The 144,179-nt window shown below is 38.3% G+C and overlaps 1 protein-coding gene across 3 annotated transcripts; it reads left to right on the forward strand.

Moving 5' to 3' along the window:
* Positions 1–34,317: 34,317 nt before the first annotated feature.
* On the forward strand, positions 34,318–88,486 carry TSPAN8 (tetraspanin 8). 3 transcript variants are annotated; one of them, XM_064283872.1, is made up of 9 exons: positions 34,318–34,344; positions 45,627–45,794; positions 62,834–62,896; positions 68,782–68,919; positions 72,334–72,408; positions 72,505–72,612; positions 77,257–77,391; positions 80,839–80,922; positions 88,194–88,486. In XM_064283872.1, the coding sequence occupies exons 2-9, from the start codon at positions 45,735–45,737 to the stop codon at positions 88,245–88,247; spliced, it is 717 nt and encodes a 238-aa protein (XP_064139942.1). In that variant the 5' UTR covers positions 34,318–34,344; positions 45,627–45,734; the 3' UTR covers positions 88,248–88,486. The 3 variants fall into 3 exon arrangements, with proteins under 3 accessions (XP_064139942.1, XP_064139941.1, XP_023414672.1); XM_064283871.1 differs by lacking the exon at positions 34,318–34,344 and adding an exon at positions 34,356–34,452; XM_023558904.2 differs by lacking the exon at positions 34,318–34,344 and having other exon boundaries at positions 45,443–45,794.
* Positions 88,487–144,179: the final 55,693 nt, after the last annotated feature.

The raw sequence follows: 144,179 nt of genomic DNA on the forward strand, positions 1-144,179 counted from the left end.
GAACATGGATACTTAAATATATTTTTCTCTGGGCATTCAAAAGCTAAATATAAATTATCCAAGTTTTTAATCACCCTATTTAAAATTTATTTTCTCCCTTCATTTAAATGGTAAATTATTTTTTTATAGTTTTTGTTCAAACTCTAGTAAGAAAATCAACCTTTGTACTTTTTATTTAGCGTTTGTTATTATTCTCAGACTAGTAGGGCCCTGTTTGGGACCTGATGAAGTAATTTGTTAACAAACGTGAAATTTTTTTTTTCAATAAATAAATATTCAGAAATCCTAAACGTTTCGAGGAGCTTGAAACACTTAGACTATGAGCTCCTTCAGCACACACACACACAAACAAACCCGTTGCCGTCAAGTCAATTCTGACTCATAGCAACCCTATAGGACGAAGTAGAACTGCCCCATAGAGTTTCCAAGGAGCGCCTGGTGGATTCGAACAGCCAGTCTTTTGGTTAGCAGCTGTAGCATTTAACCACTATGCCACCAGGTTTTCCTCAGGACAAAAGGTCATATCTTATTTACTCAACATTTAGTACAGTCAATGCTTGGTACAAAATGCTGTTGAGTAGAATTTAAAGTAGTCTTTGCCAGTTCATAGAACTGACATTTGAGTATGCATTCCAGTTTAAGTATTTTCTATTTCTGCTTGCTGCGTTTTGGTTTTATAAAATATATATATATATATACACATATATTAGCAGGTAGAATATATACCATTTAAGGAAATGCTTTCTCCTTTGCTCAAATGCACTGTGGTTTTTCCTGTAGTGGAAAAGAATTTGAGCGTAGCCATCCATTTTCTCTTTCTCAGCGCTTTTTATAACCAGTTAAATACATTTACAAGAAAACTACAGTGTGTTCTTGAAAAACGTTTTGTGTGAGAACTAACTGATCTGTACAAGGTTGAAGCTGTGGCCTTATGAATACTAGGTGCTTGCCAAATGGCTGATTATTCATTTAATGCCAGCATACCTCAAACCATCACGCGTAACTCTTTTCCTTATCGTATGGGCTAGCCATTAGCCAATCTAAAGTCCAGGAAGTTGGAATTTGATTTAAGCTACTTTTTAACTAATTGAGAGTAACTCATTCATCATTCTTAATTTGTCTCCTATGTGTCCAGCTAGGTACTGGGTATAGAATGAAAATGACAGGACTTCCTGGAGGAGAATATTCCAGCAGACACATGTACACTCATGTGCTCACATGCACACATGTGCACAAACTCACACATACATAGGCTAACTTCAGCTTGTCATGTAATGGGCAGCGAGCAAACTGCTGTCTTTCGCAATAGAACTTATTCTACGCATTTTTTCCTGCCTATATACCTACGTTAGCAGGCACAGAACCAGGCTTTAGGCATGATGGCCCATCTGCAGATTTTCAGCATTCTGTTACCTATTAATTTTCTGTGAGGTATTTTTACTTTTCATCCAAGTGTGTGTTTAATGTATCTACATAAGTAGATACAAGGGCAAGATGCTTATGCCTTGTATTTGTAAACATGCCCCAGAGTGTGAGGTCTTTCAGGTCAGGGACTCTGTGCAGACTCTGGAGTCTAACCGCCTAAGTTTGAATCCCAGCTCCTTCACTTACCAGCTAATCTGTCTGTGCCTCAGATTACTTATCTGAAAATTGGGGCTAATTATGTATCTCCTGGGTTTTTATTTTCATTTTAACAGCTATATTAAGATATAATTTACCTATCATAAAATTTGCCCATTTAAAGTGTGCAGTGTTTTTTTAGTATATTTGCATAGTTGTGCAACCATCCCCAGCAATCTAATTGTAGAATATTTTTATCACACAAAAAATAAATCCTGAGCCCATGAACAATCATTCTTCATTCCTGCTCATGGCTTTTTATGAAAATTAACTGAATTAATATATGAAAAGCACTCAGAATCATTCCAAGATGCACATTTTAAAAAGTGTTTCTGAAATTAGAAAATATCTTAGCAATGGTGTGTATATTCACTAGGTTGGCTTGCTGTCCCTCACCTTGCCACCCTGAACAGCAGATATTAGACTGGTGCATCCTGCAATCCATGGCCTCATGGAACAAGGATATATGAGGATCTTTTTTTTTTTTTTTACTGCCAAGCCCCAAACCATGGCAATTGAGCTCCTTCTTGTTGGTGCTTCCTTTCTAAAATATTATCTCTATCCTGCTGACTTACCCTTGTTGAATTGGGTTGCTCTTATTCATTTCAGTGGGCTTCATGTCTTTTACTCAAAAAAAGCAGGGCTGTTACCATGAGTGGATAATTGTTATCATGGTAAGGTGATATGGTCTTAAAAGAGGCACAGACAGGTTCTGGTATCAGGGAAAATCAGTTTGGAGACAGTGCTAATCTGGGGCAGGCCCTGAGCATTTTTTGATGATGGGTGTAAAAAAGGGCCTTTCTTTGACTACCTTATCTACCTGAATCAAGGTGTGATCACAGAATGATTCAGGCACATTGCTTTCCTTTGTCTCTTTTCAACAGAGTTTGTTGTTGCTGTCATTGGTTGCCCTTGAGTCAGTTCTGACTCATGGCAACCTTATGTATAACAGAATGAAATAATGCCTGGTCTTTCACCATCTTCATGATCATTGGTATGCTCTACCCCATCGTTGCAGCCTTCTAACCTAAGGGCCTCATCTTCCAGCACTATATCAGACAAAATTTTATTGTGATTCATAAGGTTTCTATTGATTAATTTTTGGAAATAGATCACCAGGCCTTTCATCTTAGTCTATTTTAGTCTGGAATCTCCATTGAAACCTGTTTACCATGGGTGACCCTGCTGGTATTTGAAATACAGGTGGCCTAGCTTCCAGCTTCACAGCAACACATAAACCACCACAATATGACAAACTGGCAGATGGGTGGTGGCATCTGAGTATATCCAGATTTGAATATGAGCCGCTTTTGGAGAGTATACTGTGGAAGGCCAACAACACTTTTCCCTGTTTGCTTCTAGTTCTAGGTCTAAATGATAGTATCAATGTGGTTTTCTTCACCTATCTCTGTCCTCTCACTCCTGGCCTGTGTTAAAATGACAACCGCATGATATGGATTTTCTTGCTGAACTGTCTCTTGGATTTTTTCTGAAAATTTTCTGTCCTGTAGAAACAGTTTCTAGATCACTGACCTTGCTCTTTGCATCCCTTTATTTTCTCTAGCCCTTCCTCTGCACCAGTTTAGATTACTTACTGCAGTAAACAGAGCAACATCATGATAAACAGAGAAAAGATTGAAGTTGCCAAGGATTTCATTTTACTTGGATCCACAATCAATGCACACGGAAGCAGCAGTCAAGAAATCAAAGGATGTATCGCATTGGACAAATCGGCAAAAGATTTCTTTAAAGTGTTAGAAACCAAAGATGTCACTTTGAGATCTAAAGTGCACCTGACCCAAAACATGTATTTTCAGTTGCCACATATGCACATGAAACCTGGACTATGAATGAGAAAGACCAAAGAAAAATTGATTCTTTTGAATTATGGTGTTGGTGAAGAACATTGAATATACCACGGACTGCCAAAAGAACAAACAAATCTGTTTTGGAAGAAGTACAGCCAAAAAGTGCCTTAGAAGCGAGGATGGAGAGACTTGGTCTCATGTACTTTAGCCATGTGATCAGGAGGGACCAGTCCTTGGAGAAGGACATCATGCTTGGTGAAGCAGAGGGTCAGTGAAAAAGGGGAAGACCCTCAACAAGATGGATCGGCACAGTGGCTACAACAATGGGCTCAAACATAGCAACGATTGTGAAGATGGCCCAGGACCAGGCAGTGTTTCATTCTGTTGTACATAGGGGTCACTATGAGTTGGACCTGACTAGACAGTACCTTAACAACAACAACAGCTCTAGTAAAAACAACCCAATCTACTCACTCACTTGTTTAAAATACGTCTTGATGCCTCTCCATTACATTCCAGATGAAGTCCCTTGTATATAAACAGATACAGTCTGGTTTCTCTTGGGACTTCAGGGAATGATTCTATATTGTATTTTTTCAATGTTAGGAAGTCATGGATATTATGTTACCCTAACAATTTAATGAAAGCTTTTTAAGAAAAAACAAAAGAAGAAGATTTTAGCATTTTTTAAGACAATTACGTTAAAATGTATTCTGAGACCAGGGGAGTTAGTATGTGGCTATTAATTTTCCAAAACTGAATTTCTCTGGGTCAGCCAAAAACCTCTTTCAATTATTGTGAATGAATGTCCAATCAGAGGGAACACCCCTAGAGATGAATTTTTTCTTCAGAAAGTTTCTTTTGTCAGAAAAAAAGAAAAAAAAAAAAAAGCAAATATTTACCCATGCTGTGGAAAGCAGTCAATTGGTTTACCTCAGTTATGTAAGGGTGAGAAAGTAGGACCCATTTGCCTGATGAAAGAGTAGAACTAGCTCTTCTTTGTTTTGGCAGATCTAAAATAACACCCAGGAATCTTTGTCAAGGCTGGGGAAGAATGTGGTGTGGGACAGGGTCCTGGGTGTTTTATGTGGTGAAAAAGGACCAATCTTCTAGAAATCAGATGAGTAGGTCTCCTGAAAGGGAACATCTGTGATCCAGGGGAGTGAAGACCATCTGCTCCAGCTACTACCATAGTCAGGTTGGGGTGAAGGGGTGCTTCAGCAATGGGGATTTAGGACAGGGTGACTCTTTAAGTCCCCAGACCCTCATAACCAAAAAGACCTAAATCCAAAGTTTATTTTCTTCTTGTTATTAGTATGTCAATAGCTATCTTGATCCCAGAATGTCCATTTTTGTATTTCACTTTTTATTAACCATCTCTGGAAAAGAGATATTTTAAGTCTTAAGTATTGTTTTAAGCCAAACATGATATCATCTCCACCTCTCCCCAGCCCTGAAAGACAACAATCAAAATGACAACTGCTTTAAAGATTTAGTCTACTGCTGTTATATTCTGAGTTTGTCACAGTAAGTTAGGTTTTGGTTTTTAAGAACTATTTCAGTTTTCTCTCGTATCTAGCTACCTCTTGCCTCAAATAGAACTTTAGATTCTTCAGATAGAAGGTACGTTTAAGTCCACCTTCCAAGTACAAGACTCCTTTACATCTCACATGCATCTCATGTGACAGAGTGGGGATGGTCCAAACTCTGCCCAGGATTTAAGCTGTCATATGAAGATGAGAGAACTCCTATAGAACTAATAAATAGAATTTGTCTACAATGGCACCATAATTAAGAAGAAATCCCAACAGATGAAATCGTTTTTCTATGCTTTCAGGTTTTAGGAGAAAGAGGTAAATGACCATAGTGTAACTATGTGCAACAGAACAAAACACTGCCTGGTCCTGTGCCATTTCCACACAATCATGGCTATGTTTGAGCCCATTGTTGCAGTCACTATGTCAATCCATGTCATTAAGGGTCATCGACTTTTTTGTTGACTATCTACCTTACCAAACATGATGTCCTCCTCCGGGGACTGATCCCTCTTGATAATGAGTCTAAAGTACATGAGACAAAGTCTCGCCACCCTTGCTTCTAAGGAGCATTCTGGCTGCACTTCTTCTAAGACAGATTTGTTTGTTCTTCTAGCAGTCCATGGTATATTCAGTATTCTTCACCAACACCATAATTCAAAGGGGTCAGTTTTTCTTCAGTCTTCCTTATTCATTGCCCAGCTTTCGAATGCATATGAGGTGGTTGAAAATACATGTCTTGGGTTGGGTGCACCTTAGTCCTCAAAGTGACATCTTTGCTTTTTAACACTTTAAAGAGGTCTTTTATAGCAGATTTGCCCAATGCAGTACATTTTTGATTTCTTGACTGCTGCTTCCATGTGCGTTGATTGTGGACCTAACTAAAATGAAATCCTTGATAACTTCAATCTTTTTTCTGTTTACTGTAAGGTTGTATATTGGTACAGTTGTAAGGATTTTTGTTTTCTTTATATTGAGGTGTAATCCATACTGAAGGCTGTGGTCTTTGATCTTCATCAGTAAGTGCTTCAAGTCGTCTTCACTTTCAGCAAGCAAGATTATGTCATTTGCATATTGCAGGTTGTTAATTAGTCTTCCTCCAATCTTCTTTATTTTACATAGTCCAGCTTCTCTGAACATTGGCTCAGCATACAGATTGAATAAATATGATGAAAGGATACAACCCTGACCAACACCTTTCCTGATTTTAAACCATCCAGTATTCTCTTGTTCTGTTTGAGTGACTGCCTGTTGGTCTATGTACAGGTTGCTCATGAGCACAATTAGTGTTCTGGGATTCACATTCTTCACAATGTTACCCATAATTTGTGTTCCACATAGTTGAATCCTTTTGCGTAGGCAACAAAACACAGGTAAACATCTTTCTGATATTCTCTGCTTTCAGCCAAAATCCATGTGACATCAGCAATGATATTCCTTGCTCCACTTCCTCTTCTGAATCTGACTTGGATTTCTGGTAGTTCCTTGTTGATCTACTGCTGCATTCATTTTTGAATTATCTTCGGCAACATTTTATTTGTGAGTGGTGTTAATGATATTGTTCAATAATTTCTGCATTCTGTTGGATTGCCTTTGTTTGGAATGGGCACAAATGTGGATCTCTTCCAGTCAGTTGGCCTGGTAACTGTCTTCCAAATTGCTTGGCATAGAGGGATGAGAGCTTCCAGCATTGCATCCCTTTCTTGAAACATCTCAGTTGATATTCTGTCAATAACTGGAAGCTTGTTTTTTGCTAATGCCTTCAGTGCAGCTTGAACTTCTTCCTTCAGTGCCATCGGTTCATGATCATACGCTAACTCCTGAAATGGTTACATGTTGACCAATTCTTTTTTGTACAGTGACTGTGTGTACCTCCCATCTTCTTTTGATGCTTCCTAAGTCATTCAATATTTTGCCCATAGAATCCTTCAATTTGCAACTCAACTTGAATTTTGTCTCCAGTTTTTTCAGTTTGAGAAACGCTGAGTGTGTTTTTCCATTTTGGTTTTCTAACTTCAGGTCATTGCACATTTTGTTATAATTCTTTACTTTGTCTTCTCAAGTTGCCCTTTGAAATCTTCCACTCAACTCTTCTATTTCATTGTTTCTTCCTTTAGCTTTAGCTACTTACATTCAGGAGGAAGTTTCAGAGTCTCTCCTGACATCCTTTTTGGTCTTTTTTTTTTTTCCCCAAGGTTGTTTTTTTTTTTTTTTTGGTTTTCTTGTCTTTTTAATAACCTTTTTGAACTCTTCATGTATGATGTCCTTGAATGTCATTCCACAACTCATCTGGTTTTTGGTCATAAGTATTCCATGCATCAAATCTATTCTTGAGATGGTTTCTAAATTCAGGTAGGTTATACTCAAGGCCATAGTTTGGCTTTCATAGATTTGTTTTAATTTTTCTTCAGCTTCAACTTGAATCTGAACAATTCATGGTCAGTTCTGAAGTCAGTCCCTGGCCTTGTTCTGACTGATGGTATTGAGCTTCTCCATCATCCCTTTCCAAAGATGTAGTAGATTTGATTCCTGTGTATTACTTCTAGTGAGGTCCACAAGTATAGTCACTGTTTATGCTGGTGAAAAAAGGTATTTGCATGAAGAAGTCATTGATCTTGGAAAATTCTATTGTGTGTTCTGTGGGATCATTTCTTCCACCAAGGCCATATTTTTCAATTATAGATCCTCTTCTTTGTGTCCAATTTTCCCATTCCAATTGCCAGTGATTATCAATGTATCTTGATTGCATGTTTGATCAATTTCAGGCTGCAAAAGTTGGTAAAAATCTTCAATTTCTTCACCTTTGGCTTTAGCAGTTGGTGTGTAAATTTGAATAATAGTCATGTTAAGTGGTTTTCCTAGTAGGAGTGTGGATATTATCCTATTACTGATAGTATTGTATTTCAGGATAGATCTTGAAATGTTCTTTTTGATGGTGAATGTGATTTCTCAATTTGTCATTCCCATTATAGTACACCATATGATTGTCTGTTTCAAAATGGCCAATACCATTTCATTTCAGCTCACTAATGCCTACCGTATTGATCTTTATGAGTGCCATTTCATTTTTGACAACTTCCAGTTTTTCTAGATTCATACTCCATACATTCCATGTTTTGATTATTAATGGATGTTTGTAACTGTTTCTTCTCATTTTCAGTCATGACACTTCAGCAAATAAAGGTGCTGAAAGCTTTACTTCATCCATGTCATTAAGGTTGACTCTACTTTGAGGAAGCAGTGCTGCCCCAGTTGTATTTTGAGTGCCTTCCACCACTATATCAGACGATGTTCTGCTACTATTCATAAGGTTTTCACTGGACAATTTTTTTTTTTTGGAAGCAGATCACCAGGTCCTTCTTCCTAGCCTGTCTTAGTCTGGAAGCTCCACTGAAACCTCTCTACCATGGGTTACCCTGCTGGTATTTGAAATACTAATGGCATAGCTTCTAGCGTCATAGCAACATGCAAGCCTCCACAGTACAACAGGCTGACAGATGAGTGGCGGAATATATATATATATATATATATATATATATATATATATATATATACGTTCATATATGTATATGTGCAGCCCTAGTGGTGCATTGGTTAAGTGCTAGGAGAGCTAATCAAAAGATCAGAAGTTTGAATCCATCAGCTGCTCCTTAGAGCTCCTATGGGGCAGTTCTACTCTGTCCTATAGGGTTGCTATGAGTCTGAATCAACTCAAGGGTAATGGGTTATGTGTATGTTGTTGTTGTTAGGTACTGTTGAGTGGGTTCTGACTCATAGCCACCCTTTTTTACAACAGAATGAAATGCTGCCTGGTCCTGTGCCATCCTCACAATCATTGCTACGCTTGAGCCCATTGTTGTAGCCACTGTGTCAATCTATCTCGTTGATGAAGAAACTGAAGATTTTTACCAAATTTTACAGTCTGAAATTGATCAAACATGCAATCAGGATGCACTGATAATTACTGGTGATTGGAATGTAAAAGTTCGAAACAAAGAAGAAGGATCGGTAGCTGGAAAATATGGCCTTGGTGATGGGTTTTATATATATGTATATATATATTTAGGTCAAGCTATCTATCTATCTATCTATGTACCTACCTACCTATCTATCTGTCTGTCTGTCTGTCTATCTATCTATCTAGGAAACCCTGGTGGCGTAGTGGTTAAGTGCTACCGCTGCTAACCAAAAGGTCGGCAGTTTGAATCTGCCAGGCGCTCCTTGGAAACTCTACCAGGCAGTTCTACTCTGTCCTATACGGTCGCTATGAGTCAGAATCGAATCAACGGCAGTGGGTTTGGTTTTTGGTTTTGTGTGTATATATATATATATATATATACTTCTGCCAAGCAATAAGTGTGTGGGTATATTACATTCTCTCTCTCTAATATACATATATATATAAAATATACTCATACAATAACCCTAAGAGTTAGTTACTGTTATTATTCTGATTTTAAAGACAGGGAACTAAGTTTTAAAAACTTGACAAGATCACATAGCTATTAGGTGACAGAGCCAGGATTTGAATTCAGAGAAAATTATTACTAGATCCTCAGTTATCCAAAAAAAAAAAAAAAAAAATTCAAAATCTATTCTTCCAGGCCTGCTTACTTGAAGCAGGTAAGTGAATCCATGTCTCTCAGTGACTGGAGGAAGGGAATTGTATAACCTCAGTTAACCTTGAGGTCCAAGACTGTGAACTCAGTTCTAATTATACACGGCTTTCATATGGACAATAGTCTAATGTGGTCTCTAAAAAGGCATTAATGTTGATTGGAAGGCTACTCTTTGTCAGACATTGTCCTGAGCCACCTTATGAACAGAACATCATGGAATGCTCACAACAAGCCCAAGGGTAAAAATTCCTACCCCATTTTATAGATGAGGATATTGAGGCCTGGGCAGCTGGCGTCACTTGCCTGAAGCCACATTATTGGAATCAAATCTGGGTCTCTCTGACTCTAAAGTTTATTTCACCCCTGATGTCACCCTCAATTTTTTAGGCATTTCTGGTTGATTTGTAGTTCCAACATTGTTAATGGCAACATGGAAACCAATGTGTATCTTAATAAGCTGCATCTTCCATGGAGAATTTCTTGAGCTTTGTTCTTACCACAAAATATTAGTAGAGCAAATAAGAATTCATGCCAAACTCAAATTGGGATTATTCCTCTTATGTATTTTTCTTGCACATGGTTGATTAACCATTATAATCATTATGTTAGTATTGAATCCCAACCCAAAAGCCAAAGTATTTAATTACAAATGTGGAAACAATGTAAGCAAAAGAATCTTCTAGGCAGTCAGCTCAGGGTATCATTATACTACGGATTTCATTATGTTATTTTGAATGAAAATAGGCACTTTTCAAAAATTCTCACTAGAATACAAGTGACCTTATTTAATCTTAGCTGTTATTAACACAAAAAGGATACCTCAATCTCACTATGTTTGCAAACATAGTGAAGGTAGAGGCTCTGGTTGTCAAGCATTTTAATTGAGTAGGAGCCCAATAAATGCTACAGACTGAATGGCAGGAATCCACTTAGCCTAAGCGGTAGAATCGGCCAAATTGGGCACATCTTTTCTCCTCTTTGTTGCCTTTTTAATCCCCTGAATCCCAGATCATCTAACCCCTTACCTCCTATTCCTGTTTGCTCCAAGCACTGGGTAAAATAACCTGATAAACACTAACATTGGTGACTTACTAGTTATTTCTTTGAGAGATATTTGCAATTTCCAAAGGGCTTTAGAGACAGGACCAAGTGCACATGGTAGAATTTTTAATGTCAACAATAGGCAGGGGGCCTCCAAAGCCTGTCAAACCAGTTTAGGAGCAGGTAACTGTTGAAGCCCTAGAGGATGGGAGAATGCTGTGGTTCACTTGCAGTCACTAGCTTGGTGTTGCTTTATTGTTTTCAGGCTCCTGCCTTCATCCTCCTCTAAAAAAAAAAAAAAACTAGTATCCTGTTAATTCTGGCCCAGGGCAGGATCAGAGATCAGTGTACCTGCCACCTGGTTTAGGAATCCATGCCCTCCACTGCTTATCTTTCTCTCAGTGCCCCAGGGGAGATTTTTTTTTCTCTCAGTGTCCTTATTTTTGTGTGATGTTCCTGATCCACTGACAAAATCGCCATACATTGCAAAAACAGTAAGTATTCACCCAATACAACCCAAACAGAAATCTCAACAGAGCATGGATGAATAATCTCTATCTTTTGTAACATCTATCTAAGGGTTGATATGCTAAGGCCCTTGGGCCAAATGCCTGCTTTTGTGTGCCCAAGAACTAAGAATAGTTTTTACATTTTTAAATAGTTGAAAAAAACCAAAAGGAGAATAATATTTTGTGACATATAAACATGATTGTTGTTGTTGATTGCCCTCGAGATAATTCTGACTCATAGTGACCTCATGTGTGTACAGTAGAATTGCTCCATAGGGTTTGCAAGGCTGTGACCTTTTGGAAGCAGATCACCAGGCCTGTCTTCTGAGGTGCCTCTGGGTGGGTTTGAAACACCAACCTTTCAGTTAGTAGTCAAGTGCTTTACTGTTTGTGCCATCCAGGGACTCAGTGACCATAAATAAAGTTTTATTGGAATACAACTACTTCATTTGCTTACATATGTCTATGGTTGCTTTTGTGCAATAATGGCAGAGTTGAGTAACAGTTACAAAGACCCACAAAGCCTAAAATATTTACTCTCTGACCCTTTACAGAAAAAAAAAAATTGCTGAACTCTGATTTAGTCATTCATCTGACATCAACTAAGAAAGCTGTCTTGAAATCATTGTTAAGCAGATCCATGCCATTTTTCCTTGTAGCCATTTGTTTTTTCCAGGAAGCTCTGCCAGCTTGATTAATGGCATCATTGGGTATTAATACTGGACAATCAAGATCACATTTGTCTGTGTTCCTGCCGAGCTGATTGTGTTGCCTAGTAATGGTTGTGTGTCCTCAGTGCCCTCCATGGGAATAACGAAATAGAAATAGAAGCAGACTAAACTGGAAGCTGATAACATTGTTAGTTTTATAATATAATTTTCCCACTCTTTATATGTCTCAATAACTGAGTTTAAAAACCATTACGGGTACAAAATAAAGCAAGACAGACATAGTTTCTATCCATTAGGAAAATATGAATAAATGAAGGTCCAGAGAAATTGAACAACCTTCCTAATACCATATGGAAATGCTGGTGACATAGTGGTTAAGAGCTACGGCTACTAAGCAAAAGGTCAGCAGTTCGAATCCACCAGATGCTCCTTGGAAACCCTACGTGGCAGTTCTACTCTGTCCTATAGGGTCTCTATGAGTAGAATTGACTTGATGGCAATAGGTTTGATTTGGGTTTTAATACCATATAGCTACTGAATGGGAAAACTAGGACTAGACACTAGGTATCCTGATGCTTCATTACATTATGCTGCTTCTTGATAATGAAACTGCCATACGAATGACATTATGAACAATACTTTACAGATTTTAGACCGGGCCTCTTCTTTTCACTCATCTCCCTGGAAAAGCAATGCAATGGCATTTGGCTAATTAAATTAGGTCTAATCTATCCACTTTCTTCATTAGTTAGTAATGAAATTAACAGACTCTTGAGGGAAATTTTTCCATCTCTTTCGCTTGATTGGAATTAATATTGAATGCATCCATTGCCCCTAGATTCCCATCTCCAATCAGTGGTTCACAGACTCATTCAATTATGTTCTGTACATATTGTTTTCAGAGACAAGACCCCTTGCAGTATAGGATCTGTTTACGTGGTAATACTCCTGTGATCAAGAATGCTGTGTGTATACACTTTGCTACCAATGATTTGGCACTGTGAGTTAGGGTTAACAGCTTTTGACTCTGGAGTTTTGGCACTGCTTGGTTTCCATAATTATAACCATACCTTTTGGAGGTGATGAGATTCTACTCTTCTGAATATGTTGCCCGAACAAAGAAGCATGTGTTTGCAAAGTTGCATCCCAGGCAACTCCAAAGGAACCATATTGCTTTAGAGAGCAATGCAAAGCTTGTGACCTTAGTTGGTAATTCTTTATATACAGAAACCCACATGAAAAAAAAAATAATAAATAATAAACCCTGGTTGTGTGAAATTAAAAATGAAAGGATTAATGCTAGAGATCCAAAATATTTATAAATTTAGTGTCAGCATTTCCTTTAATTGATTTCCAAGATCCAGTCCTGGCAGTTCTATTGAATTGATGGTGATTCTATGTGCCATGTGGACGAACACCTGATTAGTTTACTAAAGCAGAGTGTATCTGTGTTCATCATAACAGATATAATAATGGTTTCTTTAATTTGGTCTTTTACTTTTGTCCATGTCTTTTTTTTTTTGGCGGGGGCGGCGGGGGGGAAGTTTGTTGAAATGTAATCAGTTTGAAACATACTTTAGTGAAGTCAGGTTATTATTCAAGTAGTGGCTGGTGGGGGGGGTGGCTTTGCCCCTTCCAACTTGGGGAATGTCTGGTCATTGGTCAAATGACATCAGGACAGACAATATGTGCAAGATTCACCTCTGTATTTTCTTATACTGAAGCCAGCAGGACAAATTGATACTTCCTGTCTCTGCCCAGACTTCTGTCCCAGGGTAACTCATCTATGCTAATGACAATACAACTATTATGCTGATGAATTGTGCCAAAAAAAAAAAAAAAGGACCACAGCAAACCCTTATAAGAAGCCCTGTTTCCTTCTCTTCCTCTCTCTCTTCTCTTCCTCCCTCCCTCCCTTCCTTTCTCTTTTCCTTCCATCCTTGTATCCTCCTTTTTAATTGTTAATGGCTTGTTTATCCTCACCCTAAAACACACTAATGTTGTGCACTTACTCTTCTACTCACCTGGGAGAAACAATGATTAGCTTTGGACATGGAGACAGGAGGCTGAGCAGGCTTTTTGTAAATATGGTTCATCAAGTCTAGACTGGAAAGGGAACAAAAAGCAGTATTCGGTAGTCTTCAAATGAAGGGAGAAACCTGCACTGCAGCTGTTCTCACTAAGCACGTTGAAGAGATTTTAAATGAAACTGTTTGCTTTGATGAAATGGTAACACACGATGTAGCATGAAAAGGGAAAAGAGTGCAACTCTCTCAAAGTCACGTAAGTGATGAGATTTTTTAATTTGTGTGTTTCCCTTGGGTATGACAGCCTCATATTTGGAATGTCTTGCATAATTACAAATGTGGAACTGTTTTGTATTTTAAAGTCTGTTGTGGGTTTGGCTGGCATCTATGGAAAACTTGCTTTTTATTTTCTAGCAAGATAAGCTTAGGTAGTTTCTAGAATCTTCCTTTGTGGAAAGAAAGAAGTCTCTTGAAGTAGGCAGGGCTCTCTGAAGGTGGTACTATATATTTATACATATTTGTATACATGTATCCTATTTTTGATGTCCTTAATAAAACTTGGTTTGGGGTATATAGCAAGGGAGTCTTAGAAGGAAAATACAACTTCATATGATCTTAAAAACAATTACTCCTTTTCTAACCCCTGAGGAAGTAGTTTATTACTAAAATATTAAAATAGCCCTATGCTATGTCAGTCCTGTTTACTCCACACCAATTAAAATAAACAAACGAGGGCCCTTTCAGTACTCAAAGAACAAAAATGTGACAAAAGTAAAAAACATGATTAAACAATTCAGGTAAATTTCTCAGGAAACTTTTTGGAGGGTGTCCAAGGACAGTATTCACATTCATTCTACTTTAAAAACATGTAAAGGTTAGGATAACAAATTTTCTATGGGAAATTTGCAAGGTAATTTTCCCATAGAAAACAGAATATTGTTTCTTGGTTTGCCGTGAGAAAAGATTGTCCTTTGAATATTGCGAAGCAGAAAAATTCATGATTAGCACCACTAGGGTAGCAGGAAAGAAATGAAGTTGTTCAGGGAAACACCTTTGTCTTTTAAAAGGACCAGGCACATCTGCTTATAGTGTCCGGATGAGATTGTTAAACCCTGAACTGTACAACGTAAGCCCTGTGAAGGAATAATTGTTGCATGATCTTATTTACGTGCAGTGAACATCCTTGGTCTGTTCCTGCACCATAAAAAATAATGAGCTGAGGTTTAACCTGTCAACTGCTGCATTTAAGCCACTTGAAAATTAAGATGTACTTTGTGTGTCTATATACAATATTATATGATATGCTAAATGGGTGTCTTCAAAAGGGATCTTTTTAAAATTAATTTACATATCACCATCATCTCTGGGGATGATATGTCAACAACAGCTTTCCTCGTTGTTATTCCCAGTCACAGCATTCAAACTTGGCTTAAAAGATGGTTCTATTGCTGCACTTTCTCCCGAACTCTCAGGCCTAACACTCTCAAGGTGTTTAAGGTGGGACATGTCACTTAGCCACTCTGAATCCCAATTTTCCTTTTCCATAAAATGAGAATAATAATCTACAAATTAATAGTGTTGTAAGGATTGATAAAAGCCATTTGTCATTAGGTTCGTTCTCACTCATGGTAAACCTTTGTGTTTCAGAATAAAACTACGCTCCACAGGGTTTTCAATGAGCGTGACCTTTTAAAACTAGATTGCCAGGCCTTTCTTTCAAGGTGCCTCTGGGTGGATTGGAACCTTCAAGCTTTTGGTTAGTAGCTGAGCACTTAACTGTTTGTGCCATGTAAGGACCCCAAGAATTGATAAGAAAACAATAGTTCCTGGCATATAAACACACACACACACACACACACGTATGTATCCACGATCATTTCCAAACCTTTCTGTAGCCTACAGAAAGGATATTTATAATATGAGGGAGGACTTATATAAACTTTATAGTGGCTTTCGACTGTAATAAGGACCTATATCAAATGTGCCATAGAGGAAAAGGGGGGAGTATGTATACTATCTTTCTAGTGCTTTGGTCATTGTCTAGGTTTAAGCCCTCATTCTTTCTCCCTGGACCATAGTAGCCTCAGAAGCAGCAGCATCTACTCCTGTAGGGCTCTGGAGGGAGAAAAGCCTGGGTTTGAATTCTTGAGTGGTCACTTGGAATTCCTTAAAGTGGGACCAATATTGTACTTATGTTTTAGGGTGGCTGTTAGGAGAATAACAAAAGTTAATGGGTATAAAAAGCTTATCACAGCACCTGACACATTGTAAATTCTCTATTAATATTAATTATTTATGTTTGGAATGCAACCAGAAGTGACTTACAATAAAAGGTACATTATTGTGAAAAAACTGGAATTGAAAATTAAACACCATTGAAGAGGGTGGAGGTAATTGATTACATATTGCCCCGGGGCTATGATTTATCATTTGGAAGGTGTGGCCTTTCTGCACAGTTTGTGGCATCCCAGGCGTGGTACTAGAAATGCATAGAAACCATAATTTTATGAACCTGTTGCTGAACTGTAGTCCTGAGGTTACATGTGGGGTCTCCAAGAACTATGCTGAGAGCTACCACAGGATATTGCTGTTGTCTTAATTTTTAAGAGATGCAAGTTGAAAAGAAATTTTTTTTAATTGTAAAAGAACATCAAAGCCCTCTTTGCTCTGCTATTAGCATTGTTTTTCCAGAAAGGACTTGCTCTCCAAGCAGAGGCCTATGAATGAGAGAACGGTGTGTGTGTGTGTGTATTCATGTGCACATGTGCGTTTGCTACTACAGGAGGGATTTCGTGATTTGAAAAAGAACAAAAAAGTAAACCAGAAGCCAGAGCGTAATGACACCACAATATGAAAAAGAGAATTATTGGAGACTGATTGGGGGAACTCGACGGCACTGGGTGCACCGGGGGATCGAGGGAACTCGGGAGAGTATCCCAAATGTCTAGTGAAAGTTCACATTCCAGAATTCATTGGGTTTTGAGGAAGCAGAATTTGAATGTAGCGCATTCCCGTCTCCTCCTCCCTGCCACCATTTCCTCAGTTGGGTCTGTATCCACTTGCGCTTTCCCCTTCTTTCCTCAAGTTTCCGAAGAAGAGGTGTCCCCTCTCCTTTTCAAAGGTGTGATCTCCAGACCAGTTCCTCCCACCCCCATCAGGCCAGGATTCTGCTGCTGCCTTGCTCCCTCTCTCGTTTGTATTTTCACCATTTCCTGATTTTCTGATCCCATTGCAGCTTATACACCTGCTCAAGCATCTCACTTATCTTTTAAAGAATAATCTGTTTTCCTCTATCCTTATCACTTACCTTTCCATTCCCACCAAATTTATCCAAATTTATGTGTTTTTTTCTACATCCTCAACTCCTACTCACTTTTTGAAAATTTATTTTTCATTTTTTATCGAAAGTAAGAGGTCCCTGGGTGATGTGAGTGGTTTGCAATCAACTGCTAACCACAAGGATGGTGCTTCCTGGCCATCTGCTTCCTTAAAGATCATAGACAAGAAAACCCTATGGAGCAGCTCTACTTTGTCACATGTGCAGTCAGAATCTACTGTATGACAATGGGTTTGATTGGTTATGTATGTATACCAAAAAAAAAAAAAAAAAAAAACCCAAACCCAGTGCCATCGAGTCAATTCCAACTCATAGCGACCCTACAGGACAGAGTAGAACTGCCCCATAGAGTTTCCGAGGAGCGCCTGGCAGATTCGAACTGCCGACCCTTTGGTTAGCAGCTGTAGCACTTAACCACTATGTCACCAGGGTTTCCTATATATGTATACGTTACCATAAATATGTGTAATACACATAATATACATAGTAAGTTTAAAGGGTCAAATAGTTCTCTAAGCCTTGTAAAAAACCAGCAGTCTCACTGCTTTACCTCTCCCAAAACCAATAGGTGATTTGCCTTTATTTCTTTTATCTTTGTATTCTTCGTATCTCCACATGACATACTACTTGGTTTTTCCATTTTAGGTGATATCTATTGACCATTTCTATGGAAGACGAGGTTTTCTTGCTCACTAACACTCCCTTTTACATGTATATTCACCCACATTTCCCTTTCCAAATAGGTATGCATTAATTTTGATGTCACTCTGACTTTCCAAATACAATTCATGGGTGAGTCAAGTGATTGTATTTTTTTTCCCCGAGTTCCTCATGCTAACAATTTTCCTTTCCCCTTTTTGCTTGGTTTTTCTATGCACTTATTTAACACTTCCAGATTGTCTACATCTGCTTTCATTGTTTTCAGTGATTCTATTAATTTTACCTTTGGGAAACGTCTCTCCTGGACCCTTCTGACCTGCTCCAGCCTGAACTGGTTATTAGCCACACCTGGTGCATAGCTGTCATCTTGGAATCTATGTTCACTACTCAGGATTTTACTTGCCTTACCCTTAAGACAGGAGGAGCCCTGGTTGCTCGGTGGTTAAATGCTCAGTTACTAACCAAAATCTCGGCAGTTTGTACCCACCACCTTCTCCGTGGGAGAAAGATGTGGCAGTGCGATTCTATTAAGTTTACAACCTTGGAAATCCTATGGGGCAGTTCTGCTCTGTCCTATTGGGTCACTGTGAGTGGGAATCAACTTGACGGCAGGAGGTTTGGTTTGGTTTCTTGAGGCAGATTCCCTATTTGCATACTCTCATTTTGGTAGTAATTTCCAGGGAAAGGGGGAACAGAGAGTGGTTAAATCTTTTGAGTCCTTGTATGTCTATCAGCACACTTAATTGGTAGCATATAAAATTCTGAGTTGGAAATCACCTTCCTTAAATTTTGACTATTTCCAATTTTTTTCTGTGGAAATTGGCAATCTTTAAAAATAAAATGGAACACATAAACATCAGTATCCTAGACAGTGAGCTGAAATGGACTGGTAACGGCCATTTTGAATTGGACAATCATATGGTCTACTATGCTGGGAATGACAACTTGAAGAGGAATGGCATTGCATTCAGCGCCAAAAAGAACATTTCAAGATCTGTCCTGAAGAACAATGCTGTCAGTGATAATACCCATACACCTATAAGGAAGAACAGTTAATATGACTATTTTTAAAAATTACATACCAACCACTAAGGCCAAAGATGAAGAAATTGAAGATTTTTTACCAAATTCTGCAGTCTGAAATTCATCAAACATGCAATCAGAATGCATTGATAATGACTGGTGATTAGAATTCAAAAGTTGGAAACAAAGAAGAAGGATTGGTAGTTGGAAAATATGGCCTTGGTGAGAGAAACAATGCTGGAAATCGCATGATAGAATTTTGCAAGCCCAACGACTTCTTCATTGCAAATACCTTTTTTCACAAAATAAACAGTGGCTATATACATGGACCTCCCCACGTGGAATACACTGGAATCAAATCGACTACATTTCTGGAAAGAAATAATGGAAAAGCTCAATATCATCAGTCAGAACAAGGCCAGAGGCAGACTGTGGAACAGACCATCAATTGCTCATATGAAAGTTCAAGCTGAAACTGAAGAAAATCAGAACAAGTCCACGAGAGCTGAAGTACAACCATGAGTATATTCCACCTGAATTTAGAGACCATCTTATGAATAGATTCGACACATTGGACACTTATGACCAAAGGCCAAACGAGTTGTGGAATGACATCAAGGGCATCAAACATGAAGAAAGCAAGAGGTCATTAAAAAGACAGGAAAGAAAGAAAAGACCGAACTGGACATCAAAAGAGACTTTGAAACTTGCTCTTGAATGTTGAGTAGCTAAAGGAAAAGGAAGACATGATGAAGTAAGAGCTGAACAGAAGATTTCAAAGGGTGGCTCAAGAAGACAAAGTAAACTATTACAATGACATGTTCAAAGAGCTGGATATGGAAAACCAAAAGGGAAGAATATGTTTGGCATTTCTCAAGCTGAAAGAACTGAAGGAAAAATTCAAGCCTCGACTTGCAATACTAAAGGATTCTATAGGGAAAATATTAAACAATACAGGAAGCATCAAAAAAAAGATGGGAGAAATACACGGAGTCACTATGCCAAAGAGAAGTGGTCAATGTTCAACCATTTCAGGAGGTAGCATATGATCAGGAACTGATGGTACTGAAGGAAGAAGTCCAAGCTGCACTGAAAAGAAAAAAAAAATTTTTTTTTTTAAGGCATTGGCAAAAAGCAAGGCTCCAAGAATTGACAGAATATCAATTGAGATGTTTCAACAAATGATTGCAGCATTGAAAGTGGTCACTCATTTATGCCAAGAAACTTGACCCACTGACTGGAAGAGATCCATATTTATGCCAATTCCCAAGAAAGGTGGTTCAACTGAGTGCAGAAATTATCAGACAATATCATTAGTATCACATGCAAGTAAAATTTTGCTGAAGATCATTCAAAAGTGGCTGTAACAGTATATCTCCAGGGAACTGCCAGAAATTCTAGCTGGATTCAAAAGAGGACATGAGACTAGGAATATCATTGCTGATGTCAGATGGATCCTGGCTGAAAGCAGAGAATACCAGGAAGATGTTAACCTGTGTTTTATTGTCTATGCAAAGGCATTCCACTGTGTGGATCAAAATAAATTATGGATAACATTGCAAAGAATGGGAATCCCGGAACACTTAATTGTGCTCATGAGAAACCTGTACATAGATCAAGAGGCAGTTATTCGAGCAGAAAAAGGGTATACTGTGTGGTTTAAAGTCTGGAAAGGTGTGTGTCAGGTTGTATCCTTTCACCATACCTATTTAATCTGTATGCTGAGCAAATAATCCGAAAAGATGGACTTTATATAGAAGAGGGCATCAGAATTGAGGGAAGACTCATTAACAACCTGCATTATGCAGATGACACAACCTTGCTTGCTGAAAGTGAAGAGGACTTGAAGCACTTACTAATGAAGATCAAAGACTACAGCCTTCCGTAGAGATTACACCTCAGCATAAAGAAAACAGAAGTCCTCAGAACTGGACCAATAAGCAACATCATGATAAATGGAGAAAAGATTGGAGTTGTCAAGGATTTCATTTTACTTGGATCCACAATCAAGAGGCATGGAAGCAGCAGTCAAGAAATCAAAAGACACATTGCATTGCACAAATCTGCTGTACAAGTCCTCTTTACAGTATTAAAAAGCAAAGATGTCACCTTGAAGACTAAGGTGCGCCTGACCCAAGCCATGGTGTTTTCAATTGCTCATATGCATGCAAAAGCTGGGACAATGAATAAGGACAACTGAAGAAGAACTGACGCCTTTGAATTGTGGTGTTGGCGAGGATTGGTGAATATATTGTGAACTGCCAAAAGAATGAACAAATCTGTCTTGGAAGAAGTATAACCAGCATGTTTCTCAGAGGTAAGAATGGCGAGACTACGTCTCATGTACTTTGGACATGTTGTCAGGAGGGATCAGTCCCTGAAGAAGGACATCATCCTTGGTAAAAAGTGAAAAAGAGGAAGACCCTCAACAAGACGGATTGATACAGTGGCTGGAAAGATTGATAGGCTTAAGCATGGCAATGATGGTGGGGTTGGTGCAGGACCAGGCAGTTTTTCATTCTACTGTGCATAGGGTAGCTATGAGTCAGAACCCACAACAACAAGAATTTTGAAGCCATTTCCCTATCGTCTTCTAGCCTGCAGCGTTGTAAAGAAGCAGTTGTTGGTATGCGTCAAGATTCTTTACTTCGTCTTTTCTGACTTTTCTACCTATACAAGAAAATGTCATTCCACCTCGTGGTTTTGGCTACTTCCTTTCTATATGAGATTCATAAATATGTGTCACTGTTTACACTTTTCCCCTGTGCTCCTGTCCTAAGTGTCTAACCTTGGGAATGTTTTCAGCAAAATCTCAACTTGTCCATAAGTCAGGTCATCTTTCCTCCAAGACTGTTTCTCCTCACTTTTTTTTTCTATCTCAGTGAATGATATCGCATATCGGCAGTAATTTAATATAGATACATTATTATAAGTCATCTTCAAATCGTTGGTCCCCAATACCCCTATATCTGAGTTCTGTCAACTCGATGTCCTTCACAATGTATGTGTGTGTGTGTTCCTTTCTAATTCCAATACTGATGTACTGACTGATGCCCTTGTTTAGATCATGGAGCTCTGGTTGCTCAGTGGCTGAGTGCTCCACCGCTAACCACAAAGTCAGTGGTTCGAACCCAAAAGCCACTCTGCAGGAGAAAGATGTGGCAGTCTGCTTCCACAAAGATTACAGCCTTGGAAACCCCATAGGGCAGTTCTACTCTGTTCTGTAGGGTTGCTGTGAGTTGGAATTGACTTGATGGCAACGAGTTTGATTTTTTGTTTTGGTTTACATCTTTATTATCTCTTGCTTGCTCTATACCTGTAGTTTCTTAATGACTATCACAATCTCTAATCTGTTCTGCACATCGTTATTAAAAGGTAGAGAAGTATTGCTTAAGGGATACTGAGTTTCTGTTAATGGTGATGAACATATTTGGAAATAGGAATTGGTGGTAGTTGTATAACATGGCAGATGTAACTAACATCACTGAATTGAGCACGTAAAGATAGTTGAAATGGCAAATGTTTTCTTATATATTTCACCCCATGCATACAAAAAAAGACTACAGTTCTTTCTAAAAAGGAAAAAGGATCATAGCTTTCCCCAGCTGTAAACTTTCTGGCAGCTCTCCACCGTGGATGAATGTTTAGCTTGGCCTAAGAGACTCTCCATTATCTAGCCTCTTCCTAGCAATACAGGCCTTTGTGCATTGGTTCATGTGGCTCTTTCTTTTTGGAGAACTCCTGTCCCAACCTGTAGATGAACTTCAATCATCTTTTCAAAATTCAGCTCAATTGTCTCCTCCTCCAGCTCCACCCACATGTTTTACCCAAGGTAGAGCCAACTGCCCTATCCTTTGGGAGAATTTTATAGTATAGAAATGAAAGTATGAGCTATGAAATTGGATCTAAATTCTGGCTCTACCACATATGATCTGTGAGATCTTGGATAAATTCTTTTAATTCCTCTGTGCCTCAGTTCCCTCACATGTAAAATGGGGTTAGTAATTGTACCTACCTCGTGGGGCTATGGAGCCCTGGTGGTGCAGTGGTTAAGAGCTCAGCTGCTAAGCAAAAGGTCAGCCATTCGAATTCACCAGCTGCTCCTTGGGCTAAGGGGCAGTTCTACTCTGTCCTATAGGGTCACTATGAGTTGGAATGATTGCATGGCAATGGGCTTGTTTTGTTTTTCTTTTTGGTTCTTGGGACTATGAGGCTTAAAGGACACAATCATGTAAAAGGCGTTTAGAACAATTCCACTTCCTGAATGTTATTCATTATTTCTGTATTTACTGTGTTCTGTTGTTGTTCACCAAAAAAAAAAAAAACTCAGTGCCATGGAGCCAATTCCGACTCATAGCGACCCTATAGGACACAGTAGAACTGCCCCATAGAGTTTCCAAGGAGCGCCTGGTGGATTTGAACTGCCGACCCTTTGGTTAGCAGCCATAACACTTAACCACTATACCACCAGTTGTTGTTGTTAGGTGCTGTCACATTAGTTCCAACTCATAGCAACCCCATGTACAACAGAACAATTCATTGCCCAGTCCTGCCCCATCCTTACAATCCTGGGCCACCCTCACATTCATTGCTATCCTTGAGCCCATCGTTGCAGCCACTGTGTCAATCCTTCCTGTTGAGGGTCTGTATAAACCTTTATTATAACCCTGCAGTCATTTTGTTGCCCTCATTTGTTTGTACATATGTCTCTACCTGTGAAATTTTAAGCTTTTTGAGGACAGGGACTATGTATGATTCACTTCTGTATCTCCCAGAGACTAGCATTCTCTCAGGCATACCTAAATGTTTCAATATATAATTGTGGATGAATGAGTATAGGAATGACAGAGGAAAGTGTATGCTCCATTTGTGCTGTAGGGAAAATTTTTTGCTTCAATAAAAAACTGCATTGTTTAGAACATACCTTTCTGGGTTATCTGATTCTGATTTGATGGAGCCTCTTGGCCTTTCATTGCCTTTGAGCTGTTTTATAACTCTGTAAATTGTAGGTAACTGATAACAATACAAATAAACCCAGTCTAGTGGACATTCCACATCCTCTTCTGAAATCAGCCTGAATTTCTGGCGGTTCCCTGTCGATATACTGCTGCAGCCACTTTTGAACTATCTTCAGCAAAATTTTGCTTGGGTATGATATTAATGATATTGTTCGATAATTTCCACATTCGGTTGGATCACCTTTCTTGGGAATAGGCATAAATATGGATCTCTTCCAGTCAGTTGGCCAGGAAGCTGTCTTCCATATTTCTTGGCATAGACGACTGAGCACTTCCAGTGCCACACCCGTTTGTTGAAACATCTCAATTGGTATTCCATCAATTCCTGGAGGCTTGTCTTTCGCCAATGCCTTCAGTGCTGCTTGGACTTCTTCCTTCAGTACCGTCAGTTCCTGATCACATGCTACCTCTCGAAATGGTTGAACATCGACTAATTCTTTTTGGTGTAATGACTCTGTGTATTCCTTCCATCTTCTTTTGATGCTTCCTGCATCATTTAATATTTTTCCCATAGAATCCTTCACTATTGCAACTTGAGGCTTGAATTTTTTCTTCAGTTCTTTCAGCTTGAGAAACAGCGAGCATGTTCTTCCCTTTCGGTTTTCCATCTCCAGCTCTTTGCACATGTTGTGATAATACTTTACTTTGTCTTCTCAAGCCATCCTTTGAAATCTTCTGTTCAGTTCTTTTACTTCATCAATTCTTCCTTTTGCTTTAGCTGCTCGACGTTTGTGAGCAAGTTTCTGAGTCTCCTCTGACATCCACCTTGGTCTTTTCTTTCTTTCCTGACTTGGAACCTGGGATATCATTGCTGATGTCAGATGGATCCTGGCTGAAAGCAGAGAATACCAGAAGGATGTTTACCTGTGTTTTACTGACTATGCAAAGTCTTTCGACTGTGTGGATCATAATAAGTTATGGATAGCATTGAAAAGAATGGGAATTCCAGAACACTTAATTGTGCTTGTGAGGAACCTTTACATAGATCAAGAGGTGGTTGTTCGTACAGAACAAGGGGATACTGATTGGTTTAAAGTCAGGAAAGGTGTGCGTCAGGGTTGTATTCTTTCATCATACCTATTTAATCCGTATGCTGAACAAATAATCCGAGAAGCTGGACAATATGAAGAAGAATGGGGCATCAGGATTGGAGGAAGACTCATTAACAACCTGCATTATGCAGAGGACACAACCTTGCTTGCTGAAAGTGAAAAGGACTTGAAGCACTTACTAATGAAGATCAAAGACTGAAGCTTCAGTATGGATTACACTTCAATATAAAGAAAACAAAAATCCTCACAACTGGACCAATAAGCAACATCATGATAAACGGAGAAAAGATTGAAGTTGTCAAGGATTTGATTTTACTTGGATCCACAATCAACAGCCATGGAAGTAGCAGCCAAGAAATCAAATGACGCATTGCATTGGGTAAATCTGCTCCAAAGAATCTCTTTAAAGTGTTGAGAAGCAAAGATGTCACCATGAAGACTAAGGTGCGCCTGACCCAAGCTATGGTATTCTCATATGCATGTGAAATCTCGACAATAAATAAGAAAGACAGAAGAAGAATTGAAGCCTTTGAATTGTGGCGTTGGCAAAGAATATTGAATATACCATGGACTACCAAAAGAACAACAAATCTGTCTTGGAAGAAGTACAACCAGAATGCTCCTTAGAAGCAAGGATGGCGAGACTGGGTCTTACATACTTTGGACTTGTTGTCAGGAGGGATCAGGCCCTAGAGAAGGACATCATGCTTGGCAAAGTACAGGGTCAGCGGAAAAGAGGAAGACCCTCAATGAGGTGGATTGACACAGTGGCTGCAACAATGAGCTCAAGCATAGCAACGATTGTAAGGATGGTGCAGGACCAGGCAGTGTTTCCTTCTGTTGTGCATGGGGTTGCTATGAGTCAGATCTGACTCGATGGCACCTAACAACAACAGCAGTGGAGATTACATTGACTTCCCTCCCCCACTGTGGAAGTACCTGATTTTGCCTCCATTTGCACAATCATTTCAGTATTCTTGCCCTATTAACTGTCTGTTCTTAGGTTCTCATTTGGACCGCTTGTAATGTTTTACCAAAAAAAAAAAAAACAAGCCAAACCTGTTGCCATTGAGTTGATTCCAATTCATGCGGATGATCCCCAGGTGTATAGAGTAGAACTGCATCCTATAGAGTTTCTAGAGCTGTGAGCTTTTGCAAACAGATTGCCAGGCCTTTCTTCTGAGACACCTCTGGGTCAGTTTGAAAACTGCCAACCTTTCTGTTCCTAGCGGAGCACGTAACCATTTGCCCCACCCAGGGACTCCAGTTTCTTACCAATTAATTGATAATGAGTTAAATAAAATCTTTAACACATGGTCATTTGATTCTGTATGAGTCGTGATTTTATCTTTTTTGATAACTATCCTTTAATAGTGCCCCAAACTTATGATAATCTCATAAATCTTAAAATGTTTTATGAAATGATCTGAAAAGGGCACACTCTAGAGATGATCTGAAATGATCCATCACATAAGACATTGAGATTATCATTCAAGATTAATAAAACATGTGAGTCATTCAGGGCCAAGTTTGGGACTTTTTGCCTAATGTGATGCCTGACTTCAGGGTCTCTGTGCTAAGATTTGCACAACTCTTTTAGCAAATTATCTCCTCCCTTGAGGCAGAGAACAAAGGCAAGTTTTTTTTTTTTTTTAAGTATGTAGAGAATCATATGGGGCCCTCATGGGGCTCTGGGCATATGGAATCAGAGATGTGGGAATAGTCTTAAGGATTATAAAAAGGAAGCCTTGGCAGAGTAATAAAAGAAGAAAAATTACATCTCGAACACCCATTCAATCTTTATCAGATTATAACTATTACAGAGATCATTTAACCATAAAAGGGCTCACCTTAATTGTATCCACTACCTTCTGGAAAATGACAGAAAGTATAAAATTATCAAAAGCTACTAAAGGAAAGCAGATCAATTTAGGGCTGGTTATGTAACAAACGCTAATTTGTACTAAGAAAAAAGTATCAGTTAGTGGCATGCCTTATTTACGGCAAATTTTGTCAAGAAATACAAGTATATAATGGTCAAGTGTTACAGAGGAAGGTCTTACTTGGCTTGCTTTACAGAGTAAATCCAAGACATTTGTAATCAACGCATTAATTATATGCAAATACATGTGGTCAAAGCTGCTCAGAAACAACAGGTTTCCTTAATTAAATTAAGCATTCTGCCTCCTTACATTTTGATTACATTATTCGTTTACTTCACAGAACAAATGTAAAATCCCTAATTATCAGCATATGAATTAGTAAGATCTTGCCATCATACAGAAACCCAGATGAGGGACTAATCAAGAAATGAAGAGGAAAAGGATGCTGAGTTTCTCATCAGATTTTCTCTATTTTGTGAAATTTTCTAATATCTCCTTCTGCCAGTACTCATAGTTTATGTGTCTGTTTTTGTTGTTATTTGCCATTGAGTCAGTTCTGACTCACGGTGACCTTTATGTATTACAGAATGAAACATTGCCTGGTCCTGTGCCATCTTCACAATTGCTGGTATGTCTGAGCTAATTGTTGCAGCTACGGTGTCAATGCAGCTCATGGAGGGTTTCCCTGGTTTTTGCTGGCCTTCTACTTTACCAAACGTGATGTCCTTCTCTAGCAATTGGTCTTTCCTTATGAAGTGTCCAAAGTAAGCAGGACAAAGTCACGCTATTCTTGCTTCTCAGGAGCAATGAATCTGGTTGCACTTCCTCCAAGATGGATTTGTTCGTTCTTCTGGCAGTCCTTGGTATATTCAACATTGTTCATCAACACTACAATTAGAATGGATCACTTTTTCTTCTGTCTTCTTTTTTCATTATCCAGCTATCACATGCATAAAAGGTGATTGAAAATGATGTTGTTTATTGGTCCAGTTGTGAGAATTTTTGTTTTATGTATGTTCAGGCATAATCCATATCGAAAGCTGTAGCCTTTGACCTTCATCAGAAATGCTGCAAGCCCTCTTAGCTTTCAAAAAACAAGGTTGTGCCATCTGCATATTGCAGGTTGTTAATGAGTCTTGCTCCAATCCTGATGCCTCATTCTTCTTCATATAATCCAGCTTCTTGAATTATTTGCTCAGGGTACAGACTGAATAAGCATCGTGAAAGAATACAACCCTGACACACACCTTTTCTGATTTTAAACCACACTGTATTCCCTTGTTCTGTTTGAAAAATTGTCCCTCGAGCTGTGTACAATTTCCTTATGAGCACAATTAAGTGTTCTGGAATTCCCATTCTTTGTAATGTTATCCATAATTTGTTATGATCCATGTAGTCAAATGCCTTTGTGTAGTCAATAAAACACAGGTAAACATTTTTCTGGTATTCTTTGCTTTCAGCCAGGATCCATCTGCTATCAGCAATGATATCCCTCATTCCACATCCTCTTCTGAATCTGGCTTGAACTTCTGGCAGTTCCCTACTGACATTCTGTTGCAACCATTCTTGAATTATCTTCAGCAAAATATTACTTGCTTGTGATATTAATGACATTGTTCAATAATTTGCACATTCTGTTGGATCACCTTTCTTAGGAGTGGGCACAAATATGGATCTCTTCCAGTCGGTTGGGCAGGTAACTGTCTTCCAAATTTCTTGACATAGAGGAATGAGCTCTTCCGGAATTGCACCTGTTTGTTAAAACATCTCAATTGGTATTTTGTCAATTCCTAGAGCCTTTTTTTTCGACAATGCCTTCAGTGCGACTTGGACTTCTTCCTTCAATACCATCGGTTCTTGATCATATGTTATCTCCTGAAATGGTTGAACATCAACCAATTCTTTTGGTACAGTGACTCTGTGTATTTCTTCTATCTTCTTTGATGTTTCCCTACTATTCAATATTTTGCCCATAGAATCCTTCAATATTGCACCTTGAGGCTTGAATTTTCCCCTTCAGTTCTTTCAGCTTGAGAAATGTCGAGCCTGTTCTTCCTTTTAGTTTTCTAACTCCAGTCTTTGTACATTTCATTGTAATACTTTACTTTGTCTTCTAGAGCCACCCTTTGAAATTTTCTGTTCAGCTCCTTTTCTTCATCATCATAATTTGTAAGTATGACTTTATTTATTGTTTTATTTATATTGTCTATGTGCCATACTAGTTTGCAAACTCTACTAGGGCTGGGGCTGCATTTGTTTTTTTCACTACCAAATACCCAGAGCCTAGCACTTAGTAGGTACTTAACAAATATTTTTTGAATAGACAAAAGAACAAAGCTTCCTGAGCTAATAAAAAGCAGATTCTTACTTTCAAGCCCAGGACTTTGTGAAGACAAATCAGTTACTGTTGAGTCTATTCCTGCTCATGAATACCTCATTATATTAGAGTATAACTGCACCATAGGGTTTTCCGTGGCTGATTATTTGGGAGTAAATTGTCAGGCCTTTCTTTCACAGGCTGTTGGGTAGTCTTGAACTTCCAACCTTTTGGTTAGCAGCCAAGTGTGTTAGTTGTTCGCACCACCCAGGGATTCCGGTGAAGGTAAAGTGGGTAGTTTTTCCCAGAGTCTTTGGATTGCACCTCTCTTCAGATAGCTCATTTTCTCCCTTGTTTTGCCCCTTCACTTCACAGTTTCTCTAATGAAGCCATCTTGTCTTCCCTGCTAGTTGAGCTGCCTTGTATGTTACTGTTTCTGGGAAAAAAAAAAAAAAAAAGTTGTGAACTTCTTATTCTTGAAAATATTGTATTATCCTGATCTCAGTGAACAACTGTTTTCAACCTGCTGTCTGTTAACTTAATTGGAACCTTCCATCCTCTTGGGAGGGCTGGATTGTGCAAGGTGACTTCATGAACAGCAATGATAACATAAAAGCACTCAAAGGATGTCAAACCGTTAGGAAAGTTGGAGAAGGATTTTAGTCAAGAGATAAAAAGAGGGATGTTGACAAGCCAGAATGCAGTTTTTGGTTTTGATTTGCTACTTTCACATGAGGTTAAAATATTACAGAAGGTTTAATAATAGGAAGCACTGGGTTTTGTGGCAAGACAACTAGAAAGTCTAAAACATATCTCTAGTTATGGGGATGATGAGAAAAATTTGGTGAGTTGGGGAACAGTAGTTTTGCTGATAAAAGACTGTTTTTCAAAATAATACCCTCTTTTCTCTCTAGAAATTCCTTTGGAAAATACAAAAATCATAACACTTATTTATATTTTTCATTCACTCAATACCTATTAGACATAGTTTATGGTTTGAGAGACTCAAAGTTGTAGAAATATAGACCTTGGTTGCTTACATGCTGAAAAAAAACAAAGCAAACCCAAACCTTTTGCTGTCAAGTCGATTATGACTCATAGTGACCTTATAGGAGAGAGTAGAGCTGCCCCATAGGGAGCGGCTGGTGGATTCAATCTATTGACCTTTTGGTTAGCAGCTGTAGCTCTTAACCACTACACCACCAGGGTTTCCTGCTAACATGCTAGTAGAGAAAAAAAATGCAAATAGACAACTAACTTTAACAAAACTAAACCCAGTGCCGTCGAGTTGATTCCGACTTATAGCGACCCTACAAACAGAGTAGAACTGCCCCATAGAGTTTCCAAGGAGCACCTGGCAGACTTGAATTACCGACCCTTTTGTTAGCAGCGGTAGCATTTAACCACTACGCCACCAGGATTTCCACAGAGAGGGCTAAAATTGAGTTATAAGGGGAAAAAGTGCAATAAAAGTCTAGCAGAAGGAAGAGATCTGTTTTTAAAAAGTCTCATGTAAGAGGTATTATTTGAGTTAAGGTTTGAAAGAACTGATCTGATTTTGTATCAATGAAGTTGTTAATATGGGGAGAGCATTTGAGACAGGGAGACTGGAAGGAATAGGAGTACAGAGCTGGTAAAAATGGAAGAAAGTCAAAAAGTTCATATTGGCTGACACGGATGGTACATGCTGGGAAATCTTAGAAATTAAGATTAGAAGGGATAATTGGAAGACCGGTGTTGAAGGGCCTTTGATGCTCTGCTAAGTAGCTTATATTTTAAGTAAGACAGAGTACCATTACAGGTATTGTAGTGAAATGTAAGGAGTTTTTTAAAGCAATTTATTTTGTTTGTTCACTGGAAAGGTGAACATTTGTGTTGGGAGAAAATTCTCCATGGATCTTTTGCACTTCTGCATGTCTTCTGAACAGAGACGTTGACAGCCTTTGTTCCAGACTGTCTTCTCAAGGATATTAGTATAGCAAAAGGACTCTTTGGGTGGTGCAAAGTGTTAACACACTCTGCTGCTAACTGAAAGGCCGAACATTTGAGTCCACCCAGAGGTGCCTTGAAAGAAAGGCCTGGTGATATACTTCCAAAAAATCAGCCAGCGAAAACCCTACGGAACACAGTTCTACTCCGACACGCATGAAATCACCATGAGTTGAAATCGACTCAACGGCAACGGGTGGTGGTGGTAGTACAGCAAATGATCTTGGAAGATAAAAACAGTGTTTCCGTAGAAACAGGGAAAAGATTTTAAAGGAGTAGAAATCCATTTAAAAGATTGAGGTTTCCTAGGTTCGAGGTTGCTCAGGTATGATAAAAACTTACCTGGGCGTCTGGGATTGGAGGACAAGGGAAATCAATGCAAACACAAAGCTTATGGAGTTTTCTGCACTGTGAGTCAGAAAGTCATTTGTCTCTGACTCAGGAGTCTCATGTCTTTTGCTATCAATACGAAACTGTGGCAGACTAACCTGCTAGCTTGCAAGTAGGGTAAAATCTCTGACTCTTCACAGTTCTTGGCAGGCTGAAACCTTGAAGGCCAAAAAGGCAGCTATTGTAGTTAGTAATTTATTGTAATTCAATAATTTATTGTAAAATTCAATAATTTATTGTAATTCAATAAAGCACAATAAGTTATTGGCTATAGACATGGTAAAGCTGGACAGAGGCTAGAGTTATTTTAGAGATAGAATTAAAAAATACTTCTGTGAATTGGGAAAAGAATTAGTAAAGAGTAATGGTTTTGAGCCACATAAGATAATGCTTGTCCCATTAAAAATAAATAGGCAATATAAGAGATGATACTTGTTTGTTTGAGAAACAAAGCAATTTAGTTAGATAAAGCCTTGAGTTGGTGATTTTGGGAGATGGAAAAATATTAGTATGCACATGAAGAAATTAAACAGTCAGGAAGAAGGTGACCCATCTAGGTTGGTTAACAAAATGCTGGGTAAAACATGGGTCAAAATTGAAAATAGTAACCTAACTTGGTTGTGATGGGGGAATCATCTACTTTCAGAACAGTGTCCTTTGCTTCTGGCTTCTGCAGAATGTACTTTTTTTTTTCTCTCTTCAGGAATGTAATCTAACATGTACCAAATTGGTCTTTATACTCCAAGAAAAAATTTAAAATCAAAGAAGAGAGCAAAAAACTCCTACCCTAACATGGGTGGTCATAGAGCCTTGTCTTTTTATATATATGTCTGCCTGGTTATATCATGTGTTGAGATCATTAAGTTCAATTTTCCTATTCTGAAAAATTGTCCTTATGTTTTATTAGGGTCCTGGTTACTGGCTCCCTCTTTATCTATTTAGATTCTGCCTCCAGCCAGCTATTATAGAGCTCACACCTTGACAGTTCGCCTCTGGCAAAAAAAAAAAAAACTGGCAAAGCAGATATAAAATGCCACCCCAGCCTACCTGCGGGGACCTGATCAGTTATCTGTCTCCTCTGCTTTAGATTGCAACTCCAGATTCTTTCTTCCTTTTTTACTTGATGTTTTGGAGAGATGATACATTTACAAAGTTCAAAAATAAAAAGAAATTAAAAGATATACTCTGAGAAGTCTTGTCCCCACCCTGTCCCCATCCATTTCTTCACCTTAGATTTCCTTGTTTATTTATTATTTTATAATTATGTATATATTTGTGTAAGCTGCCTAAGATTGTTTCTGGAACAAGGGACAATACATCTATAAAAATTCTGACCAGAGATTTTCCATCTAATACTTTTCACATTTGATTAGACTTGTCAGCTGACATGTTATTCAGTTGACATATACATTTCTTATTAATGCTTATTCGGTAAAGTACAATTTTTAGTTACAACAGCATTTAAGAGTAATTTATCTCAAAGCCTACAGAAAGTTATTAGCCAAGAAACCTTATATTTTTATTTATTTTCTTTTCAATGTTACAATTTTCTTAGCTGTGATCTGCATTTATGATTTTCTATAGGCTTCCATAGAAACAATAAGGAGTTTAATTCTACATGACACGACATCATAATCTTAATTCTATACAGAGTAAATAAGAAACTCTCCCATTCATTTTATGTGGGAACAAATTTCTCCAACCCTCTGAAATTCCTAGTGGCCAATAGAACTGTGTGAGCTCATATTTTCCCAGGTTCCATATATTAAGTGCTTCCCTTCACAGCAAAACTTAAAGTAATTGTTTGAAGTAAATGATTCTACTTCTATACTTCTCATTTCTTCTTCAACCCTTCCATTTGGGTCTGTCCCCACTATGGGACTAAGATTGGTCTTCTCTTAAACACAGTAATAACTTACATGCTGCCAAAACCGGTGCTCACTGGGAGTTCTCATCTTTCTAGGCCTCTCAATAGCACTTGGCAGCTACCCCACTCTCTCTTTAAGACACTTTCTTCATCTCACTTACTGGACACTAGTCTCCTGGTTTCCCTCTTGTGGAGTTTACATTAACTTTACCCAAAAAACTTGGTCTTTGTCTTGGATTCCTGAGAGATGTTGTTGTTAGCTGCAACATAGGACTAAAAAGCAGTGAATATGGAGTTAAGAGGTGAGTAGATTAAAAAAAAAAAAAAAAAAGCCCCACTTTTCACTTCAGTTTTGACATCAACTGCTCAGGTAACACTTTCTTTTCTGACCCTAACCACCCAAAGTGAGGTCAGATCTCATAAGTTAAAAGGACACCATCCTTCAGATTGTCAAATAGGCAGATGCCAGCCACCAGATTGGGAGTCCCCTGACTCATGATCACCCCATATGTTACGGAGTAGAACTGCTCCATAGGCTTTTCTTCACTGTAATCTCTTTATGAAAGCAGGTTGCCAGAACTTTTCTTCTACTCAGCTGCTGGGTGGGTTTGAACCACCAAACTTTTGATTAGCAGTCAGTCACAAACTGCTTGCATCACCCATGCTCCTTTTCCTGAGAAATAATCTGTTAAAGAAAAACAAACAAACAAAATACCTTGGAATTTAAGTGTCTTGGATGAGGACTCAAGACCACATATAACTAACAGGTTAGGTGTGGTGATGAGCTAACTCTGGAGTGGGGGCTGGCCAGGCCAGGAAGACCTACCTCATGATATCTCATAATCACCTTGTGAGACCAACCAACCTCAGAGGAGAAGGCTGGAGTTTCATTACGTAATGAGACTGGCAATAAAAGCTCTGGACACGGAAGCTGCACAGGCTTCCTGACTGGTGAAAGACATCCATGCAAGTGAGAAGGTAGCGCATTCTTTTTTGGGACGTGGAAGCTTCACATTGGGAACCCTCCCAGACCTCACCCTATGCGTCTCTTCATTTATAACATTTTCTTACATGAAAACTGTTATCGTAAGTATAGCACTTTCTGTGAGTTGTTCCAGAGAATTATGGAATCCAAAAGAGTAGGGGATCCAGCAAATCAGAAGTGAGGGGGACTGGGAACTCCTGACCTTAAAGCTGGTACCCTGAGGGGGTAGAGGAACCCCCGAATTTGTAGCCAGTAGATCAGAAGTTAGGAAGCCTGGGGAGCCCCCAAGCTTGCAGCTGGCATCCTGAAGGGGTAGTGGGAAGACCCCAAATTTGTAGCCAAGTGGTCAGAAGTGAGAATGTCATAGGGACTCCCAAACTGTAGTGTGGCATCTGTCTATGTGACATTCTGAAGGGCTGTGTCTTTTTAACTCATGAGATCTGACCTAGCTCTGGGTGGTTAGAATCAGAGAAAGAAGTGCTGCATAGGCAGTTGATGTCAGAACTGAAGTGGGAAGTGGGAATTTTTTTTTTTTTAATCTGCTCACCTCTTAACTCAATGTTTACTGCTTTTAGACCTATGTACTTACTCTTTCTCCTTTGTTCAACTTTAAATACTGGTATGCTCAAGGGATTGAGCCAGGGTTCCTCATGTTTTCTGTCGATACCTTCTTCCTAGGTAATCTTGTCCAATATTTCGGCTTTAAATATTCTTTATATGGTGAGGATACCCAAACTTACATCTCCAGCCCTGATTTTTCTCCCTAACTCTGGATTCATATATTCAGTTTCCCACCTGATACTTCCATTTGTGTACCTAATAGGAATCTCAAGTATAAGATGTCCAAAACAGAATTTCTGCTCCTCTCCCAGTTTTCTCCTTCTTGGTGGCATCACTATCCACCAAGTTGTTCAAGATAAAGTCAGGGTGGCATCCATGTTTATCTTTTTTCTTCACTTTTAATGTTGATTTCATGTCTAAAGTATACCCTGAATTCACTCAGTTTTCTTCCTTGCCACTGCTATCACTCTAGACCAGCCACTCTAAAAAAACTAGTTACCATTATCTCCTACCTGGATCACTGGGTCATTTCACTTCACTGTTTAAAAGCCACCAAGTGCTTCCAGTAACACATAATAAACTCCATTCTCTTTTCCCTGGCTTACTAAGCTCTACAGGATCTAACCTAAAGGACTTCTTCTCTTACCTCATCTCAGACCATGCTCCCCTTAACACTTTCTGCTATGTACACACTGGCCTTCTTTCTCCAGCACAACAAGTATGTGGTCGCCTTAGGGCCTTTGTACTATATGTTACCTTTGGAATGCTCTTACTCTAGTTCTTAGCTTGATTTGTTCCTTCTAACCATTCAGGACTCAGCTTAAATGTCACCTTATCAGTGTTCCATGTAATATGAACTATTTCCCTCAGCTGCTTTGTAGCACAAGATCTTGCCATTTATCTTTACCTGGTGTTTCCTTAAGGAGCCCCGGTGGCCCAGTGTTTAAGCACTTGGCTGCTACTAGAAAGGTTGGTGGTTGGAACCCACCAGCAGCTCCTGGGAAGAAAGATGTGGCGGTCTGCTTCTGCAAAGATTATAGCCTTGGAAACCCTACAGGGCAGTTCTACACTGTCCTATAGGGTTGCTATGAGTTGGAATCAACTCAATGGCAATGAATTTGCTTTGGTTTTGGGCATTTCCTTGCTTATTTATCTGCATATGTGTTTGTTGACTGTCTCATACTGGTGGAATATAAACTCCGTAAGACAGTATAGACTTTATTTTTCTTTTGTACTGCTGTATCCTAGTCTAACACATGGTGGAGCTTGGCTGTAGGAACATAATGGTGAACACAGATGCTGTTTATTATTGTTACAAAAAAAAGTATATTTAGATAACTTGCTATTTAGTCATTGATTCAACAAATATTTATTGAGCACCTACTACATTCTGGAGCTCTGGTGGCACAGAGGCTGTTTGGCTGCTAACAGAAAGGTCAGCAGTTCGAATCTACCAGCCACTCCTTAGAAACCCTGTGGGGCAGTTCTACTCTAGGCACTGGAGATATGGCAGTGAACAAGGCAGACAATGCCCCTGACCTCTTAATATTTCCATTCCAGTAAGGAAGCAGACAATAAAACAGATAAACAAATACATAACACAATGAGTGGAGAGGATGAACTATCTAGCTCTGTAGATAAAGAGGATTCCAGAAGAGGAAGAAGAACTAGGAAGGCCCTCAGTTGGGAATGTGCTTGGCAAATACAAAAAGCAGCAAGGAGTCCATTGTGGCTGGAAAGTATGAGTGAGGGTGAAAGTGGAAGGATATAAAGTCAGCCAGGCAGCCAAGGGCCCATCTTGTGTGGCTTTGTTTGGGCTTTGGATTGTATTCTAATTGTGATGGGAATCCATTAGCAAGTTCAAAGCCGGGGAGTGATGTAATATTTTACTGTACAGAGAATTGGTTTAGGAACTATTTCCTTCTCAAAATGCTCCTTAGGGGCATTGAGAACACAATTATTCTTGAGAAACTTGCAATTTCTGGCCATTTCTTATACATAGGGTCGCTATGAGTCAGAATCCACTCTAAGGCAACAAGTTTTTGTTTTTTTTTTTGACTTATCAGGCCCTGTACTGGTAACTAGAAATCCCAGAATATGTTTCCAGATTTGCACATTCCTTATTGATCGGCCTTAGCTAGACCAGTCTTCCTGGCTTGACAATACCTCTTCACGTTCATGTATTCAAGAAAGCATGAAGAGTGAGGAGGAAAGAGAGTAGAACACTTAAGGGAATTCTCTGGCTTTCCGAAGCCTCAAGTATGAATATGTTATAAATAAATTAGTAGAGAGAAAAGGTTGCGTCCTTTCCAAAATTACAAAAAAGAAAAAGAAAAAAGTAAGGTCTCCTTTGGGATACTTTCTGAAGGTTTAATGATTAGTGTAAGTGAAATTGGAGATCATCATGACTCTTTTTAAAGGAAAAACATTCCCTAGGCTTTTTTTTTTTATCCCTAGGCACTTGAATGACTACTTGAGTAGTGTATTTTTAAAAAGAATTCTGACTTCCTCACACGATTGGCCTATGAGTGAGACATTTTCTGCATCAACCAAGGTGTTAATGAGTAAGAGAATTGCTGGGAAGTTCAGGGAAGGACTCTTTAATGCCTGATCATAAACGAAGACAGGAACCTAAACAGAATTTTAAGAGAAATGGTGTAGTCCACGTCTGGTTCCTTGAAAGACTGCATTTGGAAATTGTCATTTGAAGACATTCACTTTTGTTTGATGTAGGTTAAATTGGGATGATCCATTCAGATGGGACAACAGTAAGGAAAATGCAGCCAGGCCACTGCCCTCTTGATCAAGAACCAAGGTTTGGGCACAAAACCACAGGTTTACTAGGATGTCCCCGTTTCTTTTGGCTTCTTATGTTAAGATAGAATCAGATCTTTCAAGTACTTAAGAAAAAAATCTCAAATTGGAGTCTCCGCGGTTTACAAAAAGAACTAATTCGAACCAGAGTCTGAGTTCTTTTCTACCTGAACTTATTTGGGATACATTTTGTTGCTTCTTATAAAGTTGTGAGATGGTGGTTTGTGAATTCCTTATACATGATGTTTTACAGTGGCTTCCTGTTATTTTTTTTCCCCTGGATACCAAAATAGCTATGCAGCATGTTCCCATTGTGTGAGGTTGAATAAATCTTTCTAATTTAGAATTAGTCACTTGTGAGATCCTCATTAACATTGTGCATAAAATGTGTTTATTTCTGACCAGTCATGGGCTAAGCCTGAATTAATTTCAGGGTAACATTTTGTTTGTTCCTTTAGTTTGAGAACCTCCACGTCCTCACCTATTCTAATGTTTTTTTTTCCCCCCTTTATTTTTTTTTCTTTGAATTCTATGGTGGTGGCCTCTAGTCACTTCCCTGCCTTTTTATCAACGTTACCTCAGAACCCAGTTGTGCTCGGAGCTAATGTGTACCTTGTGAACTTCACCAAACAATGGGCTGATTCAGAGACAGCTCCTGGAAAAGCAGGTTGGAGTTTAAACTCTAAAGTTAAAAAAAAAAAAAAAGCAAACAACCAGACAAATGTTCAGCATAAAAACGGAACATTCAATGATCCTGGAACGGTGATGACAAAGCTCTGTTTTATGTCTTTGTTCAATATTATAGTCTGTGCATGGGGACAAGTCCCTAGTTGGAAAGAAGGAAAATAAGATTTGATCTCTGAGAAATCAACTAGTAAAGTCTATAGGAATGGACAAAGAGACAGGCTGTGTTTAAGAGACGAATTTTAGAAACTCCTAAAAAGGAATTAAAATATATTTTTGGAAGGAAGAATAAATTGTAGTTAAAACCAAACCAGTCGCCATTGAGATCACCCCAACTCTTAGTGATCCCACCTGTGTCAGAGCAGAACTGTGCTCCATAAGGTTTTCAATGGCTGATTTTTAGAAGATGATTGCCAGTCCTTTCTTCTGAGATTTCTCTGGCTGGGCTGGAACCTCGAACCTTTCAGTTTGCAGCCAAGCATGTTAACTGTTGCACCCATCCAAGGACTCCAAATCGTAATTACTGTTTGGTAAATGGAAACTCAATTGATTATCATATACCCCCATTTAGAGATAGACTGTTTTCACAAAGGGGGCGTGGACTGAATAGTGTACAGAGAAGGTAACCTTGAGGAGAAAGAATTTGGCAGTGTCGCCATCAGTATTCAGAGAGAGGCTGTTGTGACCTCTGGCAAAGCTATCTGGAGGGCTTGGCTATTGGATGGTTCTAGACACAGCAGCCTGTCAAATCTTGACAACATATATCCTGACCCCTTTACCTAATCTGCTTCTCAAGAAACCCTCTGTGTATGCTCTTCCTTCTGTGAGGTTTTCTTATAGGCAGAGGATTGTCTAATCAGCTAATATATTTCATCATGCTATATAGCTCCATGGGTGCATTTCTCATGGTAAACTAAGAAATTGATATTTTGGCTCCTGTGAGATCATTTAAGGTGAATCTTTTCTAAGAAGAAGATCACTTTAGGGAAGAAGGCTGGCAGAGCTGAGCTTGGGGGGCTGCCAAGCCAAGTGCCTGACCCTGGATTCCACCCAGCAGCTAGCTGGCCTCTTTCTCATCCTTCTGTAACTCCTGCAAATATAAAAGGAGGATAAAGCATTTCTAGTCTACCACAGTCAGAAACTCATTTTTAATCTCTACACCATTTGCCTCAATTTTTACTTATAAACACTTAAAAATAGATTTTGGTAATTTGAAGTCTTTTTCTCATATGTATTTTCATATTTTTCCTATGTGACGTGTATGGTAAGTAACTTATGTCAAAGTGCCAATCATGAATATTTTAGATTAAAAATTTCTGTAGAAGAGGAAGAATATTGGACATTAGGCATTGGAAAGCTATTCTCCATGAATACCATATTGCTACTTCATAAGGACAACTCTAAGCCACACACTTGGTTTTTGAACTGGAATCAATACTATGAGTAGATGTTGTCTCGTAACTTCCTGTAAAGGATGGAGAGGGGTCATTCTCATACCAGATGCTTCTCATCCCCAGTAGGAATACGCAGAAGGTTTTTATGAGCTATGCTCCATAAGCACACAAGATAGGAGGCACAGAGCACTGGGTCACATGAAAGCGTAAGAGAATTGTTGGTCTTGGGAAGGCTAGAGTACCAGCATTCCCTAAGTTCAGAGGAAAAAAGGGCCAAGGTTCTGCTTCTATGAAAAGGATCTTAAGACCGGTAAGCGAGCAAGCTTCAATTTTCCAAAGATAAGAAAAAATCTATTTCAAAATGAGAAATGCTAACGAGCACCAGAACGTTGCCTTCACTCTGTTTTATTACGTGACTTCATGCCCTTACAACCCACCCCTAGTTACAGTAATGAGGAAGAGAAATGTCAGAATCATTTTTCTTACTACTGGTACTAGCCTTTGAGAAAATAAACTGAATTTTCACAATACCATAAAAAATGTCACAAGCTATAAAGTTACAGTGATAATGTGGAGCAGATTGGGTATCAGTACGAGAATATAGCCTATTCTCTAAAACACATAATTTACTTTTTCCTACATACTCCACTGACAAATATATTAGGATTATTACATTTTGGAAACATAAATCGAAACAGTAAGTTATCTTCTCTCTATAAAGTAAGCTTCATGAAGGCAGAAATTTTAATTGTTTTTTAAGCTGCTGTGTCTCCAGCAAATATGTTCAACTCTTTTCTTACCATTAGTATAAGGGTACACCAGCCACTTTTTGTGCCTCCAGACCTCGGAGGTAAGGAATTATTCCAGCTCTAATGCATGCGTTTAGCATCAAGGTGGGTCCCTTTTAAAATGCGTGAAGCTCGGTGGACAAGACTTGGAGGCTCATTGTTGTGTAGGTTGAACATTCCTCCATTAGGTGATGCTTCCTGGATGTGTTGGTCTTGTAAACTTTTGCCTTTTTCTCCTTTATTTCTATGAGATAAGGCTTGCAAGCATAATTATGACTTTCCTGTGTGACAGTTAGGAAGCCCTGATGGGCTTATTTTTGTGTGTGTGTGTGATATTTGGAAAACCAGAGGTTCCCCTTGTACCTAACAGAAAGGCGCCTACGATAAATTATCTATATAGCTTTCATTGGTATATCGTCATACCACAGATTGGTGGCACCACGGTGCTGCTTGTCTCATTGGTGGCTTGTATTACCAGATAATGTTTCTCAAAACCAGTATTACCAATGAAAAATTTACACACACTCATTAGTAAGCATGCATTCCAATGCCGAAAACACATGCCATCCAAAAAAAAAATTAATGTGAAAAATGCAGTAATGAAAAGGATAGTAGGCATTCAATAAAATTTGTTGAATAAATTATTGTGTATATCTTAGAAAGAGGAAGATGATACCATGAGGAAAATATGAACCACATACCTAGGCTGCATTCTAATTCTAGTCCCCTGGTTTGCTTGAAGATCTAGAGAAAAATGCCACATTTTATATAGGGTATCTGGTAGTCTGACTCATACCCTTTTCTCTGTCCCAAGCCCAAAGAATCAATTTCTCTCTGTCTCTACCTCCCCCACCCCTCACCACACACACACCCGGCTCCCCATACTACTATCACCTAAACCAAAAAACAAAACAAAATGAAACAATAAACCCCAAACAAACCTGTTGCTGTCGAGTTGATTCCGACTCCAAGTGACCCTATAGGACAGAGTAGAACTGCCCCGTTAGGGTTTCCAAAGAATGGCTGGTGGATTCGAACTGTCCACCTTTTGGTTAGTAGCCAAATGCTTAACCATCGCACCACTAGGGCTCCTGGCTTGATAATTGCCTGGTGGAGAGTTTTCATGATTAATCAGATCTGAATCCTTATTCTGCTTGACCCTATGAACTATAATAGTTGGCATGAGGGCAACAAGAGGAAAACTGAAGTCTAAATTTATTGAGCCTTTTATTCTTGGAAACCCTGGTGGCGTAGTGGTTAACCGCTACAGCTGCTAACCAAAGGGTCGGCAGTTCAAATCCACCCGGCGCTCCTTGAAAACTCTATGGGGCAGTTCTACTGTGTCCTGTAGGGTTGCTATGAGTCGGAATCGACTCGATGGCACTGGGTTTGGTTTCTTTGTTGTTGTTCTGCTCTTTCCTTCAGTTGTCCCTACTCTCCATTGTCTCTGCTTCCTGGCCTGGTCTTTCCTGGGGTCTAAGATGTATTACTGTCACTCCCCACACCTACCTTCCACTGTTGAAATATCTGTTATATAACATCTTTTTAAGATCTAAGGTTATAAATGACTCATCTTATAATAGTACTACATAACTTGACAGATAATTGATGCAAATGGATAAAGTATTGACCTGACCATCATGAGACCTCATTTCTTGAAGGAGCTTGGCCACTTACCGGTTTTGTGAACTTGGGCTACTCAACCTCCCTGAGTTTCACTTTTCTCCAGTGTAAAATGTGGAGGTTGTCTAGAGTAGTGTTTCTGTAAGTATGTTCTGTAACACTGGTCCAAGAATATATCTCTAAACATAATGTTCTGGGGTCATAATCATTTGAGAATTAATATGTATTTTATAATCTTCTTGTATATTAGCAAGTTAAAGATTCTCACAAGTCCTAAAATAAACTGATTTTTTACCTCATAATTGACTTTTTGCAGAAAAAGAGGTGGATGGCAGTAGGTAACATGTTGCTAGTTCCCTAGAACCTTCTTAAAAGTATCACTAGTTGAAGTTTCTGGAGATTCTGGCTGCAATTACATACCCCTTTATCTTAAGTAAGGTCCCTGGGTGACACAAATGGTTTGCGCTTGACTACTAAACAAAAAGTTGGAGGTTTGAACCCACTCAGAGGTACATTGAAAGACAGGCCTGGTGACCTGCTTTCGAAAGCTCACAGCCTTGAAAACCTTATGGAGCAGTTCTACTCTGCACACATAAGATGTCCACAAGTTGGAATCGTCTAAACAACAACTAACAACAACAACAATAACAACTAATCCAAAGGTTGGCTGTTTGAATCCACCCAGCAGTGCCATAGAAAAAAAGGCTAACAATTTCCTTCTGTAAAGATTACAGCCAAGAAAACCCTCTGGAGCAGTTCTACTCTGTAATACATGGGGTTCCATGAGTTGGAATTGGCTCCATGGCAACAGTTTGGGCTTTGTTTTTTTTCATTATCTCCAATGTTAGCTACTCTGGGTACAGAGATGAGCAGGCCAGGGTCTCTGTCTTCTAGGGGTAAAGGATCAAAAAGTGGAGCGACACAAACAAATGTAATACAGGATGGCAATTATATATTAAAAGTTTGTTCAAATTTGCCCCGAGTGGGGGCAATGGATGAGGAAGGGGGAGACTCCACAGGTGAAGTGCTATTTGAACTGAGTCCTGAGGGATATTTGTAATAATTCACCAGGTAGAGAAGGTGGGAAAAGGTATTTCAGGCAGTGGAAACAACATGTGCACAGGCACAGAGGCATACAATCTCAAGGCATGTTTTAGGTCTGTGAGATGATCCTGTGGTTATGCAGGCTGACAAGGGAGAGAGAAGCAGGAGAAAGTTCTGTTACAGGGATGGAGGCCTAATTGCCTTGTGCTTTAAGTGCCCTTCTAAGGAGTCTGAATGGGAGTTTCCTGTAGGCAGAGGAAACCATCCTTAGAATGGCTTTTAATTAGGGGAATTACATGTTCAATCAGTATTTAGAAAGAGAATTCTGGAGTGGTAGGTGATAAAAGAGGGAAGAGACTGGCAGAGAAGCTAATCATGATTCTATTAAAATGGCTCAATTAAGAGGTGATAAAGGGTTGAATAATGACAATGGCAGAGGATGCCACGGAGGGGGCGGATTTGAGAAATTTAGGTGCTCAACAGACTTTGAGGGCTGATTAGATGTAAGGTGAGAAAGAAAGGAGAATACAAAATATCTCTGCAGTACCTAGCTTGAGCAAGTGTTGTGTGATTACAACATTCACTGAGGTAGGAATTTAGAGGAGTAGACTGTTTTCAAATAGATTGTGAATTGGACTCGGGATTCTATGACATTAGAGTCATTTTTCCTGTAAGAACACGTCCAATGATTTTTATGTTTCAGAGATCAAGGATGATTAAAAACTCTATTCGCTGTAAGAATATTCAACATTCACCAAAAAAAAAAAAAAACCGTTCTAAACCCAAATTTGGTAGGTACTTAACACATTCCTGTCAACAAAATTCTAGATCCAAGAATAATTTAACAACATTCAAATCTATCCATTTCTTTTGATTTTATCTCTAAAAAAGAGATAAAAATTAGAAATAATCATTGCTGGGACTACGAATCCATTTGATTCTTAATTAAAAGTTCTTCTTCCAGCCATAGATTATCCAATATATATTAATCTCTCAGTAGAAATTTGTGAAATTATTTTCATTTTCTATGCAGGAACAGCATAGGACATCAAAAGTTTTAATGGCTATTTAAATGTAAGCCATTTTTTTTTAACCTATCTCCAAATTGGTGTTTAATACTCAGAATTGTTGCCGCTAATGCGTTAAAAATACATTGTGTTTGTAGCAAGAGAGTGGGAATGTTTCAAAAGTGTATGTGTATGTCAGTGATAATTAGAAAAATAGTCTTTTACTAGTCAATTTTTTTTTTTGGAAGAAGTCCTTGCTTGCCTATTGTATAGTATTTAACAAAGATTTAATTATTTTCCTAACAACAATTTGAAGGGTTCTTTTATTTAGGGGGAATATCCTCTCTTTAAGAGGTAGGATGTGGAAATGAGCATGATTGAGGTTGGGTGCACAAAACCATCCACACCTCCCTGATTAGGTCAGAGAATTTTGCTTTTATCTGGAAAAGCTACCTTCTGTTAGCACCAGAGACAAACTATACAATCCATGGTCACTGATTCATGAAACAACTGCCTGTTTTGAATTTTTGGTCAAAGAAAACCAAGAATCTAGAAACTCTCTTGAGCTGGTGGAGAGAAACTGTTCCACATAGTTTGTCAAAGGAAGTGAAATACAGTGCCCACCTTAAAAACAAACTCAATTATCAAAATGGCTACACATCATAAAGTGAAAACCGTAGGTGCAGTCAGAGAGCGAACTGAGATTTTTTAGCATCGTAAAGAAACAAAGATATAAATTGAACGGTCTTATGATAGGGAAGACTACCTCTCCCTCCCCCGAACCATGGTACATTTAAGGCAGCTCCATGAAATTGTTTAGAAATAAATTTAAAATGTTTGGAATACAGGTAAATGTAATGATTGTTTCACTATTCCAGGGTTAGGGATAAAGGTTGCTGTGTCTAAACCCTCAGATTTTGTAGATTCCTAAAAGAATTTTATTGTTTTTAGAGAAAATTTTGTATTCTTGAAAAAAACTTTGCAGAAATGAATTGAGACACAAGGTCTCTTTACTTCACAGCAAAACAGCCTCAACTTCCCTATAGTCGAAATAGAGGACAGAGAAGTCAGTTTGTGGTTTCTGAAATCCAACAACCTAGCATTGCGCTGTGCCATTCTCTCCCCTGATCCAGTGCCACTCCCTTCACATGATATCTGTTTACTTTAGAGGAGGCAGTTTTTGAGAAAGGGTCATAAATATCCTGGCCCAGTGCCCCAGGAGCCATGCCAAGCAAAAGAACATATCCGCCTAGAGATAGCCCTTGTAATATTTAAATGTGTGGGTTAATTTTTTATCTGCTTTAATAACTGGATGTTTTCTTCCCTCTCTACCTCTCTGTTTTCTGTTTCTGCTCCGAAGCTGTGGGCACAGACATCCCTGCAGGCAAATTACCCCAGAGCATATCACAAGACAGTCCAATAAGGAAGGCTTAAATTCACGGATCCGGAGCCCTGATTTTTTTCCGAAATGGCAGGTGTGAGTGGCTGTTTAAAATATTCTATGTTTATCTTCAACTTCTTGTTCTGGGTAAGTTTTTTCTTTTAATTATCAATTTTATGAAAGGAAGGGGAGCTTGATATAAATATCATAAACGAGAACAGACTCTGTACTAGAGAAACAGGAGGAGGAGGAAAATGTATTTTCCATTTACTTGTTTGGATTTGCTTGTTCTTTGGTTATTTCAGTAATTGAAAAGGAGCCAATCACTCAAAAAAATTGGGCTTCAGGATCTCTGGGGATAAACATTTCATAAATGTTTTGATATCATTGCAAAACAATCATGGAGGAAAAAAATGTCCCTTAATTAAAGGAGAGTTATTCCTAGTTGGATATCATGCAGGCCTCCTCAGTTTAAGGACTCTGCGGGAAAAAACATGATCTGATCCGTTCCTGAGCCCAATATCTGATTCCCACCCACCCTTTATGTCTGGGTTTGAAGCAGGTGAACTGCGGATGTGGGATGATAAATACATGAAAAGAAACTTGAAGGGGGGGGAAACAATAAGATCATCCAGTCATAGAAACTAAAAGCTTGCTAAACTGTGCCAGTAGGTACATATAAGCATTTTAAAGTCATTTTTTTTTAATGTGTCACCATTCTTCAATCAACAAGATGTGTATTTCAGTGGGTTGTTATGCGTCTCTTAAAAGTTCTTTGATATAACATATATCAGAAAAATTGGTAAGTATCATCGAACACTGGAAAATGGAAAAAGAAAGTGTGAAAAGGGCAGGCTGGGATGATGGGAAATTGATGTTGTCATATTTAGTATATTTGTTGCAATTAAAGACTGAAATCGATGTTGTCATTTTTGGTGTATTTGTTGCAATTAAAGACTGTTCAAAAGTAAATTCACGGAGATAGCCTATAGCATCTCAATGGAAAAAAAAAAGCATCTTGTATACTGGATTAAAAAAAAAAGTGGCTTTTGCAATAGAAGCAGGAAAGAATTATCGTTTTGTTTTTTTACCCGCCTATCACTTTTTATCATTTAGTAAGAAACCCTGGTAGTGCAGCGGTTAAGAGCTACAGCTACTAACCAAAAGGTCAGCTGTTCAAATCCACCAGGTGTTCCTTGGAAACCATATGGGGCAGTTCCACTCTGTCCTATAGGGTCCCTGTGAGTCAGAATTGACTTGATGGCAATGGGTTTGGTTTGGTTTTATCTTAGTAAACAAGCCATTGGTATCTTTATGTTGAAAAATTTTCTGTCCTGTTAAAATAATGATTAAAAAAAAAAAAAAAAACCAAACCCAGTGCCGTCGAGTCGATTCTGACTCATAGTGACCCCATAGGACAGAGTAGAACTGCCCCATAGAGTTTCCCAGGGGCTCCTGGTGGATTTGAACTGCCGACCCTTTGGTTAGCAGCCATAGCACTTAACCACTATACCACCAGGGTTTCCATGCTTAAACTTAACTACATGAGTACAGTCTTATTGTACAGAATGACTTTTCATTCACTGGTCAGTAGCCCTAAAGAGTACAGATGATATACTGGTGAATTAAGTAAGCAAAGAAATGGAATAATGTACAGAAGGTTTGTCCTTTGTACTTTCTCTTTTCCCTGGAAAAATGGACTGCTTTTGCAAATTTTAAATGAAGCTCATGCATTTATGCCAGTTTTTAAAAAAGTTAGCCCTGATACATTTCATTCCTTGAAATATTTAAAACTGGTTAAACATTGGGAGTAGAATATAAACAAAGAAATGCCTATGTCCTTTGGTTTTATTTTGTTTTGTCTTTTTATTATGGGGAACTTTGAACATCCAAAGAGAAGAAAGAATAGGGTAATCAAACCCATCACTGAGCCCCAGCTGCCATGAAACCATCCCCAACCTCTCCCTGATCATACTCTCATTCACCTACCCCCTCCCATATTATTTTTAAGCAAACCTCACATATATAATTTCATGTGCAAATATTTTAATATATGTCTCTAAAAGATAATAATTCTTTTTAAAAACCATAGCCACTCTGTCATCACCATACTTTAAAAATTAATCATCAAATGTCCACCCAGGATTCAAATTTCTGATTGCCTCGTAAATGTTCCTACAGTATCCAAATAAGGTGCAAACAGTGCAATTGTTTGATATATCCTGTTTGTCTTTTTTAACCTTTAAGTTCACTTTCCAGCTTCATCTGTTTTTTTCTCATTGCAACTTTATGTACTTCTGTGTGTTGTCTTTTCACATTTCCCATGGTCTGGATTTTGCTGTTTGCATTACCATGGTGTAGTGTGACATGGCCCTCTGTCTTCTGTATTATCTGTAAGTTAGTAGTTGTATCTGGAAGTTTGATAAGATTCATGTCAATTTTTTTTTTTTTTGGCACAGCTACTTTATAGAAGTATTGTGTTCTTTCATCAGGAGGCCTGTATTGTCAGGTTGTATCTCTTTTTGTGATGCTTAAGAACCTAAATCCATTAATTCATTGAGAGAGGAAAATTGGTGATATTCTAGTTCTTTCAATTTTTCTTCACCTAATAGTTGAAATATACTACATAAAAAGAAGTTTTTTAATCTACTCTTTGATCACCGGTGGTATCCAATTTATATAGAGAAGGCAGCATAAATACTCCTTTCTTTATTTTTATTTACTAGGATTCATGCTCTGTCCTATAGGGTTGCTACGATTTGGAATTGACTCAACGGCACTGGGTTTGTCTGGGTAGGATTCATGTGATGAGTTAATTTTCTGGTATCTTCCAACAGTAATAAATTACCTTTTTTTTTTCAGTATCTGTATGAATTCATAGATTTAATCTTAATTGCAGTTATCCTTAAGAACGTGCAACCTATTCCATCTTTGGCCAGAAGAGCCTCTTAAAGTTGGCTCCTGAGTCCTTTTGACACAATCCTAATAACTTTCATAGCATCTTCACTATCTGGTATGACAAGATGTTCCAGTCTCACTTGCCTGATTCCTACTAAAGACCTGGAATCAGTTATTTCTCCAAGAAGTCCTGATTCCTGTTTTTAAAGAACTATAACCATTGTCTTCTTTTTATGGTACATAATCTATATGACTCATTGAAACTAACTAAAATATGGATATGCTGATAAATATGGTTCTTATTTTAATACGATATGTCCAACCCAATCCAGTAACAATCCTCAGATTATGGAACAATTAAATTATGTCTCTGTTGTTTAATAACACCATGCGAAGTGCCGATGCCTATTGTGAATGCCTCAGAGCTCAGTCCCTCATTCTACAGCTAATCAGGAATTTGTAATGGACCTGAATTTTAACCCTAAGTGATGTAAATAGTCTAGGAAAAGGGTTCTTTATAGGTTGAGGATCATACATTTAAGATTAAGAGTTAAGGTGAATTGTAGAGACCTGTATTCTGCTATGCCTACACAGTATCACTGCTTTCACTAGGGAGCTCTAATTATTTTATGCTTACTGTTTTCTTCTGGTTTCTCTGATAACAAAGACGAGGTGTTACTGATGCTTTAGATTTCAGACCTATCTCTCACTTCCTTCTGGGTAAAAGGTCTTGTTCCCCCCATCATCACGTGGTAGGGTTTACGGTATCTGTAGGAGAGATCTTGAAATGGAGTCCATGAGTGATAGTAACAGTTGTAAACACCAGTGATGGTATCTCGGCCAACAGGTACCATTAATATTTTAACTCAAAATCTAGAGAGCAGGAGGAGTCTCTGAGGTTAGGCAACATTCCTTTTTCTGTTCTTCTATACACCCCCAGCCCAGAGCTCTCAGTTGGAATTTTACAATCTTTCATAGGAAATTAGCAATTTGTCACATTTCTAATGTTTACTTAAGCAAAAAAATTTAAGGGTCTCACTGATGTGGTTTTCTTCTAGATGTCCGTGACTTTATGTTTTTAAATGCATTCTTTCTGGTGTAACTTGTGAAACTAAGCCTTCGTAAAGCAGGGCCAGATGTTTAAATATCTCGAAGATATGCCTATGGTCATTGAAACTAAACATACCAGTTTCTGCTGGGGGAACCTCAGATATGCCACATAAATATGCAGTAATTTCCATTTGTTAGAATTACAAATTGAAGAAAAACATGGGCAAGTGAAAAATCATTCCAAATCACTCATACTAGAATTTGATTCAAGTTAGAGTGAGCTGGAGGTGCTGTAGATGATAAATTATAGGTACAAAATCTAATTCCCTGAGTCTTGTGTCAAAAGCAGATGGAATGCCCAGATTTTCTTATGTACCTCTCAGGATAAGTCTGGCTTGGGAGTACTGTAGAGGTTCTTGGGGTGTCTTGGGGGTCGGGGTAAGCATGGAAGATGGAACAATTATCAGAGGCAGTAAGCTATGGGGAGGTCAGCTCTTCATGGGAAAGCACAGTGATGTAATCTTAAATGAGGCCTAGTGCAAAGAAGGAGCCAAACTGTGAAGCCAAATGTATTAGTCACTGAAGGAGCCACTGCATGAGGAGTTTGAAGAGAGCAGAAGGAAGTCAGAGCATGGAAAGAGCTCAGGAACCAGTGTTTTGCTGTCCACCATTGCATTTTAGTTAATGCTTGGACCTCTGAATTGTATGTTCTGAGAACAACTGAAAGAGTGGAAGCAAAGCAGACATAATTACCAGATAAACAGCTGCCATTGAGCCAATTTAGACTCATGGCCACCCCATGTGTATCAGAATAGAACTGAACTCCACAAGAGTTTTCAACGGCTGATTTTTCAAAAGTATATCACCAGGCCTTCCTTCCAAGGTGTCTCTGGTAGACTCAAACTTCCAGCCTTTTGGTTAGCAGCCAAGTGAGTTAACTATTTGCACTACCCAGGGACTAATTAAAGTAGAGGTACATTAAAAAAAAAAAAAAAAAGGAAACAATTATCTTTTCTTCTGTGTTGATGAAATCTGTGAAGCTAAGGGCTTGTCTATGACTGAAATGTGTGAACTTTTGAAATACATATGTCTACTCCTTTGCCATCAGTGTGGAATTATAACAGTGTCAAAGACATTAGAGCCTAATGGAGAGCTCAGGTTCTAGTTTTGAACCTCAACTTCTTCACCACAGCTATGTGACCTTGAGGAAATTAGTTAACCTTAGCTGTGCTTCAGTGTTCCTCATCTGTAAAAATAAGGATGACAGTGGTATCTACCTCATGGGGTTATTGTAAGGATTAAATGATTTAATGTATATAAAGTACTTGGAGTAAATACTAAATAAATGTATGAAAAAAGGACATTTCAGTCAACATTATATAGAAATTTTTATGAGATAGAGAAATATGAAACCACTCTGCATAGTGTTGAATAAATTTCATTGTTGAAATATGAAACAGAGGAGGAAATAAGATGGCAAGAATTGTAATAAGGCAGGAATTCTTATATCATAATTTAGGGGAATGGAAAGAAAATGGATTTTGTAAACACACAAGACTCAGATTCAAATCCTGGTTCCACTCCTTATGGTGTTGTGACCTGGAATATGCTCCTTAACTTTTCTGGGCTGCAGCCTCTGCATTTGCAAAATGAGAATAATAGTCTTACGTAGAGGATTAATTGTGAAGATTAACTAAGATATTTATGGAAAGCCTATCACATAAGGATTGACATGCAATAATAGTTCTATTAATGCTATTTTTTTTTGGATTCCAATCATTATATTGTTTTTAATTTGAAAGTATTAGAATTTAAAATTACATTTAGATATATTGGAATTTTAAAAGCTAAATATGATTTTAGCTGTACTCTGACCCTTCCTTAGCCTGTCCTCCATATTCATGGGACAAGGAATATGTGATGCCAGAGTAATATACCCACCCTGAGCCTTCCCTCACCTTTCTTGACCACACTTTCAGTACCTGACATCCCAAATTTCCCTGCCCAAATGGCCTTAATCCTTCTTTGTGGGTCTTCACAGTCCTCTTCCCCAGGAATGATTAAAGGAGAGCTTACAAGGAATGGGAGCAGGCTGTAAACAGAGCTTGGGCGTATAGGTGGAGGTATCCAGACTCACTGCTGTTAGGGCCCTTGGGGCTCAGGGAAGAGCTGGAAGTGAGGGATGTAGGCCAGGACTGGCTCTCCCCATGCTCCCCTCATCTGATAGGCAGACTCTGAGGAGACTAAGAATTCTAAATTGAACCTTGTCTTCAAGGTCATTAAGTGGGTATACTTGTCGAGGTAGGAGGATGGAACACCTTTTATATAAGTTTTCTACCTTGAGTTACAACTTCTTAATATACAGACGTATGGTCTGTGAACTTTTATTTGTGTTCTTGGATCAGGCCCTGCAAATGTAGGTACAGGTCTGCAGGTGTTAGTTACATGGAAGCTGTGCTTTTGAAACAAAGTGATAAAAGCATTCCTGAATTAGCATCATTTTATTATTCAGAAACATTGGGATGCTGATCAAATGCTGAACAGTCATCTCTCTTAACGTGTTTTGAAGTTATATAAATTTTAGCGATTTTATGCTCTGGTGCAGGAAAGATAGCCCTGAGTGTGCTTACTCTTTGTGTTGGGAAGAAATGTGATTGATTCCTTTCTCCAGCCTTAGAGTTATTTAAAATACATTTAAATTTTTTTAAATTAGGCTTTGGTTTTGAACATGAGCTGTTTCATTACACACTGTGTGACCTTGGGAAAGTAGTTAGCCTCTCTGTGCTTCAGTGTTCCTCATCTGATGTACTAGGCGCTTGGTTTACTTAATAGATTTCGAAGATGCAGATGAGTGGAACTGTAAAGACACATGTACTATATACTTAACATTCACTGATACAATAAACATCACTCATTTGGGACTGAAGATAGAAAAGTCGTAATAGTAGAGCCTGCTAAGACTTGAAGTTATAATTTACTCCACTGGTTTAGAGCATCAGAAAACCAGATACTGAGTGAAGGGTAGAAGACCTTCTTAGTAAACCAGAGCTACATTAGGCATGCGTATAGAGGGAATGCACAGCAACCTTTCTTCCAACAGATCAGAGGATTTGGTCATTACCCATATTCTTAGAGAGTGAGGCAAAGCACCCACCCTAACTTTTTAATAGATAATGAATCAGAATAGGTCTCATCCTATTCAAGAATGAGTAAATGAGAAAATTTAGCATAAGGCCTAACAAAAGCACTGTTGAACAACTGAAAGGGAACGTTAGTTACTTTGAAGACTTTGAGGACAAGCACACATCCCAAGAAGAAACATTCCAGGATCCTGAAGAGAGTGTCAGGGAATCAGTACCCACAATGCAATGCCATAAAATAAAATAATAAAATAATCCCCATGAAACAGTGTCTGAAAGATATAAGAGAAGATAAAGTTAATTGAAAAATCATAGAATGAGATGAAAGAGGAATGGATAAATTGAAGAAGGACTTTGAGTAAACTAGAAGCACAATAACAAAATTAGAATCCACTCTGGACATCATATTTAATGGAGACAGTGATATAGAAATCCAAATTGAGAACCTCCTAGAGGAAAATGTAAAAGCGATGAAAATGATGTGAAAGAAGATGATATATACAGAGAACAGAGAATGGAAAAGAGACCAGAATAAATGGAACAAAAATAATCAAACTAATATGAAAATTTTGTCGAGCTAAAAATATACCTTGCATACAGATGGCAAGTGCCTATTATGCCCCAAGGAAAAGTCATGGAAAGAAGATAACTCTCCCTAGATAAATACTGGGAAAACCACTGAATTAAAAGATAAATAAAAATCTTACAAATGTCTAGATACAAACAACAAAAAAGAAAACAAGCAAACAATACATGAACAAAATAAGACTTCTCTTATTGCAACACTAAATGCCAAAAGGTGATGGAACAATATCTGTCAAGTATTCAGAGCAAAGGATGTGGCCCAAGAGTTCTATACCTAGCTAAACTCTTTCACAAGTGAACAACACAGAAAGATGTCTTCAGATATTCATATTATAAAATGTACTTAAATATATACCAAATAATTATATATATACCAAATACCAAATATATACCAAATGTGAAGTAAACTGGACAGTTTAAGCATTGAAGAATCATGGTAACAAAGGTCTGGAAATAAGTGAAGAAGTCACTTATGTCTAAGTAATTGTATTTTTTTTGAGAGAAGTCACAGATCTTACTTTCTGTTAGTAATTTCAGACATGACTGAATTTAAAACAGACTGATTAAAATATTCAATAGTTTTAGATTTTTTTCGCAGCTCTTTGGGCTCTCTGTTCCCACAAAGCCTCAGAGCAGCTTTCAGTTTTTGAGATGGCTGGAATAAATAGTAGGCTATTTACCTTCCACAGAAATGCATAATCTAGAACAAATAAAATTGGTTCTGACATTTTTTTTTATTGTGCTTTAAGTGAAAGTTTACAAATCAAGTCAGTCCCTCACACAAAAACTTATATACACCTTGCTACATATTCCCAAATTCTCTCCCCCTAATGAGACAGCCTGCTTCCTCCCTCCACTCTCTCTTTTCATGTCCATTTCGCCAGTTTCTAACCCCCTCTACCCTCTCATCTATCCTCCAGGGAGGAGATGCCAACATAGTTTCAAGTGTCCACCTGATCCAAGAAGCTCACTCCTCACTAGCATCCCTCTCCAACCCATTGTCCAGTCCAGTCTCTCTCTGAAGAGTTGACTTCAGGAATGGTTCCTGGCCTGGGCCAACAGGTCTGGGGCCCATGAGTACCTGGGTCCTTCTAGTCTCAGTCATTCCATTAAGTCTGGTCTTTTTAGTAATTGTATTTTTTATTATAAACCTGAGTGCAAATCTAAAAAATATTTTTGAGAGATAATATAAAATAATAATTCAATAGCAAATAATCTGAGCAAAAACCAAAGAGAATGCACTAAATAGCACTTAGTGAATTATATGAAGCAAATATAGTTAGAAATATGAAGCAAACATTACATTGACAGGGAACCACCAGAAATTCAAGCCAGATTCACAAGAGGACGTAGAACCAGGGATATTATTGCTGATGCCAGATGGATCCTGGCTGAAAGCAGAGAATACCAGAAAGATGTTTACCTGCGTTTTATTGACTATACAAAGGCATTTGACTGTATGGATTATAACAAATTATGGATAACATTGTGAATAACCGGAATTCCAGAACACTTAACTGTGCTCACATGGAACCTGTACATAGACCAACAGGCAGTCATTTGAACAGAACAAGGGGATATTGTGCGGTTTAAAGTCAGGAAAGGAGTGTGTCAGGGTTGTATCCTCTCACCACCATACTTACTCAATCTGTATGCTGGGCAAATAATCTGAGGCACTGTACTATATGAGGAAAAGCATGGCATCAGGATTGGAAGAAGATTCATTAACAATCTGCCAGAATCCTTGCCCTCTGCGGTCATGGCACCTATTGTTCTGGGGTTATTATAAGAACTAATCTCGTAGGTATCCACTTGGATATTTTCTTATCCTTTTGTAAATTTCTCAGGAACAGCACAGGGAGAATTTTCTTAAACTAAAAAATGTCCATTTTGGACCCACGATGTTCTAGCTCACAAATTGCCCCTTTATCTAACATAGCATTATGTGTTTTCTTCCATTATCATTATTCCCCAAACATTCTTCTATAAATGCCCAAATCAAAAAGGTAGAATTGAGATGAGAGAGGAGAATTAAGGATAATTGAAAGAAACATTCTCAGAGAAGAGGACAAATCAGTTTGTCCTGAACATTTACCTTGCTCCTGGATGGCACCTTGCCATTTTTTTTTCCTGGTATTTTATAGTTTCAACAACTGCCTGCAAGCAAATACCAAAATTATCTAATTTCTCAGAATTCCAGCTCAGACCAATTACATCCTAATTCTATAAGGACAGTGTGACGTGCTGTGAGATAAAAGGAAGATGTCTCTGGAGGGCTGAGTGATCACCATAATGGCACTCTCCAAAGGGAAACCAGAAAGAGGCAAGGAAGGCCCAATCCCTGCTGCAGGATCCACTGACAATAGGCATGGACACCTAACATATCAACCCACTTGCTTTTATAAACTCACCTACAAAAAGTAGGACAGAGCTGGACATTTCTTTCTTTTGTTTTGGAGGGGTGGCTTTAACAAACAGAAATTTATTTTCCCAAAATTAGGAGGCTAGAAGTTTGAAATCAGGGCATCAGCTCTAGGGAAGACCGTCTCTCTGTTGGCCCTAGAGGAAGGTCCTTGTGTCTTCAGCTACTATTCCTTGAATTCTTGGTGATCTTAATGTGACGTGGCATCTATCTTCCCACATCTGTGCTTTCTCACTTGCTTATTTAATCTCTTTTATACCTCAAAAGGAAACCCTGGTGGTGTAGTGGTTAAGTGCTATGGCTGCTAAGCAAAAGGTCAGCAGTTCGAATACACCAGGCACTCCTTGGAAACTCTACAGGGCAGTTCTACTCTGTCCTATAGGGTTGCTATAAGTTGGAATTGACTCGACGGCAGTGGGTTTGGTTTTAGTGGGTATACCTCAAAAGGAGCTCTGGTGGTACAGTGGCCAAGAGCTCCACTGCTAACCAAAAGATTGGCCATTTGAATCCACCAACCGCTCCTTGGAAACCCCATGGGGAAGTTCTACCCTGTCCTATAGGATCACAAGGAGTTGGAATTGCTCAAAGGCAATGAGTTTGTTTGTTTTGATACCTCAAAAAAGACTGATTTAAGACACACCTTATGCTAATGCTGTCTCATTAACACAAAAAAGAAAGCCCATTCCCAAATGGGATTATAACCATAGGTATAGGGGTATTTACATTTTTGGGGGGGTACAATTCAATCCATAACACTAAGCATGATGTCTTCAGCAATTGGTCCTTCCTGATGATGCGTCCAAATTGAGACAAGTCCTACCATCCTTGCTTCTGAGGGGCATTCTGGCTGTACTTTCTCCAAGACAGGTGTATTCTTTCCTTTGGCAATCATGGTATATTCAATATTATTCCCTAACACCACAATTCAAACGCATCAATTCTCCTGTCTTACTTTTCATTGTCCAGCTTTCACATGCATATGAGGCAATTGAAAATACCATGGCTTTGATCAGGCACACCTTAGTCATCAAAGTGATATCTTTGCTTTTTAACACTTTAATGAAGTCTTTTGCAGCAGATTTGCCTAACGCAATACACCATTTGATTTTTTTTGCCTTTGAGAAATTTTTTTTTATTGTACTTTAAATGAAGATTTACAGAGCAAATTAGTTTCTCATTAAACAATTAATACACATATTGTTTTTATTTTGTGGCACAATGCCAACCCCACATCATGTCAACACTTTTCCCTTCTCAACCTTGGGTTTCCCATTACCAGCTTTCCTGTCCCATCCTGCCTTCTCATCCTTGCCTGTGGGCTGGTGTGCCCCTTTAGTCTCGTTTTGTTTTATGGGCCTGTTTAGTCTTTGGCTGAAGGGTGAGCTTCAGGAGTGACTTCGGTACTGAGTTAAAAGCGTGTCTGGGGGCCATACTCCTAGGATTTCTCCAGTCTCTGTCAGACCAATAAGTCTGGTCTTTTTTTGTGAGTTAAGATTTTGTTCTACATTTTTCTCCAGCTCTGTCTGGGATTCTCTTTTGTGATCCTTGTCACAGTAGTCGGTAGTGGTGGCTGGGCACCATCTAGATGTGCTGGACTCAGTCTGGTGGAGGCTGTGGTAGTTGTGGTCCATTAGTTCTTTGGACGAATCTTTCCCTTGTGTCTTTGGTTTTCTTCATTCTCCTTTGCTCCAGACAGTGTGGGACCAGTGGAGTATCTTAAATGCTGCTCACAAGCTTTTAAGACCCCAGACACTACTCACCAAAGTAGGATGTAGAACATTTTCTTTATAAACTATGTTATGCCAGTTAAGCTAGATGTTCCCCAAGACCGTGGTTCTCAGCTCTCAGCCCTGTATTTCAGTCCCTCAGGGAGTCTGGATGTGTCTATGAAGCTTCCATGACCTTGCCTTGGTCAAGTTGTGCTGACTTCCCCAGTATTATGTTTACCTTTCATCAGTTACCATTAATCTATTGTTTAAACCAAAAACCAAGCCAAACTCCTAGCTATCTAGTTGATTCTGACTCATAGTGACCCTACAGCGACCCTATAAGACAGAGTAGAACTGCTGCATAGAGTTTCCAAGGAGTGGCTGGTGCATTCGAACTCTCTAACCTCTGCACTACCAGGACTCATATCTATTGTCTAGTTAGCGTTTTTCCCTCCCTAGTAACCATCAAAGAATGTTTCTTTCTGTGTGTAAACCTTTTCATAAGTTTTTATAATAGTGGTCTCATACAGTATTTGTCCTTTTGTGATTGACTTGTTTCACTCAGCATAATGGCCTCCAGATTCATCCATGTTGTGAGATGTTTCCAAGATTCATCATTGTTCTTTTTTGTTGTGTAGTAGTCTATTGCATTAGTCTATTGTGTGTTTGTATCATAGTTTGTTTATCCCTTCATCTATTGATGGGCTTCTAGGTTGTTTCCATCTTTTTGTTGTTGTGAATAATGCTGCAATGAATATGGGTGTACATATGTCTATTCATGTGATGGTTCTTATTTCTCTAGGATGTATTCCTAGGAGTGAGATTGCTGAGTCACATGGTATTTCTATTTCTAGCTTTTTAAGGAAGTGCCATATCATTTTCCAAAATGGTTGTACTGTTTTACATTCCTGCCAGCAGCACGTAAGAATTCCAATCTCCTTGCAGCCTCTCCAATATTTATGATTTTCTGTTTTATGGATTTGTGCCAGTAATGTTGAGGTGAGATGGTATCTTGTTGTAGTTTTGATTTGCATTTTTCTAATGGCTAGTGATCGCGAGCATTTCCTCATGTGTCTGTTAGCCACTTGAATATCTTCCTTGGTTAAGTGTCTATTCATATCCTTTGCCCGTTTTTTAATTGGATTATCTGTCTTTTTGTTGTAGAGATGTTGGATTTTCCTATAGATTTTAGAGATTAGACCTCTGTAGGATTTGCCATAGACAAAATTTTTTTCTCAGTCTGCAGGTTCTCTTTTTACTCTTTTCGCGAAGCCTTTTGATGAACATAAGTGTTTAATTTTTAGAAGATGCTGGTTATCTAGCTTATCTTCTGGAGTTTGTGTATTGTTAGTTATGATTTGTATCCTGTTGATACTATGTATTAGGGCCTGTAGCATCAATCCTATTTTTTCTTCTATGATCTTTATAGTTTTTGGTTTTATATTTAGGTTTTTTGATCCATTTTGAATTAGTTTTGTGTATAGTGCAAGGTCTGGGTCCCATTTAACTTTTTTTACAGATGGACATCTGGTTTTGCCAGCACAGTTTGTTAAAAAGACTGTCTTTTCCCCATTTGATGGACTTTGGTTCTTTGTCAAAGATCAGGTGACCATAGGTAGATAGATTTACATCTGGTTCTCAATTCTGTTCCGTTGGTCAATGTGTCTGTCATTTTACCGGTACCAGGCTGTTTTGACTAGCATAGCTGTATAGCAGGTTTTGAGGTCAGGTAGTATGAGTCCTACTTTATTCTTTTTCTTCAATAGTGCTTTACTTATCCAGGGCCTCTTTCCTTTCCAGATTAAATTAGTGATTAGTTTTTCCATCTCTTTAAAGAGTGCTGTGGGTATTTGGATCAGTATTGCATTATATCTTTGATTGTTTTGGGTAGATTTGACATTTTCACACCGTTGATTCCTCCTATCCATATCCATGGTATGTTTATCCATTTATGTAGGACTTGTTTGGTTTCTTGCTGTAGTGTTCTGTAGTTTTCTTTGTATAGGCCTTTTATGTCTCTGGTTAGATTTATTCCTGTGTGTTTTATTTTTTTAGGGGCTATTATAAATGGTATTGTTTTCCTGATTTCCTTTTCATGGTTCCCTTTATTGGTGTATAGGAATCCAACTGATTTTTGTATGTTTGCCTTGTATCCTGTTACTCTGCTGAACCTTTCTATTAGCTTCAGTATTTTTTTGTGGAGTCCTTTGGGTTCTCTACATATAGTACCATATCATCTGCAAATAGGGATAGTTTTACTTCTTCCTTACCAATTTGGATGCCCTTTATTTATTTTTTTTCTTGCCTTATTGCTCTAGTTAGGACTTCCAGCACAATGTTAAATAGGAGTGGTGATAAAGGGCATCCTTATCTGTTCCTGTTCTCTGGGGGAATGTTTTCAGCCTCTTTCCATTAAGAACAATGTTGGCTGTTGGTTTTGTATAGATGCTGTTCATTACATTGAGGAATTTTCCTTCTAGACCTATTTTATTGAGAGTTTTTATCAGCAACGTGTGTTGGACTTTATTGAATATCTTTTCTGCATTGACTGAGATGATCATGTTATTCTTTGGTTTTATTTATGTGTGGATTATGTTGATTGATTTTCTAATTTCAAGCCATCCTTACATACCTGGTATGAATCCCACTTGATTGTGGTATATATATATTTTTTGGTGCGATGCTGAATTTTATTGGCTAGAATTTTGCTGAGAATTTTTGCATCTATATTCATGAGAGACATTGATCTGTAATTTTCTTTTTTTGTTGTGTCTTTGCCTGGTTTTGGTGTCAGGGTTATGCTGGCTTCATAGAATGAATTTGGAAGTATTCCTTACTTTTCTATATTCTGAAATATTTAAATAGTGCTGGCACAGGCTCTCCTCTGAATTTTTCATAGAGTTCTCCAGTGAAGCCATCTGGGCCAGAGTTAGACACTTATTTCTTAAGTTATACTCCTGTTTGAAACACTATAAAAAGATTAAGGGACAAACTCTTACAGCAAAACTTGGAAAAGGTCTCAAACAAAATCATAATAATGGCCAACATTGGTAACGATTGTGATGAAATAGTTTAGGATTAATCATGACTCTACAATGATTATTTCTGACAGAAAATATACTTTTCACAATTTAAGTTTAGCATTCACAAATTTATAAATAATTTTATAATATTAAGACTCAGGTAGTCTTTACATGTGAAGTTCTTCAATAATTCATTCTAATCAGATGAATGATATATTTTAAACATGTTTCTTTATATTTTTTTAAGTAAAGTTGAAGGAAATATTTTTAAATATAATTTGAAGATGGGGTGGAAGTGATACTTTGGTCATCTTCAAAGTCCCTACAATAATTTGCCTAATTCTCAATATTGAAGTTGAGCAAAATATTCTTGACTTCTGAAATAATTGGGTGCTCTTTATTTAAATGCTAATGTTGCAGATAACTTTTCTGTGGCAGAGAATAAAAATTGTCATGTGAGTGGCAAATATGGCTGATTTCATAAGGTTCCTGAATGGTTTGATGTCTAAATAGATTGAAAAAGGGGGCTAAAGAGTTACATACAAACAAAAAAGTTAAGGATTTAAAAAGTACCACACTTTTAGTCTCTTGGAGTTCTTAAAATTTTCTCATGAATAGTTTCATAAATATCAGTAGGAATGATAACTGTAATAGCATTAAGGTACTTAATATTCTTGTCAGTTAAAGCTAAAAGCCCCAGTGTCTATTAAGGCAATTAATATAAATCTAATTATGAATGGAGAAGGAAAAGAAAGAAAGTATGAGCAAACAAATGGAATAACAACAACAAAAACTGATATAAAATTACTGAAAATCCCAGAGGATCTCGTTATCATTTGACATAAATTCTCACAGGCTAATTAACAAAGAACTGCTAAAATGAGCAAATTGTACTCTATTTGGAAATAAAATTTGGATTCAGTGGGAAGGGGAGAGGAAATAAGAAGGATTTAAAGTTCTTTTTTCAATGTTTGCATATTATGATGTGTGCGTGTGTTTCTGCACATGCGTGCTAACCCTTGCATATGCACCTGTAAAATAATTATATTGTATAAGTTACTTAGTGATTTGAAGGAGAGCCTTGGTATTTAATTGCATTAATTACTTTGCAGAAGCTAAAGCATGTAGTAGGGGTGAGATTGGATCCGGAGTTGTTTTGGATTTTCACGATGTAACTTGTCTCAGGGTTCCAATTTCTTTATCCAAAATGAAGGATTTGGGCCTAGATGATTTTCAAGTTCTTTTAGAGGGCACAGATTTTATGATTATTCAGCTACTTAGTTGTACTCCCTGTTTCTTAACAAAGTTCTTGACTCAATTTCCATGGCAAATGTAATGAGAAACCATTAAAAATGAAACTGCTGCTTTGAGGTTGCAAGCATGTGGTTGAACTATGCACTGAAGCAATGATGTTCCAAGATCATCAGGTTTTGGAGGACTCAGGCATTTCTCAATCTGAAGGCCAACAAGTTGGAATAGTCCAGAAAGTCCTCCAAGGTTTGTTGTGTCTGGTATGTTACCAGACCTGCTCTCTACATCTCTAATAATAGATCTTTTTTGTTTGTTTGCTTTGTGAAGCATATATAAAAAAATCCTTTTCAAAAAAAAATTTTGGGGAGGGACCTGAAAGACAACGGTTTTCCTTACACTAAAATAAAATGTGTTGCACATTTTATGTGTTGGCCTCAGTCCAAATTAAATAATCTGGTAAAGTCATTAAAGGAATTTAAGACTTTAAGTACTGTTCCTCATTGTTCTTCCTCTCTGGGTAAACTTTACCATCTAACAGATCTTATTTTTAAAAGAGTTTATTAGGGTACAAATACTGTTGCTTAATTTATACCTTTGTCGCTGTAATTTTGTCCAATGTCCTACTTTCCCTGCATATCCCAACTTTTTTCTGGCTCTTGAATATTGAATGAATATTTGGTGATTAGTCAGTTATTCCCTTCTTTCTTGGTCTTAGAATGCTTCTCAGAGACAAACCCAGGAGCATAATAAGGACATTTTTTCTTTAAGCTGATGTGATTTATCTTTTGTGTGTTACAATTAACGGAAAGCACAGTATTGGAATTAAAACATGGAAAATAATCCTCCCTCAATGGAGTTGACGTCTTGTCCATAGACCCACAAATAGACTTGACGAGAAACAGAATTATCCTTATCAACTTATAAATTACAGCTTAACATTTTAGCAATTATCTGCAGATGAATATGCTTCGCTTACGTCTTTCAAATCATAATGGTATAATTAATGATAAACTGTTGTAACCAGAATGGATGGGTTGTGTGTGCAATTAGTTTCATTTTATCTTAACTGCATTCAGACATACTATTTTTTTTTTTTTTTTCCTTGCAGCTGTGTGGTGTCTTGATCCTGGGAATAGCAATATGGGTACGAGTAAGCCCAGGTGGTGACGAGGTAAATATGTAAATAAGTAAAAGCCTTTCCAACCCTAAAGTAGTTTGTTCTTTTTGTAGTGATGAAAGCAATAATAATAACGATAAACGTTTTGATAGCATTTTCCTTAACTGCCTCATGTAATCATTTGTGCTGATATGTGATTTCATGATTCAATTTTAATTCATCATAATTACTCACTATGTGCCTGGTGCTGTGTTGGCCATGGAACAATCTTTCTGGAGATTAGATAAAAACACTATACCAAAAATAGGAGATGTCAATGAAAGTGGAGGTGGAAGGGGCCACAATGGAAATTTGCCTCCTTCACTATTTGCTTAAGGTCAGCTTGACATACAGTTTGAGGAAATGGACCATCTCTCCTCTCCTCAAAAAAAGCTATTTTTATAGTACAACAAGGTATTGATAATTTGGCTAATCCTAAGGTGGGATGACTCATACTATGAGTTGGAATCGACTCGACCACACTGGGTTTGCTTTTTTTGGTTTAAGGTGGGATGATGCGAAAGGAAAGAAGAGAACGGTAAGAAGTTCTCTTGGAGAAGATGAATTTGAATCTGTGTTTTGAAGACAACAAAGTAAAATGCAATAGTTGGCATTGAGAGTGGCCACTTATGACAATGAGTAACATGCTAGTGTACAACTCAGAAGTCCGGGAGGAATGTCTAGCCTTTTGCCATCTAGATGAGATTATCAACCCCCACCCCCCTCAAAACCATTTCATGCACATTTCACATTTAGTTCACATGGTTAATTCCATGAGGCTTTGGATTCTGCATATACTATTTCTGTTCCATACCGCAGTATCACAAATATGGGAAGGGGGTGGGGTGGAAGGGAGGATGTGGAGAATTACTTTGTCAATTTCACCTCACATAATGCCATTCGGGCACCATTTTCTGGACTTCCTGCTTCTGTCTTTTTATCTCCTCTTTACTTTTTTTTTTTTAACCTCTCAGGAGTACCCCACCCTTCATTGTTATTCCTATCTAATGCAGAGTAGCTTACTCGTTTTTCTTTGTTGTCTGGGCTTTTGCCACTATTCAGAATTATATCTTTTACCACTAGAGCTTTTTCAAGGTGTTTACCCAAATAAAGAAAGTTTCCCTCCCTAAGAGGAATCTTGATGCCAGCTACTAAGATAATGCATTTTCCATTAAAGCTTGTACCCTGGTGCAACTAAATGTCTTTGGACACAGCCCAGCTGAAAGGGCCATTAGAAGCAAATTAACTTCTGATTCCTTAGCTAAAATGGGTGGCTTTTCTGGACACTTCTTCCTCCCTCCCTGTCTCCTTCCCTCCTTCTCTCCCTCTCCTTCCTTCCCTCCTTTTCTCCCTCTCCTTTCTTCCCTCCTTCTCTCCCTCTCCTTCCTTCCTTCCTCCCTTCCTCCCTCCCTCCCCCCTTCCTCCCTCTCCTTCCTTCCTTCCTTCCTTCCTCCCTTCCTCCCTTTCTTTCTTTCTCTCTTCCTTTCCTCTCTCTTATGCTTTCTACTCCTAAAGAACCCAGAGAATTACATGACAATTAGCTTAGCTGCTTAGCTGCTTCCTCATTCTATTCCTAACTGCGGGGGGCGGGGGGGGGGGAACTGGAAGGAAAGTGGGTACGGCAACTGCTTGGCAACCTTCAGAATTTCATCTATTGTTTTATACCAACAAGTGTAACTGTGACTTCCTGATGGCCTTGAGGTCTGAGGCTTGAGACCGAGAAGGGCATTTGAAGGTGTGCAGAATCTCCATCATCTAGAATCTGATATCTGGGCCTCATATTGAGCACAGAGATTAGCTCCCACTTACATAGGGGGTACTTTGGCCCTCCTATGTGTATGCAGCTTGTATTTTATTTTATTTCTTGTTGATATGGGAACATTTTCTTTCTCTCCAATGCTTCTGGTAAACAAATTTGGTGTTTAGTCTGTTAAGAAATTACATACGTTGAATGTATTAAAGAAGAACTATTGTCCTGGAGAGGGTGTTACTCAACACCTGGAGATAAGAATGAATTAATAAAGCTAGACGGCATCTTTACTTACATTTTGACTCTTGTGTTCTGTTAGCCTCCCACTCTGAACAAAAGCCCGTAACTGCCAGGACATTAACCAATTTGACTTATGTAAAATTGATTTGATTTTTATTTACCTGAACTCAGTGACAAAGTCAGGACTGTGCAAAGAGCTGAATTTTACTAGTGGAAAAACAGAGATAGCAGTTTTAGAAGGACAGAGATAGGCATAAACACAGAAAAGAAGGACATGGGGGAGATGACATCTCTCCCTACTAAAGTGTCTTGTGGGGACACTCTGTTCTTTCTCAGGATAAACTCAGCACCATGAGACAAAGCATACGGGCAACCATTCTTGTCCCAGGAGATCCTTTATACTCCAAAGAGGATCCCTGACCCGTTCTTCTTTATGCCCAGCCATTCTCCTTCTTTAGAAATTCTTCCCCTGTCCTAAGACACACACAGACACTTTGTTCACCCAAGACAACTTTTCAAATCCAGCTATCCTGCTCCTGGAGCAAACATCTGAACTCAGATTTTCACTTAATCCTTAACAAGAATAGCTACTTGTTGGACTTGACTTGGAAAAGCGACTTCCAGGCAGTCCACACAGTGCTTTCTGGCCAGTGGGTTCACACTACCCAGAATGAAACCAAAAATCTTGTTTCTTTCGAGTAAATCCTGACTCATAGCGACCCTACAGGACAGAGTAGAACTGCCCCATAGGGTTCCAAGGAGCACCTGGTGGATTCCAACTGCTGAGCTTTAGGTTAGCAGCCGAGCTTTTCACACTGTACCAGCAGGGCTCCCCTACCCATACCAGTCCCACAGAAGTGCGTCACTACCTACTGCCCAGAGCTGGCCATATTATCTGGGCCTCAATTGTAGATATTTGGCCTATTATTTCTGTATCTAGGTTAGCTCCCCTCAGTTCTGATGACTCAGCCCATGAGGTTTCAGCACTCTCAAAAGACAAAGGGTCTGCCCATACTCACTGAAATATTATAGTGACACTCTATTTGGTGCTGAGTCCATAGATCTGGTTTTCTAATGATGCTTTATATGAACATCTATTTTAACAGAGACTATAGGGTGCTATGAGTTGGAATCAACTAGATGGCAATGGTTTTTTTTGGGGGGGGGTGTTGGCCATGCCTGTTTATTAACAAAACCGATTTTCTATCTCCAGTCTTAACAAACGAGCAAGCAAACAAAATATAAACAACCCTTTCCCCAAAGACAAACAAAAAAGTCTTTAAGACATAACCAAGCTTTCCAGATATGTAAAATGAAATATTATCTGTAAGCATAGGCTTTCAGAGACAAAGGAGACCTTAGATATCATAGAGGATGACACAGTTCCCTTTTATAAATGCAAAACAGGGACCCAGGAGGGTTAGTTGACTGTCCCAGTATTACCAACTTAGTTAATATCAGGACCCTGACAGGAATATAGATCTTCGTTTTAATGCCTTTACAACTTCAGCATATCACTTCCTGCTAATTGTTTAATAAAGTTTTCATCTAGATTAAGTTGATTTCCATAGTCCTTAAAAACAAAAAGATGGCTAATAACAGTAGCAATCATTTTGTATTGACTTTAAGGGGGTTGACCTGCATGCCGTACCATAGATTTTAGGAGGCAGAGTCTCCAAGTTAGTCTGGGAACTAGTGTTCTACCTGGACATAGCCCAGTCAACAGAGGGTATACAAGGCAGATGAGCTATGTATATTATTCACAAATAACACAAGCACAAGATTTCACTTTTTAATTGTGATTTACTTGTGGACATCTATAGAGGATAAGTGGTGGGCTGGGGCAAGGTAGTATGAGAGTGATGAAGCACGTGGAGAGGATGAAGAAGAGCTGAATTATGCAGGATCCATAACCCAGCATACTATAAAGGGCCTGAGGATTTTCCCCTCAATATCTCTGTCTTAGTCATCCAGTGCTGCTTGCTGTGACAGAAATACTGCAAGTGGATGGCTTTAACAAATTGATTCTCTCACAGTCTAGTAGGCTACAAGTCCAAATTCAGGGTGCCAGCTCCAGGGGAAGGTTTTCTGTCTGTCAGCTCTGGGGGAAGATCCTTATCATCAGTCTCTCCTTGGTCTAGGAGCTTCTCTACATAGGAACCCTAGGTCCAAGGGACGTGCTGTGTTCCTAGTCCTGCTTACTTGGTGGCGTAAAGTCCCCATGTCTCCCTGCTCACTTCTCTCTTTTATATCTCAAAAAAGATTGTCTTAAGATACACACAGTCTAATCTTGTAAATCTCATCAACATAGCTGCTGCTAATCCATCTCATCAGCATCATAGTGATAGGGTTCACAATATATAGGAAAATCAAATCAGTTGACAAAATGGTGGACAATGACACAATACTGGGAATCATAGCACAGCCAAATTGACACACATATTTTTGGGGAACACAGTTCAATCCAAGACAATCTTATTTCCTGACATTCTAGGCAAAATAAAAAAGCTTCCAGAAAACTCTATGAACTGTATCTTCTGGATATGAGGAAGTAGAATTGCTATGGAATATTAGGAACTGAACCTATTTTTTTTCTTAGTTAGAATTTCTTTTGTTTGTTTTGACAAATAAATAGACCTGTATAATCACCATCACAGTCAAGATTTAAATCATTTTCATCAACCCCCAAAGTTCCTTCTTCTCCATTTCTAGCCAGTTCTTGCTTTCTTACCTGTTGTTGTCGTTAAGTCAAGCACTGCTTTGATTTCTATCACCATAAATTAGCTTTGCCTATTTTCGAACTTCATATAGTATTGTCATACAGTATTTTCTGTTTTGTGTCTCGTTTCCTTAGCCCAACATAACTTTTTTTTTTTTTAATTAATTTTTATTAAGCTTCAAGTGAACATTTACCATTCCAATCAGTCTGTCACATGTAGGTTTACATACATCTTACTCCCTTCTACCACTTGCTCTCCCCGTATTGAGTCAGCCTTTTCAGTCTCTCGTTTCGTGCCAATTTTGCCATCTTCCCTCTCTCTCTATCTTCCCATCCCCCCTCCAGTCAAGAGTTGCCAACACACTCTCCAGTGTCCACCTAATTTAATTGGCTCACTCTTCATCAGCATCTCTCTCCCCCCCACTGACAGGTCCTTTTCATGCCTGATGAGTTGTCTTCGGGGATGGTTCCTGTCCTGTGCCATCAGAAGTTCTGGGGAGCATTGTCTCTGGGATTCCTCTAGTCGCCCAACATAACTTTTTGAGGTTCATTCGTGTTGTTATGTTTATCAGGAGAAACTTGTACTTTTTAATTTAAAGAATTAAATTAACATAAAAGCACATACTTTATAAAGTTACTCGTATATATAAAACAAAGGCGTCCCTGGGTAGCCCAAATGGCTAAGCCCTGGACTACTAACCAAAAGTTGGGTGGTTCAAACCTACACAGCGGCACCTTGGAAGAAAGTCCTGGCAATCTGCTTCACGTATGGAGTGTAGTTCTACTCTGCAAGCTTGAGGTCACTATGGGTCAGAATCAACTCGATGGCAACTGACAACACAACAACATATAGAAAATACAAAATACGTCAACTAAAGATCATATCAAGAAGAGTAAAAGTACCTGTCCTAAGATTTTAAAATAAACAGTGTTTTAAAAGCCCTTTGCATTTCTTCCATCCAGCTTCCATTTTAGAAAAATATAGAGTTGGAAACATTATTCAGGCAAATAACACTTAAATAGAATGTAAGCTCCATGAAGGCAAGAAATTTTGCTTGTTTAGATCACTGATGTATCTCAAGATCTAGAATAGGGCTTGGTACATAGTAGGTACTCAATGAACATATGTTGAATGAGCAAAATAAACTTCAAGGAAAGGGATTTCTTGCCATTAATCTTTTTTTTTTTCAGATTATCAGCTATGGAGATTCTTCTGTTCACTTCCGTGTTCCTGCAAATATCTTGATTTCTGTGGGTGCCATCATCATGATTCTGGGCTTCCTGGGATGCTGTGGTGCCATAAAAGAAAGCCGCTGTTTGCTCATTCTGGTGAGTTCTCCAGAGAAATTCTAATATCCAACCTTCTGATTTTCAAGGCTTCTCTCCCATCCTTATTGTCTGTCAGAAGAACAAGCCAAGATCAAGGAAACACTAACTATAACTATTATTTAGAGGGTTTGATTATGGAAGTTAATATATTTGGCTCAGAATGGAGAATACCCTGACAGATTTTAGTCATTCATTCATTCAATGTTACTAAGTATCTGCTATGTGAGAGATTCTGTGATAAGTGATTCCTAAGACTTTAAGACAATTAGAATCCGCTAGGGAGGATTGACACGAGCCCTGGTGCATAATGGGTAAGCATTTAGCTGCTTACTGAAAGGTTGGCGGTTCAAACCCACCCAGGGGCTCTGTGGGAAAAAGACCTGGAGACCTGCTAGTGTAAAGATTACAGCCTAGAAAGCCCAGTGGGGCAGTTCTACTTTGTCACACGGGGTCCATATGAGTTGAAAATTGACTCAACAGTATCCAATACAACAATGATGGTTAACAAGTAAACAAATAGCTACAGTGTGAGTAGCCCAAGAAAAGAAGAAAAGAGGGGAGCAGACTTTTAAGCCTGGGCAGAAGTGAACAAAGTATTTGTATATATAAGGTTGTGATGAGCTCTTCTGGAAGAGAGTCTGTCAGTACAGGCATACCTTGCTTTATTGCGCTTCACAGATATTGCAGTTTTTACAAATTGAAGGTTTGTGACAACCCTGGGTTGACCAAGTCTATTGGCACCATTTTCCAACAGCATGTGCTCGCTTCGTGTTTCTGTGTGGCACTTTGGTAATTCTCGCAATATTTCAAACTTAAAAAAAAAAAATTATTATTGTATCTGTTATGGTGATCTGTGATCAATGGTCTTTGGTATTACTATTGTAATTGTTTTGGGGTGCCACAAACTGTGCTCATATAAGATGGCAGACCTCACAGATAAATGTTGTGCATGTTCTGACTGCTCCATCAACAGGCCATTCCCCCACCTCTCTCCCTCTCCTCGGGTCTCCCTATTCCCTGAGACACTGCAACATTGAAATTAGTTCGACTAATAGCCCCACAATGACCTCTAACTGTTCAAGTGAAAGGAGGAGTAGTATGTCTCACTTTACATCAAAAGCTAGAAATGATTAACCTTAGTGAGGAAGGCATGTTGAAAGCCAAGCTAGGCTGAAATCTAGGTCTCTTGTGTCAAACAGCCAAGTTGTGAATGCAAAGGAAAAGTTCTTGAAGGAAATTAAAAGTGCTGCTCTGGTGAACACATGAATGATAAGAAAGCAAAACAGCCTTATGGCTGATATGGAGAAAGTTTTAGTGGTCTGGACAGAAGATCAAAACAACCATAACATTCCTGTAAGCCAAAGCCTAACCTAGAGGAAGGCCCTAACTCTCTTCAATTCTATGAAGGGTGAGAGAGGTAAGGAAGCTGCTGAAGAAAAGTTTGAAACTAGCAGAGGTTGGTTCATGAAGTTTAAGGAAAGAAGCCATCTCCATAACAGCAAAGTACAAGATGAAGCAGCAAGTGCTGATGTAGAAGCTGCAGCAAGTTATCCAGAAGATCTAGCTGAGATAATGGATGAAGGTGACTACACTAAACAATAGATTTTCAATGTAGTCAAAACAGCCTTCTATTGGGAGAAGACGCCATCTAGGACTTAACTAAAGAGGAGAAGTTAATGCCTGGCTTCAAAGCTTCAAAGTATAGGCTGACTCTCTTGTTAGGGGATAATACAGCTGATTACTTTAAGCTGAAGCCATTGCTCATTTACCATTCCAAAAATCTTAAGAATAATATTCTTAAGAATTATGCTGTCTACTCTACCTGTGCACTATGAATGGAACAACAAAGCCTGAATGACAGCACATCTGTTTATAACATGGTTTACTGAATATTTAAAGCTCACTGTTGAGACCTACTTCTCAAAAAAAAAAAAAAAGATTCCTTTCAAAATATTACTTCTCCTTGACAATGCACTTGGTCACCCAAGAGCTTTGATGGAGTTCTACAAGGAGGCGGATGTTTTTTTTCATGTCTGCTAACACACCATACATTCTGCAGACCATGGATCAGGGAGTTATTTTGACTTTCAAGTTTTATTACTTAAGAAATATATTTTGTAAGGCTATAGCTTCCGTAGATAGTGATTCCTCTGATGGATTTGGGCAAAGTAAGTTGAAAACCTTCTGGAAAGGATTCACCATTCTAGATGACATTGAGAACATCCATGACTCATGGGAGGAGGTCAAAATATCAACATTAACAGGAGTTTGAAGAAGTTGATTCATACCTCATGGAGGGAGTAACTGTAGATGTGGTAGAAATAGCAAGAGAACTAGAATTAGAAGTGGAGCCTGAAGACGTAACTGAACTGCTGCAATCTCGTGATAAAACTTTAACAGACGAGGAGTTGCTTCTTATGGATGAGCAAAGAAAGTGCTTTCTTGAGATGGAATCTACTCCTGGTGAAGATGCCGTGAGCATTGTTAAAATGACAACAAAGTATTTAGGATATTACATACGCTTAGTTCATAAAGCAGTGGCAGAGTTTGAGAGGACTGACTCCAATTTTGAAAGAAGTTCTACTGTGGGTAAGATGCTATCAAATAGCATTGCATGCTGCAGAGAAATCTTTCGTGAAAAGAAGAGTCAATCATGAGGCAATCTTCATTGTTGTCTTATTTTAAGAAATTCCCACAGCCACCCCAGTCTTCAGCAACCACCACTCTGATCATTCAGCACCCATCAATACCCTCCACCAGCAAAATGTTACGACTTGCCGAAGACTCAGATGATGGTTAGCATTTTTTAGTAATAAAGTTTTTTTTTTAACTAAGGTGTGTACATTGTTTTTTTTTTTTAGTCATAATGCTACAGCACACTTAATAGACAACAGTTGTTTAAATAGACTACAAGTTATTGGGGGAAAAAAAAAAGTGTGGGCTGTAGCTGCCAAAGTTATAATTCAGTAGATCTGAGGCCAGCTCCTGGAACCTACGTTTATAACAAGACCCCAGGTGATTCTGATGGTGGTTAAATACCGTTTTGGAGCTAGTTCTGAGTTTGTATGTGCTTGTATTTGATCAAGAGAGGGAGGAAGAAAGATCATATTCAAATAATTTCATCCGATTTTTCAAATTTTCCTCTGTTCAGTATATACAATGCCAATAGCGCTATCAATAAATTTCATTTTAACCACTTTCCTTGGTCAGTCTTTGGAGCAAATGTTTCCGAGTAGTAACGACCCCAAATGTTCAGCTTGTGGAAAACATGAAGAGCATAGTAATACTCCAACTGTGATGTGACCACGGCTGCAGAGAGAGAGAGACGGCCATGCTGATATGTTCCAGGATGTTACTGAATGTGCTGGAAATAATATATATTCTGTTTCCTTTTTTTTTTTTTTCTTTTCTTAGTTTTTCATAGGATTGCTTCTTATCCTGCTCCTGCAGGTGGCAGCAGGTATCATAGGAGCTGTTTTCAGACCTGAGGTATGTACCATATGATGTTTAATACTTTTGGAAAATTCTGAAAAAATGAAATACTACTTTCTGGCATGAATAACTTAAAAACAATTTTTTTCTCAGTATGCACGCATTGTGAATGAAACACTCCATGAAGAAGCAAAGCTTTTGAGTGACACAGGTGATGCTGCAGTGAAATTCCAGAAAACCATAGCCGAATTTGAAGAAGTGGTAATTAAAATTTGCAGATCATTTGGGAAGTTGGGCATAGTTTCTCTGCACACATTTTTTAAAGACTGAAAAATGTCTCCATTTTGCAAATTTGAGTGATTATTGTGTCACCAGGGAATTAAAAAAAAACCTAACAAAAATTATAATATTTTTCTAATGATATGAATTCTGAAGCAGTTTAAAAGGACGATGATTTAAGAAAGATATGTTTATAAGGTTAAGATTAAGCCTTGATAGGGTCAAATCAATAATTATTTTAATATTTTCTATTTAGAAGCATAATGTGTTTGGGGAGTTTGAAGAGTCACTATCTTTTCTGCTCCTCCCTCATACAAATAATTACAGCTAAAATTTATTGCCACTTACTCTGTTCCAGGCTTTATATACATTAGCTCGTTTATTCCTCACTACAACCCTATGAGATGGCTAATATCATTATCCCTATTTTACAGTCGGGAGTCTCTGGGTGGTACAAATGGTTAATGCGCTTGGCTGCTAATTCAAAGGTTAGAAGTTCAAGTCTACCCAGAGACACCTTGGAGGAAAGGCCTGGTGATCTGCTTCTATAAAGAGTATAGCCTAAAAAACTCCATGTGGCAATTCTACTCTATCACATGGCGCTCATACAAGTTGGAATCGACTGAACGGCTGCCAACAACAACAATTTTTTTTTTTTTAACCAGTACACTAAGAAAGCCTCCTTTATGAAGGCTGGGACTGGGAGTGCTTTTCAAGAGCTGAATTGCTGTTGTCATCGTGCCATCCTCTTCTTAAACTGCCTCTCCTTTATTTATTTTTTGCTTCTTCACTGTCTTTAGGGTATACTTAAAACTTAGGCAGGCATTGAAGGTATTCTACTATTTAGCTTCTACCCAATCGTTTAACTTTACTAAATACTACCCTGTAAAGAAAACATTTCAGTCTAGCCAGGATTGTCTATTCAAGGTCCCTCAAACAATTCTGCCTTGTTGCCTTTGTTCCCATTCTTATGTAGAGACTCCTGCGACTGAAGCTCCTTATGTTCACAGGGCTACATTTCTTCTTCAGTGTCCCTTCTTTTTGTTTTTGTTTGCGTGTGTGTGTGTGTGTGTGTGTGTGTGTGTTATCCATTATGCCTTTCTGTTTTTAGTTACGCTTCTTTGGAAAAAGAGTTCATCCCCATCTTTGCACTGTACTTACTACTGTTCTCTCTCTTTCTGAATACTGCTTGTATTTTAAGACTCAATTAAAACATTACTTACTGTATGGAACTCCACCTAACCACATCCTCTTTAATCAGAATCCTTTCACATTAACTATGCATAAAAATCATCTCATACATGTCATAGAAATTCTCAGATCCTAGAGGAGGGATGGATTTTATAGGTCGTTTAACTCAACTTCCCATTGATTGAAATATTTTGTATTTATGGTCATCCACCCTCTAAATATTGAAGAGTGGAAAGCTTGCTAATTTTTGCCCATCCCATTCAATTTATATACAAATTTGATTGTTAGTGTGTTTTCTTAATTCGAAACAAAATCTTCCTCCCTAGAACTTACATCATTATTCCTTCTAGAGTTTTGGAAGAAAAGGAAAATCTATTGATGCTTCTACACATGGAAACTTTTCCATCGAAAATGGCTATTGTGTGTTTCCTAGAAGCTTTGCTTTCCAAGTTTAGGAATTCTTGGTTTCTTGAACTATTTATCGGATGACATTTTCTTCCACAGCATTAACCAGTTCCTATTTGGATAGACTCCAACTCAGAAAATTCTGCTTAAAGCATCATTTCTAAGAGTTAAAACCTCATATGGGTCAGTCCTTGTTTAACTTCCTCTCTGTTGTGCTTTTCCTAGCTCTCCCATTGCTGTGTTCCTTCATTATCTTCTCTCCAGAATCATTCCCATTCTAGAGCCCAGACTTATCCAGGCTAAAGCGGGAAGATTTTAGGCAACCTCAGTTCCTCCACTGTCTGGGGCTTGACTTCCCTATTGAATTAACCCAGAAGAAGATGTACTAGAGGTAACCAACAGACTTCTGGGTGAGGGTCTGAGTCTCACTTGCTGCACATTGTCCCTGGGATTCAAGGTCTCAGTGCCAACCACTGATTTCTTAATGTTATACTCCCATTCATATATAGAAATCCTGTGTCTGAAGCTCTTTGTGTTCATAGGACTATATTTCTTCTTGACTGCCTATTCTGAGTTTTGCGTGTGTGTTTCTTATCCATGATGCCTTTCTGTTTTTAGTTATGCTTCTTTGGGAAAACAGTCTTGGCCCTAACCCTGGCTGGGTAACTTTGGGGCCCTGGCACACATGGACAGAAACTGCAGATGCTAAGTACCTTTCCCTTTGGATTTCAGACAATTCTCACATAAATTTCCTTTTAACTTACTGATGGGATGTACCCCTTTTGGATTCTTGGAGATGACTATTTGTCTGCATATTATTGTATCATTCATTGCACAGTGCCTTATTCATCCAGCTGTTATATCTCTGTGAATAAGTCTTAATCAACTTCTTCCTCAAATGCTTCCACCTCTGAACTAGTTGCCAGATATTATGCCAAACTGTAACCCTCTTACCTCCTACCCTGTCTTACTACAAGTATGGCTCTATGCCTCCCTAATAAATACTGAGGTATATTGTATTCCAAAGATGCACTGACCTGTGAATGTATATAAACCAAATAGTGGGTCTAACACTCCCTTTGCATAAATTAATATTATTCAAGATTACTTAATGGGAAACAGTGACCAATTAGTCAAGTCTACCACAGGAACAGGAAAGGAGATTGCTTCAAGATTGCCCTCTTTGCTAATATTGACCTTGGAACCAACTGAAATCTCAATTTTTTGTCATATGGAAGTCTGCTGAGTTACATATTTGTGCAATTAATTCTTTGTGACAAAATGCAAGACTTTATATCTGCCTTAGTTTAACTTGTTAGTTCAAGTCCATTGTTTCACCATCTCTAAAGCTGGATTTTGTTCTCCAGGGTATTAATCATCTCTTCAAGTGCCTCATCAGCTAGAGTTGAAAAGATACTTTTCATATCTTTATCCAAATTACTGATAACAACGTTAAGCAGAACACATTCTTGTGAAAGCATAATGGAAACAACAACAACACAACAAAAACAAAAGCAATAGCAGCTAACATGTATTGAGTATTTTCTATGAGCCAGGCACTGGGCTAAACATTTCATATCTTTATGTGGGTTTTTTCATTTTTATCTTTATAACAAATGTATGCATTAGATACTGTTATTAGCAGCTATGATTATCTGTGGAAACCCTAGTGGCTTAGTGGTTAAGAGTTTAGCTGCTAACCAAAAGGTTGGAAGTCTGAATCCAGCAGGCACTCCTTGGAAACTCTATGAGGCAGTTCTACTCTGTCCTATAGGGTCACTATTTGTTGGAATCAACTTAACAGCAATGGGTTTTATTATTATCTGTATTTTATAGAAGAAGAATCTGTGGCACAGACAGATTTAAGTAACATGGGTAACATGATCATCCAGCCAGTAAGTGAGAGTTCTTTCAATATCCTGGCATTGCAATGCATCTGAGCCTAGAGAACTGTCCAGTTTGGGGCTTGATTACTTCAGCAATTTTTTTCTGCCATTTCTGCATAGTTTTCTCCCAGATAGAGCGGATAGAAGCAAGATGAGAGATGATTACTTCTCTCTCTTTTGTCTAGTAATATTGTGTACCATATGCCCTGGATCATAGGGCTTACCACTTCCTTAAAGGAGCCCTGGTAGCTCAATGGTTAAGCTCTTTGCTGCTAAGTGAAAGGTTGGCGGTTTGAACTTACTTGATGGAGAAAGATCTGGTGGTATGCTCCCATAAAGATTACAGCCTAGAAAACCCTTGGTGCAGTTCTATTCTGTCACATGAGGTCTCTGTGAATTGAAATGGACTCAATGGCACATAACAGCAACAACCATTTCTTCTAAAAACCAATATTTGTTATTCTTTCTCCAAAAATGGCCACGACGCTTGTTCCTCTTCTGCTTAACAATTCCCCATGTTTCAGTTTATTCTGGGTCTTAATCTTTCTGACATCTTTCTTAGAGCTTCATCCTTCATTCGTAGCACTCTCACGTTCTCTCTGTCTCTCTCTCTATCTCCATGTAAAAGCCAGTCTGTTGGGCAGCCCCTTGAGCATCTTTTTTGGCCTTTGAGTTACCTTTCACCCTTCTATTACTCTGCTCCAGGAATGACCAATGATCATGAAATAGAAATTTCATTAAAAAAAATTTCTGTCTCTTTTTTTTTATTTGAGCAACATTTCTTTTAAGAGACTTTGAATCTCTCATGAACTCTTTGTAATCTTCTTTGCTAAAATCTAGGATACAGAGATTTGATTCTGACCCTTTCTTTTGCTATTAAAAACTGGAAGGTGAATTCTTTATCTTCTTCCCAAGTTCCCATGACTGTTGCATCTACAGCCCATTCTTCCTTCATTAAGACCAAAATGGAAAATTCCTTCATTTTTTGCTTGTACACATTCAGAAAGATGGGTGAGGTGAATTACACAATATTTTAATATAAGAAAAATCTTAATAATGGCTTCAGAATAATATAATTCAATTATTTATGATGCTTTTTGTTTTCTTTAGTGACTGCTTTTTATATCTGCTTTTCATCTGACAGTTTAAATGCTGTGGTTTGGTAAATGGAGCTGCTGATTGGGGAAATAATTTCGAGAAGTATTACAAGTCATGTGAATGTCCACCTAACTCAAATTCATCTTGTGCAATTTATGAAGGAAAGTATGTTTACAAACAGGTGAGAACTAAATCAAATGAGGTAGTAAAAGTAATCTTGTTATTCTCCTTTCACAATGAAAGTCTCTACAAAAATAAAATTGCAGCAATAGTAATGTGAATCATGACATCAGTATCACTGGTATTCCTCAAACAAGGAAGAAACATTTGTTTAAAGATATGAGCATATATATACATGTTTATGTATGTACACACACTCACTCCTCGCTTCTCGACATGGTTAGGTTCTAAAGACCAGGCCATTATGCGAAAATTGACATTATGCAAAGGTGGATGATGAACACATCAGATCACAAAATATTATGTGGGACACATATGTTGTCCCTCTGGACCCAAGAGGCAGAAAATGTGGGTGGGTGCTGTATGTCCCACTGGTCACAAAAGGGTTACTGCCAGATGTATGTCATTAATGAGCAAAATAGTTGGATAGTAGATTTTTTACTACTGTCATAAATGTGAAATGTCAGATAAAGAGATAGTCAATAGGTGAGGAGTAGATATATACATATGGTGGTATATATATATGTATTTGTATATATATGTGTATATAAAGTATTTCATTTCTTCTATGAGTCGGGCATCATTTATACCCAGCCAAAAGGTCAAAAAATATTCTACTGCAAGAGGAGGCAAATGAATAGATAAGAGTTTAATTTTTCCCTCTTCAAAGATCGTATTCAATATTCTCCTCATTATCATAAATTCTACGATAAATCAACATGTTTAATTTTCAAACATTAAGGTCTTTTGTCTAATTGATGGTTTATCTCCTAACTAATCATATAGATATAAAGAAAAGATTTGGCCTTTAAGGATTTAACCTCTGGATGATAAGTGTATCTGCCAATTTGCCTAGTTATTGCTCGAGTTGAGAAGTTGCCTCTCACATTTAAGTCAATTGAAAAAGCTAAGTTTACCTTTTCTGTGTTGTAGGTTTAGAATAAATTTGTAGATGTCATATTTCTTTTATTTATTATTGATTAATTCACCAAATATTTATTGATCACGTCCTATGTACCTTTGTCCAAGGCACAGGAGATCCATCCCTGAACAGGGCACAATGTCTGCCTTCACGGAGCTGACACTCAAATAGGGAAGAGGGAGAGATAATTGCTAGGCAATGTCAATTCAATGGGCAACTGGTGTTGCTAAGATAGGGATCAGCACAAGATACTATGGGAGCCCATCTAACTCAGCTTTCCAGAGGACATATGTCCCTTACTGCAGGGCTTTACAGAAGCTGTTCCCTCTGCCTGGCAGGAATGCACACAAAAATGACAAGTGATATGGAAGCCCTGGTGGCATAGTGGTTAAGTGCTACGGCTGCTAACGAAGGAGTTGGCAGTTCAAATCTGCCAGGGGCTCCTTGAAAACTCTATGGGGCAGTTCTACTCTGTCCTATAGGGTCACTATGAGTCCGACTCAACCGCACTGGGGTATTTTTTCTTTTCCATTAGTGTTTTAATTCATTCATCGCCATTCTTGGGTCAGACAGAATGTTGCTAGAATCAGACATGCTTCTGGATCCCTGAGGAGATTGTAATCTAGTTGGGAGAGAGATACATAAAAGCTATTAATATTCACAATGAATTAATTGCTGTAATACCCGCAAGCAGCAGGTGCTGTAATACCTGAAAGGAAACCCTGATAGAATAGCGGTTAAGAGCTTCGGCTCCTAACCAAGAGGTCGGCAGTTTGAATCCACCAGGCACTCGGTGGAAACTGTATAGGGCAGTTCTACTCTGTCCTATAGGGTCACTATGAGTAGGAATTGACTGGACAGCAGTGGGTAGTACCTGAAAATTATTTTCAGTCTAGCATTTTTTGCTTTAGTAATGGCTACTGAGGTTAATATATAAAAGGAAACAGAAAGTATTTCAAATGAAACTTCCTTCCTCCTGACTATTCATATCCCTTTCACTAATCTTATAAAAATTAGAAAGGCTTTGTTCTGAAAGGAAATTTCTGTCACTAATATTTAAAGTAACTCATGGGGGAGAAGTTATCTACCAGACTACGATTTTACTATGACTTTTCATCGTCAAAGTAATATAATAAAGAAATTTTTATTCTTACTTTTTATATTCCTTCCAGCTTCCTTCCTTCATAACTAATTTTAGTGACACAATAATCACAAAGAAGAAGGGAAATAAATGTACTGTAATTGAATGTAGTTTCCAGTCAGGATAATGAGGAAATTAGTAAATTCAATTGCAGATTGCTTCTGTAAAAGAATCAAATTAAAAATGTTTTTCTTCAAGGTCGATTTTGAAAAGCTACTAGCACTATCCTAAAAAATAATAGATATTCCCTCAAAGTTCACATATAATTCAGCTGAATGTAGGCTGATAGCTGTACCAGTTTCCCAAAAAGAAGGTCATAAATTCATAAGATATTTTCATCTGCCTTGTGTCATTTGCAACAAGTCTGGAAAAATAGAAATTCTGGAATGGCTATAATTCACATTTCCCTTTTTTTCCCCCTTCTCTTTCACCCATATAACCTGGTTATCTGGAGGAGGAGGAGGGGGAGGGGGAAAAAAACTCTCACATAGAATGAATGTTTCACAGTAGATAAAATCATTAATCTCTTAGTTAATCCTAAATGTAATAATTCCCTTTAATGTTTACCACTTGGGTCAGATATAAATGGAGAAATCCATTAGAGCCGGGAATGAATAGGCAAAGACTGTCTAGTTTGGCTTTTTGGAGAACTTTTTTTATTTAACAAATGACAATGTTTTGTTAGCCTTTTGCACATACGTGATTATCATAAGGATGATATACTTTTTGACAATCCAGACAATACCACTATTACATTGTGAAACAATTTTCCTTTTTTTTAGTTTTCCTTATAATTTACAATTATCAGAATTTTTAGTTTGATCTGAAATGTTTTAAGGTTGGAAGTACATGCGTCTTTGAATAAATTTCACCCCAAAAACGTGACATAGACAAGTTTCTAAATTTCCTTTTCTATCTAAAGTAAGGACTTAACAGTAGACAGAATAATTTTTTCTTTTGAAGAAACATGTAACACTGATAAATATTAAGGGATTTTGTAAAAAATTCTGTTTTGAAAATGGAGATTTGCAATATTATTACCTAAACCTCAACCTGGGAACTCATTGCTTAGGGTATAAACCTAAGAAATAAAAAGATGAGGCAAGTTCAGCTCTAAAATTACTGTTTATAATCAAAGATCCACAGATTCAACAACTGAGTAGCTGAAGCAAACCATTGCTTTTCAAATGATTTTTAATATATGAACAAACCACCATAGATAAAACTTTTTGGGAAGAGAGGGGTGTGCAGGGAACAATCCAATTCCCTTTTTTGAGTATGCTCCTTGGTAGCAATTTAGAAAGTCAATCAACTCAATAAAAATCTTAATTAAAATAAGGTCAACATTTTATTAAAAGTAACTTTTATTTATTTATTTTTTACAGACATGTGTTTCTTCAATAAACCAGTATTTGGAAAAACATATTATCATAGTTATTGGAATAGCATTTGGACTGGCAGTTATTGAGGTACGGTATAATCTTGCATTACTGACTCTTCATTCATTCTCTTGTTTGCACATTGATTTTTATAACAAATAATTATACTGAACTAAATAAAAACCAGCGCTTTTGAAAATCACTGGGATACCAAGTGCCCAAATCCCTGCATTTCTCTCCATCAGTCTTGAATCTGGAGAAGGGTTCACAGTTCTATCGAGTAGGGCGCAAGAGTATCATTTTTGGGTAATGTCTCTACTGCGAAAAATATAAAATTAATTATAATTTCCACACAGTTCTCATTCCCAGATATTCTTTCCCCATTGAAAACTAGCACAAGAGTTAAAGTATCCAGAAGTTAGAAGAAACAGCAACAAAAAAAGCAAAACACAGCCTTATAATTTTGCGTTTTCTTCCTAATTTTGAAACAGAAAGTAAAAACTGAGCTCAATGTGGGGAGCTGCTTTCCTGCTCTCCCATTCTGGTGAAATCTAACAGGTTCTAAAAACTAGAGGCAAGGCCTCCAATTTTCTCAGCTTAAGGTCTGTGGGCTGATTTGGAGACATTTTCAAAGAGGCTTTGCTTCAGGTTAATTAATTACTTTCATCAAATTGATTATTGATGTTTAAAAAATATATATCATCTAGATTTTTTATCTTATGGATTTTTTTTGGCATGGCTTTTTTAGAACATGCGAAGTATTTTTTATATGGCCTAAAATCCGTAGCAAGAAAATGAAATAAAACTGCTTCAGAGAAGCATTGTTGGAATCATCCCAGATCTTGGGTAATTCAGGTATCAAAACTTGTCGCCACTGAGTTGATTCCAACTCATAGAAAACCTGAAGGAGCACTGCCCCATAGGGTTTCCAAAGTGTGGCTGGTAGAGCTGAATTGCCAAACTTTAGGTTAGCAGCCTAGCTCTTAACCACTGCATCACCAGGGGAGATAGCAAGTGGATCAAATTCACTCACAGTCCCATTTCAGGGCATTTACTACATGCTGATGTCATCACTAATGTGCGATGTCTCCCTGTTATTGCCTCTGAGGGCTGATTAGCACAGGGAGGGACTTCCGCTTCATTCTCACTGAAAGCTGGGCAATGGTCACCTTGGACTTTCTGGTAGCTTACTACCCCTCACTTCTGCCACATCACTGCTAGAGAGGAACGTAGCTGGGATTGGAGCAATTTAGTATTCAAAATGGTCATTTAGGTTTCTAGTGGAATTTCCTAGGCAGCCATCAGAGAAAGGAGAATAGCAGCAAATCGGGTCGTTGAATGTTACTTTCTTGTAGCCCAAGTGAATAGGTCTAGATACAAAACATCCCCTGTTAGTATGGCTGTTTTTCTTTAGGTCTGACGTATGATCAGTCAAATGGTGCTACGCATTAGGTCTGTTTCTCTCAATTCTGCCTTTTATAAAATGTCCTTTGCTTCTCTGCTTTGTACTCTGGTTTATGCTAATTTATAAATATAAGCTAATGGTCATAAAGGTGAGTAGGGAGTCACACACATATATAATCATAGATTTATAAATATAACAAACACACATGCATTGATAGAGAATACTTTCAACAGAAGATTGAGAGAGCAGATGCTAAATGAAATTTTCAAGGTAAGTGTCAACGTGTCAAATTGTATATTTTACCAAAATTCAGAAAATTGATTATTCCCTGCTACAACCCATAAATGCTTTTAAGATGTCTCTTAAAAGCAAAGCCAGAGAATATAGGGACATAATCAACTGGGAAGACTGATGTGTCTCATATCATAGCCAAAAGCATTGCTAAGAATCTAGGTACATCTAGTGGAAGATAAGATTGCAAGAGGAATAGTACTGTTCACAATTTTATGAAATTGGTGTGCTCTGTGTATTTGTTGCATATTTAGATATTTTACTGTTTTTTCTAAAGACGTGTACAGGGAAAATACTTTAATAAAAATCTCCCATATAGTAACTTAAAAAAAAAAAAAAAAACAAACTAGTGCTTACAGGTATGGAATTTATATGGTAGTAAAATTTTTTTTTTTTATTATAAAATGTGGAAACGCTGGTGGTGTAGTGGTTAAGAGCTATGGCTGCTAACCAAAATGTTGGCAGTTTGAATCTACCAGCTGCTCCTTGGAAGCCCTATGGGGCAGTTCTACCCTGTCCTATAGGGTCGCTATGAGTCGGAATGACTTGATGGCCGTGGGATTATTATTATTATTATATGTAACCATTTTACAAGTTATGCCAGTCAATTGCGGTTCCTAGAATATCTGAAAGGATGTGGTAAATAGCTGATTCAAAAAACTGTTTGAAATTTTACTTAATTCCTGCTCTTCCTCTAGGATTTGAAAGGGAAAAAAAAATATGTATTCCCTCTTCTTTTATTCTTTGAAAATAGATAACCAATCTATAAAAATGTACCCAATAAACTAGATTAGCCTGTCTTATAGTCATTAGATGGATCCCTGGTGGAACAATGATTAAGCACTTGGCCACTACCTGAAAGGTTGGCAGTTTGAATCTACCAGTGGTTCCACTGGAGAAAGATGTGGTAGTCTCCTCTCGTAAAGACTGCAGTCTTAGAAACCCTGTGGGGCAGTTCTAATCAGTCCCATGGGGTAGCCATGAGTCAGAATCGACTTGATAGCAGGCAACAACAATAGTCTACTTACCTAACACTTAGGTATGTTTCCTTCTTTGCTTCCCAAGTTCAAAACAATAAAAAGAAACACAGAGAGAAAAATACCTCTAATAAACATTTTTAAAAACAAAATATAGCTGGACTATATGAAGAAGAACAGGGCATCAGGATTGGAGGAAGACTCATTAACAACCTGCATTATGCAGATGACACAACCTTGCTTGCTGAAAGTGAAGAGGACTTGAAGCACTTACTAATGAAGATCAAAGATCACAGCCTTCAGTATGGATTGCACCTCAACATAAAGAAAACAAAAATCGTCACAACTGGACCAATGAGCAACATCACGATAAACAGAGAAAAGATTGAAGTTGTCAAGGATTTCATTTTACCTAGATCCACAATCAACAGCCACAGAAGCAGCAGTCAAGAAATCAAAAGATGCATTGCATTGGGTAAATCTGCTGCAAAGGACCTCTTAAAAGTGTTGAAGAGCAAAGATGTCACCCTGAAGGCTAAGGTGCACCTCACCCAAGCTATGGTATTTTCAATCGCATTATATTCATGTGAAAGCTGAACAATGAATAAGGAAGACCAAAGAAGAATTGACACCTTTGAATTGTGGTGTTGGTAAAGATTATTGAATACACCATGGACTGCCAAAAGAACAAACAAATCTGTCTTGGAAGAAGTGCAACCAGAACGCTCCTTAAAAGCAAGGATGGCGAGACGGTGTCTTACATACTTTGGACATGTTGTCGGGAGGGATCAGTCTCTGGAGAAGGACACCATGCTTGGCAAAATACAGGGTCAGCAAATGAGATGGACTGACACAGTGGCTGCAACAATGAGCTCAAGCATAACAATGATTGTAAGGATGGCTCAGGACCAGGCAGTGTTTCATTCTGTTGTGCATAGGGTCACTATTAGTCGGAACTGACTCGACGGCACCTAACAACAACAACAACAAAATAGAAGCATATATCTTCCTGCAGAAAATATACTCAGACTATCTCCACAGAAAAAATACCATATGAAAACAACTCTCCAATGACATTTAGGTCTTGAGTGTTAGTCTGTTTGGACTAGGCTTTGATGGAGTGGGCTAGCATCTATTTTCAAGACTCTGTTAAATTTTGGGTTAAGACTCTGTTTGTAGCCCTGCAGCACAGTAGTTAAGTGTTTGGCTGCTAGCCAAAAGCTCAGCAGTTCAAATTCACCAGCCACTCTTTGGAAGCCCTACAGGAGAGTTCTACCGAGTCCTATAAGGTCACTGAGTCGGAATCGACTCTACAGCAATGGGTTTATTTGCTTTTTCTGTTGTTGTTGTTAACACTGCAGACCTGAGGGGTTCTTCTAGATTGGATGCTCACGATCTATGCAAAATGTTTTAATTTATAAGAAAATTTTATATACATTTTCAGAAATCTCATTATTCTGAGTTAAGTAACAAGTCTATCATATCTCCCTTTATTTGACTAGAGCAACTTACGAGGACAAAAACCGATCAGTACTTTCTCTCCTATCTTTAGTAAAATAAGCCATTGACACTGCTTGTCATCATTTTATAGGGTAAAGTTACCCTGACAAGAATAAAATAAAGTAGAGAGAAAAACTATAACTTTATAACTTTTTTTAATACTGCTTCTGGATATGGGACCCTGTGCACCCTATTTAGCATCATGAGTCTTAACATTACTGCAAAATGGTGCTCTCAATTATTTGCAATTTTTCTGAGCAATGATAAATTTGTCTTTTCAGAGACAGTGAAGTGCAAGAAAGTACGATATTAGACGCTGACATACGTTTGGCTTCTATTTCAGAATGTGGAAGTAGATCGTTGTCATATCCCATTATCTTGCTCATTCTCTTTATTCTTTCCTAATGATTGTACCCCAGCCTTAAAGTTTGGGATCAAAAAAAAAAGAGAAATTTTCAGGCCTAACTTCTACAACATCTGAATGAAAATTATTACTTTTGCAGAGAACTTTTTTTTTTTTAAGAAGGAATAGCTATTGGGCATCAGTTCTTATTTGAAATGAATTTCCGGGAAAGTATTAGTAAGCAGAGAGTCTTGATACAGTAGGAGCAGTTGAGACGACCCTGCATAAATGGCAACTTGCCCTCCTCCTACAGCAGGGGAAGGGGCAGATGGGAAGGTCTTTTGATCTGCAATGCACAGAGGTCCTTTCTTGTCATTGCTACATCAAAGCCACAGCCTGCAAGTCACCAACTGCAGAGCCAAGTAGGGCAATTTTGGGGGTCTCTCATACTTAGAATAGCTATTTAATGAGATGGAAATTATGCCCCAGATTTTCAGCTGAGCTTTTTCACTTCAAAGAAAATTCCTGAATTAACTACTCCCACAGATTTACAAGTTGGAAAAAAAAAAAAAAAAAGCATGCTTTTTCATTGTTCTTGGCAATGCCTGAAACTATGGCAAGAGAAATTCTAGACTTCTTGAATTTTATGCAGATGTTCTAAACCAAGTGTCTATAACCTTTTTAGGGAAGAAACAGGTATACTTAACCCCCAGAGGACTGAGTCCCTAGAGTTCTCAGGGACATGCCCTACTGAAGGGTGCGCATTTTTGAGAAGGGGGGTGCTCTCGTGGCAGCTGCTACTGTACAATCAAATAGAGCCAGTCAGAGGCTGATTGGTCACTTGAAAACCCTGATTAAGAACCCGCAAACGTGAGGCAGAGTCAACATTGTGCCCTAGACAGATGCACCATACTCCCCTCTTTAGTAATGATATGAAAAACTAAGTAAAACAGATGGAAACGTCAGTCTTGGAAACCTAAACAGCAAATGAAGAGATACAGAACTAAGATCAAACACCAAATGGAAGAAGAAACTGATGGAAAACAGAGAATGAAGAGAATTACGGAGTGGAGATCCTCTGCCAACTAACATGGCACAGCGTAGTCATCTTGAAACACAGCCAGCAATGAACACTGACAGGGAGTATGGGAAGGTAACTTCAAGGAGCTCCCAACAGGACATAGAGCATCTGGTAACAAGAGAAACATGCTTTCCCATCCCTCACCCTTCTGGTAGGTAGAAGCAAGACCTCCCCCCGCACCCAGGCAGCTCCCACCAGCACAGTATGAGCCCCCCTCCATGCCCACCCCACCCATTCCCACCATGTGTCTATTTTTTTTCTTTCTTTTCTTCCTTCCTCCCATCTAACCCCATACACCACCTCCCTCCCTTCCTACCAATCCCCAGGTGTGCCCCACTCCCACTCACCCGCCTGTACCACTCCACCATTTTTTCTCTTTTTTTCTTTCTCCTTCCCACCTAGCCCTGTATGCCACCTCCCCCGCGTCCTGCCAGCTCCCGTCATGCCACCATGGCTAGAGAGCCACTGGTCTGCCACTGCCCTGGGTCCACTCACTGGCTTCCGCCATGCCACCATTTTTTCCCTTTCTTTTCTTTCTCCCTCCCACCTAGCCCCGTACATCACCTCCCCTCCCCAGTGGCTCCCTGATCTGCCTTACCTCCACTCACTGGCCCGTACCACTCCACCATTTTGTTCTTTTTCTTCCTTTCTTTCTCCCTCCCACCTCCCGATACACCATCTCCCCCTCTTCTGCCTGTGGACAAAAGAGTAAAAAGAGAACCTAGGGACCTGGACAAAGGTTTTGGCTAGGGCATATCTGACAAGTGACTAATCTCTAAAATCTATAAAATACTTTAACACCTCAACAACAAAAAGACAAATAATCCAATTAAAAAATGGGCAAAGAATATGAACAGACACTTCACCAGAGAAGACATTCAACTACCTAACACATGAGGAAATGCTTGTGATCATTAGCCATCAGAGACATGCAAATCAAAACTACAATGAGATACCATCTCGTCCCAACATTACTGGCACTAATTAAAAAAACAGAAAATAACAAATGTTGGAGAAGTTGTGGGGAGTTTTTAACTCTTATGCATTGCTGGTGGGAGTGTAAAATGATACAACCACTATGGAAAATGATACGATGTCTCCTCAAAAAGCTAGAAATAGAAATACCATATCATGGGAGAAAAATTCAAATTCACAAAAAAGACCAGACTTACTGATCTGACAGAGACTGGAGGGACCTCCAAAACTATGGCCCCTGGTCACCCTGCTAACTCAGAGCCGAAGCCACTCCCAAAGTCCACCTTTCAGCCAAAGACTAGACAGGCCTATAAAAACAATCAATAATACACATGAGGAACATGCTTCTTAGTTCAATCAAGTATAAGAGACCAAATGGGCAACACCTTCCCAAAAGCAAAGAAGGCAGGCAGGGACAAGAAAACTGGATGAATGGGCACGGGGAACCTGGGGTAGAAAGGGGGAGAGTGCCGACACAATGTGGGGATTACAGCCAATGTCACGAAATAATTTGTGTGTAATTTTTGAGTGAGAAACTAATTTGCACTGTAAATTTTCATCTGAAGCTTAATAAAATTAAAAAAACCCCACAAAATCTCAGATTGCTTTCTCCATGTTCTTTTATCCCATCAGAGTCTCCTATTTCCCATAAGAAAGATGACTTAGATAAATAAGATTAAAACTGTCAATATCAGAACCTTTCCACATGTTATGTTCTTTCTGTTCACTTATAACTTCTCTAGCATTTTCTTTTAATTTCCATGTTAATCCTGTTATTTTATTTTATAGGTACTTGGTATGATATTTTCTATGATCTTGTTCTGCCAAATCGGGGAAAAATGAATCTGTGGAGATGTCAAGATATCACCAGGAAAATCTCTTTAAACTTTTGCTATGGCTTTGTAACTTTAAATATATGAATATTATATATGTCGGTAGCAGCTGTCATATTAAAATGTCTCACTTAGCCAGATCACAGTTATCTTCCCGATGTATCAAACATATTTAAGATGTGAGTGACTTAAGAAAAATGATATGAAAGTGCATTTTTACTCCAAATAAAAACAGCACTGTTTACATTGGTACTTTTTTGTGTCTAATCATTGTGTTCAGGTTGTATTGTGCTTAAAACATTCATCTGGAGCCACCCAGTGGAGTAGTTTTCATCTCCAAGTGATAGGGCCGTAGTTAGTTAAAACGGTGAATCTGGGCTTTTTAGAAGCAACACTTTTTTTGTGTGTGTATTCATCACTGGTGATAAGATTAAATTAAGTCTGAAGCTGAAGTAACTGAGAGTGGCGCAGTTAAAAGAGCCACCCATGTACAACAATGGCCACTAATGGTATCTCTCTTCTGCTCCATATTTATTGTGGAGACAAGATCAGTGTGCCCGCCTCCCAGCCGTTGGTTTTCTGGTGCCTCTCTGGATCCTCCTCTGGGATACAATTCTACCTGCTTTTATCTTTGTAGCTCTCATAAACATTTTACAATTTTACTTTGTGTTAAAGTATATATACATACAGTAAAGTGAACAAATCTTAAGTGTATAACTCTATGAATATACTTACACTCATACCACCACTACCCAGATGAAGATACAGAATATTTCCAGTTCACCAGAAGGTTCCCCCAGACCACCTCTCAGTGGTGTGTTGGAGTTGGCTTCCACTGGCTTGGCAGAGCACATGTACACCAGCTCAGTGTTCAGTGACATCGTATTAGTAGTTTGAAATCTACCATGGCTGGAGAATTTATGCAATGGAAGTTAGAAAATTTTTACAAAATCAGGGTTTTTTTTTTTTTTTTTTGGAGCTGACTGCTAAACATTTATCAGCACACCACTGCCGCTCCTAGTATACATCTCTCTAAAGGTAGCCACTCTTCTGACTTCTATCACTGTAGATTCATTTTGTCAAATCTTAAACTCTCTGTAACTGAAATAGTAAAGTATGTATTTTTATGTGCCTGCCTTCTCTTTTTCGGGGCCTTCTTTTACTCAACATTTTGTCTTTGAGATTTATCTATATTGTTGCATGCAACTGGAGTTTATTCTCCTTGTTGTGTAATATTCTGTTGTATATGAATGTATTGCACTGTATTTATCCATTCTCCTAGTGATGAATATTTGGATTGTTTCCAATTTGTATCTATTATGAATAAAACTGCTATGAACATTCCTATACATGTCTTTGATACACATATATACTCATTTCTGGCTGTTAATACAGGAGTGGAATTGCATTGTCATAGGGTATAGGTATGTTTAACTTTAATAGATTCTGTGAAACAATTTTATAAAGTTTTTTCTAATTTATACTCATACTAGAAAAACAAATGATAAGCTCATAGATTTTTAAGTCCTTTTTCTCAGGAGGAGGAAGAGAAAGGGAGGCAGCTATTGTGCAGTATATCAGAATGGACACCTAGGAGCAGGAAACTTGGGGTAGCCCTAGGCTGGGTTAGGTACCTGTATTCTGTGCTCCCCCATTAATGATAAAGAAAGCTCTTCTTCTCTGAGCACATGCCTTCCACCAGGAACTGTACCAGAAACTGTAACTTTGTTAACTCATTTATTCTCACCAGAACCTTATGATATAAAAACCCATTGCCATCGAGTCGATTCTGACTTGTAGCAACCCTATAGGACAGAGTAGAACTGCCCCATAGAGTTTCCAAGGAGCACCTGGTGGATTTGAACTGCCGACCTTTTGGTTAGCAGCCGTAGCTCTTAACCCCATGTGCCACCAGGGTTTCGTTATGAGGTAATAACTGTGATTAACCCCTATTTTATAAGTGAGGGTTAGAGAAATTAGGTAACTTGCCCAGAGTCCAACAGTAATTTCAAACCTCGGCAATTGCCTTCCAAGTCTTGGCTGTTGATCATGCTCTACTCCGCGGCTCCCCTGTATTAGGTCTATTAATAAACTTGTCATATTTTATTTTAATAATCTCTGTTCATGTGGTTACTGCTGTCAGTATAGTGCAACTCCTTGAAGGCATTGTTTCTTATTTGCCTTAATATCCCCAACGCCATCATAGTATTTGGCACATAATTGCTGTTGCTGTTAGCTGTCGTTGAGTAGGTTCTAACACATAATGACCCTGTGTACATAGAACAAAACACTGCATGATCTTGTGCCATCCTCACAATCATTGCTATGCTTCAGCCTGTTGTTCCAGCCACTGTGTCAATCCATTTTGTTGAAGGTCTTCCTCATTTTTGGCTCACCCTCTACTTTACCCTCCATGCTTACCCAACATGATGTCCTTCTCCAGGAACTGGTCCCTCCTGATAACATGTCCAAAGTATGTGAGACGAAGTCTTGCCATCCTTGCTTCTAAGAAGCATTCTGGCTATACTTTCCCAAAGACCTACTTGTTCGTTCTTCTGGCAGTCCATGATATATTCAATATTCTTCGCCAACAATATAATTCAAATGCATCAATTCTTCTTCAGTCTTTCTTATTCATCATCCAGCTTTCCCATGCACATGAGGATATGGAAAACACCAGGGCCTGGGTCAGATGTACCCTAGCCCTTAAAGTGACACTTTTTTTTTTTTTTTTTTTTTAACACTTTAAAAAGGTCATTTGCAATAGATTGGCCCAATGCAAAGTATCATTTGACTTCTTGATTGCTGTTTCCATGGGTGTTAATTGTGGATCCAATTAAACTGAAATCCTTGGGCACTTCAATCTTTTCTCCATTTATCATGATGTTGCTTATTGGTCCAGCTGTGAGGATTTTTGTTTTCTTTATGTTGAGGTGTAATCCATACTGATTTTTGGTCTTTATCAGTAAGTGCTTCAAGTCATCTTAGTTTTCAGCAAGCAAGGTTGTGTCATCTGCATAACACAGGTTGTTAAGGAGTCTCCAGATGTTGCATTCTTCATATAGTCCAACATCTCCAATTATTTGGCACATAATAGATGCTCAATAAATTACAGTTAAAATTCATAGTTATATCTATTAAGAGCTTACTACATGCCTAGAGTAGCTCATTTAATCCACAACAACTCTCTTAGATTAGTACTATCATTACACCCATTTTACAGATGAAGGAACCAATATCTAGAAAGACTAACTTTCCTTAGATAGTGCAGTTAGTAAGTGGAGAAGTAGTGATTCAGTTTTATTCAATACCCATGTTCTTTATGCCATATCATGTTGCCCTATCCTACAGTGTTGTTAGTAGAATTAGATAAGCAAACAACACAGATGTACTTTTTGCATAGTACATGAAACATATTAGGGGCTCAATAATATTACATAATATCAGTGGAATAAAGAACTTTTGTCAGGGTTGGCAGAAGAACAGAAACCTTTGTAGCTATTTCAAACAATGGGACTTTAACACAGAGAACTAGGTACACAGGGACTTGAAGAAATAAGCTAAACAGGGGATAGCAATGTAAACCAGAGATTAGCAACAGTAGGGCATTCTGCCACCCTTAGGCCTGGAGGACCAAAGATAACGTTACTAGAGCCCAGGATCCAGAGCCACCTGGTGGAAGACCGTGGCAGGGACCACAGAGAAAAGGACTGTCTATGGGAATAGGAGCCATGGAGTTGACTCAGCTGGTGCTACCAGAAGTAGAGAGAAAGGGAGAAATTCCCTGGTTTCTTCCTTCTTGCTCACTCTAATGTTTTCCTATTGGCTGAATCCACCTAATAGCCAGAAAACAAGGGAGTCTAGGAAATGTAATTCCCTCTGATGTAAAGCAGAGCAAGGAAGGGTTAGAAGTCAAACAGGCAAAACACCATCATGGCAATTGAAGGGTTAGAAAGCAGGCACACAGGTGTTGAACTTTTTGATAATAGAGTATGAAATTAGGGAAAGTAAAACTGAAATTTAGAATTTTCATGAGAAATTGTATAAAGTTACCTAGACTTTTTCTCTTTTGTCTTGTTGTGTTGTTAGGTGCCATCAAGTTGGTTTCAACTCATACCAACTCTATGTATGACAGAATGAAACACTGTCTAGTCCTGTGCCATCCTCACAATTGTTGTTATGCTTGAGTCCATTATTGTGGCCACTGTGTCAATCCATCTCATCGAGGGTCTTTCTCTGGCACGGGTCAGGCACACCTCAGTCTTCAAAGTGACATCTTTGTTTTTTAACGTTTTAAAGAGATCTTTTGCAGCAGATTTGCCCAGTGCAATTTGTTGTGTGGTTTCTTGACTGCTGCTTCCATGGGTATTGATTGTGAATCCAAGTAAAAGGAAATCCTTGACAACTTCAGTCTTATCTCTGCTTATCATAATGTTGCTTATTGGTCCAGTTGTGAGGATTTTTGTTTCCTTTATGTTGAGGTTGTGGTCTTTGATCTTCATCAGTAAGTGCTTCAAGCCCTCTTCACTTTCAGCAAGTAAGATTGTGTCATCTGCACTTCTCAGGTTGTTAATGAGACTTGCTCCAATCCTGGTGCTGCGTTCTTCTTCCTACAGTCCAGCTTGGATTGTTTGCTCAGCATACAGATTGAATAAGTGTGGTGAGAGGATACAAACATGATGGACACCTTTCCTAGATTTTAAACCGCTCAGTAGCCCCTTGATCTGTTTGAACAACAGCCTCTTGATCCACATACAGCCTCCTCATGAGCATAATTAAGGGTTCTGAAGTTCCCATCCTTCCCCATGTTATTCCTAGTTTGTTCTGATCCACACAGTCAGACGCCTTTGCATAGTCAATAAAACACAGGTAGACATCTTTCTGGTATTCTCTGCTTTCAGTGAGGATTCTTCTGACATCGGCAATGATATCCCTTGTTCTACATCCTCTTCTGTATCTTTTGGCTTATAGAATTTAGGGAGACAGAGGACTTTAGATTAGTGGTTCTTAACTGGTAGTCATTTTGCCACCAGGGGACATTTGACCATGTCTGGAGACATTTTTGTTTGTCACAAGGGGAGGGGCACATTATTACTGGCATCTAATGGGCAAAGACCAATGATGCTGCTAATATTCTGCAATGTACAGAAAAATACCCATAACAAAGAATTATCTTGCCCAAAATGTCTATAGTGCTGAGGTTAAGAAATCCTGCTTTAGAGAATCATAAATGAATAACAAAATATCCCCTTTCCAGGAGACAGAAGGGCACCATGTTATAGTGGAAAATGGAGTCAAGAGTGGTCTAGACCAGGCTCTGTCTCCTTGCTGGCTTTGTGACCTTTGCAAGTCCCTTCACTTGTACTTTCCTCATCTACAAATGAGACATTTTATCTAGACGATATTTAAGTTCCCTGTAAGTGTGAGCTAACTTCTTAAGTCAGTATTTTTCAATATCAGTATTTATTTAAATACGGTCGTTCATCCAGATTTTAATTTTGGCCTTTGGTACTGAAAGTGATTTAAAAAAATTTTTTTTCACTCTTGAAGGATATTAAAATCAGATCTAAGAATAAAGTCATTTTTACCTTCACACTTTTAGGAACCTACCATATCATTCAAAGAAATCTCAAACTTGATTAAATTACAGCAAGAACAAAATAAGAAGAAATACACATTTCAACACACATTTACTGAGCACCCGACTATATTCCAGGCCTACAGTAGATACTAGATATTGTAGATGTTAGAAGTCCCTGGGTGGCACAAACAGTTAAGTGCTCAACTACTAACCAAAAGGTTGGCAGTTCAAACTCACGCAGAACACAGAGGTGCCTCAAAAGAATGGCCCTGACAGGAGGGGAGAGGAAAGTCGGATGAATAGAAATGGGGAAACTAAGGTGGAGAATGGGAGAGTGTTGACACCTCGTGGGGTGGGGAACCAATGTTACAAGACAATATGCAAATTAGTTGCTTAATGAGAAACTAATATGCTTCACAAACCTTCATCTATAGCAAAATAAAATTTTTAAAAAAAGAGAAGAAGAAGAATAGCCTTGAAAGCCTTATGGAGCAGTTCTGCTCTGCACACCTGGGGTCACCATGAGTCAGAATTGACTCAATGACAGCTAGTTTGTTGGTTTTTTATAGTAATATTAGACATACAAAGTGAATAAGGTATGATCTCTGTTTTCCATGAACATATGCTGTAGATATATAATTATATTACAAATGCTAGAGTTAAAAGCTGTTAGCTTCATCAATAACCAAAATTAATATTAAAATTCAACAGGTGACTGGGAAAGCATGTAAAAGAGAAATCCCTTTTAAGTAACATTCTTGAGTAGATGGGTCATGAGTCTGAAAAAGTAAAAAGCTTAGGAGGAAAGACTTGGATGGAGTGAAATAAGAATTAACTCAGAAAAAGTATAATGAAATTAAACTGTCAGTAGAGCAGAAACAGAGGTCAGCTCCCCAAACATATAACTACATAAAGAAAATGGTAATGGGCATTGGGTTGAAGAAAAGCAGATGGATACTAAACACATTTATATTTTATATTAGCAACATCCTCATTCCTCATCAGGTCAGCATTCAGCCCCTTGGGAGGCACTTTGAATAAAAACATGACCTTTGGAATCAAAAGGTTCTATGTTTAAATTCCAGCTCCATCATTGTGTAACCACAGACAAGTTGCTTAATCCCTTTGAAGTTTAGTTCCTCACCTGTAAATTGGGGATAATGATTCATTCTTAATTGGATCATTATGAACATTAAATTAGATAATTTATGTATGTTATGGCACTGGGTTTTTTTTTTTTTTTTTAACAGTTATATCATAAATGTGCAATAAATGTTAGTTTTGGGCCCCGTTTTAGTTGGAATTCTACTTTATCCCTTGTTATATAACATTTTTGGTATTTTTTAAAATTTTACTTAAGATGGTGGTTTATAGAACAAACTAGCTTCTCATAAAAATTAATATACATATTGTTTTGTGACATTGGTTACCAACCGCATGACGTGTCAACACTCTCCTCTTCTCGGCCTTGCATTCCCGATTACCAGATTTCCTGTCTCCTCTCCTGCCTTCTAGTCTTTGCCCCTGGGCTAGTGTGCCTCTTTAGTCTCATTTTGTTTTATGGACCTGTCTAATTTTGGGCTGGAGGGTGAACCTCAGGAGTGACTTCATTACTGAGCTAAAAGGGTGTCCAGGGGCCATACCCTCAGAGCTTCTCCAGTCTCTGTCAGGCCAGTAAGTCTGGTCTTTTTTTGTGAGTTTGAGTTTTGTTCTACATTTTTCTCCAGCTCTGTCCAGGACCCTCTATTGTGATCCCTGTCAGAGCAGTCAGTGATGTGGCTGGGCACCATCTAGTTGTGCTGAACTCGGTCTGGTGGAGGTTGTGGTGGTTGTGGTCCATTAGTCCTTTGGACTAATATTTTCCTTTTGTCTTTTGTTCTCTTCATTCTCCCTTGCTCCAGAAAGGGTGGGACCAGTGGAGTATCCTAGATGGCTGCTCACAAGCTTTTAAGACCTCAGACACTACTTATGAGAGTAGAATGTATGCTAATGTTCCCTGAGACCGTGGTCTCCACATCCCTCAGATCAGTAATTCAGTCCCTCAAGGAGTTTGGATGTGTCTATGGAGCTTCCATGGCCTTGCCTTAGACAAGTTGTACTGGCTTCCCCAGAATATTTTTGGTATTTTAAATTATGTTCTTCTTTTACATAGATCTTTCTCCCTATCCTGACTTACTACCACTCCTAAATTTCCACACAGTTCAAGCACATATAACACTTTCAAAAGTTCTTTTACAATAGATTTGCCCAATACAATACATCATTTGATTTCTTGACTGCTATTTCCATGGGTATTGATTGTGGATCTAAGTAAAATGAAACCCTTGACAACTTCGATATTTTCTTCATTTATCATGATTGTGCTTATTGGTCCAGGTGTATTTTTCTTTTCTTTAGGTTGAAGTGTAACCCATACTGAAGGCTGTCTTCTTTGATCTTCATCAGTAAGTGTTTCAAATCCTATTGACTTTTAGCAAGCAAGGTTGTGTCTTCTGTATATCACAGGTTGTTAGTGAGCCTTCCTCTTAGAATAAGTGTATATTGTTCTTAATATCATTAATATAATTTGGCATATTTGAAGAAAGGCATCCATTCTTAACTTAGATGAAGATCTTTCATTGAATACCAATTTATTATTTATAGTTATAATAACAATAGTTTTTTTTTTCATTTATACATATAGTGCTTATTTCATGTCAGGCACTGTTCTAAAAATTTCATATATATGAACTCATTCAATTCTCACAACAATTCTATTACTACTGTTATTATCCTCCTTGCACATTTAAGGAAACTAAGCCCCTGAGAGGTTGAGTTGTCCAAAGTTAGTAGAACCAGGATTCAGACCTAGCCACTCTGACTCCACAGCTCACATGCGTAAGCCACAGCAATGCACAACATCTCTTAGGGGGGAAAAAACTGATCTGATTAATAAACAGAGTTTAGATACCTTCCAGAGTAGCTGCATTGTTGAGGGCAGTATTTGAACACCAGAATACATCAATACATTGCCATAAATCCAAATGGAGTGGTCTCCTTTCCCCACCTTTGTATGTCATATGCACCCCGTACACATAGTAACATTTATCACACTGTATTTCGATGATTTGTTTCCACATCTGCCTCTTTTACCTGATAGAGAATAATTTGAGACAAGAAGTGCGTATTTTCTTTTTTTACTTTGTGCCCTTTTGGTACAGTGACTCTGTGCCCTTCCCACATCTAGCATGGTACCTAACAGATGTTTGCTAAGCCAATGTTTATCGAACAAAAAAGAAAGAAGTAGTTCTTACATATTTAAAGACATTAAAACTATTTCAGCCGTAAATGGACATTGGTAAGTTTGAAGACTTACAAGAAATTAATTTCATCTAAAGAAACACCTGAAGAGTAGATTATTCTGTCCTTTTTCATGTGAAAGGTTTGTTTAGTTACCACTTTTACCTCCTCTTTCTATCAGCAATGGGTAGTGATTCAAAGCTATGGAATCTGGATTCATAGTTGTTGAGGTTCAAATAATGGCTTCATTATGATTTTGAACATGTTGCTTAATTTCTCTGTGCCTCATCTGAAAACTGAGAAAAAAAAAACCTATTTATAGGGATGCTGTGATAGTAAACGAGGTAATGCATGCAAAACGCTTAGAACAAATAGAACAGTTAGTACTCAGTAAGTGTTAGTGGCTATAATATCATGATCATTATAGGAATAAGTACAATTAGCATTAGTATTTAAAGACTCATTTACCTAGTTTTGGTTTTGATTATGGAACTTCTTTACACTTTGGAAAAACTTTGAGGCCATCAATAATTTCATCTTCAAAGCCCTGAATTTTGGAAATAGGTTTTGACAGTAACTCTTCCACATAATGATAAATCTTCTGCTCAGGCACTCTTTCCATGGGTGCTATCCAGCTATTGTGTTAGGCAGTGGAACAAAAAGTCAGAGAAAGGAGAGTGGGCCAGGAATTGAGTCATATGCAATGAATGACAGTAAACGAAAGGAGATAGAAACCGAGAATCACTGGGATGTTAGCATGCATCAAGCCAAGTGGAGAGAGAGCTCGGTCAGTTTTGCCAGCAAGGTGAGGCCCAAATAAGTCATGTCTATTTTTTTTTAGTGCAATCTGAGCATCCATTGTGGCAAACTCAAGAGCAATAATTAACTGAGGCCAACACAACATTGCACCTGGCTCACAATATCTCCAAGAGTAATTTGTGGCACTATTTCAAGTGATCCAAATAGAACATGTTGTTCTCTGCAGAAACGGTGATTTTGGGAAACGGGTTAGGCTTCATGGCAAAATTTGAGAAGAATATTGTCAGGAATGTTATAAACAGACAAGAAATCATCAATAGATGCATAACTGGAAGTCATAATAACTGACAATCAGGCTTTTTTTAAATAAACAAAAAATGCTTAATACGGAGACACGCAAGTCAAACAAATTAAGCCCAAGAAGTACTCAGAAATAAAACATGTATTAAATGAGTGTTGAACGAGCATTAGGATGTGGTATTTGTTGAATTGGGAAGAGGAGAGTATCATGGATCTGGAAGCTGAAGACTTGGATTGTAAGCCAGGCTTTGGGCTTGGCTCCATGCGATACTGGCTAAACCCCTAATATCATTTGGATCCTCTTTAATTATCCCTTCATGGTTTGAAATACTGAACTTCAGAGAGCACTTTCCAAAGATATAAAGATCCTTAGATAGAAAGAACAAGTCTCTAATGGCAGAACCAACTTTCTTTTCTGGGAAGCATCCAGTCGTAAAAATCTAAAAATCTCTTGGAAGCAGCATATATTCAAGAAATAAAAAGCAGAGATTCTATTTTCTCCACTACTCAGCTTATTCCCATATGTAATTATCCTATATTTTTATGATCAAATGGTAGTAATGTGTGTCCTGGGAAACTTGTATTTTTCAGTAAGGTGAGGGGAAAAAAGGAAAGACAGTTAGGACTATGAGACTACTAAGTCTCCAAAGAAAAATGGCTGCTCAAATGAGACATTTTGAGACTGATGGATTAAATTACAATGTTGGGTTACCTCTTGTGAAAAAGTTTTGGTTAAGATAATTAAAATTTCTTATATACCTAACCAGTCTTCACTGGAAAATGAAAGACAACACCATGTAGGAGAGAAAAGAGGGGCAGGCACCAAAATTTATTTAGTAAAAACAAACAGAAAACAACCATAACAAAAACCAGCTGTCTTCGAGTCAGCTCTGACTCATGGAGACTTAAGTGCATCAGAGTAGAACTGTGGTCCACAGAATTTTCAATGGCTGATCTTTTTCAGAAGCAGATAGCTAGGTCTTTCCTCTGAGGTGCATTTGGGTGAACTCAAACCTCCAGTCTTTTGGTTAGCAGTCAAGCTCGTTAACTGTTTGCATCATCCAGAGACTCCATGTATTTAGCAAATACCAGCTATTTGTCAGGCTCAATGCTAGGCACTTTACATATTTTATCCCAAGTAAATATCTCAACACTACTGCCAGGATTCCACCCCCAGAGATTTTGAATTAGCTGGTAGATACAACGTGCAGCTAAGGTTGAGAACCACTGCCCTGGGGTATCCAGTGAGAACCAGTTCCTGCTGCCCAGTAACTTTTTTTCTTGTGCTATTTTCTATAAAATTTATAGAAAATTCTACAAATTTTCTGAGGCATGCTCCCTCACAGCACAGGCAGTACCTACATATCACCTACAATAACAAGGTCACCTTGAAATTTACCCAATAATTCTTAAATATTTTCTGCTCTTGAGCTTGTATACTAACCTTATAAATTCAAGATTCGTCCTTCTGCAATCTCCTCTTTGGCCCTAATTTTGGAGCGGAATTTAGGGTAGCTGATCAAGTGCTCAACTGTACAACAATTTAGAGCTCTCACAGTTTAGAGCTATGATCTCTCCAGTGTTTTGCAGCACATACAAGACTCAGCAGTCTTGCATTTAAAACAGCAAACATTGCTATGTCTTCCACTGTCTAAATGTGGAATGATCGTATTTTATTTATTTATTTTTTCCTTTAGACTTGATTCATTGTCTCAGGTGTGCCTGTGGAGTATGACGCAGCACCCGGTATTATAAAGTCTCCATCATTTGACTTAGAATGGTCTAGTGGCATACACCTTTCCTGGGATTTGAACTGAGGCTTCCAAAGCCCAAGGACTATTTACTTGAAGCTGTCAATGTGTACAGTCCTGCGTCTATGAAACAGCCACTCACCTGTAAACAAAATGGTCATAAGCTGTAATCTCCTGCCAGAGTCAAACTCTCATGTGCCTGCGGCACTTAAATGCCAACCACACAACTTTAAAACCCCCTTTGGTGTAATGTAAGAATTTACAAAGTGTAAGAATTTACACGCTCAAATCCATGGGCGATAAATCCAAACCCCGTGAGAAGCCTCTTCACATGTTATTTTGGTCTACAAATTCTTCTCCCAGTTTTATTTCTCAATGTTCAAAGCACATGCACCAAATATTGAGTCTTGAGATAACATTCCCAAAACTGTGAAGTTCTTCCACGGAGTGAACAAGTCAAGAGACATGCTCTGTTGGCAGGACGGCTTCCAAAAGGGAAAAAGGAGGAGCCAAGCTACGCATGCCCAGTATACTCACTCTAAATATACCATCAAGTGATTCGCTCCACTTTTTCTGGGTAGGGGGAAGTGCAAGGTAAGATAGTGGTGGTGATGAGGAGGGTACGCTGAGAGGCTTAAAAAGAGTTGAACTAATTGAGTTCCTTGAACAGGGGAGGGAGTATCAGAAATGAGGAGGAAGCACTTTTCCTAACAAGGTTCATTTGAAAGAATATTTTTAAATTTTATTATTTTAACTTCTAATTGAAATACGGTATATATTCAGAAAAATGAACATATAAGTATTGTGGTTTTAAAATGTGTCCAAAAATTATTTGATACTCCATTCTTCAAAAGGAAGAGCCCAATTCTGCTCCCCTTGAGTGTGGGCCAGACTTAGCGACTCACAAAGTGGTATAAGTGACAGTGTGTGACTTCTGACATTAGGTCATCAAAGGGATTGCACGTTCCTCCTTGTCTTCTCTCTTAAATGACTCACTGTAGAGGAAGTAAGCTACCACGTTGTGAGCACACTCATGTAGCCCAATGGAGAGATACATATGGTTAAGAACTAATGCCTCCTGCCAACATCCAGGTGAGTGAGCCATCCTGGACACAGATCCTTCAGCCCCGGGCAAACATTCAGGTGACCGCAGCCCCATTCAACAACTTGACCATAACCTCATGAGAGATCCTGACCAGAATCACTCAGCTCAGTTCCTTCCCAGTTCCTGGCCCACAGAAAATGTGAGATAATAATTATTTAGCATTGTTGTAAGTCTCTAAGTTTTGAGTAATCTGATGTTCAACAATCAATAACTAATGTAATAAGTGAACAAATCAAAGAATTTTCAAAAGCTGAACACCCCAGTGCCCAAAGCAAGAAGAAAAACATTACTCTACTTCAGAAGTCCCCTTTATTTTTCTTTCCAGTCACTACCCTCTTCCTTGAAGAGTACCTATAATATTGATTTATGACAGCATAGATTAGTTTTGTCTGCTTTTGTGCTTTATATAAATGGGATTTAAGAGTATATACTATTTTTTCATCTGGTTTCTTTCATTCAACACTATGTTTATGAAATTTATCCCTATTGTTGAGTGTAGTTGTAGATGATTAATTTTCATTGCTGCATAGTTTTCCATTGTAAGAATACATTTAAATTAATTCATCAAAAAGAATATACTGTTTATTAATTTTGTTTATTTTTTACAGTTACATTTTAAAATAAAGTTTTAACATGTGGGAATGTAGGTGCCTATAACCATCACTTTCTTTTCCATCAGGAGAGGCAGATGTTTGCTGTTGACATTGAATTCAGACAGACCTGACTTTGATTTTTGTTTTGCTTTGTTATTTCTTATGTGTTTGTAATTAAGGTAATAAAAATTTTATATATATACATGTATACCCTACAAAGGGGATAATAGGAAAAAATTTTGTAATTCTCTCCATAGACACTGAAGATGCACTGAAGAAAATTAAATACCCATCCTGACTAAAAGAAAATAATTAATAAAATAAAAATATATGGATATTTCTTATTTCCTTAGAACATACTTCAGTCCCAAGTCTGAAATTTTAATTAATGGTTAAACCAAAGAAAATAAATGCTAAATCTTATATAATCACTAATACAATTTGTAAAGGATCAGGATATAAAATGTTAATACACAGAAACCAGTAGTCTTTATATTAACCAACAATGTATAGTTAAGAGATACAACGTAAGAGCAGATCGCATTTACAATAACCCCCCACTGCCAACTTCAGGCTCCTAGCAACCCTGTAGGGCAGAATAGAACTGTTCCATAGGGTTTTCAAGGCTGTAAATCCTTACGGAAGCAGGCTGCCACGTCTTTCTCTGATGGAGTGCTGGTGGATTTGAACCGTCCACCTTTTGGTTAGGAGCTGAGCAGTTAACCACTGTGCCACTAAGGCTCCTTGAATTTACAATAAGAATTTAAAAAAATAAAATACTTAGGAAATAAGCTTAGCATTAAACATTCAAAATTATATGAGAAAAACTTGAAAACTCTTGAAAGACACAAAACAGGGCTTGAACAAATAGAAACACAGCTCTTGTTCTTGTATAGGAAGACTCAACATTAGAAATATGCCAAGTATCCCAAGTTATTAATACATACATTTAATACATCCTGAATAAAAATATCAAAAAGATTTTTTCTTTTTTCCCTGGAGCTAGATAATTAAGTCTATAACAACATGGATTACTAATAGACTGTAGTGAACATCTGTGTACACATTCACATCTTATGCACATATAAGAACTTCCCTAGGAAATACACTTAGAAATGGAACTGCTGGGGCACATGGTATACACATCTTCCAACTGACAAGTTGCTTTCTAAAATCCTTGTTTTGTTAATTGCCATGTTAGCAATATTGGTTATGCATTTTGACTGCTAGATGATTATTTTCCTTCAAATTTTATTATTTCATTTGTCTGAGTTCTTCAAAGCTTGAAAAGCAGTTGAGTTTCTCCAAGATGATTTGTGCATTTGCTTCTACTCGTTGCCTGGAGATACCACCAACCTGAAACCACTTTAAATAAAATTTCATGTTTGAGGTTTGTCAGATCATACAGGTAGCATGAATTCAAGCCAGAAACCAGTGTGAGTAATGACTTGTGGTCATAAACCCTCAGGGAGACTTTATCTTTTGCTTTCATTCAATAGAAAGTTTCACATAGGCATAGACTACTGTATATCAGGTTTATTTCTTCTTCACTTTTAAACAGAGGGTAGAGCCATTGAAAAATCAGCATTATGTGTGGGTTTTCTATTAGATTCCTCACCTTAGCTAGAACCAAGGCCTTTGCCCTGGCCTTCTTACCCCCTGCAGCCAGTAAACAGGAAGCTCAAGATCTCTAGAATTGAGCCAAATTCCTCAGGGTGAACTTGTTTTGGTGCACATTGTCTCAGGATTCCAACATTTCACAATTCTTGGTCTCAATGAGCTCTTTTTTTTTTTTAAACCAGTTTAGCAAAGCTTTCAAAAGAATTTTAAACATTTCAATATTTTCTTAAAATTGTAATTCTGAATACCTAGTCTGTAATGCCCCATATATTTGTTAGTTTGTCATACTGGGGGCTTGTGTGTTGTTGCGATGCTGGACGCTATATCACTAGTACTCAAATATCAGAAGGGTCATCCATGGGGAACAGGTTTCGGCTGAGCTTCCAGACTAAGACAGACTAGGCAGAAGGACCTGGCAGTCTACTGAAAAGAACTAGCCATTGAAAACCTTATGACTAGCAAGGGAACATTGCCTGATATAGTGCTGCAAGATGAGCCCCTCAGGTTGAAAGGGACTAAGAAGATGACTGGGGAAGAGCTGCTTCCTCAAAATAGTCAACTTTAATGATGTGGATGATGTTCAAGCATTCAGGAACTTCATTTGCTGATGTGGCACAACTCAAAATGAGAAGGAACAGCTACAAACATCCATTAATAATCAGGACATGGGATCTACAAAGCATGAATCTAGAAAAATTGGAAATCATCAAAAAAGAAATGGAATGCAAACACATAAATACCCTAGGCATAAGTGAGCTGAAATGGACTGGTATTTCTCATTTGGGGTCAGACCATCATATGGTCTACTATGCTAGGAATGACAACTTGAAGAGGAATGGCATTGCCTTCATTGTCAAAAAAGAACATTTTAAGATCTATCCTGAAGTACAACATTGTCAGTGATATGATAATACTTTTATGCCTACAAGGAAGACCAATTAATACAACTATTATTTAAACTTTCTCACCAAACACTGAGGCCAAAGATGAAAAAATTGAAGATTTTTACCAAATTCTGCAGTCTGAAATTGATCAAACATGCAATCAGGATGCATTAATGATGACTGGTGATTGGAATTTGAAAGTTGAAAACAGAAGAAAACGTGGCCTTGATGGCAGAAACGATGCTGGAGATCACATGATAGAATTTTGCAAGACCAATGACTTCTTTGTTGCAAATACCTTTTCTCAACAACATAAACAGCTACTATACACACGGACCTCACCAGATGGAATACAGAGAAATCAAATCGACTACATTTGTGGAAAGAGATGATGAAAAAGCTCAATATCATCAGTCAGAACAAGGTCAGGGGATGACTGTGAAACAGACCATGAATTGCTCACAGGAAAGTTGAAGCTGAAGCTGAAGAAAATTAGAACAAGTCCACGAGAGCCAAAGTACGACCTTGAATATATTCTACCTGAATTTAGAGACCATCTCAAGAACAGATTTGATGTGTTGAACACTAGGGATGGAAGACCAGATGAGTTGTGGAATGACATCAAGGACATCATACAAGAAGAAAGCAAGAGGTCATTAAAAAGACAGGAGAGAAGAAAAGACCAAAATGGATGTCAGAAGACTCTGAACTTGCTCTTGAATGTTGAATAGCTAAAGCAAATGGAAGAAATGATGAAGTAAAAGAACTGAACAGAAGATTTCTAAGGGTAGCTTGAGAAGACAAAGTAAATAATTATAATAACATGTGCAAAGACCTGGAGTTAAACCAAAAGGGAAGAAGAACATACTCTGTATTTCTCAAACTGAAAGAACTGAAGAAAAAATTCAAGCCTCAAGTTGCAACATTGAAGGATTCTAAGGGGAAAACATTAAATGACGCAGGAAGCATCAAAAGAAGATGGAAGGAATATACAGAGTCAGTATACCAAAAAGAATTGGTCGATGTTCAATCACTTCAGGAGGTAGCATATGATCAGAAACTAATAGTATTGAAGGAAGAGGTCCAAGCTGCACTGAAGGCACTGGTCAGAAACAAGTCTCCAGGAATTGATGGAATACCTACTGAGATGTTTCAATAAACTGATGCAGTGCTGGAAGCACACACTCAATTATGCCAAGAAATTTGGAAGACAGCTATCTAGAAAGCCAAATGGAATAGGTTCATATTTATGCCTATTCCAAAGAAATGTGATCCAACCGAATGCAGAAATTCTTGTACAATATCGTTAATATCACACTCAAGTAAAAATTTGCTGAGATCACTCAAAAGTGGCTGTGCAGTACATTCACAAAGAACTGCCAGAAATTCAAGCTGGATTCAGAAGAGCACGTGGAACAAGGAATATCATTGATGATGTCAGATGGATCCTGGCTGAAAGAGAAGAATACCGGAAAGATGTTTACTGTGTTTTATTGACTATGTAAAACATTCAACTGTGTGGATCATAACAAATTATGGATAACATTGCAGAGAATGGGAATTCCAGGACACTCAATTGTGCTTATGAGGAACCTGTACATAGATCAAGAGGCAGTTGTTTGAACAGAACACGGGGATACTGCGTGGTTCAAAGTCAGGAAAGGTGTACATCAGGGTTGTATCCTTTCACCACAGTTATTCAATTTGTATGCTGAGTAAATAATTCCAAAAACTGGACTATATGAACAAGAATGGGACTTCAGGGTTGGAGGAAGACTCATTAACAGCCTGCCTTATGTCAATGACATGGCCTTGCTTGATGAAAGTGAGGAGGACTTGAGGCACTTACTAATGAAGATCAAGGACTACAGTCTTCAGTATGGATTGTGCCTCAACATAAAGAAAACAAAAATCCTCACAAATGGACCAATAAGCAACATCATGATAAATGGAGAAAAGATTGAATTTGTCAAGCATCTCATTTTACTTGGATCCACAATCAAAGCCCAAAGAAGCAGCAGTCAAGAAATCAAACCATACATTGTATTGGACAAATCTGCTGCAAAAGACCTCTTTAAAATGTTGAAAAGCAAAGATGTCACCTTGACTATTAAGGTGTTCCTGACCCGAGCCATGGTGTTTTTAGTTACCTCATATGCTGCAAAAGCTGGACAATGAACAAGCAAGAAAGAAGCATTGACATCTTTGAAGTATGGGGTTGATGAAGAAAATTGAATATACCATGGATTGCCAAAAGAATGAACAAACCTGTCTTGGAAAAAGTACAACCAGAATGCTCCTTAGAAGTAAGCGTGGAGAGACTATGTCTCACATACATTGGACATGTTATCAGGAGGGATCAGTCCCTGCAGGGGGCCATCATTCTCGATCAAGCAGAAGGTCAGAGAAAAAAGAAGAAGACCATCAATAAGATGGATTGACACAGTGGCTGCAACAATGGGCTCAAGCACAACAATTGTGAGGATGATTCAGGCCCAGACAGTGTTTCGTTCTGTTGTGCATAGGGTTGCTATGAGTTGGAACCAACTCGATGACACCTAACAAAAACAACAACAAAAACTCTGTAATTGTGACAAAAAAGAAAGAAAATCACATTTAGATCTTTAGTGTACCTGTAATTTATTTTTGAGTGTGTATATAAAGCAGGTATATAATTTGTTATAATCCTAAATGAAGAGTCAATTGTAACATCATTTGTTGATTAATCTATTCTTTCCCACTGATTTGCAGTGTCATCTCTGTACCATGCCAAGCTCGTACATATATATATGTGGATATGTTCCAAAGCTTTTTTTTCATTCATTTAATTTACTTATCTATCCTTGGCATTAGTGAGCTGAAATGGACCAGTATTGGCCATTTTGATTCAGACAATCACATGGTCTACTATGCCAGGAATGACAAATTGAAGAGGAACAGAGTCACATTCACTGTCAAAAAGAACATTTCAAGGTTTACTCTGAAGTACAATGCTGTCAGTGATATGATAACATCCATAAGCCTACAAGGAAGATGAGTTAATACAAGTATTATTCAAATTTATGCAACAACCACTAGTACCAATGATGAAGAAATTGAAGATTTTTATCAACTTCTGCAGTTGGAAATTGATCAAACACACCAACCAAGATGCATTGATAATTACTGGCAATTGTAATTCAAAAGATGGAAACAAAGAAGAAAGATCGGCAGTTGGAAAACATGACCTTGGTGATAGAAACGATGCTGGAGATTGAATGATAGAATTCAGCAAGACCAACAACTTATTCATTGCAAATACCTTTTCTGAAGAACATGAATGGAGACTATACATGTGGACCTCACCAGATGGAATACACTGGAATCAAATCAACTACAACTGTGAAAAGAGACAATGGAAAAGCTCAACATCATCAGTCAGAGCAAGATCAGAGGCTAACTGTGGAACAGATCCTCAATTGCTCACATGCAAGTTCAAGTTGAAGCTGAAGAGAATTAAAACAAGTCCAAGAGAGCCAAAACACAACCGTGAATATATCCCAACTGAATTGAGAGACAATTTCAAGAATAGATTTGACTCGCTGAACATTAATGACCAAACACCAGATGAGTTGTGAAATGACATCAAGGACATCATACATGAATAAAGCAAAAGGTCATTAAAAAGACAGGAAAGAGAAAGGGCCAAAATGGATATCAGAAGAGACTCTGATACTTGCTCTTGAATGTCCAGTAACTAAAGCAAAGGGAAGAAATGATAAAATAAAAGACTTGAACAGAAACTTTCAAAGGGTGGCTAGAGAAAACAAAGCCAAGTATTATAATGAAGTGTGTAATGATCTGGAGTTAGAAAACCAAAAGGGAAGAGCATGCTCCACATTGCTCAAGCTGAAAAACTGAAGAAAAATTCATTTCCAGTTGCAATATTGAAGGATTATATGGGCAAAATATTGAACATTGCCGAGAGCATCAAAAGAAGATGGAAAGGAGGCAGGGCCAAGATGGCAAACTAGTCAGAAGCTTCCGCTGATTCCTCTTACAATAAAGACCAGAAAAAACATGTGAACCAATTATATATGACAAGCTAGGAACCCTGAGCATCAAAGGCAAAATTAAAGAATTGGTCTGAGCGACAGGGGAGGAAGAGATGGTGCAGAAGCAGCAAACGAGTTGCTGAGCCTTTGCAGCGCCTCAGCTCTGATTCCTTGGTGCCACTCTTTGGTGTGACTGTAGCGGCTCTGATGGTAGTTTACTGAGACATGGCAGCTTCAGCAAAAGAAGGCAAGCAGATTAGCACATCCCTGACCCTGTGGCATGACTACAGCGGGGCTGCCAATGGTTTTTAGGAAGTGGCTGCATCAGTGAAAAAAGGCAACCAAAGTGCTGGCATCCCGACCTCCTGGTGTGATGGCCGCAGGACTGGCTGTGGAGTTTAGAACACAGCTGCTTCAGTGAAAGAAGGCAAACACAGGAAGCAGCCTGAACTCCCTGGGGCAATCTGTGTGGGGACCCAGCTAGTGCTCAGAGACTACACTGGCTAACTGAGATAAAATAGCACTCTCGGCACAAGATAAGTGATTTTCTCTAATCTACCACGTGGATCTAATAGCTCCTTCTTTTGAAAGAACTCTCTCCTATCTATCTGATCCCTCCTCCCTCTGCCCCAGCCACCTTCATTAACATTGATTTCCCTGGGCCTGAGATAGAACCTGGTGCACTTCCTCAGCCATTCTCCTGGCCTGGGGGAAGGAACAAATTAACAAATGGGGGAAAAATACTCTGCTGACTCCCCTAAACAGGAAGCTCAGAGCAGAAGTGGCTCCACTCCAGGCATAAGTGATTCACAGACTTTGTCTTTCACTTCTGCAAAGATCCAGGTGGCTATTATATTGCAAGGGCAAATCTGTTTGAGGTCTGACTGTAACTGTTTCAACTGTGTGATGGAGAGGCAGGTTTTGGAGGTCTGATACATCTCTGCCTGTTAAACAGGGCTTTCATCTGCCCACAAGAGGGGCCTGAGGACTGGAGGTTCCATCCATACCACCTAGCCACTTGTGAAAGGGGTCCAAGGATAGTGGTGCCTACCAGTCCTTACAGGTATAAGCACTGGGTACCTAAGGTACAGCTGCAGAGCCCGCTCACCAGAGTACTCTAGAGAACAGAAACACTCCTTCCTCATTGACTCTTGGGGGAAGACTGTCAGCCCCCTGCCTTTCTCACAGTGTGACCTCCTGCCGTTATCAGAAACCAGTGCACACGCCCATCACCACTGCTCCTCTAAGATAGTAGGTAAGAACCTACATCACACACTAGGTGACCAACTATCAGAACACCTATCAGAACTATCAGAACAGCTAAATCTATAAAACAATAGTGAGTGGACTCCTAGGTTCGTATACCTGGTAACAGCTCTAGCCATCTGGTAACAGGACATTAGTACTTCAAAGTCTCCAATAATTAAGTTAGCACACTCTAATAGCCTATTTGGGTATATAGAAACAACAACGACCAAAAAAGCAAGAAACTAGGCCACAGTGAGCAAGGATAAAATAAATTAATGCAATAACTTATAGATGGCTCAGAGACAACAGTCAATATCAAATCACATAAAGAAGTAGACCATGATTGCTTCAACAAACTCGCAAAACAGAGAATCAAGGACTCTTCCAGATGAAGGTGTATTCCTGGAATTACCAGATGTAGAATACAAAAGATTAATATACAGAACTCTTCAAGGCATCAGGAATGACATCAGGCAATACACAGAAAGAGCCAAGGAACATACTAATAAAGTAGTTGAAGAAATTAAAAAGATTATTCAAGAAAATAAGGAAAAATTTAATAAACTGCAAGAATCCATACAGAGACAGCATTCAGAAATTCAGAAGATGAACAATCAAACTACAGAATTAGACAACTCAATAGAAAGCCAGAGGAGAAGAACTGAGGAACTGGAACGCAGAATTAGTAAGAGTGAAGATAAAACACTTGGCAACAATACATTCGCAGAAAAATTAGATAAAAGAATTAAAAAAAAATGAAGAAACCCTAAGAATCACTTGCAACTCTATCAAGAAGAGTAACTTCCGAGTGATTGGAATACCAGAATAGGGAGGGACAACAGAAAATGCAGAGAGAATTGTTGAAGATTTGTTGGCAGAAAACTTCCCTGACATTGTGAAAGATTAAAGGATATCTATCCAGAATGCTTATTGAACCCCATACAAAGTAGATCCCAAAAGAAAGTCACCAAGACATATTATCATCAAACTTGCTAAAACTGAAGATAAAGAGTAAATTTTAAGAGCACCCAGGGATAAACGAAAAGTCACCTACAAAGAAAGATCAATAAGTTTGGACTGCTAAGCAGAAACCCTGCAGGTGAGAAGGCAATGGGATGACATATATAAAGCATTAAAGGAGAAAAATTGCCAGCCAAGAATCATATATCCAGCAAAAGTGTCTCTCAAATATGAGGTGAAATTAAGACATTTACAGATAAACGGAAGCTTAGGGAATTTGCAAAAACCAAACCAAAACTACAAGAAATACTAAAGGGAATTCTCTGGATAGAAAATCAATAATATCAGATATCAATCCAACACTAGAAAACAGAACAGAGCTCCAGATATCAACTTGGATAGGGAAATCACAAACATAAATCCAGATTAAAAAAAAAAAAATCCTCAAAACAGGGAATCAGTGATGTCACTAAGTAAAGGATGACAATAATCAATAAAGAGGGACTAAATAAAGTAGTCATAGATCTTCCACATGGAGAGGAAATCAAGGTAATGTAGAGAGATACAAGTTATATTTAAACTTAGAAAAATAGGGGCAAATATTAAAGAAACCACAAAGAAGGCTAACAATCCTACACTGCAAAATAAAAAAAAAAAAAAACAAGATGAACATAAAGACTAAGTGGAAAAATGAAACTGTCAACAACACACAAAAAAAGGCATCAATATGACAGCACTAAACTCATACCTATCTATAATCACGCTGAATGTAAATGGACTAAATGCACCAATAAAGAGACAGAGAGTTGCAGAATGGATTAAAAAACACGATCCATCTATACGCTGCCTACAAGAGACACACCTTAGACTTAAAGACACAAACAAACTAAAATTCAAAGGATGGAAAAAATATATCAATGAAACAACAACAAAAAAAAGAGCAGGGGTGACTATACTAATTTCTAACAAAGCAGACTTCAAACTTAAATTTACCACAAAGGATAAGGAAGGACACTGTATAATGATTAAAGGGGCAATATACCAGGAAGATATTACCATATTAAATATTTATGCACACAATGACTGGGCTTCACTATACATAAAACAAACTCTAACAGCATTGAAAAGTGAGATAGACAGCGCCACAATGATAGTAGGAGACTTCAACATGCCATTTTCAGTGAAAGGCAGAACATCCAGAAAGAAGCTCAGTAAAGACATGGAAGAACTAAATGCCACAATTAACCAACTTGACCTCATAGACATACACAGAACACTCCACCCGGCAGCATCCAAATATACTTTCTTTTCCAGTGCACATGGAACATTCTCTAGAACAGTAATACAAAGCATCTTCTCTGAGCATAAAGCCATAAAAGTAGAAATCAATAACAGAAAAATCAGGGAAAAGAAATCAAACACATGGAAACTGAACAACACTTTGCTCAAAAACAACTGGATTATAGAGCAAATTAAGGACAGAATGAAGAAATTCATAGAATCCAAAAAGAATGAAAACACTTCCTATAAGAATCCTTGGGACACACTGAAAACAGTGCTCAGAGGTCAATTTATATCAAAAAATTCAACATACAAAAAGAAGAAAGGGCCGAAATCAAAGAATTATCCCTACAACTTGAACAAATAGAAAGAGAGCAACAAAAGAAACCTTCATGCACCAGAACAAAGAAATAGAAAACAGAAAAAGAATTGAAAGAGTTAACGAGATCAAAAGCTGGTCCTTTGAAAAGGTAAACAAAATCCATAAATCATTGGGCAGACTGACAAAAGAAAAACAGGAGAACAAGCAAATAACCCAAACAAGAAATGATCTGGGTGATATCACAACAGACCCAACTAAAATTAAAAGAGTCATAACAGAGTACTATGAAAAGCTGCACTCTAACAAATTTAAAAAACCTAAAGGAAGTGGACAAATTTCGAGAAACACACTACCTGCCTAAACTAACAAAGAGACAGAACAAATAAATAAACCTATAACAAAAGAAGAGATTGAAAAAGTAATCAAAGAAACTCCCAACAAAGAAAAGCCCTGGCCCTGACAGCTTCACTGGAGAATTATACCAAACTTTCAGACAAGAGTTAACACCACTATCACTAAAGGTATTTCAGAGCATAGAAAAGGATGCAATACCTCCAAACTCATTCTATGAAGCCAGCATAACCCTGATACTCAATCCAGGTAAAGATTCCACAAAAAAAGAAAATTACAGACAAATATCCCTCATGAACTTAGATGCAAAAATCCTCAACAAAATTCTAGCCAATAGAATTCAAAAACATATCAAAAAAATAATTCACCACGACCAAGTGGGATTCATACCAGGTATGCGGGGATGGTTCAACATTAGAAAAACAATTAATGTAATCCATCATATAAATAATATAAAAATAAAATAAATAAAACAAAAGACAAGAACCCCATGATCTTATCATTTAATGCAGAAAAGGCATTTGACAAAATCTAACACCTATTCATGATGGAAAAAAACCTCGACGGCAGTGGGTTTTATTCACGATGAAAACTCTCAGCAAAATAGGAATAGAAGGAAAATTCCTCAACATAATAAAGGGCACTTATACAAAGCCAACAGCCAACATCATGCTAAACAGAGAGAGACTGAAATCATTCCCATTGAGAACAGGAGCCAGGCAAGGACGCCCTTTATCACCATGCTTATCAACACTGCGCTGGAGGTTCTAGCAGAGGTATAAGGCTAGATAAGGAAATAAAGGGCAACCAAATTGGCAAAGAAGAAGTAAAAGTATCTCTGTTTGCAGATGACATGATCTTATACACAGAAAAACCTAAAGAATCCTTAAGAAACCTACTGAAACTAATAGAAGACTTCAGCAGAGTTTCAGGATACAAGATAAACATACATGAATCAGGTGGATTCCTCTGCATCAACAAAGAGAGCAATGAAGAGGAAATCACCAAATCAATGCCATTTACAATAGCTCCTAAGAAGACAAAATACTTAGAAATAAATCTAACCAAAGACATAAAAGACCTATAGAAAGAAAACTACAAGACACCACTGCAAGAAACCAAAAAAGACACACTTAAGTGGAAAAACATACCTTGCTCATGGATAGAAAGACTCAACATTGCAAAAATGTCTATTCTGCCCAAAGCGATCTATAAATACAATGCAATCCCAATCCAAATACCAGTGAAATCTTTTAATGAGATGGAGAAACAAATCACCAACTTCATATGGAAGGGAAAGAGGCCTTGGATAAGTAAAGCATTACTGAAAAAGAAGAAAAAAGTGGGAGGCCTCACACTACCTGATATCAGAACATATTATACTGCCATGGTAGTCAAAACAGCCTGGTACTGGTACAACAGCAGACACATAGACCAATGGAACAGAATTGAGAATCTAGACATAAATCCACCTATATATGAGCAACTGATATTTGACAAAGGCCCAAAGTCTGTTAAATGGGAAATAGACAGTCTCTTTAGCAAATGGTGCTGGCATGACTGGACATCCATCTGCAAAAAAATGAAACAAGACCCATACCTCACACCATGCACAAGAACCAAATCAAAATGGGTCAAAGACCTAAGTATAAAATCTAAAATGATAAAATTCATGGAAGGAAAAATAGGGACAATGCTAGGAACCCTAATAGATGGCATAAACAGTGTACAAAACATTACTAGAACTGCAAAAACAGCAAAAGAGAAATTAGATAACTGGGAGCTCCTAAAAGTCAAACACCTATGCTCATCCAAAGACTTCACCAAAAGAGTAAAAAGATTACCTACAGACTGGGAAAAAGTTTTTAGCTGTGACATCTCCAATCAGTGGCTGATCTCTAAAATCTACATGTTACTGCAAAAATTCAACAACAAAAAGACAAATAACCCAATTAAAAACTGGGCAAAGATATGAACAGACACTTCACTAAAGAAGACATTCAGGTAGCTAACATACATGAGGAAATGCTCACGATCATTAGCCATTAGAGAAATGAAAATCAAACTACAATTAGATTCCATCTCACTCAAACAAGGCTGGCATTAATCCAAAAAACACAGAATAATAAATGTTGGAGAGGCTGCGGGGAGACTGGAACACTTATATACTGCTGGTGGGAATGTCAAATGGTACAACCACTTTGGAAATCGATTTGGCGCTTCCTCAAAAAGCTAGAAATAGAACTACCATACGATCCAGCCATCCCACTCCTTGGAATATATCCTAGAGAAGTAAGAACCTTTACACGAACAGATATATGCACACCCATGTTCATTGCAGCACTGTTTACAATAGCAAAAAGATGGAAGCAACCAAGGTGCGCATCAATGGATGAATGGATAAATAAATTATGGTATATCACACAATGGAATAATATGCATTGATAAAGAACAAGGATGAATCTGTGAAACACTTCATAACATGAAGGAATATGGAAGGCATTATGCTGAGTGAAATTAGTCAGTTGAAAAAAGACAAATATTGTATGAGACCACTGTTATAAGAAGTCAAGAAATAGTTTAAACAGAGAAGAAAATATTCTTTGATGGTTACAAGGAGGGGGGAGGGTGGGAGGGAGAGTGAGATTCACTAATTAGATAGTAGATAAGATCTAATTTAGGGGAAGGGAAGGACAACACACAATACAGGAGAGGTCAGCACAACTGGACTATAAAAAAAGCAAAGCAGTTTCCTGGATAAACTGAACTATTCGAAGGCCAGCATAGCAGGGGCGAGGGTTTGGGGACCATGGTTTCAGGGTAAAACCCAGTGCCATAGAGTTGATTGCGACTCATAGCGACCCTATAGGACAGAGTAGAACTGCCCCGTAGAGTTTCCAAGGAGCGCCTGGCGGGTTTGAACTGCTGACCCTTGGGCTAGCAGCTGTAGCACTGCAATTTGCATAATAAAAACTATTAAGAAAACATTCTGCATCGCATTTTGGAGAGTGGCCTCTGGGGTCTTAAATGCTAGCAAGTGGCCATCTAAGATGCAACAATTGGTCTCTGCCCACATGGAGCAAAGGAAAATGAAGAACACCAAAGACACAAGGTAAGTATGAGGCCAGGAGTCAGAATGGGCCACATAAAGACTACATCAGCCTGAGACCAGAAGAACTAGATGGTGCCTGGCTACGACTGACGACTGGACTGCCATGACAGAGAATCCCTGAAGGGCAGGAGAGCAGTGGTACGCAGACTCCAAATTCTAGTAAAAAAGACCAGACTTAATGGTCTGACTGAGACTAGAGGGACCCTGAAGGTCATGATCCCCAGACCTTCTCTTAGCCCAAGACAGGAACCATTCCTGAAGCCAACTCTTCAGACAGGGATCGGATTTGATTATAAGACAAAAAATGATACTGGTGAGGAGTGGGCTTCTTGGATCAAATAGGCACATGAGACTATGTGCGCAGCTCCTGTCTGGAGGGGACAGGCGAAAGCTGAGGGGGGCAGAAGCTGGCTGAATGGACACGGAAACACAGGGTGGAGAGAAGTAATGTGCTGTCTCATTAGGGGGAGAGCAGCTAGGAGCATATAACAACAACAAAAAAAGGAGTATATAGCTAGGCATATATAAGGTTTTGTATGAGAGACTGACTTGATTTGTTAACTTTAACTTAAAGCACAATAAAAAAACGTATATATATATGTATACATATATAAAAGAAGATGGAAAGAATACCCAGAGTCACCGTACCAAAAAGAATTTGTGCATGTTTATCCATTCAGGAGGTAGCACATAATCAGGAACGAACGGTATTTGAAGGAAGAAGTCCAAGTTACACTGAAGGCATTGGCTAAAAAAAATGCTCCAGGAATTCAAGGAATACCAATTGAAATGTTTCAACAAACAGATGCAGCGCTTGAGGTGCTCACTGGGTATGCCAAGAATCTGTACAGCCGACTGGAAGACATCCATATTTGCGCTTCATTCCAAAGAAAGATGATCCAACAGAAAGCAGAAATTATCAAACGATATCATTAATATCACTCATGAGTAAAACTTAGCTAAAGATAACTAAAAAATCATTGCATCGTACATTGATAGGGAACTACCAGGAATTCAAGCCAGATTCAGAAGAGGACGTGGAAGGAAGGATATCATTACTGGTGTCAGACGGATCTTGGCTGAAAGCAGAAAATACCAGAAAGATGTTTACCTGTGTTTTATTGACTATGAAAAGGCATTTGACTGTGTGAATAACATTTCTAAGTTATGGAATTTAACATTTCTAAGTTACGGACAACATGTCTAAGAATGGGAATTCCAGAACTCCTAAGTGTGCTCCTGAGCAACCTGTACATAAACAAGAGGTAGCCGTTGAGACAGGACAACAGGATATTGCATGGTTGTTTAAAATGAGGAAAGGTGTGTGTCAGGGTTGAATCCTTCTACTATGCTTATTCAATCTGTATGCTGCACAAATAATCCAAGACACTGGACTACATGAAGAAGAATGGGACATTAGGATTGGAGGAAGACTCATTAATAACCTTCGATAATCAGATGACACAACCTTGCTTTGCTGAAAGTGAAGAGGTCTTGAAGCACTTACTGAAGAGGACTGGAAGACTACAGCCTTCAGTATGGATTATACCTCAACATAAAGAAAACAAAAATCCTAACAATTGGACGAATAAGCAACATCATGATAAAAGGAGAAAGTATTGACATTGTCAAGGATTCCATTTTGCTTGGATCCACATCAGTGCCCATGGAAGTAGCAGTCAAGAGATATCAAAGGATGTACTGCTTTGGGCAAATCTGCTGGAAAAGATCTCTTTAAAGTATTAAAAAGCAAAGATACCACTTTAAGGGCTCAGGTAGGCCTGACTCAAGCCATGGTATTTTCAGTCTCCTCATATGCATGCAAAAGCTGGACAATGAATAAAGAACAGAGAAGAATTGATGCCTGAAGAAAAATTCAAGTCTCCAGTTGCAATATTGAAGGATTCTATGGGCAAAATATTGAACATTGCAGCAAACATCAAAAGAAGATGGAAAGAATACACAGAGTCTGTACCAAAAAGAATTGGTGCAAAGAATATTGGCTATAACAAGGACTGCCAGAAGAATGAAAAAACGTCTTGGAAGAAGTACAGCCAGGATGCTCCTTAGAACAGAAGATGGTGAGACTGTGTCTCATATACTTTGGACATATTATCAGAAGGGACCTGTCAATGGAGAAGGATATCATGCCTGGTAGAGGGTCAGCAAAAGAGAAGAATACCCTTGTTGAAGTGCATTGACACAGTGGCTGCAACAATGGGCTCAAGCACAGGAATGATTGTGAGGATGGTGCAGGACTAGGCAGTGTTTCATTCTGTTGTATGTAGGGTTGCTATGAGTCAGAACTGACTCGATGGCACCTAACAACAGCAACAACAAAATCCTGATACAAAGGAGTCATGTGGCACAGTGGTTAAAATGCTCTGCTGATAACTGAAAGATCAGTGATTCGAGCTCACCAGCTGCCCCTCTGAAGAAAGATGTGGCAATCTGTTTCCATAGAGATTTACAGCCTTGGAAACCTTGTAGGGGCAGTTCTGCTGTGTCCTTCATGGTCTCTGTGAGCAGAATCAACTGAAAGACTGTGGTTTTCAGTCTGGTATCGTTACAGTATCATACTGATTTAATTTCTGTATATTTTTAAGAATAGTGTGAATTATCCCTTTTTATATTCTTTCTTTGTAATTATTTATGACTATTTTTGGCTTTTAATTATCCCATGTGAATTTTGAGATTCACTTCACAATTCCAAGAAAATTGTTGAGGGTTTTGATGGGTATCCCCTTTATATTATAGGTTAATTTGGAAAGTCTTGACATCTTTATGGCATTAAATCTTTTTTTCATCTCTCTCTCTCTCTCTAGTAACCTATTTTATGCCTTTCAATGAAATTTTATTCTATTCAGTGTAGGAGTCTCACATTTTGGGGGAAGGGAGTTTTTTTCCTTGCTTTTGTATGTTACATCTTTTTGAAAAATCACATTTTCTAATATTTTATTACTGGGGTACAGTAATATCAATTATGTTTTAAATTGCTTTTGTATTCAGCACTGATGGTTTTTCAAAAAAAATCTTCATATTAGTCCATATAAATAAATACATTGTTTTCAGATAATGACTGTCTTAGTCATCTAGTGCTGCTATAACTGAAGTGCCACAGTTGGATGGCTTTAACAAAGAAAAATTTATTCTCTCACAGTTTAGGAGGCTAGAAGTCCAAATTCAGGGTGTCAGCCCTAGGGGAAGCCTTCTTCTTTCTGTCAGTTCTGGGGAAAGGTCCTTGTCATCAATCTTCCCCTGGTCTAAGAGCCTCTCAGCCCAGGAATCCCAGTTCCAAAGGACACACTTTGCTCAGGGCACTGCTTTCTTGTTGGTGTGAGCTCCCCATGTCTCTCTGCTCACTTCTCTCTTTTATATCTCAAAAAAGATTGGCTTAAAACACAATCTAATCTTACAGATTTGAGTCCTGCCTCATTAAAATAACTGCCACTAGTCCCATCTCATTAACAGCATAGAGATAAGATTTAAAACACATAGGAAAATGACATCAGATGACAAAATGGGGATCAATGACACAATACTGGGAATCATGGCCTAGCCAAGTTAACACATATTTTTGGAGGACACAATTCAATTCATAACACCTCCAACACATTATATTCTGTTTTTTTGTTTTGTTTTGTCTTATTTTAGCCATCCTAATGGAAATGAAATGATATCTCATTGTGGTTTTGATTTGCATTTTTCTGATGGCTAATGATGTCCAGCATATTTTGAAGTGTTTGTTGGTCATTTGAATATCTTCTTTGGTGAAGTGCCTGCACATGTCCTTTGCCCAATTTTTGATTGGATTATTTGTCTTTTGGTTGCTTAGCTGTAGAAGTTTTCTGTATATTTTAGATATAAGAGCCTTAGTGGTTATATCATTCCCAAAGGTTTTTTCCCAGTCTGTAGGTTGTCTCTACTATTTTGATAGTCTTTAGAGGAACATGAGAAGTCATAATGTTTTTTTATTATCACAATTATTATTTGAGTTCTGCCTAGTTCCCTTTGCTAATATATTTTATTTATGATTTTTCCATTCAGGTTTGTAAGTAAAATTGACCTATATTTTGCCTTTTGCATAATGCATTAGTCTGTAGATCGCTTTGGGTAGAATAGACATTTTTACGATGTTGAGTTTTCTTATCCACGAGCAAGGTATGTTTTTCCACTTATGTAGGTTTCTTTTGGTTTCTTGCAGTAGTGTCTTGTATTTTTCTTTGTATAGGTCTTTTACGTCTCTGGTTAGATTTATTCCTAAGTATTTTATCCTCTTGGGGCTATTGTAAATTGTATTGATTTGGTGATTTCCTCTTCAAAGTTCTCTTTGCTGGTGTAGAGGAATCCAACTGATTTTTGTATGTTTATCTTGTATCCTGATACTTTGCTGAAATTTTCTATTAGTTTGAGTAGTTTTCTTGTGGATTCTTTGGAGTTTTCTGTGTATAAGATGATATTACCTGCAAATGGGGATACTTTTACTTCTTCCTTACCAATTTTGATGTCTTTTATTTCTTTTTCTAGCCTAATTGCTCTGGCTAGGACCTCCACAACAAAGTTGAATAAAGGACATCCACTACAAAACATTTCTAAGGGGAATTAAAGAAGTCCTAAATAAATAGAGGGATACATCATATTCTTGAATTGAAAAAATCAGTATAGTAAAATGTCAATTCTCTCCAAATTTATATAAAGTTTCAAAGCAATCCCAATAAAAATATCAACATTTTTAATGAAAGTTGACAGGTTAGTTTTAAAATTTTAGTGTAAATTCAGTACATAGAAGATCCAAGAAAATTACTGAAGAAAAAACAATGCTGTATCACTTGTATTATCCAAAACTCATTGCTATTGAGTCAGTTCTGACTCATAGTGACCCTATGAGACAGAGTAGAACTGCCCCATAGGGTTTCCAAGGAGTGGCTGGTGGATTCGAACTGCTGACTTTTTGGTTAGCAGCCAAATGCCTAACCATTGTACCACCAGGGCTCCATGACTTAACATTACTAGATTTTAAAACTTTCTATCATAATACAGTAATCAAGACAGTGTGGCTCTGGCAAAAGAATAGACAATAGGCCCATGACATAGAATAGAGGTCAGAAACATACCCACTTATATGAAATCAGTTGATTTATGATAACACTCCAGTGCAATTCAGTAGGTGAACAGATGGCTTATGAGCCAGGACCCAGTCAGGAAACAGAAACCACACCAGTAATTTGAACACAGAATTTAACATAAAGAACTGTTCAGAGTAAAAAGTTAGCAACAAAAAGAGTAAAAGGAGAACGCTAAGGTAACAACTGCAGAAAGCAGCTACCACTCCTCTGGCTGAGACATCAAAGGGAGCCAAAGGAAAAACTAAGAAACTATGAGAAAGGACCCCACAGGTTGATTCTCAGCTATGTGGAGGTATGCTGCTTAGCTTGGAGAAAGAGACTCGTGGGACTGTGTCCCAGACCTCTGAGGAGGGAGTGTTACTGCTGCAAAAGGACAAAACATCCTCCTGACACTACAGGGATGAACACTGCTGGGGCGCACCACTCACAGAAACCACAAGCCACAAGAAACCCTCAGGAAACAAACAAACAGGAAGAAACAAGTCCTTTTCCCTTCTGTTTTGCAGCCTCCCTTCAGAGTCCCCCTCTGGCAGACCTTAACAGCTAGCCCACTGTCAAAGCAGCAGGGTAGTTTGCATAGTTCCAGCCCCAGCATCACACAGCCACATAGACAAGGATGGGTTGAGAGCTGAAAGACAATAGCCTAATACCTGGTGTATACAATGTTTGCAATAAAAGGTTATGGAGCAACTGAATTTCCATGTTGTAAAAAATGAACTTTTACCTCTATTTCAAACCATACGTAAAATTAGCTTAAGATGGACCATAGACCTACATGTGAACCATAAACTATATATTTATTTATATGTTTTCAATTAGATCGTCTGTCTTTTTCTTAATGATTTGGGGGCTTCCCAAACATATACACACTTGGTATATATACTCGATACATATACACACTTGGTATATATACTAAAAGAGTAAATTGGATGAATCTGGGGGACTTTTTGCTGAGCGAAATAAGTCAATCACAAAAGTTCAAATATTGTATGAGATCACTATTATAAGAAGTTAAAAAAAAGTTTACATGCAGAAAGTAACATTCTTTGATGGTTACCAGGGATGGGAGAGGAGGGAGAGAAAACCACCAACTAGGTGGTAGACACATGTTAACTTTGGTGAAGGGAAAGGCAAAACAATATGGAGGAAGTCAGCACAACATGACCAAGGGCAAAGAAAGACACTGAGAGGTATGCAAAAATAAAAGGCACCTGAGCTAAATACTACAACATATACAACCCTGCAACAATAATAGTAAACAATAATTTACAAGTGGATACACAGGCACATATGCATGCTGAATAGGTATGAGAGGCTGTATGGGCATATACCCATGTGCACGTATAGACTAAGTTGCAGATATTCCTAATACATATTCATATATGCTGCGTGTATATCCAAAAAAAAAAAAAAAACCCCATTGCCATCGAGTGAATTCTGACTCATAGCAACCCTATAGGACAGAGTAGATCTGCCCCATAAGATTTCCAAGGAGCTCCTTTTTTTTTTTCCTGTTGGATTCGGACTGCCAACCTTTTGGTTAGCAGCCGTAACACTTAATCACTATGCCACCAGGGTTTCTGCTGCATGTATTGTCATATATAAAATGGAGCACACAGGGAGAACAGTCTTAGACATAAACAAACACTACTCAAGGCTGAATTACTAGGCTTTAGGGCTAGGGACCATAGTCTCAGGGGACATCTAAGTCAATTGGTATAACATAGCTCATAAAGTCAACGTTTCAGCCTACTTTGGTGAGCAGCCTCTGGGGTCTTAAAAGTCACAACTATTGGTGTCTTCCCATCCAGAGCAAAGGAGAACGAAGAAAACTAAAGACTCAAGGAAAAAATTAGTCCAAAGAGCTAATGGTCCACATGAACCACAGCCTCCACTAGCCTGAGACCAGAAGAATTAGATGGTGCCCAGTTACCACTACTGACCACTCTGGCTGGGATCACGACAGAGGGGCCCAGACAGAGCAGGAGAAAAATGTAGAAGAAAATTCAAATTCACAAAAAAAGATCAGACTTACTGGTCTGAGAGAGGCTGGAGGGCCCTCCAAAACTGTAGCCCTTTGTCACCCTTCTAACTTGGATCTGAAGTCACTCCTGGAGATCACCTTTCAGCTAAATAACAGACAGGCCTATAAAATAAACAATAACATCCATAAAGAAAGTGCCCCTTATAACAACTATATGAGACAGAAAGGGCAATATTTGCCCAAAAGCAAAGATGAGAAGGCAGGAAGGGCCAAGAAAACCAGATGAATGGAAACAAGGAATTCGGGGTGGAAATGGAAGAGTGCTGACATACTGTGGGGATTGCAACCAACGTCATGGAGCACTTTGTGAATAAATTATTGAATGTGACACTAATTTGCTCTGTTAATGTTCAACTAAAGAACATAAAATAAAATAAAATTGAAAGAGCTGAAGATAAGAATTCCCTATGGCACAGAGATTCCACTTTTGAGTATATTCCTAACAGAAATGTGTGATTATAGAAACTTTCGTTGTAATGGTCATAAACTGAAAACAAATATCCATCAAGAGTAGAATGTTAAATTGTTATATTCATACCACAAAATACCACACAGCAATAGAAGAACCAACTACTGATACATAGAACAAATGAGTTAATCTCACAGATATAATGTTGAATGAAATAAGTGAAATACAAACAGAGCATGCCATGTGTCTTAGTCTCTAGTGCTGCTATAACAGAAATACCATGAGTGGATGGCTTTAACAAAGAGAAATTAATTTCCTCACAGTAAAAGTAGGCTAAAAGTCCAAATTCAGGGTGTCAGCTACAGGGGATGGCTTTCTCTCTCCGAGTCTGGAGGAAGGTCTTTGTCCTCAGTCTTCCCCTGGCCACGAGCCTCTCAGGTGCAAGGACCCTGTGTCTAAAAGACACGCTCTGTTCCCAGTGCTTTCTTGGTGGTATGAGGTCCCCCTGCCTCTGTGCTCGCTTCTTTCTTTTATATCTCAAGAGATTGCCTCAAGACACGATCCAATCCTGTAGACTGAGTCCTGCCACACTAACACAACTGCTGCCTATCCTCCTTCATTAACATTATAGAGGCAGGATTTACAACATATAGGAAAATCACACAATACTGGGAATCATGGCCCAGCCAAATCGATACACACATTTTGAGGGGGACATAATTCAATTCATAACACCATGTAATTCCATTTATATGTAGTTCAATGATAGGCGAAACTAATCTCTGGTGATACAGGTCATAAGAACGCTTACTCTTGTGAAGGAGGTAAGGACTATGAAAGGGAACAAAGGAGCCTCGTGGAGTGCTGGAGATGTTCTATATTTTCTCTTTTTTAACAAAAATCATGCTTTAATCATCTATAATATTTGTTTTACGTTACAAATCTATTTAACAATGAGTTAATAATATGTATTTGGGGCTTACTATTTTCTAGGATTCTTCTGATTGTTCTTGTATTAAGTTATTTAACCCTTAACAATAGCCGTCTCCCTTTTACAGATGCAAAAACAAAGGCCTTAAAAGATAGAGACTTTTTTCAACTACTAGGAGGTGAAGACAAAAGGAATCTAGGAAGTATTTCTATGGAACCTAAGCATCTAGCTAGTATTTTAGTCTCTAAGGTATATCATTATAGAAACACTATTCTATACTTTTTCCATTATGAAATTACCCCAAAACAAATAGGAATGATGAGCTTTAAAATGATGAAATTTTCCCTAAATACTGCATTCATTTGCTTATTCATTCAGTCATTCAATCAATCACTTTTCATTTACCAGTCACTAAAGAAAGAACTGGAAATACAAAGATGAATAAAACACAACTTTTGTGTTCTATTGTAGTGGAAATAATAGAAACATAAATAGCCATTTGTCATAAAACAATAGGTGTTTTAGTCTAATATTGAATGTATTCATAGAAGGTTTGGAAGGACAATCTTTGGGATACTTCATGGATAAGAATCAACATAAATTCAATTCCCAAAATGTGAAGCTTAATCAAATTCCCACTTGTCACTTTTTCATCATCTCTAGTATTACATAGCTCTCCCTCTCTTTGCCCCTAGCCACCTGGAGCTAGGTCAGAGCTAACAAGTTAAAAGGACACTGTCCTTCAGACTGGTAAATAGGCAAACATGAGCTACAAACTCAGGAGTCCAAATGACACTCTTCTTACCTGCTGGCCACGAATTGAGGATTTTCTCACTACTTCTTCGGGATGCCATCCACCAGCTTGGGAGTCTCCCCTGTGCCTCCTCACTTTCATCTCCTGGTTTCTGCTACTCCTTCAGATTTGATAACTCACTGAAATGACTCACAATGAGTCACAATGACTCATGGTGGGTCTAATCTGTTAAATCCATTCTAGCATGCCAGTTACCCTATGCCTTTGGATACCTTTTTCTACAGCATACCAAGGTAGGTCTGGTACTTCAACCTGATTTAGTGTAGGCCATTGTATAATCTGTACTTCAGTGACCCAAACAAATGAACTCTTAGATCCTTTCCTAACCTCTTGAACTAAAACATTGAATGAAATCTGTACTTAGTGGACCCATATCAATCGACTCAGACTGATCCGTCTTTACTTTCCTTGAACTATTACCCCTTACCCTTAGTAGCCATTCCCACACATATTCCCCAGGTTTCTGTTTGTGCATATTAGAAAAGTCAAGCAGTTCTTTTGGAGTATAGCGTACCTCCTCCTGGGTCACATTTTGTACTTCACCTTTTGGGGTTTTCTGGGGCTTAAGTTTAATTATAGGTCTAGAAGCCAAAATCAGTGGCAGGGATGTGTTTTGAGGACATTCAGCATTATCTTGTAAGGCATCTGCCTCAGGCAATGCCCCAGACAATGACTCAGATGAAGGCTCTTTAGACATAGCTGGGTTAATCTCATTAGATGATGGTGGAGGGGCTAATGGTTTTACTGAGGAGGGTGGCTTAACAGACAAACATGGAGTAGTCTCTTCCATGTGGAGATGGGAGTAAGAGGGTTGGTTCTGCTGGCAGGAGTGCATCAACAGAATTTAGGGGCTCAGGGTCTCTAGGTTCCTGATTATCTGCCCATATGTCCCCATTCCAAGTTTCAGGATCCCATTTCTTCATAGTAAATACCCTCACTTTAGTTTTGGACACCTCTCGAGGTTGGCAATTGAGTTGGCATTGTAATTCGGCCACTCTTACAATAAGACTCTGGTTTTGGTTTTCAGCAATATCAGTTGTTACTAAAAGAAATAAAGCTTTCTTTCAAGAAATAAGTGGAAAATTTGAGGTTGTTTATGTGGTGCTTGAGCTTTGACTCTGAAGCCCTGAGCTCATCTCATTCTTTCACCAGTTTGTCTAGAGAAAGTAGGAGAAACCAACCTGCCATTTTGAAAAATTGTAGAAAGGTATCACACATGCAATCACTCAGAGCTTTGCCTCTCACCAATACCTGATCTATCGATGGTGATATTTTGTGTATTTGTATTGCCACCTCATGCCATGAATTTATATATAGAGAGAGAGAGAGACAGAGAGAAAGAGAGACAGAGAGAGAGGTTTATATCAAGGAAATGGCTCACACAATTTCAGAGACTGGAACATCCCAAGTCCATGGGTCAGATAGAGGCTTCTCCTGATTCACGTAGCTGCAGGAGCTGGTGAACCCAAGATCAGCAGGTCAGATAGCAGGACTCTTGCTCACAGGCTGTAAAGATCAAAGAATCCCAAGATCAGCAGGCAAGATGGCAGGTAAGCTGCTAGCCCGATTCCCAAGAACTAGAGGTCAGAAGAACAGGAGCCAGCTGCAGGGCCCTGAGCAAGCAAAATCCCACAAGTCTTGCCAGAAAATCCACTTATATATTCGATGTAGGCCACAACCCCATGGAAACTTCCTTTCAACTGATTGACTACTCACAGCGAATTCCATCATGGAGGGGATCACATTATATCAAATCTTGTCATGGAAGTGATCACACCATCATAAGTGTCAAACCACTAAGAATCACAGCTCAGCCAAGCTGACATACAACCTTAACAATCATACCCATCTTCCTCTAAGCCTGCATCCAAACTCTAGTACTTTACCTTTTGTGGTTAAGCTACATGGTATAAGAACTTGAGCAAAAACCAGCACATGTGGCAAAAGGAGAGATCAGCACCATCACTAATCAACAGCAGGAAAGGAAAGAAAAGAGGAACATGCATGAGCGGCCCAATCAATGCTGTAAATCTTACCAATTCATTTATCATTTCTTCCTTTTAGAAAAGACTGACAAAGAGCCATGTTGTTGTTGTTGTTAGGAGGCATATAGATAGATATTTTCCTACCTGTTTCCTTACTAGATACATCAAACTTGTAGATTTATTCATCTCGGTCACATCATTTCACATAATATCTTTGCTTGTTGTTATTGATGTTAGGTGCCGTAGAGTTGGTTCCGACATAGCGACCCTATGTACAACAGAATGAAACATCACTGCACCTTGCACTATCCTCACAGTTGTTGCTATGTTTGAGCCCATTGTTGATCCATCTCATTAAGAGTTTTCTTCTTTTTCATTGACCCTCTACCTTAGCAAGCATAATGTCCTTCTCTAGGGCTGTTCCTCCTCATAACATGTCCAAAGTATGTGAGATGAAGTCTCGCCATTCTTGCTTTCAAGGGGCACTCTGGTTGTACTTCTTCCAAGATAGACTTATTCATTCTTCTGGGAGTCCATGTTATATTCAATATTCTTCACCAACACCATAATTCAAAAGTATCAATTCTTCTTCAGTCTTATTTACTGTCCAGTTTTCACATGCATATGATTGAAAATACCATGGCTTGGGTCAGGTACACCTTAGTCCTCAAAGTGACATCTTTGCTTTTCAATGCTTAAGAGAGGTCTTTTGCAACAGATTTGCCCAATACAATATGTTGTTTGATTTCTTTACTGCTTTTTCCATGGGCAGTGACTGTGAATACAAGCAAAACGATATCCTTGACAACTTCAATATTTTTTCCGTTTATCACGATGATGGTTATTGATCCATTTGTGAGATATTTGTTTTCTTTATGTTGAGGTGTAGTCCATACCAAAGGCTGTAGTCTCTGTCTTCATCAGTAAGTACTTCAAGTCCTCTTCGCTTTCAGCAAGCAAGGTTGTGTCATTTACATATTGCAGGTTATTAATGAGTTTTCCTTCAATCCTGATGCCCCATCTTTCTTCATATAGTTCAGTTTTCAGATTATTTGCACAGCATAGAGATTGAGTAAGTATGATGAAAAGATAAAACACTGACTCACATCTTTCCTGATTTTTAACCACGAAGTATCCACTTGTTCTGTTCAAATGACTGCCTCTTTGTCTGTGTACAGGTTTCTCATGAGCATGAAATCTTTGCCTACTAGGACTCTAATACCTCAAAGGCAAGTATCATGCCTCTATATCCTTAGTATTCTTCATCTTTTAAATAAAATTTTGAAAAGATGACCTTCAAAAATATCTTTTAAATGAAGCCGTCCATTCAGTGTTCAGTTCATCAATTTTCAGTATCACTGAAGGCTGACTGAGAAGATAATAAAATTAGAGACTGATTATTTGCACATGCACCATGAAAGGACTCATTCTTGTAAAGAAGGTCTAGACAACAAACGTTGAGCTGGTGTCACACAGTCAAACTCCACTTACTTAAGCTAATAAAGAGGAACATAGATACAGATAATGCAAAATGTCAGATAATATGCCTGCAATGCTCTTTTGTACCACACTTACAGCGAGTTATTGAGTTAGGAATTTCAAATAGTCTGATAGAGAACTAGAAAAACAGTTTACAGGAAACAAACAATACGAAGTTAATGACTTTCGGCAGCTTATTGTTTTACCTTTGATGACGTCTCTCTGCTTGGTTTTTGCCTTAGTAGATAGGGATAGGCAACAAGAAGATTGTTGGAAATCAAAACAACACATTCCTGACTAATCTGACTCCACTGTATATCAATAAAAAAGATAAAAAGTCAATTTTTAGTATTCTTTGTTTTTTCTTGTGGATTCAAGTTATTGTCTGGGGTACTTTCCTTTCTGACTGAAAAACTTTTTTTTTTTCTTATGTTTTTCTTGTAATTTAGATCTTCTAGCAACAGATTGTCTCTTTGTTAATTTGTGAATATCTTTATTCTCTGATACTTAACTGGAGGCTTAACGATTATTGGTTTAAACCATGAGAATTAGGGAAGTATAATCTAGCCTGAATGATTCAGTTACTGGTTTTAGAAGTGGAATGGCACCATAGCTGGGCGGGGTGGGGGGCGGGGAATAAGAGCATTTACTTGGAGTGAGGCGGGTCAGTGGTGAGTGACTAAGAAACTGTAATTGTAGGATTTATATATGGTGGTTTATTTTATGCAGTGGAAAAATGTTTGGTAGAACTTTTTTTGCAGCAACTTGTAGCTCTAGAAGAAAAGGTTGGAGACCTCAATAGTAAGGATTTGTTGCTGTCATCTGAATTTGGTAGGCTATTACAACAAAGAGGTGATATCAGGAAAGAATTGGTTGGTTTGCAAGCAGGAATAAAACAGAACAAAGAATCTTGAAATAAAGGGACCAGCAGGGTTGTAAAAGGCAACTGCTTCACAGCCCTAAAAAAACAATAGTAAAAAATAAGATTGTGAAAGGCTTTGAAGGACAAAAACTGATTAAAACTCAGCCTTGAGTTTAATCAAGTTAAGAGCGTGTTATGGATTGCCTACCAATCACAAAAATCTCTGAATCAGTTAATATTTTTTCAGAGTAGAGATCTAATGAAGGATGAGGGACTCCCATAATCTCTCTCACACAAGAAATATCTCAGGGAAGAGAGATTAAGGGTGTGACTTTCCCGTCTAAGCCTGATTGGCTCAAATTATGTGCAGTTACGATTAAGTCAAGAGAAAAAGAGGTAAGAGGGTGAGAATGCTAAGGAATGCTAAAACCTGTGAACTGTCTCTGGAGGTGTGTGTGGAAAACTGTGAGTGCTGGTTTTGGTGCACAAAGCTGATAGAATTAAATAGAAAACAGTCTATTAATGTCTGAGATAGGCTATTCTGAGACTGAAAGAGACTTTCTTAAGGTATTGAAGCAATCCTGGAGTCACAAGTGGGAAAAAATAGGCCAAGAAAATTGTTTGACATAAAAGAAGACCATATTCCCCAACACCCATTTCAAAGGTCACTGAGGAAAATAATGTAAAGGGGAGAATTTCTGAGAGGCCAGTAGTCAGGGACTATGAAGAAGAAAAGACTAGGAGCCCCACCTACAGGTTATATGCTTTGAATTAGGTGCCCTGATTGAATGAGACTTTTGTGTTGACTCCCTTAGGGCAGGTCCCTTAGGGCAGGGTTGAATGTATTCTGCGTATGAGAAGGAAAGGGAACTAAATATTTGGTGACCAGAAAGGTGGTGCTGCTAGATTTTAATCTTGCTGACCAATGTTTGTGGTTCTCCTTCTTCCAAGTGAAAGAATGACATAAAATAAAAAGGAGTTTCACCTTCACTCTGATTTCAGAAAGGAGAAAGCACTTGGAGCAGAGCCAAGCAGAATCTCGACTTGCATATGTGACCGGTAGCCACCAACATGCAGTGTAAATAAGAAATAAACGCTGGCTGTTATAAGCAAGTTGGATTTTTTTGTGTGTGGGTGGTCTTATCAAACTTGTTGAGTATAGTATGCATTATTTTTATTTTGCAATGTGTCTTTACAGCCACAACTAATTTAAAAATGAGAAAGCGTGTTTAATAAAACATTAGATACTGAACTTCTGTCTCCCAAAAAAGTAGATGATGAATATGTAACATGCACATTTTTGATGTTTCCATCTATCAGAGGGACCATAGTGATATAATCACTGACCACACAAAAGCCAAAGACACATTTGTTGGAGAAGCAGTGAGTCTGTTTACACATCATTCTGGGAAGCATGATTTTTTATTCAGATAAAATTACCATTTTTCTTTAGTTTTCCCCATTTTTGGTTCCAGATTTTTTAGTGTATCGCATAAAGTAACTGCTATTAATGTGTTGGCTTCATTAATGAACTTTACGAACAACTAAATTAAGCCTATTTTGTGTTTGTTTCATCAGATGCGTCAAATAGAAAATAAGTTAATTCCAATAATCATATTTTTTTCCAATTCACAGAAGTAAACTTTTTAGAATTTATTTTTATTCCTTTGAAGGTGAAACACTTACATTATTGTGAGTGTTATTAAAAACTTCAACACTGAAGATGAAATTATTTTTTGTAGTAGTGATGCAGATGAAGCATAAACCAACCAACTAACCAACCAACCAAACAAGGCCCTTGAGTTGATTTCAACTCATAGCAACCCTATAGGCCTATAGGACAGAACAGAAGTGCCCCACAGGATTTCCGAGGCTGTAAATCTTTAAGGAAGCAGACTGTCGTATCTTTTCCCCATAGAGTGGCTGGTGGGTTCAAACCACCAACCTTTTGGTTAGCAGCCAAGCACTTTAACCATTCACCACCAGGGCTTCTGGGTGAAGCATAACATCATGTTAAAACAGAGTCTTAGTAAGTTAAAAATACTATGGAGCAAAATATGCTTGAAATTTTCCAGCGTGAGTAGATGATGCTTGGCTACCACAATAGAGGGTCCCTGACAGAGCTGGAGAAAAGTGTAGATCAAAATTCTAACTGAAAAAAAAGACCAGACTTACTGCTCTGACAGAGACTTGAAAAGCCCTGAAAGTATAGTCCCCAGACACCCTTTTAACTCAGTACTGTAGTCACTCCTGAGATTCACCCTTCAGCCAAAGATTAGACAGGCCTATAAAACAAACAATAACACACATAATTCAACCATGTATACAAGAAGTTCAACCACGTATATGAGACTAAATGGGTACACCAGCCCAGGGGCAAGGACAAGAAGGCAGGAGGGGACAGGAAAGCTGGATGAATGCAAATGGGGAACCCAAGGTCAAGAAGGAGAGAGTGTTGACACATTTTGGGGTTAGCAGCAAATGTCATAAAATTATATATATATATATATATAAATTGTTTAATGAGAAACTAATCTGCTCCGTAAACTTTCACCTGAAACACAATTAAAAAAAAACATATATATATGTACCTATACTTGAAACTTGTTTAGGAATATTGATAATCCAAGGTGGTATTAAAAATCTCTGACATCCCACATTTGGAAATGAAGTTGGTTACCAAAATATGCAAGTAACTGAACTATAACATTTTTGTTAGGAGTTTGAGGTTCTATAGGAAAATACTATAGTTTGATGGTATGCACTTTCTTTGTTGTCAGTTTTAGGTGGATTTTCTTGACCTTGGAAGAAACAATTATTAAATCAACCTAAGTCTTGTAAAGTGGGTATCAGAATTTTTGTAAAGTCCTCTAAATTTTAGTTATGTATGTTTAAAATCATTTGGAAATCTTTAATCAAAGTATTCAATGAATGCAATGCAAAAAAGTCTTCAGTTTTTGAAGCTATTAGCAAATTCTAAGTATTGTAAACAAATGTTACTAACTGGAAGATATTGAAATTTATCCCTATAAAATCAGGGAAGAAAATGAAAAGAACTAAATCATGATAGTTCAAATGGTATGTTAAGATAAAATTCTGAAATTCTGTAAGTGTGCTGTAGAATATTTCAACTTGGAGGAAAATTCTTTTGATGGAGTTCCCATACTAACTTGAAAATATATATATTTAGTACTGGGATGGAATCAAATTAAAAGTCCTACGGTTTTACAGTATCATAATTTACCAAAACTTTCAAAAAGAATAAGAGAGATGATCTGTGTTATGAATTTTTTCTTGTAAAAATATCTGTTGAAGAAAGGTGCCCTGGATGGAAGCAAAAAGACAATCTTTGTGAAAACATTTGGCTAAAATATTAATATATTTCAATAAGAAAATATTGGGATTCAGAATTTCCTTTATTTAGTAAATTTATCTCTAGGCTTTTCAGTATTACCTCTATGAAAAATATTTAGGCCCGTAGAGATAAGTCAATTGAAGATATTAGCAATTTCAAGTTTATTAACATTGAAATACAACTTTGAAGAAGATCAGATAACTTTATGAAAAAAATAAAAACAATGCCTTATTAAAAAATACATTCATCAAAAAATATTACCAGCGACTCAGCATTAGAAATAAACATGGCTAAGTGGCAAATCATACATTTGGAATATGTATAAAAATTATTATTCTACTTTTTTTTTGATGTTTAGATAATATAAAAGTTTTTCTTTAATGTATGTGGATGTATGTTATTTGAAATTTTTAGAAAAATTTTTAGAAAAATTTTTCCTTTTTTAAAAAATAATTTGAAATAGAATTGTTTTAAAATTCCACCATTAAAATGGAGCCAATTTGTAGATGAATAAATAAATGCCTAAAAATGTATAATTTTGATTTTTCTAATGCCCCCTTTCATATTGTAATGTGTCCTTTCTTCAATATTAAACTATATAGTTACCCAATTTCATTATTCCTATAGGAGTCCTGATGATACAGTGGTTAAGAGCTTGGCTGTTAACCAAAAGGTCAGCATTCAAATCTACCAGCCACTCCTTGAAAACCCTATGGGGGTAGTTCTATTTTGTCCTATAGGATCGCTATGAGTCAGAATCGACTCAACAGCAATGGGTTTGTTTTTTTTTTTTGGATTGCCCATGCAAAAGCTGAACAATAAATAAGGGAGACAGAGAAGAACTGATGCCTTTGAATCATGGTGTTGGCAAAAAATATTGAATAGCCTATGGCTGGCAGAAGAACATACAAATCTGTGTTGGAAGAAGTACAGCCAGAATGCTCCTGAGAAGCACAAATGGTGAGGCTTAGTCTCACATACTTTGGACATGTTATCAGGAAAGACCAGTCCCTGGAGAAGGATATCATGCTTGGTAAAGTAGAAGGTCCGTGAAAAAGAGGAAGGCCCTCAACAAGATGGATTGACATAGTGGCTGCAATTATGGTTTTAAGTATAGCGACAATTGTGAGGGTGATGCAGGACCATGCAGTGTTTTGCTCTATTGTATGTAGTGTTGTTATGAGCTAGAACTGACCCGAGGTCATCTATCAACAACAACAATGTATGACTATACATATATTTTTTGCTTCCTCAATCTAGCCTCTGTGTCTTTTAATCTCTTGTATTTTTTGGCTTTTTTATTCTCTGAATTGCACTGAAGTTTCAGATTTATTTTCCAATTCACTAGTTCTCTCTTTGACTATACTATGCTGGTTAACTCATTCATTTTGTTTTTAGTGTCAATTATATTTCCCATTTCTAGAAGCTACATTCATTTCTTCATCTAATTTCTTTTTCTTTGATAGTGTTTTATTCTTTCCTTAGGATTGTAGTACCTTTTCTTATGTTTTTAACCACATTAAATAGACTCATTTTTTTTTCCAGACTTTTGTTCTCTTAATTTATTGAGCCTCTGTTGTCTATTGACCCTTGCTCAACTTAATCTTCATCGTTTTATACTCTTTTACTATGAGGTCATTTTTAAAGGGTTAATTTTTTTTTCTGTGGATATCTCTTTGTGCTTTGGGTTGTAGGAGCTGTGCAGTGGTAACATCAGCATTGGACAAATTGTCATATCAATTTTTGAGCTTGGTTTTTTTCAGATAACTTTGGTAGTATAAATTTCAAATTTTAACAATTCCTTGTGAATTCCTTTTCAAATTTTCAGATGAGACTTTTGGTTCCTAGATGATAGAGGGAGACATCCAAGCTTCTCTGTCATCTCTCTGGGTGAATAATTTTTGACTAGTCCATTTTTCTATCCTTCTACCTTTCTACTGAATGTGCAGTACTTAGAGGGTGATGGTTTGATGTGGGAATTTCAGTTCCAGTGTCTCCTTCAGTGGGTTCATGGCCTCATCTTCAGTCTTATGTCCTAAGTATCCAAGACCAGTAACACTTTCAGACCATCATTAGTATCAGATCAACACTCATCTTCTGGTTTTCTAGATAGAATTCAGCTCCAAAGAGGCCTCCTTTATAAATCATTCACAAGTTATTCCTCATCTCTTACTCATTTTTGTAGATATTGCCTAAAGTGCATTATACAGACCTATATTAGCATTTACCACATTCTAAAAAAAACTGTATACATGCCTATATCCCCGATTAATGAGATGTTCAGGTCTGTGGGGTCAGGGATTACATCTTATTCATCCTACTATTTAAACTATCTGGTATATTATGTGAAGCCCTGATGGCACAGTGGCTAACAGCTCAGGCTGCTAACAAAAAGGTCTGCAGCTTGAATCCACTAGCCACTCCTTGGAAACCCTATAGAGTAGTTCTACCCTGTTCTATGGGGTGGCTAGGAGTCAGAGTTGACTCGATGGCAATGGGTTTGGTTTTGGTTTTTTGGTATAATATGTGACAAATTTTTGGTGTTGAATAAATTCAGTAAATGTTTTAGAATGCAAGAATTAAAGACAGATACCAGGAAGACCATCTTATTAGGAAGCAAAGAAAAAGAAAATTCTGTCTCTATAGTGTATTGTGTCACTTGTTTCTCCTTCTCTTTGCAACAATACATCGAAAGCATTATTCAGCACTTTGGGAATGCAGCACTTGTGTATTTCTCCTTTAAAGTTTATTTCTCCGATCTACATTAATAGTGGCTTCCCCAGCCCTGCCTCCTCCCCACGCCATCTTCCCATGTCCCTTCATAAAAAAATAAAATAAAACATTCTGGAAACCTAAAGTATTTTTTCTTCTTAAGTATATATAACATATACTTCCTAAAATATCAAGTCACGTAATTAGGATACTTTAAAAATCATATGTAAAACTCTACATTGAAAGGATAGCTAGAAACCATAAATTTTAAATAAAATGTTCTTGGTGAATTGCATGAACAATTTATTTGCTACCGCAATGACCAATTGTCTTTCAAGCATAGTCACTTTAGGACTGTTTAGAATTATCTGAAAAGCTAGGTTACAGGTCAAGTATAAATTTCCACAAACTGTTATGGTTCACTTATTACCATTGTCTAGGAAGTTGGTCCTTTGAATGGGGATAAAAGGCTCAGGAAATAAGAATAATTCCATTTATTCCCTTAGTAATCTTATCAATGGGTGGCGTCAGATGAAAAGGAAAAGCTAATATTTTTAAGAATTGAAACATTATGCTGTGACTCACAAAGGAAATCCAGGACTCTGGGGATCATGTTAGGCACAACTGGAAAGTTAGAAATTCTGTGTTGTTCTACCTTCCTTTCAAGACTTTTTTCAATACCCTCCTTCCCACTGCTTTCCCCCACCTCCTTCCTAGCCTGTGGTCACACACTGGGAGTCTTTTTATGGTGTTTCAACCCAATTTTTTTTTTTCCCTTCAATCGACTACCTTTCTTTCAATTTTAATGTATTAGAAAATAAACCTGAGGGCCTACGAAAGGGAATGAATGCTTGATTAATTGAAACCCAAACAAATGAATGTCTAGTATTTGGCACCATACTAGCATAAGGGGAAGTATTTGGGGTAGAAGGAATTGCCTACATTGCTACATCACATGTTGACTTCTTATTAATTTAAAAATCTAATCATAAGTTGTTAACTAATAAACACAATAAATAAATTAAATAAATACATTCACTGGAAGATGACTATAAATTAGTTTTCATGGACATCTTGTTTGCTTATTATTCTAAAAGACATTAGGATACAATCAGAATTAAGATAGGCTGGAGTCTTGCACTTATGATGATCCAGATAATAAATGAAGTGAAAAGCGCTTTAAAAGATGTAATGGAATAAATCAGGGGCCCTGGTGGTGCAGTGGTTAAAGTCCTGAGGTCAGCCATTTGAACCCACCAATCACTCCGAGGGAGAAAGATGTGGCAGTCTAATTCCGTAAAAAAAAAAAAAAGTTTCTGTGGAGTCAGACTTATAGCGACCCTATAGGACAGAGTAGAACTGTTCCATAGGCAGAGGCATAACTAAAATATGACAGGTAGGGCGCATGTCCTGAGCACCACTTAAGGAGGGGTGCTAATGAGCAGTTTCTATTGGGCATTGCTGTTTCCATCACCAGCTGTGAGAGATCATTCGGCAACTTAAAACTAACTGCCATAGGTGGTATTTTCCATATATGGGCCCCTGCTCATAGGGTTTCCAAGGCTGTAGAGCTTCATGGAAGTAGACACTTGTGGAGCTGCTGGTGGATTCAAATCACTGGCCTTTCTGTTAGCAGCTGAGTGCTTTGATCACCAGGACTCCTCATATAAAGAATATAGACTTGGAAATCCTATAGGGAGGTTCTACTCTGTCCTGTAGGGCTGCTATGAGTGGGAATCAACTTGACAGCAATGGATAATGGAATTAAATATTTAACTCCATATTGCTAAAATAGAAAGATGACTGTGTTGTGACATCATTTAATGAACACGTGACCTGAACAAAATTTATCAAAAGAAAGATGTTAGGCTATGAGCACATAATAGGCACTCAACATGCTTGTTGATAACGTTGACATGAGCAAAATCAGTTTTGCCAGACTTAGTGGAGAGCTTGAGTAGCAAATTACAGAACGTCAAATCTGGCCCTCTGCCACTCATTTTTGTATGGTCTGAGAGGTAAGAATGGTCTTTACATTCTTAAATAGTTAAAAAACAAAACAAAAAGAAGTAACATTTTATGACACACAAAATTGTATGAAATTCAAATTTTAGTGTTCATAAATAGAATTTTATTGGAACACAACAATGCTCATTTGTGTATGGATTGCCTATGGTGGCTTTCATGCTGCAATGGTAGATTTAAGTAGACGCAACAGAGTCCATTAAAACCACAAAGACTAAAGTAATTATTCCCTGACCCATTATGGAAAAACTTGGCTAACCCCTGGGGCACAGCATGACTTGAAGATAAACTAGAGTGTTAGCTACCATTTTTGCCACACTTTTTCTAGAGCAAAGACAAAATTTTCAGTTCAGCGAAAAATGTCTGTGTAAGGTTTAGGTTCAGTACCTTTTAAAGTCTGGAATTTAAACCAAGATTAATATTTTTGTGACTTTTTTTTTTCCAAAAGCGAAGCATTAGCAGCAATTTCTCCTCCCTTGATAACTGATTTAAATAGACACGGTCATTTTATTGAAAAGTAACTTTTATTTTATTGAGTTTCATTAACCATTTGCAGGTAACAGGTTAGGGCTACAAAGATGAATGAGAAATTTGCCCATTCATTGAGGGGCTCACAGTCAAGTGGAGAAAGAAGGCTTACAATTTAATAGTGGAAATAGTCAGTTTTTGTTTTGTTGTTAGATGCCATGGAGTTGGTTTTGACTTATAGCGACCCTGTATTCAACAGTATGAAACACTGCCCGGTCCTGAGCCATCTTCACAATCGCTGCTATGTTTGAGCCCATTGTGCTATGTTTGAGCGTCACTGCGTCAATACATCTCGTTGAGGGTCTTCCTCTTTTTCGCTGACCTTCTACTTTACCAAGCATGATGACCTTCTCCAGGGACTGATCCCTCCCGATAACAAGTCCAAAGTATGCAAGACAAATCCTTGCCATCCTCACTTCTTCCGGCTGTACTTCTTCCAAGACAGATTTGTTCCTTCTGTCGGCAGTCGATGATATATTCAGTATTCTTCGCCGACTCTAATGCAAACACATCAGTTCCTCGGTCTTCCTTATTCGTAGTCCAGCTTTTGCATGCCTATGATACCACGGCTTGAGTCAGCTACGCCTTACTCCTCAAAGTGACATCTTCGCTTTTTAACACTTTAAAGATGTCTCTTGCAGCAGATTTGCCCAAGTAAATACTCTAATATAGGTCAAAACTATACATAGACCTTCCTCCTTCCAATCCACCTTTCACTTGTCTCTCAGAATTAAGATGCAAATACGACCATACTACTCTCTTGCTTTAAATTCTTCAATGGCTGCTCTCCTGATTTCAGGAAAAAATACAAATTTCTGAGCATGATATTCCTTCATTATCCAGTTCCTACCTAACTCTGTTTGCTTTATCTCTTGACGTTTCTCCCATGCCAAGCTTTTTCCTGAACGCTATGCTTTATAATTCCCCAGACGCTCCACACTCTCTTGATTCTAAGACTTTGCCCTCCTCTCTGTTATTTTCTTTCCATCAAGCCCATTCTCCACCTGGCTCCTGAGATAAGCTGACCTCTGACCAATCAGACCGTTACATGCCTCATTCTCCATGACAGTTTCAGAGAAAGGAGAAATACCCAAGCCAGTCCAGTGAAGGATAAATCTGAGATTCCTGATGTAATTGTTAGGAAAAGGTGCACTTTTTCTGCTGGAGTTGCTAAGCTTTTTGGAGGTTAATTCGCTTTCTACTTGTGCCACTTTTCCCACAATTACTTAGACTGAGTCTTCAACAAGACTTTCACATCTGCTTAAGCACCCCCAATGGCTCCTTATTACTCTGAGATGGACTTTAAACTCAATCAGCATGAAACAGTTTCTGCAATCCAGTTCCAAAACTGCCTTTGGGGATTTGTCCCCTGCTATTCCCTTACCATTGCTACTGGGTTATTCCCTTACTCAGTCCTGTAGAGCCTGCTGAACCAATTTTCTGAAAATTGCTTTCTCAGTTTTTTTTCTTTTTTTTTGGTATTGAAACTTTCCCAACCTGGTAGGCCCTTTAAGCTCTTCTATTTCTCTAAAAAATTAAAAAAAAAAAAAATTTCCCGTTATATAAATGGTTGTGTTGTTGTTGTCAGGTGCCATTGAGTCAATTTTTGACTCATAGCGACCCAATGAGACAAAGTAGAACTGCCCCATAGGGTTTCCTAGGCTGTAATCTTTACCGAGCACAGTGCCAGGGCTTTCTCCCAAAGAGCTGTTAGGTGGGTTCGAACAGCCAACTTCTTGGTTAGTAGCCTAGTGCTTAACCATTGTCCCACCAGGGCTCCTTACAAATAATATAAATATCAATGTATGCTATATTTATTTACATATTCTCCTTTATCTGGTTAGGATTAAATTAGGCTCAGAGATAATATAATTTATTATACTGCTTATAAGAACATTTGGAAAGCAGAGAAAAGTAAAAAGCAGAAAAAGTTATTTCAGTCCTATCACCTAGAGTTAATTAGTCTAAACACTTTCATGCTTTTCCCTCTAGTCTTTCTTTTTACATCTTTCAGTAATTTTTTTCATGCTGTACATAAAATTTTGCATCCCGTTCCTTTTGTTCTCAACATTATGCTATGAGCAATTTCCAGCACCATTAAAGGTATTTGGAAAACTTAATTTTATTGATTGCATATTCCACTGAATGGGCACCCTGATTTTAGAATATATAAGCTGTTCTTCATTTGGAGGTATCATAATTAAGAGACGGAAGAGTATAGTTAAAGACTATGAGCTTTGCAGTCAGAGAGATCTGGGTTTGAGTTTGGGTTCTATCGTTTATAGTCAGGTGATCGTGAGTTTATTCATCCACTCATTTATTCAGCACATATTTATAGAAATTATGAGTCAGGCCTTGTTTTGGAGATGGTGATGCAGCAATGAGCAAGTCAGCCTAGTTGGGAAGCATGACAATAAGTAAATAGATTCATGATATTGCATAGTGATGAGTGCCAAGAAGCAGGGTCAGGGGACAGAGACCAAGGCAGGCACTCCCAGCTCGGAGAGCTCTAGCTGAGCAGGAACACTTCCTGTCTTATTCATGATATGTCCCCAGTGGCTAGAATTGGTGCCCAGTGAATTTTTGTTGAAGAGTTGATTGATTTCTCTTGTTAACTCTGATAGTTTTTTTTAATGTAAGTAAATTATCAATCAAAGTCATTACTATCTGCCAGTAGAAAGCAATGCATAGACTTTCTAGAATAAGCATGTCTAAATTTAATAGAACTTTGTAGCAGAATCTATCTCATATAAAATAATCTTGTTTACTTCATTTATATTCTGCTTTAACAGGTAATTGCCTTCCCAAGAAAATTTGTGCCATCAAAAATTAAATTATAAAAACAATGATTTTAATGGGAAAGATGATATAGCAGCTACTGAGTTTCTAACTAATAATAATGAAAATATTTTTGTGCAAGTGTGTCATTGACATAAGCTTATAAAAATCTCCTTGCCTGTTTACAATTGATGGCTAAAATTTATGAACTGGTGGGTCAAGAACAAATCTGAATGCTTCAGTACTTGCCTTCCTGCCCATCAGTGTAGGAGCCTCAGCCTGGTCCCTCATTCTTAGCCTTGATTTCATCATTAAACTTGTAACACACTTCAGAACAGTCTCAACTAAAGAAAAAAATAGTGCAAAGGTAAACAAAAGATGCTACCAAAGCAGGTCATGTGTTCTTAGGTTTTGTAGTCACTGCTTTTTTTCCTACTCCCTTGGTGCTGCTACTAACTCTCAGTTGTGATCTGGTTACAAACAGAACACAAAATTGAATCGTTGAATTCATCAATCCTGGCATATCCTATTTGCATTATGACTCACTCACAATCTCACTCTGCAGAGAAGATGCCTGCTTTACAATTTATGATGAAGAAATAGATTCTTATTTTAGCTATCACTCAAACAGGACTTTATTTAGAGGCCATTACTTTGCCCCTGGTTGTGGACATTAGCGCCTGTTTGACAACTACTATCGCCCATCTCTCTATCTGCATTGCACATGCAGACAAACTGTGCCTCAAACTTCGAGGCAGCCAGAAGGCTGCTAGGAATGAGGCACATACACTCACTGGCATCAGCCATTCCATGGGTGCTGTGTTCGTCTGTGATTGAGCTGGACACATGAAATACTGTCACAGTGTTGGCAAAGTGAAAGCCATAATTATTATTTATAGAAAGCAAATAGTAAACAATAGCAAAAGATTGTTAAAAGAGAAACACTCATCTTTCCCCAAATTACCTATGTCCATCCTTATAGGGCTGCAGAAGTATATCCACAGGGAACTGCCAGAAATTCAAGCCAGATTCAGATGAGGGTGTGGAACGAAGGATATCATTGCTGATGTCAGACGGATCCTGGCTGAAAGCAGAGAATACCAGGAAGATGTTTAACTGTGTTTTATTGACTATGCAAAGGCATTCAACTGTGTGGATCATAACAAATTATAGATAACATCGCGAAGAATGGGAACTCCAGAACACTTAATTGTGCTAATGAGGAACCTGTACATAGATTAAGAGGCAGTTGTTCGAACAGAACAAGGGGATACTGCCTGGTTTAAAGTTAGGAAAAGTGTGCGTCTGGGTTGTATCTTTTTACCATACCTATGAAGGGATTCAATCCGTATACTGAGCAAATAATTCAAGAAGCTGGGGTACATGAAGATGAACAGGGCATCAGAATTGGAGAAAGACTCATAACAACCTGCATTATGCAGATGACACAACTTTGCTTGCTGAAAATGAAGAGGACTTGAAGCACTTACTGATGAAGATCAAAGACCACAGCCTTCAGTATGGATTACACCTCAACATAAAGAAAACAAAAATCCTCACAAGTGGACCAAAAAGCAATATCATGATAAACAGAGAAAAGACTGAAATTGTCAAGGATTTCATTTTACTTGCATTCACAATCAACACGGAAGCAGCAGTCGGGGAATCAAAAGACACATTCATTGAATTGGGCAAATCTGCTGCTGCAAAAGACCTCTTTAAAGTGTTGAAAAGCAAAAATGTTCCCTTGAAGACTAAGGTGCACCTGACCCATGTGTTTGCAATCGCCTCATATGCATGTGAAAGCTGGATGACAAATGAGGAAGACCGAAGAAGAATTGATGCCTTTGAATTGTGGTGTTGGTGAAGAATATTGAATATACCGTGGACTGCCAAAAGAAAGAACAACTCTATCTTGGAAGAAGTATGACCAGAATGCCACTTAGAAGCAAGGATGGCAGGACTACATCTCACATACTTTGGGCATGTTATCAGGAGGAATCAGACCCTGGAGATGGACATCATACTTGGTAAAGTAAAGGGTCAGTGAAAAAGAGGAAGACCCTCAATGAGATGGATTGCCACAATGGGCTTAAGCATAGCAATGATTGTGAGGGTGGCTGTGAGGATGGTGCAGGACTGGGCAGTGTTTTGTTCTGTTGTAGGTAGGGTTGCTGTGAGTCAGAATTGACTGAATGGGCACCTAACAACAACAACATTCTTATGTCACTGGGCAGGCATGCCCAGATCAGGTCAGATGCTGCATTCACATCATTGCTGTGCCTCCAGCTGCCACTATGCAGCCCAAGGGGACGGGGGAGATCTGCACTGCTCCTAGGGTTCTGCTTTGCTGCTTGGCTTTTCTAGGTCTCTGCCAGTGCTGCCCTGGCCCACGTGGTTCTCTCTTTTGCTGCCACACAATCGGGGCCTGTGCTGCTCTAGAGCCTGCGTGTCTCCTACCACATTGTGTGTGTGGGAGCAGGGGGAGTCAAGTTGCAGGGGACACACTCAGGTCTCTGCTCTTCATGATCAAGTGTTACAGCTCTTTAGCAGCAGACAAATCTCCTGCACAGAGTTGCCCACTGTCTCTTTATCTTCAGTGTTACTGCTCTCCCTTCTGGGGTGAAAAGGTTCTCAGTGCAGGACCCCGGGTCCAAATACTGCACTCCGGTCTAGATTCCTTTTTTTTTTTTTTTTCAGTAAAGCAAAAAGAAAATTTTATTTGGCATATATTCAAAAAGGCAAAAGCGGGAAGCAGAGAAGCATGCTGCTAGAGCCTTGCCTGCCTGAGTCCCAGGAAATATTACGGAACAGACAGAAGTAGGAAAACAGACAAGCACACTGACAGAACCATGTCTGCCTGAGTCCAAGGAAATATTACAGAATAAGCAAAAGTAGGAAAACGGACAAGCACACTGCCACAGCCATGTCTGCCTGTCCAAGGAATGTTACAAGATCATCAGTATATATTAACATTACAAATGGGCAAAGCCATTGAAAGCTTCACCTTTTCACCGTTTGGCTAGAAACTGTGATCCTACATTTCTTTTTTTAATTTTTTTTTATTGTGCTTTAAGTGAAAGTTTAGAAATCAAGTCAGCCTCTCATACAAAAATTTATATACACCTTGCTATGTATTCCTACTTTCTCCCGCCCAATGAGACAGCACATTCTTCCTCTCCGCCCTGTATTCCCCGTGCCCATTCAGCCAGCTCCTGTCTCCCTCTGCCTTCTCATCTCCCCTCCAGACAGGAGGAGTCCACATAGTCTCATGTACCTACTTGAGCCAAGAAGCTTGCTCCTCACCAGTATCATTTTCTGTCTTACAGTCCAGTCCAATCCCTGTCCAAAGAGTTGGCTTTGGGAATGGTTCTGGTATTGGGCTAACAGAAGGTCTCTGGACCATGACCTCCAGGGTCCTTCTAGTCTCAGTCAGACCATTAAGTCTGGTCTTTTTATGAGACTTTGAGGTCTGCATTCCACTGTTCTCCTGATCCATCAGGGGTTCTCTGTTGTGTTCCCTGTCAGGGCAGTCATCCGTGGTAGCCAGGCACCATCTAGCTCTTCTGGTCTCAGGCTGATGTAGTCTCTGATTTATGTGGCCCTTTCTGTCTCGCGGGCTCATAATTACCTTGTGTCTTTGGTGTTCTACATTCTCCTTTGCTCCAGGTGGGTTGAGACCAATTGATGCATCTTAGATGGCCGCTTGCTAGA

The sequence above is a fragment of the Loxodonta africana genome, chromosome 4 (genome assembly GCF_030014295.1).
Source record: "Loxodonta africana isolate mLoxAfr1 chromosome 4, mLoxAfr1.hap2, whole genome shotgun sequence".
Classification (NCBI taxonomy): domain Eukaryota; kingdom Metazoa; phylum Chordata; class Mammalia; order Proboscidea; family Elephantidae; genus Loxodonta; species Loxodonta africana.

Excerpts from the sequence above, each read along its gene's own strand:
- TSPAN8 (XM_064283872.1), top strand. The coding sequence starts at position 45,735 with ATGGCAGGTGTGAGTGGCTGTTTAAAATATTCTATGTTTATCTTCAAC. Across the intron at positions 45,795-62,833 it reads TCTTCAACTTCTTGTTCTGG|CTGTGTGGTGTCTTGATCCT; the intron begins GTAAGTTTTTTC and ends TTTTCCTTGCAG. Across the intron at positions 72,409-72,504 it reads GAGCTGTTTTCAGACCTGAG|TATGCACGCATTGTGAATGA; the intron begins GTATGTACCATA and ends TTTTTTTCTCAG.